Source organism: Carassius gibelio, chromosome A21 (genome assembly GCF_023724105.1).
Source record: "Carassius gibelio isolate Cgi1373 ecotype wild population from Czech Republic chromosome A21, carGib1.2-hapl.c, whole genome shotgun sequence".
NCBI lineage: Eukaryota > Metazoa > Chordata > Actinopteri > Cypriniformes > Cyprinidae > Carassius > Carassius gibelio.
In genome coordinates, this window is record NC_068391.1 from 18,584,520 (window position 1) to 18,728,698 (window position 144,179).

The 144,179-nt window shown below is 39.4% G+C and overlaps 5 protein-coding genes and 2 long non-coding RNA genes across 17 annotated transcripts; 6 read left to right on the top strand and 1 right to left on the bottom strand.

Annotated features, from left to right (window-relative positions):
* Positions 1–7,129: 7,129 nt before the first annotated feature.
* Positions 7,130–30,177, bottom strand: LOC127941927 (RNA-binding protein 27). Of its 7 annotated transcripts, none has more exons than XM_052537411.1 (21): positions 29,933–30,177; positions 28,228–28,346; positions 27,947–28,065; positions 27,435–27,514; positions 26,761–26,957; positions 24,708–25,019; positions 23,477–23,698; positions 21,636–21,803; positions 20,897–21,052; positions 20,651–20,792; positions 19,040–19,193; positions 17,102–17,305; positions 16,663–16,803; positions 15,334–15,459; positions 15,135–15,209; positions 14,369–14,536; positions 14,141–14,245; positions 9,889–10,086; positions 9,594–9,677; positions 9,365–9,505; positions 7,130–9,155 (listed from the first exon to the last, which is right to left on the bottom strand). In XM_052537411.1, exons 1-21 carry the CDS (start codon positions 29,989–29,991, stop codon positions 9,066–9,068), a joined length of 3,060 nt encoding a protein of 1,019 aa, XP_052393371.1. In that variant the 5' UTR covers positions 29,992–30,177; the 3' UTR covers positions 7,130–9,065. The 7 variants fall into 7 exon arrangements, with proteins under 7 accessions (XP_052393371.1, XP_052393370.1, XP_052393373.1 ...); XM_052537410.1 differs by having other exon boundaries at positions 24,708–25,022; positions 29,933–30,175; XM_052537413.1 differs by having other exon boundaries at positions 20,906–21,052; positions 29,933–30,174.
* A 1,257-nt stretch (positions 30,178–31,434) lies between these two features.
* LOC127941891 (leucine--tRNA ligase, cytoplasmic-like) lies at positions 31,435–60,336 on the top strand. The gene is made up of 32 exons (XM_052537341.1): positions 31,435–31,567; positions 32,774–32,895; positions 32,976–33,063; positions 33,150–33,230; positions 33,318–33,455; positions 34,996–35,157; positions 35,277–35,389; positions 36,488–36,551; positions 36,639–36,706; positions 36,791–37,016; positions 37,735–37,822; positions 38,063–38,139; positions 38,314–38,367; positions 41,844–41,984; positions 42,166–42,243; positions 45,988–46,073; positions 46,266–46,331; positions 46,428–46,510; positions 46,844–46,982; positions 48,588–48,800; positions 48,917–48,974; positions 49,235–49,298; positions 49,516–49,699; positions 50,431–50,521; positions 50,765–50,905; positions 51,381–51,521; positions 55,285–55,395; positions 56,352–56,462; positions 56,711–56,815; positions 57,177–57,272; positions 57,800–57,932; positions 59,541–60,336. The coding sequence occupies exons 1-32, from the start codon at positions 31,562–31,564 to the stop codon at positions 59,744–59,746; spliced, it is 3,534 nt and encodes a 1,177-aa protein (XP_052393301.1). The 5' UTR covers positions 31,435–31,561; the 3' UTR covers positions 59,747–60,336.
* Positions 43,549–45,392, top strand: LOC127941894 (uncharacterized). The gene is made up of 2 exons (XR_008149165.1): positions 43,549–44,035; positions 45,268–45,392. It is a non-coding gene; the product is annotated as an uncharacterized LOC127941894 (long non-coding RNA).
* A 1,054-nt stretch (positions 60,337–61,390) lies between the features above and the next one.
* On the top strand, positions 61,391–67,804 carry LOC127941345 (PLAC8-like protein 1). 5 transcript variants are annotated; one of them, XM_052536338.1, is made up of 5 exons: positions 61,391–61,663; positions 61,940–62,166; positions 62,247–62,436; positions 64,399–64,535; positions 67,256–67,804. In XM_052536338.1, exons 3-5 carry the CDS (start codon positions 62,259–62,261, stop codon positions 67,385–67,387), a joined length of 447 nt encoding a protein of 148 aa, XP_052392298.1. In that variant the 5' UTR covers positions 61,391–61,663; positions 61,940–62,166; positions 62,247–62,258; the 3' UTR covers positions 67,388–67,804. The 5 variants fall into 5 exon arrangements, with proteins under 5 accessions (XP_052392298.1, XP_052392297.1, XP_052392294.1 ...); XM_052536337.1 differs by having other exon boundaries at positions 62,047–62,166; XM_052536334.1 differs by having other exon boundaries at positions 61,392–61,663; positions 61,940–62,095.
* Positions 67,805–82,835: 15,031 nt separating this feature from the next.
* LOC127942172 (glutaredoxin domain-containing cysteine-rich protein 2-like) lies at positions 82,836–94,921 on the top strand. Its single transcript, XM_052537807.1, has 3 exons — positions 82,836–83,159; positions 92,387–92,596; positions 94,470–94,921. Exons 1-3 carry the CDS (start codon positions 82,836–82,838, stop codon positions 94,641–94,643), a joined length of 708 nt encoding a protein of 235 aa, XP_052393767.1. The 3' UTR covers positions 94,644–94,921.
* A 33,057-nt stretch (positions 94,922–127,978) lies between these two features.
* LOC127941300 (uncharacterized) lies at positions 127,979–131,190 on the top strand. Its single transcript, XR_008148980.1, has 2 exons — positions 127,979–128,126; positions 130,579–131,190. It is a non-coding gene; the product is annotated as an uncharacterized LOC127941300 (long non-coding RNA).
* On the top strand, positions 129,562–131,190 carry LOC127941299 (uncharacterized). Its single transcript, XM_052536223.1, has 2 exons — positions 129,562–130,599; positions 130,979–131,190. Exon 1 carries the CDS (start codon positions 129,562–129,564, stop codon positions 130,555–130,557), a length of 996 nt encoding a protein of 331 aa, XP_052392183.1. The 3' UTR covers positions 130,558–130,599; positions 130,979–131,190.
* Positions 131,191–144,179: the final 12,989 nt, after the last annotated feature.

Genomic DNA, 144,179 nt, shown 5'->3' on the forward strand with positions numbered 1-144,179 from the left:
CCATGTGTTCCCCAGGTAAGTCACTCACACGTACTCCGTCATCCACATAATGTAAAAGTAAACGTGATTCATCAGACCTGGCCACTTTTTCCATAGCTCCAGTCCTGTTCTGATGATCACATGCCCTCTGTTGTCACGTTCGGTGGAGGCCCGAGGTCATCATGGGCACCCTGACTGATCTGTGGCTATGCAGCCCCATACGTGACAAACTGCGATGCACTGTGTATGTATTCTGATCCTTTTCCATTAGAACCAGCATTAACTTCTTGAGCAATTTGAGCTACAGTAGCTTGCAGTTGGATCGGACCACACAGGCCTGCCTCTGAACTTTAGTTTATTCATATATAATTGTAACAATATACAAACTTCACAATCGCGGGAAGAAAGAGGTGGGAACCGGCGGACAATTAAAATGAAGCTTTAATAATAAAATAAACACAAACAGCGTGACAGCCCCTCGCGGACGACTATCGCGCACAAACTAAAGCAAAACACAACATAAAGTCCAGGCCTGGTCCTCTCTCATCCTGCACTGTCATCGCTCCTCTTTTGTATCCTTCCAATCTCCTCCGTGGGACTTGATACCGGTGAGTGGAACATTTCCCAATCACTCCACTGGCCTCGCTCTGTTCCCATGGCTCTCAGCCCTGCCCCACTCCTCACATACCCCCATCGCCCCTCACAGGCCGGGGGGTGCTCCAGAGACTGCGCTCTACTCTGCCCCCCCTCCCTCCAGGGGGGACGGCTCATGGTGATCTGCGGGAACCTGGGGGTAGGACAGACAGACGAGGCAAGAGAAAAGGAGATGGAAGGATGTGGAGTGACAGAGACGAAAGAAAAAAAAAATCAGTTTCCCAGACACACTGCCGCTCGGCCCTCCACCAGCTGGTTGAACTCCTCCGCGGTGCCTGGTGATGGCACTGGACGGCCCCTCGGGGGACGGCACTACACTCCTTCGCTGCCCGGTGGACGGCGACGGCTCCTCCGGTTTAAGGCAGGAGTCCCCCGTTCCCTGCTCCTCCCCATCATTGCGGACGGCAGGAGGCTCATATGGAAAACCGTTTAGGTGAAAACGGAAGATTTAGAGGTGATTGTAACCCTCTTGGGAAATGGCAGAAAGTCTGCCAGGGAAACACATGATTAGGGACTTCAGTTATGAGCAAATAATGAACAACCTCACGTGTGATACAAGTGTGTTATTAACTACCTAAACACTTGAACTAGTCTTACACACACACACATAGAGTGTACATAGGAAAAAGGGTTAAAGCTTAAGCAGAGAAGAGAAAATACATAAAACACATGAAGCTATCATACAATTTGATATTCAGCAGATCTTCAGCCTGATATATGACACAGTACTGCATACAGTACATGGCTATTGCTCCTATAATAGCAAATTTTAATCAGTTCTTTTGTCTTTGGGTAGTTTTATTTCTCAAAGATTTCTGCTCGTTCTAAATCAGATACAGATAAAGTAGCACAGTACAGATTAAATTTATATGAATGCATTAGTGAGTGCGATTCTGTGTGCAGAGCTTCTCAGTTTGGACCAATTTGTTCCGTTTTTCTTTACTACGTCTTCTGAGGATGTTGGACTTCGTGATCAGTTGTGCTGTTAGTGTCCTAGATTTCCCCTCTCCCTGCTCGGCTAACTTATCAGCATCTGTTTGGAGGGAGTCGCACACCTCTGTCAGAACCGTTTGTTTCCGTTTCAGGTCTTCTATCTCCTCTTGCACTGCTTTTCTTTTGAGGTCCTGTGTGGAACTCTGTTTCTTCTTCCGTTCATCTTCCAGGTAACTTCTGTACCTTGACCTTGCACAGGCTACTGAAGCCATGAGCTCTTTTGTGAGAGGTACCTTCAAAACACCCCCACAGACACTGATCTTGTCACATATCAGCCTCAAAGCTTCCATCGTTTTTCTTGACTGGTTGAGCGACTCGTCAAACATTAAAACAAACTGGCCAGCCTTGTTGATGGTGTTGATGAGCTCCTGTTTGAAGTGTGGTGCTAACCCGAATCGTATGATGTATCCAGTTTTGTCCTTGCCACAAGTGAACGATTTTTTTATATCCGAATCTGGAAACATAGCCACGTTTTTGTTTGAGTTCAGTGAATGGTGTTTCTCCGCTGTGTGGAGACACCACAACACCTCAGCACGCAGTGTTGCTGTGCCGCCCAGAGCCACTCTGATATCGGCTGCAGAAGATGAAGAAGCAGAGATACGGGTCGTAGCTGTAGCTTCAGGTGCAACTGCCGGTGGTGCAACGACGTTGGCACTAGATTGTGCCTGCTCTGGTGCTCTCAGAGGCAATTTACAAACACACTCACAATAGCCTTGTTAATGTACCTGTTGTTTTTTTTTTTTATGACTAAATTCACACACTTTTACAATGTTTTTGGGTCTCGAACTGTTGGACAGCCAATTCAGAAAAAATACTTTCAAAATGTAAGACTTTATAAAGCCGTGAGAAGACTTTTTAATACTTTTTAAAGGTCTTAATTTTCCCAAAATTGATTTATCACCTTTTAATACTTTTCAAGACCCCGCGGATACCCTGGTGTTTGAATTGTTCTACATGGCAGTGTCTCTCTAGTAGTAGTGACGCTGTGGGATTTAGTTATTAACAAATATATGCTTTAACTTTTCAGTTTCTACGCTATTTTATTGCGAAATCACAGAACAGCGTTGACAGTACATTTCTGCGCTGAATGATTCTGTGCTCAGAGATGGCATTCCCCTTCTGCTGGCCTCTGTAACAGACAAAGAGCTGATCTTAGATCCCGAAGCTTTGTGTCCAGTCTACGTACTATCTTACGGCTTGGCCAGGACAAAGTAAAGCTAGGGCTGGGTCTGCCTTCTCCAGGGAGCAGCAGTGGCATGTTCACCACCTGGGGCCAGATTCACAAAACATTCTTTTTAAAAAAAGTATTCTTACCTGCCGTTTTCTTTTTAGTTTTTCACCTCCCCTCTAGATGGAGGCCAGTGCAAGCAGGAACAGAGTCTTCTTTGGCATAAACTTCAGCTCATCTGACTGCAAAGGCTCAAATGGGCTCTGCTGTATTGCTTTGAACACTAGAGACAGGTCCCAAGAGGGTATTGAGGGGGGCAGGGAGGATTTATCTTTCTCGCCCCCTTAAGAAACCTGATGGTCAGGTCACGCTTCCCTACTGACTTCCTTTCCACGAGGTTGTGGTTAGCAGCATTTGCAGCAACATAGACTTTAACCTTCTGAGGTCTAGGGGGTTTTGGGGGCCTGGAGAAGTTTTGACATGCCCTGACTTTTGTGCTTTTTTCAGTTTCTTAGAAACATATACATGGCTAAACTCTGAAAACACTTTATACAGTACAAACTGGGCTTAAATTATATGTAAATAGCATGTATGTACATTATTGTGTTTATGAGAAAACAACATTTATGTGTAGTTAGACAAAAACTAACATTTTTAAGTCACTGAAATAAAGTCATAAAACACATACAGCACATTTGTTCACAAGACTGTCAAACCTGGAGCTTGTAGCCTAGAATTCTTGATTCAAAATGATGTGAAAATCATCTGGTTTATTCACGAAAAAACAATAGATTGTATAAAAAAAAACTTAGATTAACGCAGGGTCTGACCATGGGGTGAAGGTTTGGTGGCAGGCAGGCATCATTTGGACTTAGTAGGTACCGCATTGCCATGACACCTCAGGACTCAGCCATGGAGCCAGTATTGAAGAGGTCTCATATGAAGCAGCCCCAGCAGCGGACTACCACTGCAGCTGCTATATACCCCAGGAGCCTCTGAAACTGTTTCAGTGGACCGCCATCTTGTTCTTGAACATATTCAGGCTGTTTAACACCAACTAACACCTCATGTGTCCCTATGACATAACCCTGCAAACCAATCTCGGAGACAGATGCACCAGAAGACTTCTGCATGAGCATCCTGAACCATAGCTTGTGAAGGGCTTGGTTCAGGACATGCAGGTCCAAGATTGGTCATAACCCACTGCCTTTCTTGGGTACAATGAAGTTAGGGGCTGTTAAACCCTGTCCTCATATCGGCTGGAGGGACCAGCTCTATTGTGTCCTTTGCCAGTGGGACTGCAATTTCTGCATGCAAAAAAGGGGCATCTGCAGCCTTCACCGAAGTGAAGTGGATGTCCCTGAACTCGGGGGGATGCGGGGCGAACAGAATTGCATAGACTGAAGGAGCCAGCGAGATGGACTTGGCAGCGTAGCCAGGATCCCAGATACAGTACAAGTGGCACCAGTGGAACCACCGATGTACCCGTGGTGGGGCAGCAAAGAGGAATGTAGGGACCCAGCCTGGGTGTCTTGTGGCCAGTCCAAAGCAGGGTCTGTGTGCGTACAACACTTACCTGCCTTTAGGCAGAGGGTGCGGGAGTATTACATTTGATAGCACCCTCAAACCACCCATTGCTGCTCAGTGGCAAGAGAGGAGGGTGTGATTGTGATCCAGGCCTGGCCTGTCCACAACTCCCCGTCTCCTCTGGGGACACAGATAGAAGAAACTGCTCTTTTGTTAAGATTTTGAGTATTACTTACTGTGAAGTCAGTGGCTGGAAAAAAAATAAATAAACAAAAGATTATCCAACCGGCCCTCCTCCTGAAGAATGCCCATCTCAAGGCCTCTTGCTACTTGCAGCCAGGTTTAAAGGGGGCCTGGATGGGCGGGGCTGCCCTGTGATCGGTTCCATGGTGCGGCTTGGCTGAAGGCTGCTCCATGGGGGCAGGGTGCCAATAAGACAAACAGACAGAGCAACTGCTGCGGGTGGCTGGGTGTAGGCAGCAGCTGCACGCCAGGGCAGGACGTGCCTAAAGGCCACGTCTGCTGTGAAAAGTTGTCCACCTCGTTGCCAAACATGCTGGTCTGGAACATGGGGTCGTTCAAGAACCGGATCTTATCGGTTTCCCTCATGTCAGCCAGACAGCCAGAGGTGGCACTCCTGGACCACCGTAGTGGACATCACATGAACCAGAAACCACACAGTGACCTTCGCCAGCATGTAGTGCGAAGTCAGTAGAAGCGCAGAGTTCTTTGAGAACTTCCAGGTCTTGACCACTCTTGTGCTGGTCCTTCAGTGCCTTGGCCTGATGAACATGCAATAACGTCATGACATGTAAGGCAGAGGCAGCTTCTCCGCAGGCAGCATAAGCACTGTCGGTCAGGGATGACGAGTACCTACAGGTCCGAGAAGGGAGTGAGGGCTTGCCCCGCCAGGTGGCAGCGGTATTTGGACACAATTGCATTGCAACCGGCCACTCCACCGGAGGGATGTCCATATACAGTAGCTACATTCCGCTGCCTTACCGTCAAGGGTGTAGGAGTCACTGGAGTGGTTTCTGGCAGTGAAAGATGCCGTCCATGACCCAGTAAGCTCCTCATGCACTTCTTGAAAAGAAAGGCACCAGGGTGGGGCCCTGAGAATCATCACGAGTCACTCCAAAAACCAATCATCCAGCCTCGAAGGTTTGGGACATGGTGGAGGCTTCCTCTCACCGTTCCGGGCAAGCATAGCCATCCTAATCCGGAGCTGCTGGCCACCCATAAAAGTCTGGCTCACCCTCCAATGCATTGATCGACATCCGATCATTGGGGGGAGAGCCAAAGATACCCCAAAAAGATACGTCTTTAAAAAGATATCCACCCGTGAATGCTCTTTTAGAAATTGCTCTTTCAAATATGCTGAAGTGCACAGTTGAGATAGCTGCTTGCAACAGAAACAAGGAATAATGCAGCCTGATCTGTGCATCCCACTCGACACAGGAACCGCCACCACCAGAGCTCCAAGGGGCGTGTTGAACTCGTCTGTATTTTTCAAGCAGTAAAATCAGGAGCGGAACTGTTTGACCGCTTGGCAAAGAAGCAAAAGCTGAGAATGCATTGCAGCTGCTGCCTAATTATACTCACGCTGCGATCTGCAGCAACTGGATGCAATCATCTCATGTCAATGTGTATTGGCTCATTTGTTTTACACTCGAAGTAGATTGGTCTCTCTAAGTGAGATCATAATTCAGCATATGATAAACCTAATGTAGTATGGATATGCAGTGGGGAATGTTATGCTACCTGCAACAACAACCAGCATAACTGTTTTGGCAGTGGGTCATACCTCCAAAGCCAGCGGTACCTTTACTAACATTAGGTACCGGGATGAAATCCTCAGAGACATTGTCAGACCTTAATCTAGTGCAGTGGGCCCTGGGTTCCCTCTGGTGCATTACAATGCCCAGCCTCGTGTGGCCAGTATGAAATAGGTCCTCTCTACTTCAACTCACTACTAGAAATGTATGCTCCCTCCTGCCAGCTCAGGTCTATACAGAATAAGCAACATCTCGTTTCCGCACAATAAGGCAAAATGTCACTCTCCATAATTTCCACCCTTTCTGTTCCTCTCTGGTAGAACTCCACGTGAACTGCTGCAACCACCACATCTTTCAATAACACCATCTTTCAGCAGCTGCATGCACACCTCTTCTGCAAGCTTTTAACCACCCCAAAGCACATTTCCCAAAAGCCACTATTGTTGCAAGTCATTACTAATAATGGAAACTGCAATCAAAGTTAGCTATCTGTGCCTTTAGGAAATGCACCTCCACACTCTTAAGCCAATCCCAGACATCAATATAGTGTTGGGCCAGACCCGGCCCACATCTGGCCTGCGTGAAATCCATGCAGGCCACATGTGGGCCAGATCTGGGCCGACACTGCTTGCTGTCTGGGATGCGTGCATGGACACACACACATACACTTCTATACTACTTCTCCAGCTGGTTCCCTAATCTAATTTTCTCATTAATCTGGTATTGTGTACAACATTACTACAGCATGAATGCTTTGCTCCGCTTTTTTAAGTCCCTTTGGATAAAAGTGTCTGCTAAATGTATTCATGTGAATGTACTGAACATATGTGTGCTTCAATCTATGCATCTATGTATAAAACTGACAAGTAGCCCTAGTCTCACCTATATGCAAACTAAGTTAATCATTTAGAATTACTTTAAAAACTAATAAAATATATTATTAGAGGTCCAACATTTAGTTTAATAAAATCAATAATAATAATAAAAAAAAGTAGCATAAACGAACACGCTCACACAAAAACAGGACAACTGCTTCAGAGGGTAATAATTCTTGGAATGGATCATGGAATATTTCTCATTTTCTTCTCTTTTTCTTTTCTTGTAGGTGTATTGCAAATGGTTTTATTTTAGGCCAAATGGATCTCTTTTTTATATATATTCCTCTTGCTTACCCCCATTCCAATATCTTTATTGATTAGCAAACATGCAGCTGTTAGAAATCCATTTTACAAACAAAGAACTGAAAAAACATCCATAGATTTTTCAATTTACAAACAGTAATCAAAATCTATTTATGCTAGATGTATGACTTTATACTAATGTGTAGTAAAACTGTTGTACAAATGATCAAAGTGCACTCTCTAAATTCACACAGTCCTGAGTCCTTCTACTAGACTCATGTACAAAATCAACATCAGGACCTACCAGACCTTATATGAGTTACTGAGAAACGAAGCCATTGTGGAGGTTGAGAAAAAAAGGTTTACAATTGATCAGAAAGAATGGGGCTAACAGGTATTTCATTGAACGTTTGGATTCAAACGGCATAGTAACGTGCTATTAAATGTCACATCAACAGTATATATAATAAAGATTCAACATTTTACACTGGTCCTTCATTAAAAGGAACTATAAACTTATATCTTAATTGTTTTAGCAAAGTATGTAAATATGATTATTAAAAAAATATACATTCGTACATATATTTTCTTTTTTTCCCCCCAAATGAACACGCATACAGATGGCAGCATGCTATTGGATAATATGTAAGGTTACAGAAATTGTACTTTTTTTTTTTGACCCATTTCTGGTGGAGCAGGCTTTTGAAACGAGTGGAGCGTCAAACATGAAAAAAAAAAAAAGTATGGTGTAATTATATAAGATCACGTTTCAAAGAGGAGAAAAAAAACCCTGATGTTTAGTTTAAGTCGTACGGCCACTTAAATAAGCCTCTAAGATTCATGAATGTGATTCGTTCAGCGATTCATTCATTCTAATTGCTAAAATAATGAAGAGAACAGTCATTACTACTGCAACCATTTACAAAATATACACACACACACAAAAAATAAAAATCTCACAAAACATCAGCTGCACACTGACGGTATAAGGCGTAAATGAAGTGTAAATCAATTATGAATACATTCACAACACCTCTGCTCATATTTTACCTCAATTAACAATTATAATTTTCTATGACCCTCATCCAATGCTTTTTGTCATTTTGGAAAATCACCTACATGTAAGAAACAAATATGAACAGTCAGACACACTGACCAAAATGAGGTATGCCACATAGAGCTTCTATAGAGTCTATATTTACAGGAAGTGGCACTTTAATCTTGAGAAGGAGGAAAAATAATCCATCTGGGGATATATATATTGCCCAACTTTAGAAAGCAGATACAAAAGTGTTTTGAAAGGGTTTGACATCATTAGGACACATTGTTTCTTCACAATGGAAAGGGATGCCTTTAATGGGAATGATGCCTAATGAGTGCGTCCATTGGGAGAATGTCTACCACAGGCCAAAGTGGCACAAAGTGCAGATGAAGTTTCATGTTAAATCATACTTTGAAATGGAAAAATGAGCAAAACCATTTATGTATTAAAAACAAAAAAAAAACACAGTAGTCACAAATGTTGTGAGTTACTGATATCTACTCATGCACAGTGAATCAAAATGTTTCCAAGTTGAAACATTTTGCAATCAATCTCAGCAAAAGTGAGAATTTGATATATAATGCAGAGATTTCCGAGTGACAGAAACACTGCAAGTCCCCACAGACGTCTCATTCTCGTGTACGGAGAATGCCGTTAGACTTTTCATTTTTTCCACCTCTCAAAATACTGAAACTATCTTAAAAAAAGACTCTGTCTTATTCAATCAAATAGACTTAAATTAGAATTCACAAACAAAAACTAAAAATGAGAGTCCGTGAACAAAAAGCGGTGCCGATTGCCCTTCCTCATCGCCTCCATGAGCGGCTCTCGTATTCATCTTCTTCATCATCATCTTCTTCCTCTTCCTCTGGAAGCAGAAAAGGGCTGACTGGATCCTAGAAGTGTCAGCAAAGATTATTTTAAATATTTAACATTAAAACATCAACAAAAAACATATGAAAAAAAAAAACTGGTATAAAGTAAAAAGTAGTAACATTTTACTTACACCATAAATACATGCCCATCCATGTTTGATTTGGCAAACACTGCTAATCATACATTTAGAAATATTATATCATGATGTGTAATCTGGCTGTGTAATTACCGTCATTACATGCATTCCTGTGTCGATGACCTCTTCCTTTGACTCCTCCTCTTCTGGTTCAGTGGACATGGATGGAGTTTTAGGTTTGTACCACGAGATCTGTAGAATTCGACCTTTGAACTTCGCCCCTTGGTTTGCAGCCTGAAAAAAAATGATGATTTAGTGGTGATAAATGTAACTAATACCATACATTCTAAATTTAATTCAAAATGAAAAAAAGCCACAGTACATTTTCTGCTTCACTACGGCTTTTGAAGGTCATCACAACACTGGTAGCATCATGGTCACGAAGCTCCTCGATCTCCCCAAATTTCTATTGAAGTCATATGGGTTGATCATAAATTTGGTGATATATATATATATATATATATATATATATATATATATATATATATATATATATATATATATATATATATATATATATATATATATATAAATAGACAAATATATACAAATGAAGTATATACTGTGTGTGTGTGTGTGTGTGTGTGTGTGTGTGTGTACATAAACTCAAGTCTTACCACAAAATGAGGGATGAGCTCCTCCTTCTCTTCCTGTGTGACGCCAATAATAGTGAGGGCTCGAGGCCGGTGGTCTACTACCATGTGATTACCTCCTCCACGCCCTCGTAGGCTCCGCCCTCGGCCCCTCCCTCTGCCTCGACTTTGTGCTGCTGGTGGTTTGCCCCGCCCAGCCGGGATCAGTCCCAGCAGTGTTGCCTACGTGATTTTAATACAGAGACAGGTGGATATTTTAAACTTACAATACAAATCTAATATAATAAATAATGGTAATAAAATTAAATTAATTAAAATAAAATATAAAAATGGTAAAATATAACTATGCATAGATCTATCAGAGTTTCAACAGGTTTTATGAAGGTAAATGTAAGACTTTTTAAACACCTTTTTAAACCAAGAAAATAAAAAAAAAAGTACATTTACTGTTTCTTCTGATCACACTGTAAAGAAAAATCCTGTTCTTCAGTAGTTTTGTCTTGTTTTCCAGTGCAAATGTCAATATGCATGAAAATTAATAAAAATTACATAAATTGCTTTATGAGAAATTTATCACAATGGAGCAAGTTTACTATAGCAACTAGCACAGATATTTGCCAATGGACTTAATTCACAGAAAAAAAATAAGTTTTCGTACCACATTGATAGATTTGTTCTTGTTTTGTTCAGTTTCTCAGAAAACAAGACTTTATTTCCTAATTTTTCATCTAAGGATGCTCATATATTTGTATTGAAAAACAGATATGTTTTGCAGTGAATTAAACATTTTGTGCCTCGCTTTTATGAATTTAACTCTTTCTGCTTTGACTTAACTTTTTATGCCTTAATTTGTGGAACCATGAATTGAAACTTTTTAAGACCCACAGGAACCCTTAATCCAAGCATATTTTTTATTCTTTTTTTATATAATACCATTCAAGAAGTTTATAAACACCTACTCATTTTATTTTATTACTATTGTTTAACATTTTAAAAGCACAAGAAAGCCATCAAAACTATATGGACAATGAAAAACAATGAAAGTATGGGAATGGTGTAGTGAGAGCTTCTAAACTTTCAAAAAGTACTAGACTTTGAAACTTGCCTAACCTTCACCCTGACTGCAAATAAAAAAATGATAAGCCACAGAGTGACAAAAGCCACACCAAATGCTGGTCATTTTTCTTTCATGCCCCGACTGAACAGACTTTCAGCTAGTGGAGTTTCTTCTGTTCCCTCTCTTCCATTAATTGTCTTCCCTCGATCTTTCTCTCATTTCTTACATGGGAGGCGATCAAACTTTAATGGAACGAGAAGCATCAGCGTGTGGAGAGGGATGTGTGTTGTTTAGGGACGGTCCTTGGGGTTTGGGAAGTGCTCAGAGTTAAATGTGCAGGAGATGAAGTGTAATGACATGCATATTTCACACCAGCTAATTTAAGCCCAGAGTCAGTTCTGTTGTCACTCTTGTTTTAGGAGTGAGACTGTGTTTGGGTGTAATGGATTATGCTGGTTGTGGGTGTGTACAAGTGTCTTTTGTTTAGGGGAAAAGAAAAAACAAACAACAGTACGACATCTTAGCAACTACAGCATTCCAGACTAATATCTGAGAGCCAGGCTCCTCTGACGGTTGCACCAGAAACTGATTTGGGAGCAGCAAAATAATTATTATATAATTATTAATAACAGTAATTGTTAATATTAAATGTTTTGTCTCTTGGAATGGCGCATTTGAAAGAGGCTTGAGTTGACAGTAGCAGCAGCTTGAGCAGGGATATTGTAGCAAATGTAAATATGACTGAGTTAGGACTCTTATTAAAATAAACCACTGCTTCTATATAGTATCATACATTTGTAGATCATGAGAGCCACAGGTAAAACCATGCATGGTACATCACTACCAAGGTAAAAATATATATGGTTTCCATTGTTCTATAAATTAAATGCACAAAACCTACTATAGAACAAAAAAAAAAAAAAAACTATAAACAATCAATTCTGTTCTCCTTTTAATTTAATAATAAATTATATTAATAATATAATCAAATTTGATATGAAATACCCTGTATTTCTGTTACAATACCAGCCTTATGTTAACTGGATTGCTGTTAGGGCTGCACAATAAAATCGCATGCAATATTTAATGTGCATATTTATGCAGATTTTGTCAGTAAAGCCAGTTCTGTAATCAGCTGTAAATCTCCATCACCTGCGTGCTTTCACATGGAGCAGCATTTACTACAAAGAGTTGTTTTTTTAAACTAAATTTCAATTTCGTACATATACCATGATAAGGACGATTTTCCCAGTACCATTTAAAGGGTTGCATTCGCACCGACATTGTGTACTAGGAAGTGACATAAGCCGGTTGACAGGGATCTCATATGTGCGCGGAGTTCAACAATGTTAACAAAAAATAACAACGTTAACAACAGGAGGATGGAGGATGCTGTGATCGGAGCTGTGTTTTTGTTGTGTCAATAATGGACATGGAATGTCGACTTAATACATAAAGCGATTGAAAGAACGGAAAGACTAAGAATTTCCAATGACAACTGGCAGTGATACATTGCTACAATGCCTGCACTTCAGCGATTGTACATTTATCGCTGTTCAACATACTTGCGAAATAAATTGACAATGTTTACAGTATGTTTACACAGCATTTTAAATCATGGCTGGTGAGGGCGTTTGGACAATCAATGTCTACTTACATCACGGTTATTACAATATCAACAAATCGTTGTGCTTCTATAAAATAACAAACATGATGTGCTTTCTGCCATGTCGTCTTTAACAGGAGTACAAAAATGAACCGAAACTCAGTGATGCCTCACAGACATGATAAATATATCTATAGAAAGCTGTAAATGACTACTTCATGAAATAAAACAAATCGATTTCATAATCATAATCTTAATCATAATTCGTAAATATGCACTTCTCTCTAAAGGCGCGTCTAATGAGAAGATGGCGAGTCAGGATCGGCAACTTCATCCTTGTGACAGAGACTCAGACAACACTAGTTTATTAATAAATAATTCAAATATCTCCTTACTGTTTCCACGTCACATTTATGGTAATTATTTTACCAGTGCTTTGCAGCAAGCTTAAACCTATTGCATGTATTTTAACACAGAACTGTTCGGGGGTGCATTTCCCATACAACGACATAACTCGCTGATTAACCACATCTCTAAAATGCTGCTGTATTGAACATGGCACCTGATTACTTGATTTTTTTTTATTATTTTTTTTAACTGTCATTTTGCTTTATTGGTTTTTGATTCACTACCAGTTACCTCTTATGTCATTCTCCAGATTTCCCTTAGGTATTTATGCACATGCACACTCTTCAAAAACAGCGCTTTTAGAGGACGCGCAAACTTACACAGATTAAAATGTATTTATATTAAGATAAAAGGTAATATATAGATTGCACTACGTTAACTTGCTTACTGTGGCCAAACCATATTTATTTAGGCCCATATCCCTTGCTAAGAAACTATGCTTCTACCCATACGATGAGAGGTGTAGTTCCTACCATGTAAGTTTGCGACTCGGTTTTGCGAATGTTCGTTTGAACTATGGTTTCGGGAAACACAGAATCGTTGAACTATGTGGGTAATGACGGAACTTGCGATCATAGTTGGCTAATGATGCTCTTGGGAAATGCACCCCAAATGCGCAGATGGCACGCACCTTACTGCTGCTAGAGGGACAAAAAACATGTCAATATCAACATCAATAAACAATGTCGAGTCGCTTGACAGTCTTGTTTCCACCAGCGCAACAATTTTCATCACTAGTTGATGGATGTCTAAAGTATAAAAGTAAGGATAAGTCTAAAACAAGAGGGAGGACCAGCCTGCATCTGAACTATGACGTGAATATTGGCCCGAAGCCCAGCTCGAGGGGCGTAAAAAAGTCAGAGCCCATCGGGGGGCTGAAATGCAGGGCTCTAGTGTTGAACCACAGGGAGACTTTCAGAGTCGCAGAGACATTTTTTTCCCCTCGAAAAGTGCAACCCCTATTTTTTTTTTTTTTTGTTGCGCCATTGAGAAATAAAGTCGCACTCTAGAGCCCTGAGTATTTTGTAAGAAGAAAAAAAGGAGTGCTTATGGAAACTATGACAGGTTTAATTTTCTACGTGCAAAATATAATTTATTTATTTGAATTGAAAAACTTAATTTTAATTAACCCACTCACTAGAAATCAGCATCAGCCACTGAAAAACCCATATGTCATGTCACAGGGACAGAACGTGGCCACTTACCTCCACCTGCAACTGACCCAACCTCCTCTTCAGGTCTGTGGTGTCTTCTCCTGACGTCAGCTTCTTATGGAAGTCCAACTCCGCGTCAAGCAACTCTTTCTGTGCCTACAGATGAAATAATAGTTATACTTAAATGCAGAAAAATCTTATATATATTTAACTGACATAGACTATGATCTGTTCCAGCTCCTCTCAGCAGTAACACCTGGTATATAAGAATTGTCTTACATCTGTTTTTGACTTTGATTGAGTCGTGTTGGCAGCAGCTTTTGAGCTGGGGCTGATCTCATTCTTCAGCTGAGAGATCTTTTCTGTCAGTTCTTTGAGAGTCTTCATGATGTTAGCTCTCTCCTCTGGCTTCATCCCTCTGTTCTTTTCCAGGCGGTTTATCAGCACCTGCAGAACACATTTCAGGTTTAATGTTACATTAAACTGCATGTGATATACGAAACCTCTAGACAAGTTCTGTTATACACTTCTTGTTCATTACATTCATTCAACTAAAACTGAACCAAGACAAGTACAGAGCTGGGTGTCCAACACCTGGTATAAATCCAATATCACACTTATTCAATTAATGATATTAAATAACAAATGCTGCAATAAAAATAATATCTATTTCATATCATATTAAATAAATCTGTAAAAATAAAGAGATTTGGTTACACTTTATTTTAAGGTGTCCTTGATACACGTTAGATGTACTTACTATTATAATAACAATTAATTATGCATAACTGCATGCATGTAATTCTAAGACAAACTATAAATTACATGTAGTTAATTAACATTACTCAGTATAATTACACTGCAACAAGGACACCTTAAAATAAATTGTAACCAGAGTTATACTTAACAGATAAATTTCTTTATTCATTTTTTTTTTTTAATAAAATAAAAAAGGAAGTATCAATAAAAAGGAAGTTAAAATTGTAACCAACAGTGCACACATGAAAAAAAACCCAAAACAAATAGTTATTATTATTCTTCATACCTTCTGACATTCAATCTGTTTTTCAAGCATTTCTTGTTTCTTCTTCCTCATGTCTTGCTGCAGCTTCAATGCCTCCTAAAGGCCAGAGGTCAGAGGTCACATTAGCTCACTCATAAGCACATTCCAGACTGTGCAATCCTAGCAGGTGGAAGTGCCGCTATCGGCTTACAGAGGCGAGAAGGAGAAAGGAAATACTCACATGCTTCTTTTTCAAAACCTCCTGAGCTTCCAGTGCTTTGCCCGTTTTTCCCAATGATTTGGATGCGGTTTTCAACATTGTGCGCAAGAATGGACCATTCTGTAAACTTGAAGGTGGAGTCAAACCCTAGTTTAACAGAGAATTTAAAGCAAGTGTTGATTAATAACATATTACACATATATAAAAATACATAAATACATACACACATATACACACACACACACACACATATATATATATATATATACACACACATTATAATATGCAGATTTGCTGATCAAAAAAACATTTCTTGTTATGTTGACAAATGGTTTTGCTGCTTAATATTTTTGTGATTATATAAGATTTCAATTTCATATGTGGTTCTTTGTAACTCTTTTTGAACATAAAATAATCCTGAAAAAAAATAAATAAATAAACATGCATCAGGGTTTCCACATAGATATTTAACAGCAAACCCTCTTTAACATTGATAAGAATAGTTCCTCTGTAATAACTGAGCACCATTAATAACTGATAATACTAGAGCAGCAAATCAGCATATTAAGATGATTTCTAAATGATCATGTGACATCTGTGGTAAGGTCTGATTAAAACATTCAAATAGAAAAAAAGTTATTTTAAATTCCAATACAATTTCACAATATTAAGTTTTTTATTATCTAATAAACATGGCCTTAGCGAATATGAGAAACTAATAATATTATTAATAATAGTATTTTTCCAAACTTTCACCTGGTAGTGTATATACACATAAAACTATAAGTGGACCCTGGGGAAGAAATTAAAATGCACTTTATGATCACAACGTTTAAGACTGGATCAGTAGAGCCCCTTTCACACTTCCATTCCGGCAGATACACGGGTAAAGTGTTCCGGCAATTGTGCCCGGGTCGCTAGATTTTGCACTTCCACACTGCCAGTGATTACCCGGAATATGTGCGTGCTTTCACACACAACCCATAAAGACCCCGTAACGTACACGTGACATCAGGGCATGACGCGTTATGTACGAGTCGAAAACGCTAGGCACGTTAAACTTTCACTGAAGCAAGCAAACGATCTCGGCGTCATCGATGAAAGTGAGGAACAAACTGATCTCTGCTTCATTACAGTTTGCATATCTTTTTTCATCGCAAACGTTGACCGGAACTGAACCCGGCAATGTTACTAGGTCCCCGACCTGGGATCAATGCCGGAATCAATCCGGGACGTGTTTGCTTTCACACAGAAGGTGACTCTGCAATTTTCCGGGTCTGACGTGCAGTGTGAAAAGGGCTTAGAAGTTTTCAGTTCAGATGTGTGCAAACATTCATGTGCTGTCTTTACCACTGAAGGCTCCTGGCTTGGGCTGGTAGGTTCAGTGCCGCCCGTGGCGCCCGTTGTGCCTGCCGCTCCCGTGGCAGTCTGCTGTTTAGGGAAGGTTTTATTCAGCACATAAGATCCTGCAGCATGCTGCTTGTTAATGACCTGCAAACAAAACTACATTCAGTCAAACAATGTAGACAAACGGGAAACCAAGTCTCATGCATGGATCAACAGTAACTTTCTGAATATCAATTAATCATTTATGGGTGAACAATCTCTAAAAACTGACACAGCTGTTTCAGTGGGACCTCAGAAATTTCAAAAACAGGACTGGCCAGTAAGAGTCAGTTCCCCAAATATTAGAACGCAACCACAATGAAACCGCATAGGAATATAACTCCTATTTAATGAAAGACAGTCCATCAGTAGGTTTCAACATCATCAGACACTTCTGCCAGACCTTGTGTGTTGTGGGATGTTGGTGTCCAGGGTTCGTGCTCTGACTGGGTCCCTGTTCCTGTGTGTTCGATGTGGTCTCTCGGTGCCAGTACACTCTGATGAAGCGGTTATTCAGAACGGCTTCGGTGCTGGAGATGGCCCTCCGAGCCTCATCATTAGCTGTATACTGGATCAATGCTGCCTCAGGGTCGCCCCCAAACACCACCTGAGGAAATCACAATACAGGACGCAGTTTAACCATTACGACAACTACATTAAGTGATCTGTGCAACAAAAGTACAAAATGACCACAATGTCAAAAGCAATCTTGTTGAGAAAGTACAGTGGGGTATACTTTTTAGCCACTGACTGAACTGCCTTGATACCTAAGAGGTTAATCACCTGATATTGCTATATATAGCCTTTTATAGCAGGCTAATCGCTACTGCTTAGCATATCTCATGTAAACACCCTGTATTGTTATGAACATCACATACAAATCATATAGTGTTGTAATCGTGTGTTTATTAGCTTCATGTTTTATCTATAGAAATGTTCTTACGTACAGAACTGGCCATGGAAGTGTCATGGATGTTGGTCATCATAGACAGGGCGGGTTATGAACGTGAAATATGATTGACATATGAGCAGCGAATGAGCTTCGTCTGAGTCAGAACAGCGATCTCAGAAGAGAAAAGAAATTACGATTCTGTCTTAGCTACCATATTTTTCGGACTATAAGTCGCATCAGTCCAAAAATACGTCATGATGAAGAAAAAAAACATAAGTTACACTGGACTATAAGGGTGCTTTCACACTAGCACTTTTGGTGCGCACCCGGGTTCGATTGACGTCAGAGTTCAGTTCGTTTGGATGATGTGAACGCTGTCTTCCGGATGCGCACTCGCGAACCGTACCAGAGTCCGCTTAAAAACGGTGGTCTGGGGTACGCTTCATGTGAACTCTGGTACGGTTCGCTGCTTATGTGAACGCAATCATACCAAATCGCGGAAGTGAACTGCTTTTAATGACAAATTATTTGATGCAAACGTCTGTTTGTGTTTATGTTTCCCTCACTTTCCTGATGAGCGTGACTTATGCGCTGCAAGCAGAGAGCTGTACATCTCATTTATGTTCGCCGTCAACGTTCTTTAGAGCTTTATCAGTACATTCGTAAGACAGACGCATGTAAACAAAACGAACAGTTCAAAAATGTAATACATAAAAGTGCAGAGACTAATGTTAGGCATTTGCCGCTGTCGTTACCAAGCAACGGGGTAAACAGTTGCTGGCTTGATGACGCAAGCGATCCGCAGTTCGGACTCAAATATTATAATATGAACACTGTCCAGCGGGGGCAGGGGGAGGGGGAGCAACCGAACTCGGGTTCGGCCCAGGCAAGTGAACCAAGTGTGAAAGCACCCTAAGTCGCATTTATTTAGAACCAAGAGAAAACATTACCGTCTACAGCCGCGAGAGGGCGCTCTATGCTGCTCACTGTGCTCAGTGCACCTATATCTTACACTGAGCAGCATACAGCGCCCTCTTGTGGCTGTGGACGGTAATGTTTTCTCTTGGTTCATTTCTCTCGGTTCATGTCAAATTAATTTTGATAAATAAGTCGCACCTGACTGTAAGTCGCAGGACCAGCCAAACTATGAAAAAAAGTACGACTTATAGTCTGGAAAATACGGTATGTGTTTTACAATGACACTTTTGGAAACCTAGCATAAACGAGACTGTAAAAATGACAACAAGCTGAAAAAAAATCCAAAGTTTTTTCTTTGAGGTAATGTGAAATGTAATCTTGTCAAAACGTATTACATAAAATTGATATTGGGAAAGTCTCGTTCAGGAACCGGTATCAAAGTCAAGGTATCTGTATTGGACATTGTTAACGATCCCCAGCTCTATGAGCGCATGTGTTGAGTTGATCATCTAATCCATGTAGGATGTTTACCTGGATGTTGACTATTGTTCCAAACTTGCTGAAGTGCTCATTGAGTTTGGTGATGTTGTTGAGCTCCCGGGGGATTTTGCGCACCTCTAGTTTGGTGTTGACGTAATGGTTCTTTTTCGGGAAGGTGGGTTTATGCTGGTTATTGAAATTTTGTCTGCAAAACAGAAAATACCCCATTACAAAACAAAAACTGGATATCCTCCTCTTGTATCATTATAGTTTCCTTCACACTCCAGGATTTCATTATATATTCTATATAAATATGTGACCTGTGCTGGCAAAATCAGTTGGAGTGCGCACAAGCTAATTTTGAGATACAAGCAAAAAAAAAAAAAAAAAAAAAAAACTGCTGATTTTTGTCAATTTTGAGATTCCCAAAAAAATTAGTTATTATTCCCAATAAAAGAAAGAGGGAACCACTTGCATATTTGAATGAACACACTAAAGGGATTTTTACATTTGATTATTCGTTTTCCTACTTCTCTACTTGTTTGTATGTAAAATGAAAAAGGTAATGCATTACTTGTTTGTTTCTCATATATTTGTTCTGTATTTTTTTTGCATCTGTTCTTATTTATAATAAAGCTAAAATAAATAAAAAAAATAGCTATATTGTGATAATAAAGAAATTATTATTAAGAAAAGAAGTGGAGGAAAAGATGCAGCACTGCACTGTGATTTTGCTTTGGAACCTTCAGTAAACTTTAACTGGATCTTTCTCAAAATGGACTTTGTTGTCTCTATCGACATCAAACGGGTGTCATTTTTTTAACCAATTCCAACAAATCATACATCATTCTTTTAATGGAGAATAGAAATATAAAATTTGCTCATTGTGACTCATTTTGCCAGCACAGGTCACATACACAATACATTTAACACACACTACAGATCAAACGTTTAAAATAATACAGGATTATTATTATTATAATTTTAATGATTTTAAAAGAGGTCTCTTTTGCTCAGTGATTTAATATGATTTTAAAAAGTTAAATTATGATATTTTTACACTTTAAAGATATGTATATTTTAAAATATTTTAAAATGTAATATATTCCTGTGAAGACAAAACTGAATTTTCAGCAGTCATTACTTCAGTCTTCAGTGTAACATGATCCTCCATATATATCATAATATGATTTCAAATAAAAGCTGTTGTTTCAAACTCCCTATTCAGAGATTAGATCAAAGTTTTCACAAATATCAAATATAAAAATAAAAAATCATAAAACAATATTAATGAGAACTTAATACTTGAGCACAAAAAATAATTGGTTATATTAAACAACTGAGCACTAAACCAGTATATTAGAATTATTTCAGAAGGTTCTTGAGATACTAAAGTCTAAAATAAAGGTTGCTGAAAATGTAGCTTTGCCATCATAATTTTTTTTTTTAAATACATTAAAACAGAAAATAGTTATTTTAAGGTGTAATATCACAATATTAGTTGTTACTGATTTTTTAGTCAAATTAATGCAGCCTTGGTGAGCACAACAGATTCTTTCAAAAAATTTAAACTGTAATTATTCCAAATTTGTGAGGAATAATATACTTTTTTTTTATTACACTACAGTCTGTGTCTAAGGACACTGATCTCTCATCACTCACTTGTCCATCCAGGGTTTTTTGGCCTGTGGTCCGTCTGTAGATGGCAAACATCTCTTCCTGTTCTCCTGCTCAGAGCTGTACCTCATCTCTCCGCTCGACACACTCGTGACGGACGGCTCTGTCTGGATTACTATGTTAGCCGCTAAAAACACAGATAAACCAGAGCTCAGTTACTTGCTGTCATTGTGAAAGAGTTTAAAACATGTAATACACAAGAAAGAGAGTCATGTGTGTGGAACATCTCACATCTGATACCTCGGGAGTTTTGTCCGTCACCAGCAGTGAGGCCGATGAGATTGGGTCTCTGCGTCTGGATGCGAGGAATGAAATGGCGGTACTGAGCTCTGCCCGGCCCGGTCAGTCCTGGAGACTCTGGGTTATAGGCGTCAGGGTCATAGCTGTCTGAGACACGAGACAGACATCTTCAACCACATGCACTGCATAAAAATGAATGACAATAGACATGGCTACCAAAACATGTAGGTTATTTCCCTTTGGTAAAAAAAAAAAAAAAAAGAGACCAATTCTGAATGCAAGCACTGTCTCAGTTTTCTTTATTATTTTAAATAGTTTTTCAAATAAACTCAAAAACTGCAGGGAGTAAAATGCAGCAACAGCACATCTACTTGGTCAGAATCTGTTACTGCAGCCTTCAGGAAAAAAATATCCCTGATACAAATGCATTCAAGTACACACAAGTCCAGAAACACCACCAACAGAAACAGAAGTGGCTGATTTTTTTTTTTTTTTTTTAATCAACTTCTTTCTTACTTTCTTCCCGGAAGTCCACTTAAAATGTCAGAGACATTGATATATTAAAATGAAAAAAACTGGAAAAAAGAAAAACTGTAACTAGAGTGCATCAAAATCAGAAATGAAATGTGCCCAAAAGAGCATGTTTTCCACGACATGACCCCTTTAAAACACCGTAAGCTCTAGAAGCAGCACTGCTCGAAGTGGAGAAGAGAAAAGTGCAGAGGCTTACATTCAGAGAGAGTGTACTGAGGGTGAAGAGAGGCAGAAGAGGAGGAGGATGAGGAAGGAGGAGGAAGAGGAGGAGGAGGTCCCACTCCAGGCAGGGTCAGAGGGGAAGAGGTGCTGGTTCTGGAGTGGGGTTGAGTGTCTATCCCAGTAGCTGGGATCAGAGGAGGCCCTAAAACAAGACAAGAGCAAACTGAAGCACACTCTCTACAGCTGACTTCAGGGAAATCATTTCCACAGTTCAGTGCTGCTTATATCAAGTCCTCAAGATTAACAAATTCATTTACAGAGTACTCCAGAATATATACATTTCATTTCATTTTTGCATTTCCCACATGCAGCTTTAAATAAATTTGTTTAGGCTTGACATTTATAATAAATGTTGCTTATAATGAAAGCCATTTAGTTTGTTTATTTAATACTATATACTTATATTTTTTTCATTTCTGTTTTGTTCTGAATACTGTTAAATTCAAAGAATTTGTTGTGGAGTGAGAAAAACAAAGAAAAGCGTTTATAATGTTTTTTTTTATGTTTGTTTTTATTAACCATGGTTGTGCATTATTTTGAATGAAACAATAAAATATGACTTACACACAGAAATGACTTATCTGTGTGAACTTGTGTAAATTTGTAATACTGCGACGCATATAGTTGTAAGATTTTAATGTCAATTGATAGACGGTAAAATAATAATAATAAAAAAATATATTAAATCGGTATTCAAATTAAAACTGTAAAAAAATGATTAAGATTTTTGTTAGTTCATAAACCTTAACAAATTAAATAGAAATTATAAATCATTATTAATCAAATATGGCTAAAGCGTCATGCAGGTTCTTCCCTTGGGAAAATAAATAAATAAATAAATAAATTATAACAAAATGTGTTTGCAAGAACTTTCTCAGAATTTCCTTTCATCATTCAAATCATTCAAAACTGTTAATCACAAGAGTACAAGTGTAAGATATATCAGAATCTGTGACAAACAAAAATAGATTTAAAGTGTTTTTAATGTTTGAAAATGTCTCATTTTTATTTAATGGTATTTTAGATCATCTAGACATCTGTATCTGTCTCTCTCTCTCTCTCTCTCTCTCTCTCTCAACAATGCAGTTTTGACCTTGTGCGAGTTTTATTTCAGGTCAAATTTATATTTATTATTAAAAATATTATAATACTTTTAATAGTATACTTTTAATAAAATGTGTGTGTATGTATATATATATATATATATATATATATATATATATATATATATATATATATAAGGGATGCACGATAATATCGGCACAATATCGGTATCGGCCGATAAAAGCTTAAAATGACCATTATCGGTATCGGCCGATATGAATATTTCTGCCGATGAGCCAAACCGATATTCTCCAAGTGAAATAATTGACCTGTTTTTCAGATGTGAATGTCTGTCTACATTTGTAAAATAATAAATTTATGGTAGAATCAGTACAGAAGAGATACATGGATTTCTCTTCAGTAAAATTAAAGTTTAAATATATCAGTATATATTTGTATATATATCGATATCGGTATCGGCATCGGCCAAAATTATTTTGAAAATATCGGCATATCGAATATCGGCCAAAATCCAATATCGTGCATCCCTAATATATATATATATATATATATATATATATATATATATATATATATATATATATATATATATATATATAAAAAGATAAATTAATAGTAATATGATTAATAATCATAAATTAAAAAAGTAAGCATAAAGCATAAAAATGCTATAATTATATCCATTTTTTTTTCTTCAACTTAACTGAGTAAAAGGCAAGTGTAGCATGCTGAAATCAGAATGACCCTCACCTGGCATGGGGTAGATGCCCGGAGGCGGAGGCTGTCCGTGGGGAGGGCGCATCGGCATGGGCAGGCGAGGAGGAGGCTCTGTCATTGGCGGCATGGGCATCCGTGGCAGAGCTGGTGGGGGGGGGAACGGGATCATGGTAGGAAGCGTGACGTCATCCACGATCAGAGGGTCATTACCGTGGTCAAAAGGACAGAGATCGCCTCGTATACAAAACCCTTTCACTGCCAACAAAAAGAAACACTAAACATTAAAATCAACAATATCACAACAGTCTTTCTGGACTGTTTAAAAGCAACGCAAAGATTTGTTTTCCTTCTCCAAAGCACTTTGACATTGGCGCTGCATACAAGTCATCCTTGAGGTTAGTCTACTCGTCGAGGTGGATGAACTTCTGGTCACGGAGCTCGTTCTTCAGTGGAGTTTGCTCCATGTAAACAGTGCTGTATGGATCGTCACGTCTCTTCCCCTTCAACGTGCCGAATCACAGCTGGGACAATCGAGCTAACATCCATCCTTCAGGAATCCCTGTGGAGACTCTCCTGCTTCTCCCAGCAGTGTGAAAAATACCCTCGCTCCAGAAAGACAGGGTAGTAAATATAAACACTGCTGCTTTAACACCACTCCCATAAGGCCATGCTGCGAGTCTGCTACGCCATAGTCATTAGCGATGCTTTAGAAACAGACACCCAAAAGAGTAAAGTGTGTCCTTAGAGGACATCAAGACACATCAGTGTATCTGTTTATACATCATTGGACTTCGATTTTAAAGACATCCAGTGGATGTAAAATGCATTAAGACTTTAAGAACTAAAACAATAAAACGTCAAACTAAGCTGCATGCATTTAAGAAAGAACGATAGAATCTATAGTTTTATTTCAAACCAAGCAAACATGTTTTTGTACACTTTCTGGTTGTCACAATGTGATAATTTACAAGTGTCCAAACGTAACTTATTTATTTATTTTTTAATCTGTTAAACAACATAAAATGCATTACAAACTGTGTTTAGCATAATTTAAATATGTTATATAAAGATAAATTCTTGTGAAAAAAAGAAACCCCTATTTAGCTTTAAAAAAAAAAAAATTGTATTCTCGTTTCAATAATTTTAGTACTTAGCACATTTCTAATTTTCATGTTTCAGTTCCTTTTTAGCTCAAAAACTATCTAGAAAAGTTTGAGTTAACAATAAGAGCACCGAGTAGAGAAGTGATCCACATGGGTCTTACCGTCGTAGTCTCTGCAGCGGTGTTTGAGCGTGCTGCTCTTGTTGAAGCTCTTGCCGTCTGTGTGGTTGGTGAAGTATGTGGACCAGCTCTCTGTAGTGCTGTCGGGCAGGTGAGCCGGTGCTGCCACGGTTACAGCGTTGGGGACCACTGGGCTCCCTGAGGAGGGGAACTGGTGCTGAGGAGGGGGCAGAGGGAGCAGGGGGGGCGGATGGGGCGGATGGGTCTGCTGGTGGTGTGGGTTACCCATGTGGCCAGAGGATGGGTTGTAAGGCTCCGTGTCCTTCCGCTCCGGCTCAAACTTGGTTCTGTGCTCTGCTGAAATAAAAACACATTTAAAATGAAGACACGTTGGTTGAACACTTGTTTGCAAAGAAAGAAATCTTGACAGTGGTTTGAATAGATTTCTGCATCAACGTATCGACATTTTGGAGATGCTAGCAGCATACGCTCTTCTGAGTCAGCTGCGACAAATGATATGTTTTCCACGTGTATTTACACTTTGCTTTGGATGAAAACAGCGCATCCGTGCAGCGCGGCTGACACAGAAGAGCGTACGCTGCTTGTGTTCAGCAGATGTTTTCCAAAATGTCGATGCGTTTTGAAAGTTTTGAAACAAAATTGTTATTTTAGTTTTCTTCACGTGCAAAGCTTGTACAAAGCTGCGCCAAACCATGATCATATTTTGCACGTTTGGCTCAGCTTGTCTGTGATTACTGACAAGATGCACATTAAATATCGGGCCATATTTATCATGCATCCCTAGTCACAAGCCTCCTGATTTTCATTCAAAATATCTTAAACTGTGTTCCGAAGGTGAATGAAGCTTTTATGGGTTTGAAAGGACATGGGGTAAGAGATTAAAGACAAAACTTTCATTTTGGGGTGGAGTATCCCTTTAATACTTTGTTTCTATTTCTGTTGTTTCGATTTTTATTTGCTGCTAGAAACGAATGTTTATTTTATTATCTATTTCTATTTTTCTTCTTTTGTTAGTGCATTTATTTGTAATTAGAATAACAGCCGTCAGCTAAGCAGCTGCTTTTGATATCTGTATTGCTCCTTCACTGCATTTAAGCGATGATCTGTCCAGCAGTAGTTTCAGTTTGAGCCATCCGCCTGCTATAGACTTTTGCTGTGCTAATTGTGAAGGTGTGCACAGCGACCGGAAGGCTATTTCAACTGCTTGGTCACTCTCCAAATTTAGGAGAAGCCATTAGTCAGCAGAGAAAGCCAATTCTATTTCCAGTTCCAAGTATTTATGTTTGTTGCAAACGGTTTAGAAACACTTTTATACTATTCTGAAGAAGACATAAGTTTAATAATAAAATGTGGCATAACCATCAAATATTTGTACTTTGCTTACAAACATTTTCATATTTACCTTGCATACGTAATAGTCTTAATATACATAAGACTATTAAGTATGCCTTTTAACCTATACTGTGTATGTATTTCTACAGTAATATTTATATATATATATAGGGAGAGAGAGAGAGAGGGGTTAAAATGCATTTTCTAAAACAAATTTTATCAATTAATAGTTAATATTATAAAAGGTCTTCAAGGGTTCTCTCCCTGACAATTTCCTCCTGAAAAATCCCTCACATTTTCTTCAAATATTAATATGCAGTTTTATTTCCTAATAAATAGTAACAAAAGATTATGCCAAAAAAATACTTAATTTCTTTTAAAAAAAAATTGCATTCTTTTCATTATTTATTTAAGATAACAGGACAGGTACATCGGCCTGACATTTTTTTTATGACAAATTAAAAAAAAAAAAAATATATATATATATATATATATATATATATATATATATATATATATATATATATATATATATATATATTCATTAGAGAAGATGTATATTTAAGTCCTTCCATGTTCAAATTAATTTGATGTATTCAAGAATAAAATCATAGATCTGGTCAAAACAAAAGAGAGTCATATTAAGGAACGATTAACATTTAAATACATGTCTAGACACTCCTCTGTTGCACACAGATGAACTTAAGTGTGTGTAAAAGTGATGTTTTGGGCCGGTGCTCACCTCTCCTCTGATTGTGCTCTCGTTCTCGGCTCTTTCCACGGCTGCCGCTGCGGCTACGACTCCTGCTTGGACTGTAGCTTCTCCCTCGTGAGCTTCCTCCTCGTCGCTCATGTCGGTCTCGGTACGATTCTCCGCTCTTTCCATGACGCTCGGGTTCCCGTCGCTTACGCTCGTCTCTCCTGCGGTCATCTCTAGCCCTGAGTTGAGACGTTCAGACACTGCGTGTTACTAATGAGTGAATTTGATATAGATTGCACAGCTCTGACTGCCTCGTGTCTGCTGTGAAAGGGCTTTTACACATAATGAAAGTCTCATGGAATTATTTGAGCTATTCAGAAAGATCTCTTTCTCTCAGTAAGAAATGTATACTTTCAAGAATGTGTTACAACAGATTAAACTGAAAGGTGACAGTAAAGAGTTCTACATTGTTACAGATGATTTGAACTCCCTATCATGGTTTCTAGAACAATATTAAGAAGCACAACAGTTTTCAACACTGAAGACTGGAGTAATAATGCTGTAAATTCAGCTTTGATCACAGGAATAAATAACTATTTATAAACTACGATTCTAACTTAATAACTATTATGAAATTTTAACTTTTAGATGAACACAAGACGAGATCCAACAATGACAGCAGGAAGAAAAAAACAAAACACTTGCTGAAGACCAACCTTGGTTCGTTAAAGTCTGAGCGATTCCTTAATGGGCTTCTTCTTCTTCTGTTATCCTTATCATCTTCAACATGACTAGGCTGAAAACACATGTCACAGTGTTATTATCAATGCAATTTATTCACTTATGTATGACTAACGGGGAGTACACTGCACCACTAAACACGTCAAACCAAGTCAATTTTATTTGTATGTGTTTTTAACAATACACATTGTCTTAAAGCAAATCATGACGATGTTAATAAAGTCAGAACATCTTCATGCCTATAAGCTGCATCTAGCAGATTAGAGCGGAGCGATGACACAGTTGACATTGTTCAATGATATAAACAATCAAGCAGTTGCTACATAGCTTATATCACTTTTCACGACTATGCTGAATATACATTGGATACATTTATTATGTATCCAACTTTATATAGAGAGCTGTGTCATTATACAGTTTACATTTTGCAACATTATAAACATTAACAAATCTTTGTCGCTGTTATTTCATATGAGCGACTATTTACCTCGTCCTTCTCCTCAAGCTTCTGGACTGGGATTTTACTCTCTTCTTTAGCAGCTGGGTTTCCCAAATAATTTTTGGTGGTTAGGCATTCAAAGAGTTTATCGACGAACCCTGTAGTCTCTGTGAAACAGACAGAATAAATCAATCAATTCAGTATTAATATCATTCACACTTGACTAAAGGACACTTGAATTCACTAGTAACTGCATACTTATGTGCACGGTATCCACAACACTTTCTAAACTGAGAATAAACAGCTATGGGAGGACTTTTTACCAATACCTTTCTGAAGGAAAACATCCAGCTGATCCGCACACAACGCTCGGAGTTCTTTCTCTGGTTTTTCCTTCTTTACTAAAGCCACGACGTAGTTTGCCAGAGCAGACGGGTCAGCATCACATCTGTAATGGATCTCGGGTTAATTTCAGGTAAATCCACACATGCAAAAGACAAGAAGTTTCCTATCTAATCCAAAAGTCAAGTGTATCCATGCATGTCTTCGAGGACACCAATACAAAACATACAGTGGGGCTCAAATGTTTGTGCACCCCTTGCAGAATCTGTGAAGATGTGAATTATTTTAACAAAATAAGAGAGATAAATGCATGTTATTTTTTATTTTGTACTGTCCTGAGTAAGATATTGTATAAAAGATGCTTACATTTAGTCCACAAGACAAAAATAAATTGCTGAAATTATTAAAATAACCCCATTCAAAGCTTTGTGAACCCTTGGTTCTTAATACTGTGTGCCGTGACCTGATGATCCTCGACTGTCTTTCTGTTTTGTGATGGTTGTGCCTGAGTCTCTTGTTTGTTCTGAAAAGTTAAACTGAGAACTGTTCTTCAGAAAAATCCTTCAGGTCCTGCAGATTCTTCCGTTTTCCAGCTTCTTTGCATATTTGAACCCTTTCAAGCAGTGACTTTATGATTTTGAGATACATCTTTACACACTGAGGAAAATTGCAGCACTCAAACACAACTATTAAAAAAGATTCAAACATTCAACGATGCTCCAGAAGGAAACAAGATGCATTAAGAGGAGGGTTTCCACATTTTTCTTATTTTGTTGAAATATATATATTATTTTTTTCTTAGTTCTGCCCTTCGTAAGCAACAGAAGATACTTGTATGTTTCCCGGAAAACAAATTAAGCACAATTTACCTTGATCTTCAAATTCCAAGCTCTTAATGAATCTTGTTTCCTTCTGGAGCATCAGTGAATGTTTGAACCTTTTTAATAGTTGTGTTTGAGTGCCCCAATTGTCCTCAGTGTAAAAAAAAAAGGATCTCAAAATCATAGTCACTGCTAGAAAGGGTTCAAATATGCAAAATATGCTAACTGAAGAATCTGCAGGACCTTTAAGATTTTTCTGAAGAACGCTGCTCAGTTTAACTGTTCAGATCAAATAAGGGACTCATGCACAACCATCACAAAACAGAAAGACAGTCATGGATCATCCAGGTAACCTAAAACAGTACTAAGAACCAAGGGTTCCCAAACTTTTGCATGTCACTGTAAGTGTTGTTTGTTAGCAGCTTTTCTAGGAGGTCTGCTACTAGGATGCACTGAAATCAAACACATGACAAGTTGTCAGCTAGAGAAACAACCACCAAATACACTACTGACTTCAAAAATAAACGGTGTCTGCCTGCTGACCACATATCCCAAGGCTTTAAAACTAAAATAACTTGTGCTCTGGTCCTGTTTTGGCCCAGTATGAAAACTATCAGGCTGTTTTGATGAGCACCCTACTCTGCCAGCAGACCCTCTTAGCTTAGCATACTACTTCACAGCTTCTAAATGGGAGGTGTGTTCGTTTACTGAACAATATGACCTTATATATGAATAAAACACAATTGAAATATCATTTAAAAACAATCAAAGGAACCGATATCTGTTTGCAGAGCGACTAAGTGGTTTGAAACCCAGCTAAGCTGTTAGCATGTTAGCTTCACTCTTTCAAATGTCACTGTTCATAACTTACATGGGTTCAAGAAGTTTAGCCAGCCAGGATTTCAGAGCGTCAACATTATCAATAATCATCCTGACGCGCAAGTGATTAATACTGATGAAAGGCTGGGTGTTTATGCGCAACTCCTACTAGCATCGTCTGAAACACACTGGGCCTTCTGTAGTCACTAGCACGTCTCGAGCTGCTGGAGTTTCTCGTTCTCCGTGACGTCAAAACGCAAAGCAACGAGGGCAGCCAATCACATAGCTGCTTTAACATGCCATACTGCATAATTACCAGGCCCCCACTTTTCGCTATGGAATGGACACCCACATCAGAGATAGACTATTTCATTTGAATTGGTTTATGGCATGCTTTTGAATGTTTGGACTATTTCTGAGAGAGAGCGAGAAAACAAAAACCGCTCCAACAACAACAATTATAATAATAATTTGATAAATTATTATTATTATTATTATTATTTCCTTGCAAAGGGGTGCTTAGAGATGCTATGCATTTCTCAAATCGTGTGGCTTTTTGAGGATAGTTGTGCTGTGATTTCTGCAAGTGATCAGGGATTCACATATGTCCAGTATTGGGAAGGCTACTTTGGAAATGTATTATATTTATTTATTTATTTTAAAGCACAGCCACCCCAAAATCAGACTTTAGCCCTTATTTTCAATTTTAGATTGTTTTGAGGTTAAATACAGATCTTAAATGATAAATGATAAAAAGATATAGTTTAATATACTGTTTCTGAAATAAAATCTTTGCATAGCAAATAAGTCAGAAAACACTGGCATAACAAAGCCTTGGGAAAAAAAACAACAGGTATTGTTATAAATACTTTTTTATATTTTAAAGTTTTAATAAAGTTATTGAATAAGCATGTGTCCTATTATGTGTCCTCAAACAATAGTGTCTCATATTTTAGTCATGTGGAAAATCATGTGGAAAGAAATCAATTATCTCTTTCTCTCTCTCTCTCTCTCTCTCTCTCTCTCTCTCTCTCTCTCTCTCTCTCTCTCTCTCTCTCTCTCTCTCTCTCTCTCTGTGTGTGTGTGTGTGAATGCAAACTATGGTTTACCTATGCTGGTGAGGACCAAATGTCCTTGCTTATAGTGAAGATCATGATAACACGCTAGTGAGGACATTTCATTATAATTCTTTATAAAACAGCCCAAACATTATTTTATTTAAATATAGTCTTTTGCACATGTTTCTTGAGGGGTAGATTTTGTGGTAGCAGTTGGGTTAGCTGATAGAAGATTTCATATAAAATCAATGGAAGTCTATGCAATGTCTTCACTAAGACAGCAGAAAGATGTCTGCGTGTGATAAAAGTGAGAGAAAGACGAATATTCAGATGTAACCTCCTTTGTAATCGTTAACATTTTCATAGGTAACTGTAATTTAATGACACTTTTTTCAGTAACTGTAACAGATAACGGCTAAATTTAACTTGTTACTCCCTAACACTACATAGTCTGTACAGAAAAAGAGAACAGAGCGTTTTTTTAAACTGGGGAAGAGAGTCCCTGCGAACTGCATTACCCATAATTCAAAGCGTCTTCCGTTTCCGCTCGGTGTCATCAGCCGAGCGCAACGTGGGTTCCACTCTTCAACAAATCCTGCAGAAGTTACAGCGAAAATAGCGGAATGACGGTAAATTTATTTCATAATAAGCCGGTTTCTTGGATCACACCCTTTACTTTATGCGGTTTAGATTACTGCCTGCATCATGAGCTCAAACAACAAAAAAATAAACCGGTCCATTGAGCAGCATGGCTTATCTTTATAAGCTAGCTTCATGCAAATGTATCCCTTGATCATTTATGTGTTTTGAGCCTTTACTGTCCATGGTTGGGAGATGTTCGATCCACACAGTGAGCGATCTCAGTAACGTTGTTAACTTTATTGCAAGTTGGATTAAGTTGTTGGCCCATTTCTATGAACGGAGTTGACAGCTGTCAATCAGAACTGCTGATGCGCATCTGATCTGGATACGAGAGCCACTATATACGTTAGCTTAGGAAATGTACCATTTACAGTACAATTTTATTAATAAACATAAACCATGACACCGAACAGATCACTAGATGATTTAGCCTTTGTTCATTTATGAACTATAGTTTTTTTATGCATTTCTAACTATTTACATAAGGTAATATATTAACTGTACTCTTCTTAATAATATATATTATTATTATTTGTATTTGTGTTTTTAATTTTTATAGTCGTTCATGAGTCCGTTGTTTGTCTTGTAAAGTTAAATTGCCCGTTGTTTTCAGAAAAAATCCTTCAGGTCCCACAAATTCTGTGGTTTTCCAGCATTTTTGGCCCATTTGAACCCTTTTCAACAATCACAAATATTTTGAGGTCCATCTTTTCACACTGAGGAGAACCGAGGGACTTAAAAAACTTGCCAAAGAATTTGTGAGACTAGAATGAATTATCTGAAGAACAGTGCGAAATTTAATTGTTCAAAACTACAAAGGGACTCATGAACTACTGTCTAAAAAATAAATAAATAAATCAAAGAACACTTTGGATGATCAGTATTAATAATTGAGCATATATAAACTTTTGAAATTTTTATAAATTAAACTATTAATTTCTCTTGTGGACTCTATTTAAACATTTTAAACATCTTTGAAATTAGCACTTTTATGAGGCACTTATGAAATGACATTTTACATTTTTGAGTAACTTGCTAATAATCTTTTTATTGCCATTGAATTGCAATTGTTTAACCTAAACATAGGAGCCTGATAAAAATGCCAATTTAAAAGAAAAAAAAATCTTGAATAGATGGATTTAGAGGTTTATGCATCTGAAACTTAATTTTGATGATGTTATGTGTCCTTCCAGGAACGCAAAGGAACGGCGAAACTTGACTTCTTGCGGAAGATCGAGCAGGAGGTTCAACAGAAATGGGAGCAGGAAAAGATTTTTGAGATTGACGCTCAAACCACCTCTGAGGAAAATACAAAGTGAGCCTGTTTTGATATATTTTCTGAAGTTTTACACATTATATTCACGACTAATTATGTATTCTTGTCTGTTTACCCAGGAAGAACAAATACTTTGTTACGTTTCCTTATCCGTACATGAACGGGAGACTTCACCTTGGACACACGTTCTGCCTGTCGAAGTGTGAGGTGAGTCTGAAATCTAATTAAAGATGATTTCAAAGACAACATGCCTTAGCATTTATAATTCAATTATAATCTCCAATGCCCTTTAGTTTGCAATGGGTTACCAGCGGCTGAAAGGAAAGCATTGTCTTTTCCCATTTGGACTTCATTGCACTGGGATGCCCATCAAAGTGAGTAGATTAAAATCCTGAAGGTCTGCACCTCAGATCTATACACATTCATAATCAACATAAATGCTGTATGTCCGTGTGTAACAGGCATGTGCAGACAAGCTGAAGAGAGAAATGGAGCTGTATGGAAACCCGCCCCAGTTCCCTGAGGAAGATGAGGAGGAGGAAGAGCAGAAGAAGATCATTGATGAGGTCATCATCAAGGACAAGACAAAGGGCAAGAAGGTAAATGTGTGCTTTGAGGAAATTATAACCTAAATGTTGTAGGTTTTGAGTCCTCACAAGTATTGGTGCACAATAAATATCGGCCGATAATTAATGCGCATCTCGTAAGTAAATCCTGACAAGCTGTGCAAATCCACGTTCATTATCAGCGTTGATTTGTGCAGCTTGTCATTTAACAACGGCCCCGTGTGAAATCACACACCTGATGGAATTTACTGCTGATTAGATAACCGGCTTTACTGATGAGATGCACATTAATTATCGGCCGATATTTATCGTACACCCCTACTCACAAGAGTTGATCCGTGAGCTGTGAATAGTGTTTTTTTTTATGGAGCCCTGTTTTAATTTTAGTTTCAGTCTAGTCTTTGTGTGAAGGTGTCATTTTAGTTCACGTTCATACACTTTTTAGTCTAATAAATGATAATTGTATTTTAGTCTCTTTTTAGTAACGCAATTCTATTTAACCCTGTCAGTAAAGTATAAGTTAGGGGTGTGCCGGTTTCAGAATTGGTGATGACGGTTATGACGCGAGTCAAATGTGACGGTTCATAACATAACCGTCAGGGGGGTAGGGGTTGGAGGAGCAGATAGCGTGTTTCATTTTGTTTCATATTGTCTCGCCACCATCAATTGGTTGATCTTGGAGATAGCGGGTTAACTCCGTGAACGCGGCGCGCTGGTGCTTCCATGTCACGGTTATCATTGTCTGCTATATTTGCTTTTTATTTATTAAAATACATGCAATTGGTTGATGAAACATTTATTGAAATTAAGATAAAATTTGTTCAAAACGAAATTTGTTTTTAAGAAAGGTTTTCTACAAAGCAAAATTTAATGAAGTGGTAAATATCATGTCTGACGATTTACAAAACTTCATTAAGTGGTAAAAACCATGTCTTCCGATATATTGCGCATCTTATGATCCTATCTAAAAAATGAAAATAATTTTTGATAAAAAATGTTTGTAAAAAATATTTTAATGACACGGTTTTGGCGGTTATAGAGTTCTAATGATGTTGTTCAACTATAACAGCCGGTCTCAAGGTTATATACTAACCGTCACACCCCTAGTATAAGTACATATTAGTATAGACGAAACCAAAATTGAGGAAGTGACATCGCATGCGTCTGCGCAGTGCGACCTTATGCAGTCCCCGGAATGAGACACAGGACACACTGCAAAATAATAATAATAATAACGCGACTAAACGAGACAAAAAAATAAGTTATAACAATTTGTTTCATCTTGTCTTGGTCATCGAAAATTAAAAGACATTTTAGCATCGTCTTTATTCTTAAACCACATTTAGTCTCGTTTTTATTCGTCAACATTATTGCATTATTAAATTTAATTATAGTCATCGTCACATGACAAGCATTTACGTTGTGTCTCGTCTTGTTTTCGTCATGTGATTGTCATGTTCATTGAAGACGATATTTAGTCATAATTTTCATTGACGAAAGCAACACTAGCTGAGAACAGATAATTAATTAAAGCTGGTAAAGTGTAAGTTTATTAATATGATGTCATTGGCAGAGTAAAGCCGTAGCAAAGTCCGGAAGCGCCAAGTTCCAGTGGGACATCATGAAATCCTTGGGACTGCGGGACGATGAAATTGTGAAGTTTGCTGAAGCTGAACATTGGCTGGAGTATTTCCCTCCTCTCGCTGTAGAAGACCTGAAGAAAATGGGTTTAAAGGTAGTACAAGTTCACCTTAACATTTGTAATTCTGCCTATTGCTTTGTATTTTGCCGTTTAAAGCAACATGATTTGAGATTTGAGTCTGTAAATGAAGTTTTTCTTCATTAATGTTGTAGGCTGACTGGCGTCGTTCATTCATCACGACCGATGTGAACCCTTTCTACGACTCTTTCGTGAGATGGCAGTACATTACTCTGAAAGAGAGAAAAAAGATCAAGTTCGGGAAAAGGTATGGTAACAGACTTGAAATACATTTTGTAACTATTAATCAATAGCAGTAATTACAACACTGAAGTTGACTAATCTTTGCAGAAATGTAAAACCCCGGCAGAGAAAAGCAAAGTCTGTACTATACTGTACACATCATAATCAAAAATGACACCTAAAATAACCTTTCTATGGAAGTAATCGCAAAAGTAAAACCTTAAAGTTCTGTAAAAATAATTTTTAGGTTGTCTCAAACTAACCCTTCCTGCAACATTGTGGGATTTGATGTTGTTTTATGTTTGTAAAATAAAAAAAAGAATGTTCCTAGAATGCTATTGTTTGGTTTGTTCCCAAAAATAATAACCAATTGGGAAACAAGTGCTAATGTTAGGTGAACGTTCTCTGTTAGTTGGGCAGTATGTGTGAAGAACAGCCCCTCTTTGCCCTTAAAAAATAAAATGAATAGAGTTGAGAAACTTAATAGGAAGGTAAATGACTGTTTACAGCACTAACCTAAAATACAAGCATGTTGTACACATGTTGGACACATGAAGATATAATGCATACAGTGCCCCTTGAAAATGACTCCTTAAAAGACAGAAAGTGATATCTGTCCCTTCTTTTCTGTCTCCTTTCTTGTACATCGACATATTACATGTGACAAAAATAAAAAAAAACAAAGTGAAGTGGCATGTGGCCAAGTACGGAATTTGTGCTCTGCATTTAACCCATCAAAGTGTGCACACACACACACACACACACACTGGGAACACACAGCACTCCCCTCTGACAATTCATAGGCCAATCGTCTATGTGTGATGAAGCAAAGCTATTATTTCCTTCAAGAATTTTCTTACTTGTTTTGATTTTTTGTTACTGTTTTAAAAACCATTGGTCAATTAATGAATTGTTTATCCAGATTTGCCACCTTGGTTATGGGTAGAAAACTTACAGTCAACTTGTCATTACTGAATAAATTAGTTGTTTTGGAAATAATTTTTCTTTTTTTTTTTTACTTTTGTAACTAAAAACATTGTTTGATATTAAATTGTCTTTGATTTATTTTCTAATTCTGAAATATTTCATTTTTAAATTAAATCTTTCTTTCTTGCTCTTCCAGATATACCATTTACTCTCCCAAGGATGGGCAGCCCTGCATGGACCATGACAGACAGACAGGAGAGGTGAGCACTATTTTTAATGAAGAAACCCCTTTTTATTTTCTCTATCAAATAGGATATATTTGTATCTAGTAATGTTCTGTATCGCAGGGGGTTGGTCCTCAAGAGTATACCCTGATTAAGATGAAGATGGTGGAACCTTACCCAGCAAAATTGAGGTACAATCCATAATAATATGATACCAAAAGATTGTCATATTCATGTATCGAGGTACAAAAATGTCTTTTTAAAAATTCTTTCAGTGGACTTAAAGGCAAGAGGATTTTTCTGGTGGCTGCGACTCTGAGGCCTGAAACCATGTTTGGTCAGACGAATTGCTGGATTCGGCCAGATATGAAGTACATTATATTTGAGACTGCCAGCGGTGAGCTGTTCATCAGCACGCAGCGGTCCGCCAGGAACATGTCCTACCAGGGCTTTACCAAAGAGAACGGAGTGGTTCCTGTGATCATGAACATCATGGGCCAGGTCTGTGTCTCTAACACACAGTCTGCTTGTGTTTTGTGGTTTAAAAGAAAAAAATCTGACAGAATGAATTAACAAGGCAGTGTGGGAAAGCAGTTACTTGGGTAGTGAAGGAAATAGAGGATGAAATAACATCCACAGTCCAAGATGCAATGAAACTACTAGTGATCATTTTGTAAGAATAATGAAGTGTTATTTAAATTTAAGTATTTTTAAATCATAGTAGTATTTGTTGTACTATTATTGTTGTTGTTGTTTTTCTTCTTCTTATTTATAATAAAAGTAGAAATATTATAATTGTTTTTAATTAGTGTCATTTTGTCACAATGTGAAAACCTTAGCCCTAAAATAATTACATTTTGATTTATTTTAAAATATAACTTTCATTTATTGTATTTTTTTGTGGAGTTAAATTTGTTGGGAGGTAGCACTTATAACTTTCACTCAATGATGATGTGATTTGTTTCATACTATATCATTATATTGTATTTCTACTATTCTGATTATTTAATAAAATAACTAACAGTAAAGGGAAGGAAAAAGAAGAAACTAAATGCATTAACTACAAAAAAAAAGGTCATTACAATTATTTGAATCTATTGAAAATGCAGTGCGTTGTGTACCAAACTTATGTCAAGTAATGGTTTTCAGTTAAGTACTATGGAAGTTTATGCACACTTACTGCTCTTTTACAGACTCACTCACTCTCCCATTTTTTCAGGACATCCTCGGCTGTGCATTGAGCGCCCCCCTCACTTCATACAAGACCATTTATGCCCTGCCAATGCTCACCATTAAAGAAGACAAAGGTACCTGACACCAGCCCATAATATCGTCACATCACATGACCCCTGCATCGACAAGATGCATCTCTCAGTGGGCCCCAGGGCAATGCTGCATGTTTTAACAGCCAAAGTGAAAGTGGCGTTAGTCATTGCGGAGCACAGTGAAGTTTTCTTATACCCTGGGGCCCTGTTTACACCCCGGAAGGGCCATTCCCAAATGTTAATATTTGTTGAGGTTTGTTGAGTAGTAATGTGTCGTCATAGGAACTGGAGTCGTCACCAGTGTTCCGTCAGATGCTCCTGATGACATCGCCGCTCTCAGGGACATTAAAAAGAAACAGGTGATGTATTTGTTTTATCATTATTAGAATATTTCATTTTCTTTTCTTGATACAAATATTGTTTGTTTCCTTCACAAGAGAAATTTTCAGAGGATAACTGTGTTTCTTATAAGATTGTTATACCTGATACAAAAATGCATTATTATAATAATGTTTTTTTTATTATTTTTTTAGGCTTTGAGAGAGAAGTACGGAATTCAAGATTATATGGTTCTACCATTCGAGCCGGTAAGAAACATTTTAGTTATATGTATTTATTTAATAGTTAAATGTATAGGGCAGAGCTAATAAAAATCTGAACTTCCTTACTGTTGAATAGGGCTGCAAATGTAATTGTAATGTGGTTTTTCTGACTAATAAATAAAAACATGGTATGCTTTAACAACAGCAACATTAATATGAACACAAGGCAAAGTAAATTGCCAAAGTCTAATGTATTCAATTGTGAGAACATAAATCACAAGGGAGTAGACTTTTGTATGAGTGTAATCATAAATTTTTAACTACTTTATAAAAAAAAATTATATTTAAAAATGACTTGTTCATAAATAATAAATTGTCGGGAAAGTGCTGTGCCTGAACAATTACTTTATGGATTAAAGGGTTTCTCCACCCCAAAATGAAAATGTTGTCTCTTAAAATCTCTTACCTCCAGGTCGTTCCAAACCTGTAAAAGCTTTGTTCATCTTCAGAACACAATTTAAGATATTTTGGATGAAGACCGGGAGGGTTGTGACTAGGGATGTCAACGATTAATCGATGATCGATTAATTGTCGATAAGAGATGCAATCGATTAAGGCTATCGATGGTCGGTTAACCGATTCAATGTTGGGCTGCGTGCGGCTCATGCGCACTCAACACGTGCGAGCGGCTGTGAGTGACGGTGACGATATATAAAAGCATCATCATTCATTCACAATATACAAATTAAGCTTTTAATGTGATTTAAACTTTAAAGTACATTAAAATAGAAACAACATAAAAGTTCTTCAACATTAAATGCAATAGAAATGTAGTTACTAATCATTTCATCAGATAACTGTTTTATATCGTGCGCTTTGCAGGGCTGCGGGACACAGTGACAGGACAGGTAGTCTATTCATTCCTACAACTTGTTAATTCATTCCTACGAATTATTAATGTGGCAATTGTCCATGTTTCATTAATTTTGTTCCCTAAATAACCCATGATTTAAGTGAAATAAGGGAACAAATTAATGAATCGAACGAATTCTTAATTCATGAAATCTTTAATTTCCCTTCCCATGTTTACCACAGTAAGAGATGCGAAAACAGTTATTAAAAGCGAAAGATAATAAAATAAACCTGGGAAATTAGAAGGTTAGACTATGAAGATTTAGGAAAAGAAACGATGCCTAAATATACTGAATTTGTGGAAATTCGTGACCAACCGGCAAACCAGAACAAAGCCGCGTAAATAAAGACTATGGGGTCCAAAAGCATGGTCTCGATCTAACATTTTCCAGTTAACCTATTATTCCTCTAATAAACAAAGCTTTTATACCACACTTGTCATAATCAGATCTTATCATTTCTAAATAAATAATTGCTGGATTCAAAACAGCGATTAATAGGCGCTGTGACCGACACATTCCTGGAGCTATCACTGCTGTCACTAAACGTGACGCCGAGCATCGTTCACAAGTTTCTGCATGGACCTGACTAGGGCACAGGTTCTAAGCCCTGGGACAAAATGGGATGCTTTAAGGAAAATTTATAGCCTACTAAGTAATAGGCCCAACATAAAAATAACAATTTGTTTTCATGTTTTTTTTTGTTTTGTTTGTTTTTTAAATAGGCTATGCGAAATATATCCGACTTATATAGGCTAATTAAGATTAACGGATTTAAAACAGAAGTGTGAGCGCTCCATAAGTTCACAAAAAAAAAAAAAAAGGATGACAACGCATTCTGTTTGTTTGCTTTATTTTACAAGAGCACAAATCTTCTGTTTTTATTGTGAGTGTGCACAAATGAAAGTAAACACTTTTGCGGAAAATATATATATTTTTTTAATTTCTCAGCTGTTTCGATCGCGCTGGAGCCTGCTGCACACGTATATTCTAGCGATTCAAACTTACATCGCAGTCTGTTCATTATCAAAATAAAATGTCAACTAAACATTAAAAGGTTACACTGGTCAGTTTAAATAGACCGTAGTATACCGGTCCACTCTGCTGTTATGCCAAGGACGTTTTTGCTCATATGAAGAGGATCATCTTTTCCGTCTATATGCGAATGCGTGTTAAGTACAAGCCTAGTTTACATTATAAATAATAGTTTAACATTCAAATACATTGCGAATATGGAAACATTTCGATTTGTGCCGAATGAGACATGAGCAATAACCTCCAAATAAATCTAGCCAAAGCCGCGCTCGCTCATCCTCGTCTGCACGCATGCACTGTCACGATCTAATGCGCTGTATGCCGGATTTTTAAAAATCTGACATTTTCTAGGACAGAATCCAGCAGGATCAAATTAATGTGAGCAACTGTGTTTTGGTGCAGCAGCGCCGATGTAGTTCACTTAATGTGCAGCGCAGTCACACGCGCTCCACATTTCGGATAATTTTATACAATAATGTCAGTTGAAAACATTGCAATTGTGCTTTAAAATACATCAACGAGCACCACAAAACCATTTAAAGATGCGCGTTCAGCGTTCTCCGTGCGGGATTGGAAACTGTCAACAAAGTAAAATGACCTCAAAAGTATGGCGCGCTCTCTTCATTTTATCAAATGATCATAATCGCATCTATTCATTTTATAATCCTGCTACTAGCATTTTATTCAGACTAAAACCTCTTTAATTCAAGTGAGAAAGCGTTTTGTGTGTGTGTGTGTGTGTGTGTGGCTTTTGCACATCCTGTCATACCGCTGAGTGCGTGCCTGCAATAGACGCATTTTGCAGTATTATGGTTAACGATTAATCGATTAATTGATCGTTAATTTAAACGACGATCGATCATGGAAATAATCGAAATTTGACATCCCTAGTTGTGACTGTCCCATAGACTGCAAGTCAAATACACTGTCAAGATCAAGAAAAGTATTAAAAGAGTGATCAGAGTAGTCCATCTGCCATCAGTGGTTCAACCGTAACTTTATGAAGCGACGGGAATACTTTTTGTACACGAGGAAAACAAAAATAACGAATATGAGCTGAACGCAAGCAGCATATGCTCTTCTGTATAAGACGCCCCACAATGATATGTTTTTTATGTATATTTATGCTTTGATTTGAAAGAAAACAGCACAACCTTGTGGCGCGGCTGACACAGAAGCGTGTACGCTGGCTGCGTTCAGCTCATATTCTCCAAAACAGCGCTACGGTGAAGTGGAAAGAAACAGAGGAGAGGAATTGTTAAATAAAATCTTTTCTTCATGTACAAAAAGTATTCTCGTCTCTTTGTAACATTACAGTTGAACCACTGATGTCAGATGGACTGTTCTGTTGATGTATTTCATACTTTTCTGGACCTTGACAATGTAATTTACTTGACAGTCTATAGGACAGTCACAAGCCTCCCGGTTTTCATCCAAAATATCTTCAATCGTGTTCTGAAGATGAACACGATGAACACTTTTATGAGTTTGGAACGATATTGGGGTGGAGAAACCCTTTTCAAAACATCCTAGATTCTGTGTTTAATAGTGACCTATGGCTTCATGTTCTACCAGGTGCCCATCATTGAGATTCCAGGATATGGGAACCTGTCGGCTCCTCTGGTTTGTGATGAGCTAAAGATCCAAAGCCAGAATGACAGAGAGAAGCTGGCTGAGGCCAAAGAGAAGGTCTACCTCAAGGGCTTTTATGAGGGGGTGAGACCATCTGACTCCAACATCACTCAAATTCATCATTTTCTTCTCTGATATAATACCACAGATGAATGCACTTTCTGAAAAACACTTGTATTAGACATCGAGGTATTTGCTTTAGATATCTGCTAAATGACAACTTATTCCTACATGTGAACAACTTTACTGAACTTTGTTTTACCAGATCATGTTAGTGGAGGGATTCAAGGGACAGAAGGTCCAGGACGTTAAGAAGCCCATTCAGAAGATCATGTTGGAGAAGGTTGGTGGACAAGTTTAGACAAAGTATAAAAAATCTAAGAAAAAATATATAATAAAAAAGATATCTATGGAGAGTGAAACATCTGCTTTGAAATGAACCAATTCTAATGGAAGACAAATATTTTCAGGATATGTGATCTGTGTGAAACATGCACACAAGCGCATCACTACAGTGGAGATGACCATTAAAGGCTCATAATAATGATTTAAATGTTTTATTCCAATGAATTACTGCTAGTCGACCAGAAATTTTTTTAGTCGAGGACAGCCGCACCAAGCAGTTTTGATTTGGATAATCAAGTAAACTTAGGTTGCTTCTGTCCAAGAGTTTCTCAGTCTTACTAAAATAATAATAAAAAAAAGTTAATCTTACAGTTATTTAATAAAAAAAAAAAAAAAATCATTAAAGATTTCCTGAAGGTGGATAATAATAATAAAAAAACTAAAAGGCATTTTACTTGGTTAGAAAAAGTATAAACTAGACATAAGACATTTTAGAAGCCTTAGATGTTTGTACGTCATATAAAATACAGTAGGTAGGGCTGTGCAAAAAATCGAATGCGATTTTCATGCAAATCTCATCAGTAAAGACGCACCTGTAATTAGAAGTATATCTCAAGCACGTGCGTTCAGATCAGGGTTGCCAGGTTTTCACAAGAAATCCTGCCCAGTTGCTTCTTAAAACTAGTCCAAAACTAGCCCAATCGCGTTTCCAGGAGGTTCCCAGATAAAACATTGCTTCCCGGGGTTAAAATATACGTTTTTTTAGCAGGGTTGCCTTGGTAAAATTAGCATTTTAGGGGCTAAATATCACGTTATTTGTATTGGGGTCGCTGTGACCCGCGGACATGAAAAACAACCACAGACTTGGCAACACCGGTTGGCATTTAATACACAGAGCTGTAATTCACTGACGATCTACTCATCTGTTAAAAAATTGCATTTTTGATTTTGATTTTGTGTTAGTTGTCGGTAGACTACGGCTCTGCGTAGTAACTGCCGCTCCACCTGAACTAGTGTTGCCAAGTCTACGATTGTTTTTCATGTCCGCGGTTTGTAGCAACCGCTATACCAATAACGCGATATTTAGCTCCTAAAATGCGAATTTTACCAGGGCAACCCTTCCAAAAAATTTATATTTTAACCCCGGGAAGCAATTTTTATCGGGGAACCTCCCGGAAACGCGATTGGGCTAGTTTTGGACTAGTTTTAAGAAGCTGATCTGAACGCACGTGCTGGGGATGTACTTCTAATTACAGGAGCGTCTTTATTGATGAGATGCGCATGAAAATCGCATTCCATTTTTTGCCCAGAGTAGGGTTAATGACTAAATGATTAAATGTTGATGTTGGAAATATTTTTTTTTTTAATACAGGGTCCCCGCGGGTCCTTAAAAAGTCTTGAAATGTCTTAAATACAATTTTCGATTTTTAAGGTCTGAAAATGTCTTGAATCCTGGAATTTTCCATATGAATGTGTTAAATTTCATGTGGGATCTTAAATTTCATGTCCGACTCGTCATTTTTATTTATTTTTTCGACCGCACTTTGACCAGCGCAACATTTGGGGGCAGCACTTCGTCAGTGCAACCTGCATCATTCCATAGGTGACATACGAGTAAGTGATTAATGAACGCCTTGCGTTGATGGTTCGCCACCACGGCATTTTGCGAAATCGCAAGCATGGGCAAAGACGATAAAGCTGTGGACAAGACCACGATTGTCAGGTCTCCCTATCTTGGTTCTCAGTTTTTGAGCCCCTCAACGGCAGAAGACTTGCTGGAGCACTTTAAGGTAAGACTCTAAAAGTAACATTTAAAATTATTTGAATATGTTAAAATGCTTCATGTGTTTTTGTTATTTCCTAATGAATATTTGGGACAATATATAGATGCGTCACAATTGTTGGATTGATTTAAATTTTTTCAGAATACTTTGCGAATTGATTCTGAGCTTAGTTTTTGCAGATGGCGCTCTAGGCTAGTTTTTAACCGAACACTCAAATGCTCACGACGAAGAGCGCTCGCGCGTTCTGCAGAGTCTGAGAATGTAATTGATATATTGCTTTTATGACGCGAGATTAATGTAAACGCCCCACTACAAACACCCTTGTACTTCGCTTCAACGTTTTCAAACTTTATTAATTGTTATTTTATAGTAGGTTCAAGTGGTGTGTGTAAGGCATCTAAACGCAGTGGCATCTGTTGTTAAAAACTAAACTAAGAATCGTTTTCGAGAGAGAATCGCGATGCATTCAGAAAAATTGGAATCGATCCAGAATAATTTCTCGATTCAAAATGCATCGATATATTGTCCCAGCCAATCAGTTAAAAAAATGTTGTGGGTGGGTGACATCTAGGCATAGGACTTTTGCATTATGGACGGAAGGCAGTGCTGTACATAACTTTACTGTATAAAGCATTCAATATGCATTATGCTTCTTGCATATTTTTTATGTGAAAAGTAAAATTGAATTGAATTAAATGATGTAGCCCAGTTCATAATTAGACTCCAAATATCTGTTTTGTGCTTCTAAATTTTAGGTTAACAATGTTGACACTGAACCCTATCACATAGGCCCAATTTGTGAGCATTCACTATTATGGCTTAACTTGTTTCTCAAACATTTTTTCTTTCAAATCAAGGACCACTTAGTCAATAAAAAAAAACAAAAACAATCTTGACATATTTGGCTTAATGATCATCCCTAATGCATGTAAAAATGCAGGCCATTTTAGTCTTCTGAAACCATGGCTAACTTCTCCTGCTGATAATGTGCATGATTAGAAAACAAGTCATGAGAAGCGAATTGGAAATGTTCAACGACGTCACAGTCCATGTCAGTCATTTTTGGTGGATGACTTTTGCTCACAGACCTCTTTGGTAATCTGGCATACCTCCAGTGGTCCCCAGACCACAGTTTGAGAATCACTACTTTAGACAAACCATCTAATCTGAGTGAACATGAATGAAAATGTTATCATTCTTGAGGTGGACTTTGTTTTGATTTTTTTTTATAATTTCAGGAGGGCACCAAGGAACTTAATTTAAGGAACATGCTTTCTGTGTCAATGGATGGACCCACAGTAAATTGGAAAGTCATGGATCTCCTACAACTGGAACATGCAATAAATTTCTGATCCTGATCTTTCCTACAATTGTCTGACATTCATTAGGTCTATGCATAGATTATTGAATGTGCTTGCATTTATCTGTGTCTGAAATGACATAGAAAACACGAATCAGACCCTGAACAACATTTTCTTGGGGGAGAACCCCCAAACCCAGCTCAAGACTATTAGGCAGCAACATTTACCCATAATTTAGATCAAGTATGATGAATACGTGGGCTTTTGTAATGTCCTGGGGCTGTCTTCCATGTCTTTTTCAAACTGCTATGAGGGGCCATAATTTAGAAATTACCTGAAGTACCTTAAAGGCTGATAGTTTATACATAGTCAACCATGTCAGGGTTGTACGGTCAATCAGCACTTGGTATAAAAGTTTTCGCGCCCCTTTGACCTGTCTTGAGCGTGGCTGTGGTGAGTTGTGCCACACTAATGCTTCAACACATCAATCTGTGTTGTCGGACTGAACATTTTCCTGTTTTTTTTGTTTGTTTAGATAAAGTCTTAAATTTTCCTTTTAGAGGACTTAAAAAGGTCTTAAAAGTTATTAAATTTGCTGTTAAAAAATGTGTAGATACCCTGTAATAAAGTATTAACCCATTTTGTTCATTTTGTTAGGGAGAGGCGCTGATCTACATGGAGCCGGAGAAGCAGGTGTTATCTCGGTCTGCAGACGAGTGTGTCGTGGCACTGTGTGATCAGTGGTCAGTGCAGGAAACACTCATACATCTCCAAACACATTTTAACATCCACTATTTATTGTCTTGTAGTATATATGCTTCCTGTTCAGTCAGATTGTGCCCTGTCCTTGTGATCTTTGAGGGTTTTAGTGCTTTGTTGTTGTTGTGGGAATCACAGAGTGATCTGATTAGGGTTCTGGGGTCTTTATCCGTCAGGTATCTGGATTATGGTAACGAGGAATGGAAAAAGCAGACTACGGGCGTCCTGGAGGCTCTGGAGACGTAAATCACACACTTTGTGGCATTGGGAGATTACAGTGGAAATTGTCAAGTTGCTGACTGTTTTATTGAATATTGACTATATGCTTTGTTCTTCAGGTTCTGTGATGAAACCAGGAAGAACTTTGAAGCAACATTGGCTTGGCTTCAGGAGCACGCCTGTTCCAGAACCTATGGGTTAGGTGAGACCAGCTTATCTAGTTAACAAGCTTCATTGCAACTTTACCTGCATCCTGTTGGATTTTTATTTTGAAATAAATTGCTTGCAATAGTAAGGCGAATTGCACAAAGTTTTCTTCCTTTTGAAATCAACTCAGACGGCCGCTTTTGTTTGAAGCTTATCTTAATCAAAGTCTTTTTGTAAGGACAATGCCCTTCTGTATTTCCTGTGTAATACTCTTATTCCTCGCTCCTCCCTTGCCCCCAAACCACTCATCGATACCATCAGCAATTTTCTTTCTGTTCCTTAGAGAAAACCTTTGATTTTGGAGTTCTTATGTGTTTGGTTCCCACAGGAACCCGGTTGCCATGGGATGAACATTGGCTCATTGAGTCCCTGTCAGACTCCACCATCTATATGGCTTACTACACCGTGGCACATCTCCTCCAGGGAGGGGTCCTCAACGGACAGGGCCCCTCGCCACTGGGAATCAGGTATTTGTGCTTTTCCAGAAAAGGCTAGACAGTTAAAAAAATTCTAAATTATAGAATAAACAAGACAGTTCTATACACCAGCTCTACATAATGCAAGGTTTAATTTCAATTAATGTTAAATTTGCATGTAGCACGGCAATTGAAGATCAGATTTATATCCATTATAAACGTTGTATATATATATATATATATATATATATATATATATATATATATATATATATATATATATATATATATATATATTAGGGCCGGGACTTTAACGCGTTAATTGAGATTAATTAATTACACAAAAAATAACGCGTTAATTAATATTAATTAATTACAGAAAAAAAAAATTCCCGCATTTTTAATAACTTATTTTTGCACCGCGGAACGTTTCTCAATGAATGAGTTTCGGCGGGCCGATTATACTGGAGCACCAACTAGCGTTCGCATATCACCGCGGCACACATCGAGTCTCAAGTATCACCTCAACGCAAAACATATAGCAGCTAGCTTGGACTTTACACTTTATGTTGAACTATGTATTATTTTGTTGGTGCAACTGTTTAGAACTCTTTATTGTTTTGGCCAAGGTTGTTGAGAGTTGGACTTAGTATGTTATGGCCTCTGAAGCAACAGAGAGATGTTTTCTAATAGTCAGTTTCCAATGTTCTGAATGTAATTGACAGTATTGTGTATTACTTAAAAAACACTTTACAGAAGGTTCCAGCACCTATAAGCTTCCTGAATTTCCGAAATGTACTATTTCTAAATTGTTTCTAAATATGCTATTGCTACACTTCATGGCAAAAATTGCACTGGTCTGCTAGACTTGGTTGAACAAAAATAAACAATATTTTGTTGCTTAAGCTTATGTATTCAGTCATTATTCAATGGTATACTATAAAACCATGTGAAAAAAAATTCTTCTCACTGTTCTCAGGTCAAATATTTATATGTGATTAAAATGCGATTAATTTCGATTAATTAATTACAAAGCCTCTAATTAATTAGATTAAAAAAAAATGTATCGAGTCCCGGCCCTAATATATATATATATATATATATATTCTTATTTATTTGTAAAAAATTTTTTGAAAATAGAGCATATTTTCAGCAGTAATCCAGAAGCATTTAGAAAAATCCTGTTGGTTTTTTGTTGAGGGAACCAAGCTGATGATAACTTGTTGGCCTACAAAAATGGGACTTTATGTAGTAAAATAATAAAAAAAAAAAAATGTTTTACATAGGAACTTTATATAGCAATTTAGCTTAATTGTGAGAAAAACAGAGATAACATAAAATGCTAAAATGAATTTTGACAAGTAAAATGTACCCTAATATCTGCTCGCGTTTAACAGCCCCACAGTGTTCAGAAATGATGAGTCCAGCCAAAATAAAAAAGGACAGTATAGAGTAAAAACAGAAGTTTAGTAAAATTCACTGAATAGGTAAACGTTACATAAAATGGTCAAACTCTCTGTGAAGCAAACTGAGAGCACAAATGTTGGACATGGAAAATGTTGTTCCTGACCATCTGAGTATACTGTCACGCACATTCATTGTCACTTGAGTAAAAATAGCAAAAGTGATCCAGAAAAACACATTTCCTCCCTTTAGACCAGAGCAGATGACGAAGGAGGTGTGGGATTACGTCTTCTTCAAAACAGCACCTTTCCCAAAGACGGACATCCCCGAGGAGAAGCTGCAGAAGCTCAGGAGGGAGTTTGAGTTCTGGTACCCTGTAGACGTGAGAGTCTCAGGGAAAGACCTGGTGCCAAACCACCTCTCCTACTACCTCTACAATCATGTAGCCATGTGGCCCAATGACAGGTGCACTGCACTTTACCTGTGTAGACAGTAGTAGTAATGTAGCGGATTCATTTCAATTTGTCACCCTCATTACTACACATTTTCACACTTATCGCAAATTGTGTTTTTCATGATAGTGGCAAATGGCCAAAAGCAGTACGTGCCAACGGTCATCTTTTGCTAAACTCTGAAAAGGTGAGTTGATATTCCGCTTCTGTTTCTCTGGTCAGAAAAAAACAAACACTGAGTTTGCTACTGTAGACTAAAATGTAATTGTGAGAGCCACATTTCTGAGAATTTCTTTACAGATCTCTTAACAAAAAGACCATAAATGGGCATAAATTTGGTTATATTTCAATTAACAGAATAGTTTTAGTTTGTTTCTCTGTGTTTATGAGCACACATGTTGTGGATGCTCCTCTTCGCTCGTCTGATTCAGTGTTTCTACTCAACAGATGTCCAAATCCACTGGCAACTTCCTCACTCTGAGTCAAGCCATATCCAAGTTTTCAGCAGATGGTAAGTTCTTTCTAAGTAGCGGCTCAGTTGAAGGCCAAACACTTTACATGTGGTCAGATCGTTGCTGCAGCTAGCAGTAGTGTGTAAAGTATAACTTTCTGATCCTCTAAAAGAGGATATGTCTTTTTTATGTGACCTGTAATGGAAATGTATGAATGTGAATGCCATAAACCTTATTAAACCCATGCTAACCTGTCTCTGTCTGTCTGTGTTGTAGGGATGCGTCTGGCTCTGGCTGATGCTGGGGACACGGTGGAGGATGCTAACTTCGTGGAGGCTATGGCAGATGCAGGAATATTGCGTCTCTTTACCTGGGTGGAGTGGGTGAAAGAGATGATCGCCAATCAGAACAACCTGAGGACCGGACCAGCGGACACGTTTAATGACCGAGTGTTTATTAGGTACAGACGTAAAAATCCACTGCCTTCATGCAGTAACATAGTGAATAAATTATATTGTGCTATAATACCAATAATAGAAGTGTACTGTTAAAATAATAGATTATTAGTATTATTTTTGAAAGTAAATAATACTTTTATTCAGAGTGACAAATGAATCAAAAGTTACCATGAAGACAATTTATCATTTTACAAAAGATATCTGTTTCAAATAAATGCTGTTCTTTTGAACTTTCCATCCATCAAAAGAATCCTGGAGAAATTGTATCATGGTTTCTATAACAAATAATAAGCAGCACAATAAGCAGAATAAGTTTTCAACATTGATAATAATCAGAAATAGTTGATAATGATTGACATTGATAAGAAATAAGAAATCAGCACGTGAAAATGATTTTCAAAGGATCATGTGACACTAAATACTGGAGTAATGATGCTGAAAATACAACTCTTATTCCATCAGAGGAATAAATTACATTAAAAAAGAAAGAAAACCGCTCTTAATAATAATAATAATAATAATAATAATAATAATAATAAATACTGTTTTATTTTGAATCCGATAAATTAAGCCTTGTTGAGCTGCTTAATTTATTTTTATTTTTTTATATAATCTTATGGAACCCAAACATTTGAACTGTAGTGTGTGTAGAATAATCAATCTGTAAAAGAGTTTTTCTTTTATTGTAATTGTATTTCTTTATTTCCACCTGCTTCTCTGTGCCTGTCTGCAGTGAAATGGGTTCCAGCATCATTAAAACAGAGCAGCACTATGAGAGGATGATGTACAAGGAGGCTTTGAAGAGCGGTTTCTTTGAGTTCCAGGTAACACATACACAGTTACATCCACCATCCTTCACGTCAACATGCGTCAGCTACATAAGCATGGGGTGGAGTCATATGGAGAAATTATATCTACATTAGTCATATTAATTAATGAGAACAATAACACAGCTCACGTCACTTCAGGAGACTACATGTACTCAAGTGTAATTCCATGATATTTTCAGCAGAGTAAATTATGGCAGTGAGGTTATGTATAATAAACAAATTCTTTACTCTTTAAAGGCCGCCAAGGATAAATACAGGGAGCTGGCCATCGAGGGCATGCATAGGGATCTGGTGTTCCAGTTTATTGAGAACCAGACACTCCTGCTGGCTCCCATCTGCCCCCATCTGTGTGAACACACCTGGTCTCTGCTTGGGAAGGTGAGACCCCCTCTACACTGAAGGAAGGGATTGTCTTCTTACTCCTAAACCATAACACTTCACAGCCAATCATACTGTTGAGGAACTGTAGTAAATGGCGTTCTCCACAGTCACATACGGTACAGCTTGGTGTTCCATTCGTTTGTTTCAAAGGCACAAATCCTAAACCGAATGCAACAATGTCATACTTTTGACAACTTTGAGAATTGACATTGATCTAATTGCAATTACCTTTTTTTGTAAAGCTTTATTTAGACTATTATTGCATCCTTGGTATATCCATTCTGGGTTAGTTATTATATTTTGTCCATCTAATTTTAAAATTATAATTTTAATGCTGGAAGACTATATTGTTTTAAACAGCCGATCACAACTGGCTTTTTTTTTTTTTTTTTTTAATTTCAGTAGAAATAGCAGTTAAATGAATCTTTAACTACGCTGCGTAGTTAACACACTTTATTTTCTCTCCATACAGAGCGGTTCTATAATGAAGGCTCGCTGGCCTCCAGCCGGTCCAGTGGATGAGATCTTGATTCGCTCCTCACAGTATCTGATGGACACTGCTCATGACCTCCGCCTTCGCCTGAAAGCTTACACACAGCCAGCCAAGGGCAAGGTACGGACAAGGCTTTTTCTTTTTTTTGCTGAGCAACAATTTTCCCTATTGGGTAGATATGTTGGCCACCTGACCAAAAGTATTCTTTAGTCCTGTACAGTGCACACCAGGGATGGAAATTAACTGTTTTTGTTAGATTTTGGTAGATTTTGGATTTCAAAATCTACCAGCCACTCAATGTTTTTACCAGCCACTTTTTTGTTTTTAACTGACAATGTGGAACTGCATGTGAAAATTAATACTACAAGATCTACAATACTTAAGCAGTCTATTTAATCTCAAGTCTCAATGAAATACTGACATTTTCTCTTTCAGGGATGCTCAAAAATGCTGCCTATGTAGGCAGCTTACCAGGTTTTGAAACAGCTGACTCTTGCTGAAGTAGCTCATTCTCTCAGCTCTGAAGCACAACCGGATGATAAACTGCACTACACTTTTTTTTAATGCACAGAAATTTGTTTGCGATATTCTAAACATTTTTCGTACGCATTAATAATGTTGTATTTAATTCCAAAGGAAAGGAATCACCAGTATAAGAGTTTTTTTTTTTTTTTTTTTTTTTTTGTGGTTGAGGGAACACGTGGGGAAACGTCCCCTGTTCAACACTGTATCTGTATCATCACTGAAAGAAATCCCGGCTCGCAAACTTTTACACCATCTACAAATGAACGCAAATGAATGAAATTTGTGCACGACAACAAATTCATCTCTTCGCGCGATCTTGTATATCATGAGCGCGTGCTATAAAACTAACTGTAAATGATCAACATATATATCACTCAACCGGCGGCAATAACTTCAGCTGCAAACACTGTACTGGGAACAACGCCGCCGTTTCGAGCCCGGTTTACACTGCCTTTCTCCACGGAGCTGATCTGGATGATATTACACTTGTACACACACCAGTATGCTATTTTTATTTACCCGCCACGGCGGCCGGTAGGTGAATCGAGTTTACCCGCCACAATGCAAAATCACCCGCATTTGGCTTGTGGCGGGTGCTAATTTGAAGAAGTCAGCTCATTTCTGTTGAATCTTTTATCTTGAAATCATATTTCTGGTGACTCTTTTAATAGTGTACAAGTCACAGCATTTCTGCCCCTGCTGGGCTTGGTCCTGTAACCGCTGCTTCCAGCTATATTTATAATATTTATCATAATAATATACAATCTTAATAGTTTTCTCTCTATAGTGTAAACTCACCAAACTTTGCACTCAGGAAGGGCCAGTGGCTGTTTTCTTGGATTGGATGCCTCGTTGCATAGTAACTAGAGTTAAATGTGATGTTCAAAACTTTAACCTTGCTGCCTCAACATTAAAGTTTGATTGAAGATTTTCAGTTAGGTTACTTACGCTGAGCTTCTACTTGAAATAATAATAACACTTGTAACATTAAACCATGAGATGGAGATCTCGCACCTCCAGAACTCAGCAGTCCAGCATGCAATCTGACTCCACCCAAACATAATTGACTTTAAGAATGAATCGAGTCGACAGCAGTCATGTTGAGTGAGTTCAGGGCTGTCCCCGACCTCCCCTGACAGTCCACCGGTGCATTATGCCTCGCTTTTAACACGGGACAGTTTCCCTACAGTCTGTTTCAACAGTCGAGCCTTACGTAACCATTATGAGTCAAGACTCTGAGGAGAGAGGCTTTTCTCCGTCCTGTTATTGGGACCTTTATGGTAATGGGTGTCACTTTGGATAAGGAGTTGTTGTGCTGATGTGTTTCAGAGGGGTTTAGACTCTGAAGGAAACTACTGTGTACTGCTGGTAACTTGATATAAAAATAAGGATATCAATTTTAAATACATATATGATAATACATTCATAGATTTAAAGTCTATTTTTGGAAACTTATTTTATAAAATATATATATATATATATTTTACTGGTTTCACTGGCTTTTTTAGGCTACGTCCACACACAGCCATAGCTTTTTCTGATCCAATTTCAAGAAATATCTGCGTCCACACAAAGCGATGTAGTATACATGCCAGACCAGTATGTGGCGCTGTAACTCTGCCACAGAGATACACTTAAATGGAGAAGAAGACTTGGACTATGCGCATTAGGGCTGTCACTTTTGTGATTTTTTTTTTTTTTTTTTTTTTGATTTTTAAGAAATAGGTGTTAATTGAATCGATTGTAAAACCGATTTTCCATGTCTAAAAAAAAAAAGACGTTTCCTTTTTCAACGTCAAATAACGGACGAACGTAAAGACAGCGCTTGAAATGCACAAGTCAGCAATATTTCTTATTTATTGGCATGAAGTTTCGTGCAGAATAACAAACAGCAACAGGAGTGCAACAATCTCGAAAAAATATATATGCAGAGGGCACGGCAGCCATAACAAAAGAAAAACATCACTGCAGGCTTCAACCCGGCTGCATTTATGATTTACTTATGATCAACTGTTAAAAAAATGAAACTTTAAATGGACTTGAGAACAGGCCATGTGTGTGTTTTTTTTATTGAACGTAACCGACACTTAGGCTAGGCGGCACTACGCAGGTATAGTGACATGCGCAAAAAGGCTAGGGCCATTACAAATTTACTGGACAGGAAAACAAGTCGATCAACTTTTTCGGGGTCCAGAGCAGAGCATTTTTTATTCACTATATGTCCAGCTGTTGAGAAGACACGCTCCGATCGCACTGATGTCCCAGGGACACTCAGGTACAGCTGCACAAGGTGGGGGTATTACTGCCAATTTTCCATCACAAAAGCCGGTCGCTGTCAGCTTGCAATGGTCCTTTTCATAACTCAGAATAACCCATAACTCATAACTACATGCGCGAATGAGGTGAATTCGAGTCTACCGCTCCGCGAGACCTCCAGACGCACATAAACGTATCTTTACATTGACTTAACACTGAAATCATTCATGCCAGACGCTCTATTCGCTTACAAGACGTCGCTTTCGACATCACTGGGTCTTATAGGGGCGTAAAATTGCTGGTATTTTCTGTCTAGCTTTCGCAATGCATACTGCACTTTCGGAATTCTTTATTTTCTTTTTCTGCTTGTTTTGTTACATCTATATTTTTTAATTGTTTAATTATTTTAAAATTAATTGTGTACATATTTGGTTAAAATCGATTCCCTATTTTTATTTTCGAAACTTTTTTTGGTTGGTCCGATCAATTGTGCAAGCGATTTTCGAACTAAAAGTGACAGCCCTAATGCGCATAAACCTTGTGCACGGTATTCAAACGAACATGGAACAATACATTTATTAATATGTGTTTATGTTAGTTAATAAAAAGACAAATCTTTCAGTGTTTGTTCATGTTTTTGTTTCGGTTACGTGACGTAGCAGTTTCTGACTAGAGGCAAGACATGAGCTGATGACGTCATAGTTTCAGGAAATATACTGATTTGCTGTCCAGATGTAAATGCAAGAGTGGTGTTTTAAGATTTATCCACTCTGGGACTCGGTAAAAAAAGAAAAATTCAGTTTCACTCCCAAATCGCCAGTTTCGTGTGGACGAAACACCTGTACGATATACAGCAAAACATGTCTTCGTGTATACGGTGCCTTAGTCTATTCAAGATTTTTATTATTTGTATTATTATTATTATTAATAATAATAATTATACGAATGCAATAATAAATCACAACCCATTTAGGTTAACATGTTTGTAGAGCATCAGCTTAGTGTTTAAAATTCTTGAAATTCGAAATGATACTCAATAATGCTACTGTACTACTTTGTGACTACTTTTGACTTTAAGTTTTGGTTTTCTTTTCTATCCCAGAAGGGAGACAACAAACCTCCAGCTAAGCCCACACACTGCACCATCTACGTAGCAAAGACCTACCCGCCCTGGCAGCACAGCGCCCTCTCTCTTCTGGGCAAACATTACAAGGTAGAAACACCCTGATCACAACTTACATATCAAAGTGTGCAAATTGAGAGAATCTTCACATATTTAATACGTCTCGACACAGATTTCAAGAATTGATTTGTTGATTTACAAGTTTCAATGTTAAATTTTTTGTGCAAAAATCTATTAACTAATACTGTGAAATACACCTGTCAGTTGATACAATACTGTGATTTTAAAGGTTAAAATTAACCAGTCCAAATTCAATTGCTATTCATTTTTAGACAGAAAATCAACGCACACACACACACACACACATAAACATTTAAATACAAACATTTACATAACCCATAAATAGTTTTAATAACATTATTGGGTTTCTACTCCAGTTCATTTTTAAAATATAAACATTTAAATGGTTATTGTACTACTTTGTTTTCATGACAGATTTTATTAAAACGTACAACAGATGAGAAATGACTAATGGCTGTATAAGAATGTAATGAATATGTAATACAGTGAGTATATTTAGCAAAATGCTCCTTTTTCATGTTTTTTTTTCTCTTGACTAATGTGTTTATGAAAATTTAATGTCTTTTTAGAGCTAAATGTAATTTATACGACATTATATACAATATATCACATCTTTTTAATGATTGACATGATACATTTCAGAAGGTTGTAATGTTTATTTCATGGAGTAACTGATGAGTGCTGTCATGATGGATTCTAATTTCTAAACATAAATTCAAAAGTAACAAAAAAACACAAAGTGATTATTGGATTAGAGGCCACAATACATAATGTTGAGAGATGTTTTGCTCACACAAACAATTAAAGGTGAAAATTAGGTGTTGCGTATATAATTATGCTGCTGCACAGGGATAAGCAGCGATTGATACAGTTCTCTGACACTCTGAATGCCATTGTTGAATTTGGAGAGTTAAGTTTTGTTGGGCTGTCAATCAGAAACTATTCTTCCCCCTTGTCATTTCCAGAGCAACAATGGAGCTCTACCTGACAATAAGGTCATTGCCATGGAGCTGGGTGCCATGCCAGAGCTGAAGAAATACATGAAGAGAGTGATGCCCTTTGTAGCCATGATAAAGGTAGAAGAGATCGGTCCTTGAAAATGATCTTGAAAAAAATATGATGAAGAGTTCAGATGCAAAAGCCTCTAAGTGCCATCTGAAATTTTCATCTAAAATTAGGATTTTTATCAAGCTCCTATATTTAGGCTCCTATGCTTAAAGTGCACTTGAATTGCTTTGCAATATCATAAAATAAAATATGTTATTAGTGTGTCATTAGTATGCATTAACATTGGTCTTGTTTTTGTCTTACTGTGTGTTTCCAGGACAATCTAGAGAAAAAGGGGCCCCGGGTTCTTGATCTAGAGCTGGAGTTTGATGAGCGTGCTGTCCTGCTGGAAAACATAGTTTATTTGACTAATTCACTTGAGGTAATAGCACCTAACTCCTTGAAAAGCAAACTAAATGTACTGTTCTACAAAACCAAAGGACAGAAAACAAGAAGGACCCTCACTTTCGTAACACAGCATGCAAACTAAATTACTTTATGTATGACTTAATTGATGTCTCTGGTCCTTTCATTCTTTCCATTTGAATATAGTGTTTTGCACTAAAATGCATTGCAAAGTTGTTGTGTTTTTTCTTTTGTAATAACCAAGCTGCAGTGCTGAAAGCACTATTATTAGATGACTTTCAGCCTGATCTCATTGTTAGTTGTTTCCGTCAATAGCTAAATGATAACCGGTGTCATTCTTTCTCTGACCCTCCTTCCCTCGCCGTCTCCTCCATCAGCTGGATCAGATAGATGTTGTTTTTGCCTCCGAAGCGGATGAAAAAATAAAGGAGGAGTGTTGCCCTGGGAAACCGCTCTGTGTCTTCAGATCTGAGGTGATTATGAGGGTCCACTGAGGCCCTGTCATTGCCTCCGTCTACTGTTTCTGTTTGTTAATGGTTGTTCTGGCTTGTGCTGCATGCAGCTAGAGACAGCCTAATTTTAGAAGCATGCCGTGCATTTCTAATGCGTCTTCGATGCATCTTACTATGATGTAGTGTACAGCGTTCATTCAGACATAAAAAATGTTTTCTGAATTATTTCCAGGCATTTGCAAACATTTGTATTTGTATTTTTTATATTTGACAATATAATACATATTTTATACAGGATTTGACCTGCGTATGTATGTATGTATGTATGTATGTATGTATGTATGTTATATCACGCACCCATAAAGTTAAATTATATCACACACCCACACACATATATAATATCTAATAATTGAACCCTGAAAATATATTGGTCAAATGGTTGGGGGAATAAAAATAATAGTAATTCATTTAAACCTTGTCACATGATCTGTATGATGTAGCATCCATAAATGTGTCATCTCCAGCTGTGACTTCTGTTTCTGCTGTAGCCTGGCGTGTTAGTCTCACTGGTGAACCCTCAGCCAGCCAACGGTCTGTTCTCCACCAAGATTGACATCCGACAGGGAGACCGCAAAGACACCATCATCCGCAGACTATCCCGAGTCAACAGAGGCCTCAAGGGTAAAGCTTATTTCAATTTTTTTTTTTTTATTAAAGTTGAAATTGTTAGAAGGTTTTCACTAAACTAGATATTCATAAAGAGATTTAATTTTAGGGACTAAGCTACAAAAATAATTTTTAAGTGTAACCTTGGTATCCAAATACAGGTGCTGGTAATATAATTAGAATATCATCAAAAAGTTGATTTATTTCACTAATTCCATTCAAAAAGTGAAACTTGTATATAATATTCATTCATTACACAGAGACTGATATATTTCAAATGTTTATTTCTTTTAATTTTGATGATTATAACTGACAACTCAGGAAAATCCCAAATTCAGTATCTCAGAGAATTAGAATATTGTGAAAAGGTTCAATATTGACGACACCTGGTGCCACACTCTAATCGGCTAATTATCTCAAAACACCTGCAAAGCCTTTAAATGGTCTCTCAGTCTAGTTCTGTAGGCTACACAATCATGGGGAAGACTGCTGACTTGACAGTTATCCAAAAGATGACCATTGACACCTTGCACAAGGAGGGCAAGACACAAAAGGTCACTGCAAAAGAGGCTGGCTGTTCTCAGAGCTCTGTGTCCGAGCACATTAATAGAGAGGCGAAGGGAAGGAAAAGATGTGGTAGAAAAAAAGTGTACAAGCAATAGGGATTACCGCACCCTGGAGAGGATTGTGAAACAAAACCCATTCAAAAATGTGGGGGAGATTCACAAAGAGGGGACTGCAGCTGGAGCAAGAGCTTCAAGAACCACTACACACAGACGTATGCAAGACATGGGTTTCAGCTGTCGCATTCCTTGTGTCAAGGAACAGAGGAGAGGCACACAATCCACGTTGCTGGTCCAATGTGAAGTTTCCACAGCCAAGTGATGGTTTGTGGTACCATGTTATCTGCTGGTGTTGGTCCACTGCGTTTTCTGAGGTTAAAGGTCAAATGCTTCCTGCTGCTGACCAACTTTATGGAGATGCAGATTTCATTTTCCAACAGGACTTGGCACCTGCACATGGTATCCCTGTACTTAATAGACCAGCAAACTTGCCTGACCATAACCCCGTAGAAAATCTATGGGGTACTGTGAAGAGGAAGATGTGATATGACAGACCCAAGAATGCAGAAGAGTTGAAGGCCACTATCAGAGCAGCCTGGGCTCTCATAACACCTGAGCAGTGCAAAAGTCTGATCGACTCCATGCCACGCTGCATTGCTGCAGTAATTCAGACAAAAGGAGCCTAAGTACTAAGTATTAAGTGCTGTTCATGCTCATACTTTTCATGTTCATACTTTTCAGTTGGCCAAGATTTCAAAAACCTTTTTTTTGTATTGGTCTTAAGTAATAATCAAATTTTCTGAGATACTGAATTTGAGATTTTCCCTAGTTGACCGTTATAATCATCAAAATTAAAAGAAATAAACATTTGAAATATATCAGTCTGTGTGTAATGAATGAATATAATATACAAGTTTCACTTTTTGAATGGAATTAGTAAAATCAACTTTTTGATGATATTTTAATTACATGACCAACACCTGTACTTTTGATGCCACAGCATGCTAGATTACTGTTAGTGTTGCCATCTTTCTAAATAACGATGTTGTGAAATTTGTAGATGTATCTAAAGTGAAGCTGATGCGTTTTGAAGACCCACTGCTCGGACCTCGGAGAATCCCAGTTTTGGGGAAAGAAGAGGAGGGTAAGCTCCCCATCTCAAACAGTTCAGTTTTCCACATCAACCTGCAAGAAAACAAAGTTCATATGAGTGATAACGGCCTGAAAATAGACATCGGGGACACTTTAATCTACCTGGTCCAGTGATTTCAGAGACTGTTGTCACAAGAGTGTTGTCTTTTGTTTTCTCATTTAAGTATCATCTTGACATAATCAGAAAAACAGTATTGTTTGTATTGACTGCTGAGGCGCTAGTTAATTTCGCATTAGCTGGCATTCAGTCTAAGTGCATCTAGTGAACTCTTGCACTCTTGAAGGGCCTGGAGTGTCTCTATAACATCAATAATGTATTTATATCCATTTTCTAGCTTTTTAAGTAATAAAAGACCAAGAGAACTGTACACTCAATTTAGACACATTCAGGCTAATGGCATTGGAAATATTCATGCCATACTTTGTGGACTCTACATATGACATAGTGTACTTTCATAATGTTTTATACCTGTCTATTGGTTTTCATTTGAAATGTTTTCAATCCGTCCTCTGGTTTAAATCGTTTGCATATGTCAGCTGCAGTAGTCCAGTTGAGGACGTCAGGCCAACAGATTGTGAATTCACTGCCTTTATATCCTTTCACTTTAAAACCTTAAAAGGAAGCTTTGTTTTCTTCCTTATTTCCCCCTTTAAAATTATATGTATTCAGTGAACAATTAATAAATTGATTCAAGTAAAATGTACATTTGGTTTCTCTGTATTCTTTTTATTTTATTTATTTATTTATTTTTATACAAATGCCACTTAATGTCTGGATCATTCATGAGAATTGGTGGAATTTTCATCCTCATGACTTACTACAGATATGATTAATACGAAAAATGCCACATACTGAAATTAGTCAGTGTATTTTATATTTAATAAACTAAATAAATAGTGTCTGGTTTTTTTTATATTCAAGAACACAAATAAAGAAATCCAAAATAGGCATTTTTTTTTCCTATTTTCTTCACTTTCAGATCAAATATCGAATGTTTGATTGTCCCTGCACTTTCTATTTAATGCTGCTTTGCTCTGACGTTTCAAAAATATATATATTTTTTTGTTTTTTTATTCATTAATTTTTTTGTGGAAGCGACATCATCAAATACTTTTTGAGGACATTTACAGTTCTGTTGGCCCCGTCAAGCTCAAAATACACAAATCATTACTTTCTGGGCGTCATTACAACAAAAATATCCCTTCAGATTTCATCAAAAGTAACAGTAAAGCAGAGAAGCACAAATGTTTTCAGCATTAACAAAATAAGAAGCAATGTTGGGCACAAAATCAGAATATTAGAATAATTTCTGTGACAATGATGCTGAAAATTCAGCTTTGCATCAGGAAAAAAATACATCTTAAAATCTACTGAAATAGAAAAGAGTAATTTTAAATTGGAATAATATTTCACAATAATACCGTTTTGTTTTACTGTATTTGATTAAAAAAGAATGCAGCCTTTTGTTGAAAACCTATCGTTATCTTTAGGGTTAGTAATGATAACTATTGTTTACTTTGATAGAAACCATACTGGATAATCACTAATCTGATATTCGCTTAATATCTTACTGCCTATGATATTTGAGACCGGGGTGAGAGAATATACTGTACATTTTCTTTAAAGGTCATATGTTAAAACATGGTAAAAATAAGAAAAAAGTTAATACAGAAATAGCACTGAAAATGGGCCAACTAGGAAGTGCTATGAGGGATATAACTCTATTTTCCGGCCAAGCAGGCCATAGCAGATACCAAGACGGACTATTTTTACAGTCGGATGCAAGGGAAGACGAGATCAGCCACAAAGAAACATTTTCAGATGGACGCTTGCATGCACTTGAACAGCTTTGGGTGGCAAACACAAAAGTGAGCCATTCTACATGTGACAGCTACATGCAGTGTTTCATTAGTGGATGTGACCCAGTTTGATGTGCGTTAGCTTCAGTGCAGAAGGAAGTGATGCGAGACATTAACCTCAAGAGAACGTGCAATTCTGCACTGTAACATCACACAAAGCCTGGATCGCTGGTAAGCTCTTGTTGCATATGTGAGATGTCATTTGCGAGCTTTTGTTTAATATTTTTGTGAGTGTGTGAATTGTATGAACCAGTGGGATACATGTAAGTAGGCCTGCAGTCCCAAAAATGCATGATGGAATTTGAGAGGAATTTTGAATTGTATCTGCTTTTGCGTGTGAAACATTTCTGTTTGCGTCTCGGGAGAGATGGTATTTAAATGCACTTGAGAGGTGTTTTCATTTGTGTGGGGCTCTCCTGTGTGTCGTGTGTGTGTGTGAGTATGAAGGCTTATCAGCTCACAGCAGCTTTCTGTCAGGGCTTCTTGGCCAAGCGGCTATCAGAAAGAACACACCACTGTCACCACAGGAAACTCACCCCTGTCTTTTCCCTTAGTCCGTTGTCATCGTGAGAGATTGTTCCGAGCCACTTTGACATTCACCATGTAAGTGTTCACCTCATTAGTATGCATTTCATTTGTGTAATGTCACATGACTGTCAAAACCTTCGGGTCAGGTAAGGACTTCCTTTTCACGTACATTTTTATAGGATTGTGCACCTGTGATTTTGTTGTGAACCTGCTTTTTTTGCATCAGCGTCTGAACCAAATGGACCCTCTAGAAGGAACCGATATTGAAGCAAACCCAACAGGTAGTGAGATGATGGAACTTCCTGTTCTGACCCAACCTGGCCTCGGAGTGACCACGACAACAGTGACCACTATCTCTCAAACGGGAGGAGACTGGAGCACAGGACTGTTCGCAGTGTGCCGTGACACCAGCACATGTAAGAGGAAGTGCTTGAGAGAAGATTGATATTGATTGGCATTATGAGATCTAAAGTCACATTCTGGGTTACAAGTTGCTACTACAAAAAAAAAAAAAAAAACTAGTTAGAACTACAAAATAATAGTCTCAATGTGATGTAAAAAGCAACGTTTTGGGAGAAATACATGTTTGCATTTGCTAGAAATGGTCACATTTGGAGATTCAAAGCCATACCTATGAGTAACAAAGCATTAACTGCAACTCACTTTAAAGATATAAAGTCACATTGTGACATGAAGTAGCAGTCAAAATTGGGAAAGACGTTTACAATTGCGAGAACTAGTAACATTGCAAGTTGGAAAGTCACAGCTATGAGAAATAAAGCCTCAACTGCAAGACGTATGCTCCCAGTGACGTCGCATTATGATGCATACTAACATTTTGAGATGCAAAGTCAAAACTCAAAAAAGTCACAGTTTTTGCGGTTAAGAAAACCATTCATATTGTGAGATAGACTCAAATCAGGTGCTTTTAGACATGCATTAAATAATGGTGCAAAATAGCAGTAAATTGGCTTTGCATGATTCATTGTAAAAACCTTGCATGATTCATTTAAATACCTTTCTGCCATAAATTCCCTACAAATGCATGTGCAATAAGGTCAGCCGGAAAAATAACAGTCCACGCCTTTTCATTGCTAATTTTTCACTGCCTGTCTTTAGAAAATCCTGACAGTAGTTTTTGAAAAGACGGGTTTTTGTAAGCTGCTGGTTTATGCTTTTATTAAATTACAAGAGGTAAGCTGGCAATTGCAAAAAAAAAAAAAAAAAAAAAAAAAAAAATGTGAGACATAAAGTCGCAATTATGAAAAACAGTCACAGTGGGAAATACAAAGTTTTTTTTGTCCGTCTTGTATTTAGACAAAAAAAAATAAAAAATACTTTTCAGATTTTCTTGTTTCCACATTGTGTCACATGGATTTTAATTGTTTTAAGTAATTTGACCTATAATAAAACTGGCCTGGAGCTCTGGTGGGACACTGTTTGGTCTAATATATTAAAAGCCTCAGAAAATCGAACACAGCAGCTTATTTATTGTAAGTCTGTCCATGAAGCCTCTGTTTCTCTATGCAAGTAATTGAGATGAATCTTTATTGATAGCGCACAGAATTCCATAGCTGCATATCTTGTGTAAAATTGTAGAAAACAAATCCCTAACTCTAGAACCTATTATGCTCACACTTTAGTTTGAGAGCCAATCCTCACTATGAACTTTTTTTTTTTTTGTAAATAGTAACGTAGTAGTTAAGTTTAGGTACGGGGTAAGATTTAGGGATCTAAAATATTGTTATGCTGAATAATGCATTAATATGCGCTTTAGAAGTACTGATGAAAAGCCAAAATGCTAGTATTATGCATGCTCATAAGTAACTAGATCATAATGAGAATTGGTCCTAAGCTAAATTCTTACCCTTACTATTTCATTAGATTTCATGATGAGTACATTGTTAATTATAAATAGTTTTTGTATTTTATTACTCTAGTAAACTGTAGATTGTCAAAGTTAAACATGACTAAATTTGTACAAAAGATATATGCTATCCTGCTCCATTAGATTATTTACTTTACAAATCACATAAAGTACTTGATCTATTGAGTACAACTTTTGAATTACAGCTATACAGTGTCTTAGGACTCCACTATTTATTACTATGCATTCATTATAAGCACAATTACTGTTGTTTTCCTAATCCAATGGCTTGTGTACCGTTTCACGATCATTAGAAGTTAATGACAGTCCTTAATGATTATAACTTGTTAATGATTTTCCATTAATTTAAAGTTAACCTGGGCATAAAACAAGGACATTGGTTTATCTTTCAAAGTGATATTTCTCAGGATTGAAACCTCTTCTGTAGTCAACTGATGTAAGCAGTGTTAAGGTAATTGCATATAAGCTCATCTCTCCCTCTTCTGTGCAGGTCTGATGGGTGCGTTTGTGCCCTGCTGCTTGGACCTGAGTCTGGCTCATCAGTATGGAGAGTGCATGTGTCTTCCTCTGCTGCCTGGCTCCACTTTCGCCATGAGGGTGGGCATTCGAGAGCGCTATAAAATCAGGGTAAGGATTCAGCAGTTATGTAAAAAATCAATCAATCAATCAAAATATGCTGAAAATATGCTTTCATGCTGAAAACTTACAAGAGGCTTTTGGAAGTTTCGGTTCAACTGAAAATGTTACAAAAATCTGGAAACGGAACTACCGCCAAAATAAACAGGAATTAAAAATGTATCTGATCTGTTTAGTGTGCACTTTTTTATGAAACATTATGTAAGAAATGTTATGCAAGAAATGTATGTCTGCATTCATCATCATTTTACTTGTCTTAAAATGAATATAGTATGCATCCACTGCTATTCATACACTGTGTGTGTGTGTGTGTGTGTGTGTGTGTGTGTGTTTGTATGTATATATATATGTACATGTATGTATATGTGTTTATACGTATATGTATACACACACACAGTGTATGAATAGCAGTGGATGCATACTATATTCATTTTAAGAAAAGTAAAATGATGATGAATAAAGACATATATATATATGTACAGTATTGTTCAAAATAATAGCAGTACAATGTGACTAACCAGAATAATCAAGGTTTTTCGTATATTTTTTTATTGCTACGTGGCAAACAAGTTACCAGTAGGTTCAGTAGATTCTCAGAAAACAAATGAGACCCAGCATTCATGATATGCACGCTCTTAAGGCTGTGCAATTGGGCAATTAGTTGAATTAGTTGAAAGGGGTGTGTTCAAAAAAATAGCAGTGTGGCATTCAATCACTGAGGTCATCAATTTTGTGAAGAAACAGGTGTGAATCAGGTGGCCCCTATTTAAGGATGAAGCCAACACTTGTTGAACATGCATTTGAAAGCTGAGGAAAATGGGTCGTTCAAGACATTGTTCAGAAGAACAGCGTACTTTGATTAAAAAGTTGATTAGAGAGGGGAAAACCTATAAAGAGGTGCAAAAAATGATAGGCTGTTCAGCTAAAATGATCTCCAATGCCTTAAAATGGAGAGCAAAACCAGAGAGACGTGGAAGAAAACGGAAGACAACCATCAAAATGGATAGAAGAATAACCAGAATGGCAAAGGCTCAGCCAATGATCACCTCCAGGATGATCAAAGACAGTCTGGAGTTACCTGTAAGTACTGTGACAGTTAGAAGACGTCTGTGTGAAGCTAATCTATTTTCAAGAATCCCCCGCAAAGTCCCTCTGTTAAAAAAAAGGCATGTGCAGAAGAGGTTACAATTTGCCAAAGAACACATCAACTGGCCTAAAGAGAAATGGAGGAACATTTTGTGGACTGATGAGAGTAAAATTGTTCTTTTTGGGTCCAAGGGCCACAGGCAGTTTGTGAGACGACCCCCAAACTCTGAATTCAAGCCACAGTACACAGTGAAGACAGTGAAGCATGGAGGTACAAGCATCATGATATGGGCATGTTTCTCCTACTATGGTGTTGGGCCTATTTATCGCATACCAGGGATCATGGATCAGTTTGCATATGTTAAAATACTTGAAGAGGTCATGTTGCCCTATGCTGAAGAGGACATGCCCTTGAAATGGTTGTTTCAACAAGACAATGACCCAAAACACACTAGTAAACGGGCAAAGTCTTGGTTCCAAACCAACAAAATTAATGTTATGGAGTGGCCAGCCCAATCTCCAGACCTTAATCCAATTGAGAACTTGTGGGGTGATATCAAAAATGCTGTTTCTGAAGCAAAACCAAGAAATGTGAATGAATTGTGGAATGTTGTTAAAGAATCATGGAGTGGAATAACAGCTGAGAGGTGCCACAAGTTGGTTGACTCCATGCCACACAGATGTCAAGCAGTTTTAAAAAACTGTGGTCATACAACTAAATATTAGTTTAGTGATTCACAGGATTGCTAAATCCCAGAAAAAAAAATGTTTGTACAAAATAGTTTTGAGTTTGTACAGTCAAAGGTAGACACTGCTATTTTTTTGAACACACCCCTTTCAACTGATTGCCCAATTGCACAGCCTTAAGAGCGTGCATATCATGAATGCTGGGTCTCGTTTGTTTTCTGAGAATCTACTGAACCTACTGGTAACTTGTTTGCCACGTAGCAATAAAAAATATACTAAAAACCTTGATTATTCTGGTTAGTCACATTGTACTGCTATTATTTTGAACAAAACTGTATGTGTGTGTTTTTAGTTTTATTGCAGTTTAAAGTAAAGTAACCATGTGTGGTGTCAGGTTACATTTAATAGTTATATTAAAGGGTTAAATTAATAATATTTAATAATAAAGACAATTATTCAGCATTTTTGCATTACAATAACAAGTTTTGCAATTTTTTATTTTTACTGAATGATACTAATAAAAATGACTTTATCTTTCAGTTTTTATACTCAGCAACTCATTATATATTCAGTTAATGTATTCCAAATTTGTAACCCTTTCAAACGGATTGATTAAAAATTAAAAAATAGACTAGCATTAACATAAATGGCAGTTTCCACGAAACTATATTTTCCTATATTTTTACAATATTCCCTCTAGGTGTAGACTAGGTGTAGATAGATTTTTTTATTTTATTTATCGTGTCATAACCTTCATGTGCTAAGAAGTGAAACACAGTATTTGACCATTAGATATGAGTCTATAAGTAGATTTCTTGACTTGGGTGGGGGTGTAAATCAATATCAGGGAAACATATCCTTACTTAGAAATCTACAAACTCTTTTGACTAGCTACATTAGATGAAGAATCCATGAGCGTGTCCTGTGTGTGTCTCTAGGGCAGTGTGTGTGAGGACTGGACTACAGTATACTGCTGCTACCCTCTGGCCCTCTGTCAGATGATCAGAGAGATGAAGAAGAGGCTGAAGACACAGACCTACACCGTTTCTACCACGCTGGAGAGCTCCTGAGAAACTGTGTGTGTGTGTGTGTGTGTGTGTGTGTGTGTGTACTCTGCTCAGATTTTCTTTTCTTATCTGTGTTTTTGCCGATGCTAAAAGTCTCAGCTGTCAGGATGTTTATTACCCGGGGTCCTGAACTTCATGCAGGGTTAGACACATCCGTACTCTCTGCTTGAAGATTGATGCCGCTGACATCTCAAACTGACGGAGAGTAGGGGAGGAAAAGAGCTTTCTGATGGCTTCTGGGACTGTGTACTGTATGCTTTGATTTCAGATTGCACTCTCATGGTCGTTATACATATGCAGGCTTCGCTACATGGATTCAGTCTGGATCGGGTCACTAGTTTTAATCGGATTTCAAAGTCCGAGTCAAAACTGATATGACCTCATCTCTCATTTGATCCAAAATAAAATGTTATAAAAATATATAGTGTGTTTTATGTAATACATTAAACCTTCAAATAATTGAAATATGATAAACCTGTGATAAACAAACAATCAAGCAATATATAAATTGATTAGTGACTCATGCATGTTGCCATTAAATTTTACATTTACCATTATATTAAAGATTGGGATTTTTTATTTAGAGGGGGGGTGAAATGCTCGTTTTCACTCAATCTCCTGTTAATCTTGAGTACCTATAGAGTAGTACTGCATCCTTCATAACTACAAAAAGTCTTTAGTTTTATTATATTCATAAGAGAAAGATAGTCTGTACCGATTTTTCTCGGAAAAACACGACTGGCTGGAGGCGTGACGTGTGGGCGGAGCTAAAGAATCACGAGCGCGAGTAAGCTTTTGCGTTGAGAGCGTTTGGAAGCTGTGACATTACCGTGAGGAAAAAAACATCCAAAACAAACCATGGCTAACAGTCAGATTCAGCCGTTTATTTATGATTCAGAATCAGATCCAGAGGCTGAAATTTAACAAGAGCAGCATCAGCAACAATCGGAACAAACAAAAACACTTGCACAACTCCGTTGATGCTCTGTAAAAATAAACTCCATCCACTGGTCCCTTAATGCTGTTTTTTTTTTTTTTTTTTTTGGTAATCTGTGCAGGGTTGTCTTGCCCTGGCAACCAAAAATACACTTCTTTTGTGACATTTCGCGACGCTCTCGCTCTGATCCGGCAGACGTGCCCTTAGGACCCACATAAGGAAATTCTGCTCCATCTAACGTCACACAGAGCCATACTCGAAAAAACTTTCCGAAACTGGTGACAAACCGGAAGGAGTATTTTTAGAACAGAAATACTCCTTCAAACGTACAACTTAATTTTTGAAACGCTGTCCATGTTTAGCATGGGAATCCAACTCTTTAACAGTGTAAAAAACTCAGTATGCATGAAATAGCATTTCACCCCCCCCCCTTTAATTAACTTCTTTTTTTTTTTTTTACATATATTAACATTTATATTACATTACATAACATTATATGTGTATGATATACGAATGAAGTATTGTTCCTGTAGCTCAATTGGTAGAGCATTGCAATATCAAGCGAAAGATTGTGGGTTCAATTCCCCGGCAACACATGATATGTAAAAATTGATAGCCTGAATGCACTGGAAATAAGCATCTGCTAAATGCATAACATTTAATTTATAAATATTTATTATTATGAATATATAATAGTCCTATACAAAAAAGTACAAATAATTATAATAATAATAATGATGATACTTGATTTCCAAAATTATTATTATTATTTTATGTATTGTAGAATAGCTGTGGCTATTCAGTAACTAACTTTTCACCATCCATCCATCCCCACTAAGACTATAAGGTATGTGTCTACTTTGAGAAATATTCAATGCAGTAAAAAAATCTAGCAACCTCTGGTATAAATAACTTAAATCATCCATCATGGTTTTCAAGGATTGTATGTCATAAAAGCGCTGGATTCTCTCTGCTCTCTTGGTGCAAAAAGTGTGTGTGCATTTCTGTAGAGGGCACTGTTGTCACACACACACACACACACACACACACATTCTGTCGAGACTGTGTGTGTGTGTGTACAAGAGACCGGTGCATGGTTGCGACAAGGGTTTTCTGTGGAGCACTGGTGGGACATGAGGCCGCTGGAGCCTTAAGCACTGCAGATACAAAACCAGAAAAGTGAAAAAAAGAGGACAGGAGTGACTGAGCATGAAATATTTCTCAAAAATCACTGAGATCCAATAAAGTTTAATCATGTATTATTTCTTTTAAATTGTGTCAAGATCACAGTTGATCATCAAATCTGAAATGTGATGCTACCTTGACGTCAGAATGATCACGATGCATGAATTTTATGTTAATAAGTGGAAACTGGGTTAAATAAATCTATTCATTTATTTGAAAATACATAAAAATGCAATGTATTAATAATTTTTTTTATAATAAAAAATGCACTCAGATGGGTCATTAAATGAATACAGAGATCACATTATTAAGAACTTTTTTCTTTACCATAGACACTTGTATGTAACAAATTATGAGTAATGCATTATTTACACAACTAATGTGCTCTTCATTTTATTGTCTAGCAGTTAAAATCTCATTTGAAATATGAAAGTGGCAAACAAGGCCGTTTTATTCTGACTGGAAACACTCGAACACAAATAATGAGTTCCCAGCTCGCAACTGCTCGGGAGGATCTAAGAGCATCCGTGGCACTTTTTAGAGCATATGTACCCTAGAGAGATGTTGTCTTGCTGTGACATCTCTGTGTTTGTGTGTGTGTATCTCCTTAGCAGCCACATGTCCCTGTGGTAACAGCCCAGTCCACAGAAACAGCTGAGGCACCTGGGGCAGAAACCATCCCATCCAGTCCAGCATGCCTGAAGCTTGGATCTTTTCAGCAAAAAAAAAAAAAAAAAATCTTGCTCAGCATAGATATGTAGTCTCATTGCAGAATGAGGTGTTGAAGGATCAGTCAACCGCTCCTTTAAAACGGGCTTTGGAGCAGAGCTATATTCTGCATGGTGGTGTATTGTGGGTTTTATCTCTTGCTCCTCCGGGGTCTCGTCCTAACTCATGTCTTTGATCTTTGAGTGATGTGTTTGGGTGTGAGCTCTTATCTAAGTGGAGTGTGGTGACATGCAGATCACGTGGAGAATGTTATCTCCTCATAATGCTTTAGTTTTGGTGCCTACTGTATCAACCTACTCCGTATTCACTAATGGTTTGTCACCCTAAGGTTTGTACAGTTATAGAATTGGACAAGTTTGTGATCGAATAGCCTGTTAAACATAGAAACACATGCACTGGCCTACATTTTGGCAAAACTCTAAAACCGTACCTATTCAATTCATCACAGTTTTCTGCTGAAATGAACACTGATGTCTGTAAAACAACAACTTTTATATCATTGATTAATAAAGACTTACACACTACTGTATGCTATGACCCCGAGACACTTTTACTATAGTGCATGATTTGGAAACTAGGTCACACTATATTTTAAGGTTCAGTTCTCGTTATTAAAGACTTTTGCCTCAGTAAACCAATTATTTGCTGCGTATTAATAATTATTAAATAAGTTGTTAAGTTTAGGTATGGGGTTGGTTTAAGGGAGCTAAAATGTGGTCATGCAGAATAAGGTAATAATATGTACTAATAAACAGCCAACATGCTTGTAATATGCATGCTAGTTAATAATGAGAATAGGTCCTTAAAATAAAGTTTAACTGTAACTAATACATGACTAATTCTTTCTGGCAGTAAACTTGCTCAGTAGCTCACCTGGTACATCATTGTTACTGAGATACAGAGTGCTCGGGTACAAGTCCCGTAAATCACAAGCTGTTATAAAGTAAAGACTTGTTGGGCTGCTTTTTTTATATCTCATGTTTGCTTTTTTACAAATTTTTAACTATCAGTTATGTTCCGGCTAGGCAACAAACAACACAATAAAACACATGTTCATCTGAAAAATGAACATGCTTTAAATTTAATGCTACTCACTGAACATGTTGCTTTGAAAATGTGATGTAATATAATTGAAGTGATTTTGTGGTGGAACTAGTTGTGTGTTCAACTAATGGAAAATATAGAAAATCAAGTCATTAACAAAATCATGTTCCAAAATAACTTTGGACCCTGTTGACTTCCATTGCATGGACTAATAAAATAGTTACTTTTTTTTAGCTTGTGTTCAGTCAAGGTCATCATCAGCGATAAGGATGTTGTCTCTGTGAACGGTCTCCCAGTGCTGCTCCATGTCTCTTCACTTCTCTGCTCATCTTGATAAGAATGACTTCTGATAAAACCTGGCGAAGCTGCCTTGAAACATTCTCATATCTTAAACACTGTACAATAATAACTGTTGATATTTACATTTTTGTACATGATCATTTTGTATCAGCTCTAGTATTCTAGGGAAAATGATTTCAAATGCAGCTGATGTACCTGTGGGGTGAATTATGGGTAATGCAGTGCCCTAGTGACCTTCCTTTGGACGTTATGCATCAAGCTCACTGAAAATACAGCACTGAAAGAAAATCCCCAGTGGTTAGTGATGGAACAAGACAAACAATGATGGCATATAGATCATGAGGAAACACACACACACACACACACACACACACACACACACAAGTGGGGAAACAGAAGACAGCAAATATTTTTCAGCCAATTACTGTGATGTGCTCATAATATCTACAGTTTATGATTTTATCATACACACACACATATATTTAGTGTTCAAACACACAACTCATAACTAAATAATCACACATTTTTTTCTGTAATTAACTGGTTAATTGCATATTAATATATTTATATTGTCATACTTTTAAAAATAAATATCCACTATCTTTGATACCAATACTCAATTTTAGTCATTAATTAATTAAAGCTAATCAATATGAATCTACTAGAGGTTACCAAAGGATGCCAGGGGAACAATGATGCTGTGGTAATTGAATCCAATTATTTTAATTTGTTAGACTGAAATAAATAACATACAAACACACACACACACACACACACACACACACACATACATACTACACCCGTTGCGTGACTAATTCTGGAGCAGCAGGACATGACAGCATTGACAGAACTACAGGAATGTGCACAGATTCTATTCTGAGCTGTGGTGTGAAAAGGAGAGGAAAAATATCCAAAAATATCTATTGTAATATGATGAAATACTTGCATTATTTCGAAACTAAAGGCACAGATGCTAAATAAATAGTCTAGAAAACAGTCATGAAAAACCTTGGTATGACATACAGTAAGCCCTTTAAAATACAGCACGTCAATGTTATTTAAGGGTTCACAGAGTATGAAAAGCTGAGCTTATCTTCTCATTTTAGGACTGGCTGACTGGAGGAATCTCCTACAGGTCGGTGGTCCTTTTGAAGCGCTCCTCTCCTGTGAAAGCAGGTTTAGCTTTGAACGTGAAATCAACCTAGTATCTCAATCCACGCGCTGTGGGTGGTCCAGTGAATATTTGAGCGGATATCGGTTGTTTCTCTTCACGATATGATCCTAACATCAAGGTGGAACATCCCTTTGAAGGGGAATTTTCAAGTCCTTATGGAAAGAGGTTGAAGTTAACTCTAAAGGTCAAGGAACATTCATTCATATCACCCTGGTAGGTTTTCAAGGCTTGAGTTACTTTCCGTGAAAATTACTTTTAAATATGCTACGATAAGCACAGCATATTAAATCCCATGGCCACAGCACATAACACGCATTAAAAAGAGAGACAGTAATGAAACGAAGTGTGACATTATTAATTCTTTCCTGGAAGTGGTCATCTGAAATGCATATGTACTGAGCCTGATAAAAAAAAAAGTGCATGTCAAAAAAGTTGCAAGGCATAAACCTTAAAGAGCATTGCTCTTAAAATAGGGTGATGCTTTAGGGGTGCATACGAGAAAAATACAAATATTTTATAGATGACATGCGAGTCAGGGTACAATAGAAAGTCCTGAGACATGAACGAGTGGCCATCAGTCAGCTCTCCAGCACTGATGTGAGAACATAAACAGGTTAGCAGAGAAGACAGACAGTGAAAGAGGATGCGGTGAAAACTGACAGCGAAGCGAATGAAAAGGAGTGCGGTTGGAATAATAAAGTGAAAAAAGAACAATGACAGTCAGCAAGAAATGGAGAAACATGGTTTGTATTAGAACCTCTTGCGGGAAAGAGTAAGGTTTAGTGCAAATGAAAATATGAGTAAGCAAAATAATGCTTGCTCAATGTAGCCAATTAGCTCAAACACTATTTGCTCTTTAAAGAGAGAAATTCTCATGTGACCTGTGTACACTTATGTAATAGCCTATCCAGGCACAGACAAAGATGAACCTTGTCCTAAATGGCACCTTCAGCCCTTTGTAGTCCACACTTAAGAGTGTATGGACTTTTTTAAAAAGTGCATTAGTCACCGAAGACCACTGTTGCTGCTGTAGAGGTAAACTAGTCTATTTAAGCACTGTGTACAGTATTTTCAAGCATTACAGAGCTGTTACGTGACGTAGGTAGCGGTGTCTGACTAGGGGCGAGACGTGAGCTGATGACGTCATTGTTTTAAAAAAATATACGGATTCGCTGTCCACACGCAAACGCAAGGGCAGCATATTCAGATTTATCCACTCTGGGACCCAGTTTAAAAAATAATAATATATGATACAATATGTATGCGTACACAGCTAAACTCGTCTCTGTGTGAACGGGGCTCAGGCAGGATCTTTTTTTTACATGTGTGATGTATCTAAAGCTTGTTCTTTTGCCACTCTGCTTGCTTCCTTTCAAACAAAACAAGCAATTTATTGACAAAAATAGGTTTATTTCAGCAATTACAGCAGAATGGATGTTTCACTGTTTAGGATCATTCTTCTCTCACATATAATTATTATAACACACCCCAAGCACTATGGTGATATATTAGTTCAAAAGGAAGGCACTCTCCAACAACAGCCAAAATAAATACATGTCTTATATTTGTAGCTGGCAGATGAGCAGGTCAGACCTTTCTAAGAGCGTTGGATCCAGGTTTCAAGAGCACATGGAAATCGGGTTGACAGCCATTTGTTATTGAAGCTGCTTGTGAGAGGAGTGAACAGCCAACTACTTGCTCGCATGAAATTAGCTTCAGTGCTGCAGTTACACAACCACACGATATGGTCACTTGCAGACAGTTTTTTTGCATAATGATTTATGACTGAAATTCTCATTAGCTACGGACACCAATGAGGTGGAAAATTGCTGTGCCAAGTATTGATTTATTTAGTATTTTTTAGATTGATGCATTCTTACAATGGGATATTGAAGTAATATGCCCATGCTAAGTTGACAAAGTTTACTTAAAAAAAAAAAAGATTTCAAAGAAAACTTTAACATCTGCCAATACGCCTCTCAGCTTTATGTACATAATGGGTATTTAACATTTAAAGGGAATGCTATTTTGTGTGTATGTGTGTCTGTGCCGGTTGTGGGTGAGTGTTTATGTGGTAAGATGGTTCTGTGTTGTTTTTAGCATTTTATTAGGTGGTTGGTCTGAGTTTAATTATTTTTATAAAGACATTTGACCAGTATACACACTAAATAACGTATATAAAATGAAGCATCAACTGTAGCAGGTGTATAAAATCAAGCCCCCGGTCATGAGGTCTGCATTTACAAACATGCCATCTTTGCCATTAGTCAGTTTGTGAAATTGGTATTATTGCAAGTGGAAGTGTTTAGGAACAGCAGCAACTCACAAAGTGGAATATATATATTGTACACTCAAGTGTCCAAATACTTTTTTTTTTACATTGTTTATAATTTAATGAAAACAAACAAACAAGTAAACGTATGCATTCTCAGTCACTCTTTTAGTGTCCATTTAAATATACTCATTATTTCATTTGTATTTTTTATTGAATTTAGATCTCCACCAGGCAAAAATTCTAAATGTTTTTAAGTAAGCACTGTAGTATTCAAGACTACAGTTTGAGTAATAGTAGGCTTTAGTGATACTTGCTTTAGATACTTTGCATTTTTGTTCCCAAGTTCAGATTCTCAATAATTCAGAGGGACAATAGAGCTCTATTTTCTACTTGTTTTTCTTACTAGGCCTAAATATTCAAACATCAAAAATATCATATAAAAACTACTCACTGATAACATGTAATGCAGTTTCCCTGACCTGCTAAACTTACTCCCCATACAGAACTTTTTGTAATTTTTTTAAAAAAATTATTATTTATTAGCTGTTTTCCTCATGGGGACCAAATTGTCCCCACAACATAAAAAAATTACACGTAATTATGGGAATGTTAGGTCCCTATAATGTAGGGAATACCAGGTACACACACACATGCAAAAAAATAAATGCTGTATATTCCAAAATAATAGGCTTTTTTTTGACCACTTTCTGCGATCTACCTCAAACATAATTCAGCATGAAACCACAGTGCCCCACATAAGCACTAAACTTAACAATCAGCATCTCTGCCAGTCACTTTCGTCCAGAGCACTTTTCTACAAACCCCTCTCCATCTGTGTTAGCCAGCCGCTTGTGAATAATTCAGCGTGATGCACGAGTCCTTGCCAGTGTGTAAATGTGCTTTTCTCCCCATCACAGTCTACATCTTTTGCCTTTCCAGGCCTGGCACTGCAGGATGTCTCTACAACACGGAGAGCAACCAATGAGCTCGCAGTGTGTAGGCGACACCCGTGCTTTTAATAAGCATAGCCGTCTGAACCAATTACCAGAGATGTTGGCTATAGCTAAGTTCATAAGGTGTAAAAGATGTTAAAATTTCAGTCCAAGGATAGACCTTTTTTAGCATAAATGCAAAAAAAATTAGGCTAGCGATGCCCTGCTACAAAACAAGGTTTTTCTACAAAGCCCTACTGCAAATCAAATATTCTTTTTGACTTTTGGTCAGATAATATTAATGAGTAACTCAGAGAGCATGTTCATTTCTGTGTTAAATCTTTTAGGTGCTGCCACAATCAATGAGTAACGTAGAAAGAACATGTAGGGGGCTGAGAGAAAGGCCATGACAAAGCAGAACTCAGTTTCTGGGCCTGTCCCAATACCTACACTCGAGGTCTTTGCATCTTTCTACTTGTCATAAGGCATTTGGCCCAAGAGTTCAAGTGTGTGTGTTCAACTTTTGATTCCATTTGTTTACAACTTTGAACTTGAACTGCTTACACTTCACATAATAGGCCTGTTGGTGGCACTTTATCTTCATGATTGTTTCATCTAAAGGTAAATGGTATGTCAATAAGCAGTGTGTAAATAGGAGTAAATTAAACACTACTAGTACTTACAATTAATGTGACTGCTACTTGAGCAGTTTCAGGTTTGTAAAAAAAACAAAAACAGTTTAGAACCATTTGTTACTGTCTTTTCTATTCTATTCTATTCTATTCTTTTCTTTCTAACCTTTGTCATATTGGCTCTCCTTTCACATTGAGGCAGTCTTAGAAAAAAAAAATGGCACCACTTTCTCTACCACTCTTAGCTGAGAGCTCCAGCAACAACCATTTGCATCAGTTGTAATTGCCTAACCTGGCACACTGTACTAATCTGAATGTCATTAAGCAGTTTCCCAGTGTCTTTATTCTTATCTCTTGAAACACGAGGCAGAGAAGTAAATCTGCTTGATTAGGGGAAGAATGACCTGACGGGCAGCCAAATGGAAGGGCCGATGGGCCACATTCCCATAATGGACTAGCAAGGTATTGAGGGAAGTTACCAAACTGCTATGTATCAATGCTTGGTTGCCTATGAGCAGCCAAGCATTGTGATTTCACCGGGATTCATTCTGACGAATCTAATGTTGGCTGCTGACCTACAGGACCATTATCCATTAAGTCACAGCAAGCTCCTTGCAGGTGCAGTGATGCCATGAGGCAGGAACATTAAGGTGTTGTGAATGTTACAGAAAAAAAAAAAAAAGGGCAAAGGAAGACAGTTCAGATGTTGAGGACCATTGTGAAAAGTCAAGGTGTTTTTTTGCTTGTTTTTTTTTAGCTGGTGGACTGCTCAGCTTACACAAAAGATTCATGTTTCATCCTGAGCAGGGGTGCACATTATATAATAATAATAATAATAATAATAATAATGATGATGATGATGATAAGAATAAGAATAAAAATAAGCATAAAAATAAGAATAAGAATAAGAATGAGAATAAGAATAATATACCTCCATAACTTTTATTAACAGGTCATTAACAAACAACAGATTTTTAGAAACGTTACGATACTTGTATCACTCAAATGTAAATATACAGTGAAACTTTAAATTTTATATTTTTTTTACATCCCACCCCCTGTGCTTACCAGAGCAAAATCATAGTGTACAATATCAGTTTACTGTAACACAGTCATGAATAGTTTGTATCTCTTGCATGCAGGGGGGTGGGTTGCGAGTCGCCTCTGGTTTGTTGGATGGTGCGAGCGCTCTAATGTCAGGTTCAAACAAATCACCTGTAATGTGCAATCCATCATCCTGTAGAACAGAACAATACTGTCATTCAGGTTTCTGGCAGAATCCCCAGAGTTTGGGCCAAACATGAATTACTGAATTAGGAGAAAACACACTTTGTATATTATCAAATCATTAATTCTGTAATAATAATAATTTTGTAACACAAGAAAACATCTCGGTTACGTATGATAACCCTCCTTTCCTGAAGGGGGGAATGGAGACGTTACGTCAGTGGCCGACTAATTGGGATATCGCTTTGATAGACCAATCTACTTCAGTTGTAAACTAAATGAGCCAATGCACATTGTCATGCAATTTTGGATCCAGCTGCTGCTGATCACAGTGTGAATATAATAAGGCAGCAGGTGCATTGCATATCAGGTTTTTGCTGAGGAGCCGAGCCGGTGACCCAGCGGCTCAGCGGTGGTACAGCAACAGTGGCGACAAGACGTGATGTCTCCATTATTATATCACTGGGTGAGACTGTATAATACTGGGAAAACGTTCCCGTTCCACTTGCAACAGGGACGCTGCGGAAGCCTTATCCTTCCCGAAGGAGTTTTTGGAGCACTACACATTTAGCATCCATTTAGGTGTATATGGAGAAATTTGAGGTGATTAAAACCTTCTTGGGAAGGCAGAAGTCTGCCGGGGAAACAGGCTCTTAGGCTATACAGTGGACTATAAACATACGAGTACCACTTAGGTCTCAATATGGAACCCAGCCTTCCGCGGTTCTCACAGATTCATCTTGAAGGCCAGGAGGATGCAACACTTCTAGTTGAGTGAGCTCGCAACCTGAACAGGCAGGGCACACCCTGTGCCTCATAAGCCAGGGTTATGGCATTCACAAACCGGAGGGCCATCTTCCAAACCCCTGAGACCGCATGCCCGTTGTACGTGGCCCCCTAGCTGGTGGTGGAGGCATCGGTGTAAACCACAGCATGCCTGGAGATCTGTTCTTGGGGCACCCATGCTCGGAGGAATGTAAGATCTGACCACGGGGTGAGGGTTTGGCGACAGGCCAGTGTCACTTGGACCCAGTGAGTGCCGCGCTTCCACGCCCACCTCCGGTCTCATATGTAATAGGCCGAGCGTGGTAAAGGGCCACTGCAGCCACCATTTGCCCCAGGAGCCTTTGAAAAAGTTTCAGTGGGACCGCTGTCCTGCCCTTGAACATATTCAAGCAGGCTAGCACCGACCGCGCACGTTCCTAATGTGAGGCGCCCTGTCTGTTTGACCGAATCCAAATCAACTTCAACATAATGAGAAAAGAGATCCTCTGTGTGGGCAAGTGTTTGCTCTTTTCCCATTTGACCCAAAGGCCCAACAGGCAGAGATGCCGGAGCACCAGGTCCCTGTGCTCGCACAACTGATACTAAGATTGTGCTAGAATCATCCAATCATCTAGATAGTTGAAAATGCAAACACCCTGCTCTCTGAGGGTAACAAGAGCCACCTCTGTGACTTTCTTGGAGACACGTGGAGACAGGGACAGCCAGAAGGGCAGGACCTTGTACTGATATGCCCAGCCTAGGGCTTTCATTGACACTCTCGAACCGCCCGCTGCTGCCGTTTGGCATTCCTCACGGGGAGGGAGAGGTGCCTGCACCATCCCCCAGAAAACAACTACCTCTCTCTGGGTCACCCATCTCGGGGCCTCTTGCTCTTCCACTAAACGCCAGGTTTGACAGGGGCAAGGATGGGTGGGGTGGCCTGCCTACTGCCCCAGATTTACGGTAATGGGGGCTGCTATGGATGCAGCGCGGGGTTGGATGCAGGGGGCCGCCCTTGGCGAAAAGCAGGCTGGGGTGCTACGGCTGGTGGATGGGTAGAGGCAGCAGCTCCACTGGGGGAATCACCGAATACCCCTTCACTGCACCACTGTCAAGAGGTGGTGAGGGAGGAGGAGCCCACCGGATGGATTTTTACAGTGAAAGGTGCCGTCCATGGTGAGCTTGTCATGCACTTCCGGGAAGAAAGGCACCATGGTGGGGCGCTGAGAACCAGCACGAGCCACCTCGAGACCAATCATCCAGCCTTTTCATAGTGCCAGAACTAATTGTGGAACTACCCACTTTTTGTCTAACCAGCACAACTGGTACTACCCATGATGTAAGTAGACACTGATTGGGCAGACGCATTTGAAAATGCCCTCACCAGCTATAATTTAAGATACCTTGTAAACATTCTGTGATCATTGTGTCAACTTATTTCACAAAAATGGAGAACAGCGTTAGATGGACGGATAGGGGCACTTGTAGCAATGCAGCACTGCCAGTTGTCGTTGGACATTCTTAATTCTCCTTTCCGTTTTTCAGTCGCTTTATGTATACATCGTCATTCCATGTCCATTATTGTGAAACCCGCGAGACACAATAAAACATTGCTCCGATCACAGTGTCCTCCATCCTCCTGTTGTTAACGTTGTTCTTCTTCGTTTTCGTTGTTGAACGCCATGCACTAATGACATCGCTGTCCACTGGCTTACATCACGTCCTAATACAAACTGTTAGTGCAAATGCAACCCTTTAAATGGTACTGGAAAATAGTTATTAGTGATAATCTGAAGTGTCTAAATATTTTACAAAATAAGATTAAGCCATAAATGATAAATCAATTGATATAATGTTCACAATAAGGTCAAAATATATGGTTTGGCAAACAGTAGAGGCCCATGTTCATAATTAAAGTGATGACCTAATCCTGTGCATGGTTACTTTTTCTAGTTACTACTCATACCAGTTGCTTAAAGGTCATTATAAAATGGTTTAGAAAAGTAGTTCTGAGAAAAGCTCTAGTGGCATTTGTTTTGCAGAAATCACTTGGTTTGCTACTGTGTATCTAAGTGTAATGACATTCAGATTTAAATGTTCAAACAATCAGAGCCACTGTAGTTTTCATTAACCAATTCCAGATAAATAGATAATTTAGAGCTCACACACACTTTAAATTAATAAAGTCCATTATAAACAAACACTGCATGACACTCCATCAATACCAGATACTCTGGCTTGTATAGAAAATAATTAACTCTTTTCCTGAGATGAAAGGTTATGCCATCACATATTTTTTGCCCAGCGGCATGCGCTTTTATGACAATCTGGAAAATAAGGAACTGATAACATATCATCAGAGGCATCAAGACAACATCAAAAACATTCAGAAAAATTGTGTCCGAATGGAGGTACCCTGCAGAAAAATACAGTCTCAAATGACAGCTGAAAATAAGCATGCACGCAGATTAATAATCATTTAGTACAGCCTAGTTGGAGACTTGACACCTTCAATGAGTCTTTTACTGAGAGGCACACAAAACAATTTCTCACATGAATGATTTCATAGTAATAGCAGATAAGAATATATGGAGGAAAAAGAGGCAAACCATCTCAGCAGCTGGTTAGAATGCAATAACAGTCAACAAGGGGGATAATTGCAAGATGGATGTTAGAATGCACAAGGGTTAATGTCAGCCATTTGTTAGATGCTGTCTCAGGAAAATGTCTCTCTACTAGCTGATCTAAGGGATTTCTGCAAGCTGGCCAGAAAGACATATAAAAGATGCTAATAGCATTTAACTATTAAGAGCAATACCATCTAAATGTGTGTATAATGTGACTAATCTGTTGAGATGTTGTAAACAAATTTAAATTCCAAGATAGTCATTGTTGTATAATCATAACTTTGTTGATTTGCTTGTGATTTTAGTGTGTACTGCTCTTTTATTCTACTGTTATCATATTAAATGTTAAGAGATATCTGTACTAAAAACTAAATAAGAATAAAACAATAATACATAAATAAATATTATAATAAATATAACTTCATTATAAAATAATACAATTAAAATAATTGTCGATTTTTTTGTTAATACTTTTACCTACTTCTTAATTATTTTACATTTATTTTTGTCTTAATTTAAATTATTTGCATCATATAATACATCATATATGCAGTCAGTAATTTTAACTGTATATTATATAAATAAATACATATAAATAAAATAAATAAATAAATCTGTTAGCATTTGTTTTCAGTTAATTTCTATTTTCAGTGCCATTGTAGAATTTAAAATATAGTCAAGCTTTTTTTCCAAGTAGTTAGCTACATCTTAACTAGGGTAACCGTGTCAACAATGAACAAGTACATTGATTTTAAATACAGCAAAAAAATAAATAAAATAAATAAATAAATAAATTCCAATATACATAACAAAAGTTACAAATTTAATACATAGTACTAGGAATCGAATCATTGAATCTTTTTTTTGTGATTTCTGAATAAACAAATTCAGTATAATGTATCAGACTCACATAAGGTACGTCCCAATTTGCGAACTGAAGCACTATCCTATGACGTTTTGTAGTGTAAATAGTGCGAGTACTGTGTTCACACTGAAAAGTCCACAAAAGTGCACTTTACTTAAATAACTGAAAAACAAAGTGCGAAATGTTGAATACTTCATGCACTCAGCTGTCAAAACTTTAATTAGCAGAGGGGAGGGGCTTGCAGACTCCGATTATGAATGACAAAATAATCTTATATAATCCATACACTACATGGTCAAGTAGATTAAGTACAGTATGGGAGTTATGAGCATTTAAGATGACCAATTCACTAGAATGAATCAGACTTTTAAAACCTGACGTAGCATGAGTAACATTCATCTGTGATCTCCACATATCTGTGCCCACATATAAGTGTATCCACTTTTTTTTAGAGCATTTAATTTCAGTCTTTATAGTGAGGGGAAAAAAAATATTCATGACATTCATTACAGGAATTGCATAAGCAATGTAGACACACCTGCTTCTCTCCTTCAACCATCATTATTTGATGAAATGGTGAGGTCTCAATTTCCAACTCTCCTGTTGTGCACAAGATCCCCAGCTCAATAATTCATCAGGGCCATGGAAAGCAGCTGGGCTGTCCGAGTCTCTCCTCAATACATATCGAACACAGTTCTTCCTCCTGTTCTTGTTCTTTCTCCTGTTCAAGACCATAGTGTATTTTAGCTGTAACGGACCATGGAGGAACTTCAGAGGCAAGCAGGCAACTTGATTGAGGGCAAGCCCAGAAAGGTGAGGTTCAGGCTGGCCTCGTCGTACAGCGGCCGGGTGCTGAAGCACGTGTATGAAGATGGACAGGAACTGGATAGTCCAGAGGAGCAGTACCCACACAGCTTCATGCACACCAAGATGGAGATGGGACATCTGTGTGGCTTAGAAGACATGCAGGAGCAGAGTTTGTACCCTCCGACAGGCCTGATCGCCCAGAGGATAAACGTCTATCGAGGAGTGACAGGATGCAACTCCCTGGTGTGTGGAGATCTTCCAGAAGGGGATCATAAAGTAAGAATGCACTGCACTGAAAACTAGATTGCTCTCTGTGGACAGAACATTGAAACTTATTTTAAAAAATGCTTTTAAAAGATTAATACGGGTCATACATTCGTACGCTAACTAAAGTAAACCTCCTCTGTGATATATATTTTTAATTCCATTATTAAAACTTCCCTTATTTAATGAAAAATAAATAAATAAATAACATTCTTGAAAATAGAACTTCAGTAGGTAGTTTGGCATAATCTTGCATTATAATAATATTAATTAAAATAATAAAAACTACATACTGCTTATTAAAAAAAAAAAGTGTGGCAAATACAATGCCACTTTATGATCAAAAAGTACTGCGGTGCAACCACAAAAAAAAAAAAAAAAAAAAAAAAAATCCTATCATAGAGTTTATGATATAAGAGGGCTGTCAAGGTCAGAAAATATAATATTATATCAGATAATTTTAATAACAAGGAAAGGTTATTTAAGATTGCATAATGCCCACTCAAAGTGCAATGGTATTTATGAATAAACCATTTTAATAATATTTTACTTAGCAAAATATGTTCTAAAACATAGGTACCCTCACATGAATGGAAAATGTAAGGAAATATGTTATTACTGTATAGTTATACATCTTTACTTACACCACATTACATTTTTAGAGTCGTTGAATGCTTCTTAAAAATAGTTCTAAAAAATCATATCCAGCCAACGTGAATTTAAACAGTAAGATATTTGTCTTATTCTTTGTCATTAACCATCTGATTTGTCATTGACCCTTTCACTATTGTTCATAATTAGGATTATGATCCACCTCTGTTCCCACTTCGATTATGAACAAATCCTCAGATCACTTTTATTGAGAAAGCTGGAATTGCTACTTCTCTAAATCTTGCCTTGGAGACATATTAGATGATAATTCCATGAACTTATTCTGAAGGTGCGATGTGAGCCATATCTAGAGATCTGAATATCACAAGGGTTGGGGCTCTTTTGACCATGTAGCAACTACCAAGAACATTCTAGCAACCATCGACATTATCTTAAAGCCCTATCAAAGACTTTAGATCTACCAAGACGGTGCACTCCTATTACTTATTAGAAGCCATGGCCTTATGGTTAGAGAGTTTGACTCCTAACCTTAAGGTTGTGGGTGTGAGTCTCGGACTGGAAATTCCACGACTGAGGTGCCCTTGATGTGTGTGTGTGTGTTCACTGCTGTTTGTGTGTTTGTGTGTGCACTTTGGATGGGTTAAATGCAGAGCATGAATTCTGAGTATGGGTCACCATACTTGTATGCCACTTCATTCACTCACTCACTTATAAATGGGAGAAAGCATAACATACAATATGGCGGAATAGTCCTGCCTTCTCAGTAAAAGAGCCAATCACTAAATGGTAATGTCATCGCATCACTGCAGCTGCCATTGGAAGTTCCGGTTGCTATAGAAACAGTCAGCATTCTGGGATGCACGCCTACTGCACTTGCACTTTAGCTGCTCTAGCCTGAAAAATAAGCTATTTTTTAATCTTATTTGTGCAAATCAAACTAAATGTATGAGGCAGTTTTTATCAGATTTTATAGGTGATTTTAAACATGAAATTGTACCTTTGGAGAATTTGATGTTTCCCCATTCAAAGAGATAGGAGCCGTACTTACATGACTGAAATGTTTTAAAGATGCCCGCCAGGTGAAATGACTTGCCTTAAAGGGACTTTGGCCTTATAAACCAAACAAAATATTATAAATCTCACTGTACTATCAGTTGTTACTGATGTTCTCTTCACTATGTTATCATCGCTTTCAAAAGACGCTTCTGTGTTTCCGATTAGCCTACTGAGAAGTGTTTGCCTTGATTCTGATTCACTGTCTGCTGCTTTTATTTTGGTACTGCATAAATGTTTCATCAAATTTGATAATGCTTTGCAGAGTCAAACTTCATTCCAGCCCACATAAGAATAATATCTATTATTTTTTTCCCAATGTTATGAACACACTGAAATGTAAATTGCCTTTTTCACAGTAATCATGATTTTATTCTTTTGGGACATTTTGTAGATATTGCAATAGCATCTAAGGTGGGTAAGTTTAGAAAATAATGTGTGTTTTGTAAGGATTCCTAATTGTATGTAAAACATTGCTTACAAGATTTTTCTCTTGTTTTGTCTTGCTCCACGGTCGCAGTGCTGTTTTTGAATTCTCTGTTTTTATGCCACACCGTTACTAATTCATAGTTCCCAGATCTAATAATAGACCCAAACTCCAACACAGCTTCTAAACATAGGGATGCAATTACATCTCATCCGCATGGATATTCTTTTCCTTTCCAGTGTGAACTATGTTGTGTTTCTCTGCCTCAAATCTTCAAATACATAGACTGAATAAACATCAAACAATGTGGATACTTAAATAAGATTGAAAATTGCTTCTTTGTGTTGTATTAAACTTATATTGTCATTAAAATGTCACCTGTGACATGCTGCTGAAAGACTAAACTGGCAGCATATTTATCACATTTCTCATCATCTGATCCCCGACATTTAATCTAATCAAATCTATCAGTGTGTCAGAATTTTAAAAGCCAGCCATGCTACAGTCAGTAATGAACAGGCTCATGATGGGTAAAGGGCATTTGCCTCATGGGGATGTAAGTTTCAGTCTGGCCTGCGTCATGTCCTAATCCTATTTCCCAACTCTCACCTCAGTGGTGTCCTTTTTCTCTTGACTTGTCCTGTCCTTAAAAGACACTTATATACAACTTATCACATCCAAGTGAAAGATATAACACCAACATGTCACTATATGAATAAATAAACAACCAAACAAACATAATCACTGAGTTGTAAAAAGGATCACCCCTCCTAAAAAGACTTGTTAACCCAATCAGGTGTAGTTCTTGGTAGTGCAACTGAAGCAAACAATCAACTATGGGTGGCAAGTCACTGTCAAAATATCTCCAGGATAAAGTTGTGGACAGGCACAAGTCAGAAGATGGATAATAATATAAAATAATAAAATAAAATAAAATGCTTTATCAATGCCTAGAAGCACAGTGAAGTCTATTATCAATAAGTGAAAGGTACAACACAGACCCTCCCTGGATCAGGACGTCGCTCCAAACTGGATGAAAGAGCCAAGAGGAAACTGGTCAGAGAGGCGACCAAGAGGCCAACATCAACTCTGAAGCAGTTACAGGAGTTTATAACTAACCATGAGTGTGGTAATTGTGTGCATGTGAAAACAATATCACAAAGTTTCCACAAATGTGGCTTGTAGGGGAGGGTTGCAAGAAAAAAGCTACTCCTCAAGAAAGGCCACATACAACCATGACCGAGCTTTGCCAAAACGCACCTTAAAGATTCTTAGGCAGATGAGAGTAAAACTGAATTATTTGGCCTCAACACCAAACAATATGTCTGTTGGAAAACCAATACAGCTCAGCATAAAAAAACAGCATTCCTCCAGTAAAGCACGGAGTAAAGCATTGTTAATATCGTGTTTCTCTGCAGCAGGGACTGGAGCACTTGTCAGGATAGAAGAAAAATGGATTGCGCAAAAACTTGCTGTCCTCTGCCAGAAAGTTTTCAATAGGAAGAAGGTTTACCTTCCAAAGCACACAACAAAACTGATCACACAGTGTTTGAAGGAAAAAAAGGTGAACATCCTTGCATAGCCTATAGTCAGAGCCTAGACTTCTAAAATCTGTGGAATGACTTGAAGACTGCTGTCCACAAACACTCAACATCAATATTAACTGAACGAGCGGTTCTGCAAAGAAGAGTGGGCAAATATTGTCTAGATGTGCAAAGTAAGTACAGATATATCCCAACAGAATAAAGGCTATTATTAAAGCAAAAGGTGGTTCAACTAAATCTGTTTTTTTTTTTTTTGTCACAGTGGTACTACACTTGAATGTTATAAGTGACTGGATAAAACAAAAACTGTGTCTGTCTTTATTTCAACAAAATGTGATTGGAGGGGTGATTCTGTTCTATACCCACTATATATATATGTATTAGGGGTGTAACGGTACGTGTATACGTACCGGACCGTTTCGGTACAGGGCTTTCGGTACGGTGCACGTGTGTGCCTAATGACCAAATGTATTATTTTGTGTGCGGAACATAGGTACATTTTCGTGTTTTCAAACGAACATATTAAGTGGCAGAGGTCTCGGCGTTCAGCGGAAATCCCGCCCTGCAGCTGATTCTAAGCCCGGTGACACACTGGCTGCATGGCGTGTGTCATGATTCTGCCCTCGTGTCCTTGATTTTTCCTAGTCTTGAGGCAGGATCATGACAGACCCGTGTTTGTGTACAAGCACATGGCCTTGCCTTTGGGCCATGTGCTTGTGTTGTCTCGTTCCCTTGCCCCGCCCCCCTTGTTAACCTAGTCGTGTCTTGATTGTCCCATCTGTGCCACCTGTCGTGTCTTGATTGTTCCCCCTATTTAGATCTCCAAGTGTGCTCTGTCTTGCGTCGGTTCATTGTGATTTGTGTACCTCATATGTGTTCATCATTCGTGATTGTACCTTGTCCTTGAAACTCCTCGAAGTCTTTTGTCCTGCAGTGAGTGTTTGTTAGTAGTTAGTGTTCAGTCTTTGTTTACCTTGTTTTTTGTGTTTTGGAGAATTATTTAGTGTTTACCCTAGCCCTTGTTTTCCCCCTCGTGGGTTTTTGTTTTCCCTTCTGTATAATAAATCCTGTGTTGAGTTACTTCCTGTCTGCACCAGAGTTCCTACCTACCAAAACCGTGACAGAATGAACCGACCACGAAGGAACTCAGCAGACAGGAGGCAATGCTGGATGGCATCAGCCAGCCAGCGAGATTGTTTTGAGGGCTCTCGCCTTGTGGTGTTCCGGGGGACCAGGGGAGGTCGTTCCGGAGCGAGCGGGCGAGAGGAGGAGCCCCAGAGGTCCCCTCCACCTACCCAGCTGCCAACGATCCCTGAGGGTCGTGTCCTGGCCGTGGCAACCCTGGGGGATCAGGCAAGCCCCTCCCAGAGTCCTGTGGTGCCCTCCACAGCCAGCAGTCTCCCCATGAAACGAGCGAGACGGTTTTCATGGGAGTCAACTTCTGAGTCTTCGGCGTCCGAGACTGCCCTGCCCGAGACCAAACTCCCCCAACCCGCCTCTGACCCAGCTGTGGCCTCTGCACCGCGCCCAAGGAGGAAGAGGAGGAAGAGGGGGCCTGCCGGTCCTGTGACCCTGTCTCCTCCCGTGCCAGCAGCGGAGAGCGCTGGCGTGCCCGTGCCAGCAGCGGAGAGCGTGCCCGTGCCAGCAGCGGTGAGAGCTGGCGTGCCCGTGCCAGCAGCGGTGAGAGCTGGCGTGCCCGTGCCAGCAGCGGAGAGCGCTGGCGTGCCCGAGCCAGCAGCGGTGAGCGTGTCCGAGCCAGCAGCGGAGAGCGCTGGCGTGCCCGAGCCAGCAGCGGTGAGCGCTGGCGTGCCCGAGCCGGCAAAGAAGAGGGCAGTATGCAAGTCGGCAGTCGTGAGAGCGCAGGAGAGTGCCGCGGCCGACTCTGCAGCAAGGACTTTAGTACAGTGTGTCTCATCTCGTAAGGAGATGCCAATTGTCGTAGCGGCTAAAGCCTTTTCAGATTATTTGTCTAGTCTTGTCCGTATCCTAGAAGTCCCCGTCAGTCCTGTCTTGTCCTCAGACCCTGTCCCCAGAAATCCTGAGTGTCCTGATGTCGTCTCCCCGTGTCCCGTAGATGTCGTCTCCCCGTGTCCCGTGAGTGTTGCCCCGTGTCCTGCTGATGTAGTCATGTATCCTGTTGATGTGGCCCCGTGTCCCGTAGATGTCCCGTGTCCTGTTGTCCCCCCGTGTCCAGTAGATGTTGCCCCATGTCCCGTAGATGTCCCGTGTCCAGTAGATGTTGCCCCGTGTCCCGTAGATGTCCCGTGTCCAGTAGATGTTGTCGTCCCGTGTCCAGTAGATGTTGTCCCCCCGTGTCCAGCTGTCGTCTCCCCGCGTCCCGTAAGTCTTGCCCCGCGTCCCTTGTCTGCTCCTATCATGTCCCCTGTCAGTTGTCCCGAGACCCCTCCCCGCCCCTCACCACCCAGACCTGCCCGTACCCCCCGTCGTCAGCCTTCGTCCTGTCCTCCTAAAACTCCTGCCCCACCCACTCACCCTGTTCTGTCCCCCATGAACTTTGTGGTCCCTCCTCCTCCCCCTTCCCTGTTTGTTTTTTTTTATTTGTCACCCTAACCCTGCCGTCGTGTATTCATGTCTGCCTTTGTTATTATTTGTCATGTCTTGTTGGTTTGTGTCGGTGTCCCAGTCCGTCATGTCAGTCATGTCTCGTGTTTGATGTTCCCTTGAGGAGCGTCTGGAAGCCGCTCCTTAAGGGAGGGGTTCTGTCATGATTCTGCCCTCGTGTCCTTGATTTTTCCTAGTCTTGAGTGTGAGACTGTGTTGAGTTACTTCCTGTCTGCACCTGAGTTCCTCCCTACCAAAACCGTGACAGCGTGAGCGTGGCGTTTCTGCTGCGTGTCAGTTGCATGATGGCTGCTTGTGTTTTCTGTGTCTTTACACACCAGAATCGTGCCTGACACGGCGCTGTGTTTGACAGGTGCAATATGCCAGTGTGTCACCGGCCTAAGGTTTTCAAAAGGCATCACGCGAGTGTGAACATCACTACAACTAAGGAACAAAAATTATTGTAATTCAAACGCAGCTCCCGTCGGCATTTAAACAGACCTTTGCTCTTAATTCCGATCGGTCCAACACAATAACGAAATATGAGCAGGTCTAATAACTGAAACTGTTGATGCTGCACTTTACACTTTGGAAAAGTTATATATATATATATATATATATATATATATATATATATATATATATATTAAATATGAGCAGGCCCACAAGCTGGGATTGGTAATGCTGCACTGTAATCATAGTTATTTATTTATATATTTCATTATATTTTATTATATGATATTGGTTTGAGAACTTTGCAGCAGTATTTTATTTCTTATTTTTCCCTATGCTGCAGAAGGAAAAACAAACAATTTATGAAAATAACAACATATTTTACTGTTGAGTTGCTTGATTGTTTGAATTACTTCTTTCTATGAACTGATGTTTTTTCTTATCACAGAAAGGGGGAAATTATCAATAAATCATTATTTTATAGCATGTTTATAAGCATTGCAATTATAAATTAGGGATGGGCGTTTTCAGCAAATATCACATTCGAATACTCAAATATTCAAATATTCATTTATTTAAATTAAGTTTAATGAGACAGATGTTATTTTTCAGCAAAATGTATTGTTTCCGTCATTTTTGAACAAGCTTACACACAATAAGCTTGAACATTACACGTCATGTTTTGTAGCTGAAAACCTTTAACAATGCGTGCAAAGAAAAAAGTACAGATTACAAAAAAAATTTAACAAAGAAAAAACGTAAAGCAGCCTGCAGCAATTAGCCTATTGTAGAACGTAGCCTACACTTAACTTTGAAACTTTTAAACTGTCAGCAAATCTTTTTTATGCTTTTTTTTTTATATTGTTTTACATGTTCTTGTTAAGAAATACAGGCATGTAAACATGATAGGGGGAAAGTCGGCTCCTTAGTCTGTTAACAATAATGCCGGACACGGAAAAAACACGCTCTGACGGCACAGACGTTGGCGGGACTCAGAAATAACGGTGTGCTAAGCGAATAAGTTTTGTGAAGCACTTCGTGTTTTCGTTTCACCACTGAATGGGATCCTCATTTGGTGGAATACATGGCTCCAGCAAGAGCTGTTCCCACTCTCTGAAATCATCGCTGAAGAACTGGCTCAGCCTTTTCCGATGAGTGGGCATTGCATCCTCTTCATCGTTGGTGATGGCAGCTGCATCCGCACCACTCGCATCAAGGAAAATGTTCTGATAATGTTCAAAAAAGTTTTTTTTCTTCTTACTTCTCTCATGTTTTCATCGAGAAACCTGAGATGTTTGTGCTGAGGGTCTAAGGCAGACGGGAGAAGAGGAGTTTTCACTGAATTCTCCAAGTTAGCGGTGTTTATTCGTTGGTTGAGAGATGCCGCAACAATGTTCTTGAATTCGGTCACTTTCTGTGATTCTCCACGGCATATTTGAAGTACTGTAGAAGATTGCAGTTCTTAGGGGCCATTCACATATCGCGTCTATTGCCATCTCAAGTTCGTTTTTCCAGTGTAGGCGTGTGTTATGCGTGATCATAATGGAAGTGACGCGGTCGCGATGCGCACGTGTGCAACACGCCCATTTTTTCCAGGTGCGTCCGCACCGCATCGAGTTAAAAACATCTCAACTTTTCAGAATGCCGCAAGCGCACCGCAGGTCATGTGACAAGAACTAAACATTCAGCTTCATCCTTTCCCGTAACAACGTTGAACACTCAGCCAAGATGAAGGAACAGCTGATCATAGCTGTATATGGATTGCCATTTTGAAATAAATTTAGTAGCAGAGCCACTGAAAGCGTTTTTTCTTTGTGCTTCAAATCCATTTATCCTTTTCTGAAATTTCTGCGTCTTCATGGAGAGAGTGGTCATTGGTGCTTCGCAACGGCAGACGCCTCAGGAGCTTCTGCCCGAGTGCTTTGGAGAAGGAGAAAGCGGCGCGCCTAGCGTTTTCCACGCGTTTTAGGCGCGATATGTGAACTGCCCCTTATTCATTCATTAATTATTTTTTGCTTGCATACATCTTCAGATATGCCGTGGAGAATCACAGAAAGTGACCAAAATAGGTTTTATTGTGAACTTTTTTTTTTTTGCTAAATTCGAATATCATTTTTATTTATCTAATAATTAGAGCAGAACGAATATTCGAATGTTCGACTGCATTTGTGTGCATTTCAAACTGTATTTGTGTGTTGATTCTCCTCACATTTCATCAGTCAACCATTTAGAGTATGAATAAAAAATTAAGTATATGTAAGAGTTTAGCACTGTGTACTTTTCATGTCATTGTTATGAGCAATACCACAACACTCCTAATTAACACAATAACAATATGCCATTTTTTTATATCACAATTATTGTAAATACCAGTATATCACAACACCCCTAAATTGTAGTCACAAAAGCATTGTTTATTAAAAACAGCTACACAAAATAATCACAAAATAGTAAGTTCATAACTACAATACATTACTTACTGTGTAATTACATAGTAATAAACACCATGTGACTCTATGAACCATATGAAACTGCATGAACTAAGATTTGAATCTTTTTCTTAGTGATTCTGTGCTTATTTTTTATAGGCACCAGTACTCGATTTTGGAAAGATTATTATCTACACCAGCAACCTGAAGATTATTCGAGCTCCTCAGAGAAGGGGAGAATCTGAAAGAAGTCCTCACCGCAGCCGGGACAGGAAAGAAAGTTCCCCAGGACGGGAGTCCCGGAGCAAAGGGAGACATAGAACAGCAGGTTATCATGCAGAGGAACCAGATGCAATGACTGAACAAAAGGTATATACAGTCTGCAGTACAGTAGCCTATGTATACTTGCGTCTCCTGGCTTCTTCTGCACTACTAGACAGACTTTAATTTATCTGCTCATATCATAGTTGCTTGAACTAACAGTCAGGAATCTGAACAAACCTTGAACTAACCTTGACATGTAACTTGTACTGCTAAGGACATTAATTATATCTCAAATTTTTGACTTGTTGAGAAGTTGTATGTTATTACTGTTCCAAATGATAAGACAACAAAACAGACTAATACAATAAAGTCTTGGTGACATGGTTTTTTGATTTGGTACCAAATCACAGACAGAAAACATCTTTCATGGTGGCAACATATAATGATAGCCTGGAGTAGCTATTTTGACTGTTCCATAAACCATTGTTTCAAAAAATATAACATTGGTTTTATTACTATTGTTCATTTTTTATCTGTATTGTTTAACAAAGGCTGTGGTTTCTCAGAGCTGCATTCTACTTTTTTAACTTGTAACATTCTCAAAGCAATGATTAAGACATTTGCAGAATGTTATCCACTGCTGAAACACAATTTGTCATGAATAATGACTCTTTCTGAAACACCACTGAAAATAATGAACCATGACATGAGTCCCTGTACTGTACATTTCCATAAATCTTTTACTCTAATCAATCGGTCTGTTCTGTCTTTTACAAAAAAATACACCCATTGCAACATTATCTAAAATATGTACTTTAAGACCAGAAACAAGTGGTAATAAACCTCAGTACTCAATGGAGCAACACAGTTCTCTCCAAACATATCTGTTATTCAGCTACAATCAGATCAATTTAACCAACTTGCAAAAAGCATTCTCTTCAAACTGTCACTGAACATACTTGATAGTTTATGATAATGACACTATAGCCTCTTTTGTTGAAACAGTGAGAATGCAACTTGTACTTAAGTTAAGTTACAATGTACCTATTGTGTTCATGATGTAGGGGTAGAGTCAACAGTGTAATGACAGATGCATTTACAGAAATGTATTACACATGTAAATACAGGAAGGTATTTGTAAATATAACAAATATGTACAGTACACAATAAGAACATTGCACAAATGAGTACCTGAAATGGAAATACATAATAGTTAAAGACACTTAATATAAATCAGGTCTAAACATTTGTATTCAGTTCAATTAACTTAAGATTGCTTTTTTTGACACACTTTAGTAAGACTTAAGTACATCTTTATATGTTATACTCCTACTGTCTCTGACATATGGTTAAAGTGTACTGTTGAATGTACAGTACTGACAAGCATTAATGGTAAGCTAAAGTATGTTTTAAAGTCATTTTTAATGATACTTGTAAGTGTATTAATGTAGTATTAATTTAACATTTTTAAAGATGAAAATAAATGAACTTTATTTTAATTAATAAAATAAAATAAAATAAAATATGAGTTTAATTTTAATTAATTTAGCAGATGCTTTTATCCAAAGCGACTTACAGTGCATTCAGGCTATCAATTTTTATCTATCATGTTTTCCAGGGGAATCGAACCCACAACCTTGTGCTTGATAACGCAGTGCTCTACCAATTGAGCTACAGGAACACAATTTTTTTTTTTTTTTTTTTTTTTTTTACCATACAATGACAGTCAACTGGGTCCAATACTATTTGAGCTGCGTGTTTTTCAAAATGTTGTGTTCTGCAGTAGAAGGAAATACAAACAGGTTTGGAACATAAGGGTGAATAAATGATGTGAGAATTTTCATATTTTTGTGACTATACCTTTAAAATATGAAGGGGCAACAAGCTGCTTGCTTTTATTGGGCTCTTGGCTTCATCATCTTGCTTGCTTGTGCACCACGCATGTTTGCTGGTTTGTTTACTTGTTTTGTTTGTGCAGCAGGAAGCAGGCTCCTGTGAACAGTGTGGAGGTTCGGGCTGTGCGCCGTGCTCTCTCTGTCACGGCAGCAAATTGTCCATGCTGGCCAATCGCTTCAACGAGTCAATCAGAGAGCTGCGCTGCCCAGCATGCAACCCCCATGGCCAAGAGCGCTGCCAGTCCTGCACACACTAACACATCTACTGCTGCCAAGCTCTGTCGGATGGAGATCAGACCCTCTGATGTGTGAACGAAAGTGCATTTTGGATTAGTTCTTAAATATAACAGCTTGAGGGCGGAATGTGAACTGCTGGAAAGTACTGCGATGAAAGTTAATACAGATTCACTAGACAACGGTTAACAGTTGATATGAAATCAGAAAGGAACTGGAAACTCAAAGAGAGGAAAGGAACAACAGAGGAATGGAGAGAAAGTTTATATGTCACTGTTTTCTGATATTGGGTTATGGTCACATGACATTTAGGTTAACAAAAATATTTTTCTTCCTTTTTAAGTGTTAATTGTTGTTATTTTAAAATAAATTTATTCATTTAGCAGACACTTTTATCCAAAGTGATTTACAGTACATTCAGGCTATCAATTTTTACCTATCATGTGTTCCCAGGGATTCAAACCCCCAACCTTGCGCTTGATAGCACAGTGCTCTACCAATTGAGCTACAGGAACACATGATAAAATAAAATTAATTAAAATTTTATTAGTTAATGTTCTTCATTAAACTCATGAACCCTGTGTAAGTTGTTCACAACACTAGTTTGAGAAACCTAGATGTAATGAAATGTTTAATGCACTTTATGCTGTTATTAACAATGAACAGATTACAGTATATATCCTCTCTGTTTGCATTCCTATTTAAATCAGTGTGATCAATAAGTTAGGTCAAATGTAATCAAAGTAATCAAAAAGTAGGCTGATTATAAAACCTAAAATTTGAAATGCAATGGATAACTAAATGCATTTTTTTTGTCTAATTTAGAATCAGTACTTTGCTGTAAATCTGATTATGAACACATCTTGTTCATAATGTAGTCATTATTACTGTCTTCGAAAGCCCTGTTGTTTTATTAAGGTAAATACTACAAAAGGTTACACTATATTGATAACAAAGGTTTATAGTGCATTTCATATGCCAAACTGCATATCTCTGTCATTTGTCATGTGTTATTAAACTCAATTTCAGTAACTCCCAGAGACTACTGTAGATTTACTGCTGTTTTGTCATATTCCTTGGTGTACACTTTAAAATTAACTGAACACATAAGATAAGAATAAGAATATACAGTATATATGCATATGTATACAATGCATGACTTGAGGGTCATTCATATTTCTTATTGCTATTAAGAAAATCTGAAATGCTCTGAAAAAATCTTTCACTTTTGTTTTTGAGAGAGATTTCATGCTGCACAGCACAGAACCCGAATCAATAAAGGTTCTGGCCTTCAATTCTAATAACAACACAGATATTGGCAGATTTCACATCAATGCATGAAAGTGCACAGGAGCTTGCAGGACGAGCTTTTTAAATCTGCTCAGATTACAAGAATGTTACTTCTGTCATTTCAATTTGGGCGACATGCCATTTGCTTGTAAATTTTGAGTCCATGCAAAAATTATTTTTTCATAATTTTCAGTAAATATACAACTCTCTTTTGCCAGTCAATCAGAGATTCATGACAAAATTATGTTCTTTTCCCAGTCTTAGATTGTCCTTTCATACTCTATCATTATATATGCAACATTAACAAAGCCCATATGAGCATATTATCTATGGGGGGACAGCCAGGGGTCCCACTAATGTTCTCTATGTTATAATCTATTCATTAGTCCTATCCATAAAAATATTTTCCTGTGTCCATTGAATTTAAATGACAGCACTGGTAATAATGGGGACTGCATTTCAGATTGTCCAGCAACTAATACTATTTGCCAAAAACTGGTACAACCACATGAAATGACCAGACGAGTAATTGTAATATTTTGGCTTGAATAAGATCCTAGATGATTTGGCTACTGTACAGGGCAGTGTAGAGGCATAGTTATTCTTCCATTCTTTCTGTAAAAGATTTTTTTTTCTAACATGATGGATGTAAGAGCTTCCAGCGCAAGCTTCCAGAATGAGAAATCAATGTCATCAAGTTTCAGAGCCTGACTCAGTTTCATAGTGGTTATTTATTATTTTATTTTTATTAAGTAACATTATATTTCTAAAAGCAACTATCATTAAAAACTTCAAGGGCCCTATCTTGCACCCAGCGCAATTGACTTTGTACACAGACGCATGTGTCATTCCTATTTTGCACCTGCGCAAAGCGCGCTTTTCCCTCCACAGAAGCACGTCGCTAAACTAGTGAATGAACTTGCGCTCCCTGGGCGGTTCAGCGCAAAAAAGGAGGCGTGTTCCGGCGCAAACAATCCCTGGTGCTATTTTGCTGTTCCATTAAACAATTGCGCCACTGACCAGAAAAAACCTAGTCTAAAGTCAGTGGCGCGTTGCGCGTTGTTCATTATGCTATTTTAAGGGCGCATTCTTGACCATAATGTATAGCGTGCACAACGCGCATACACTTTGCTCATGTAATCTACACAGATGCAACAGTTATTTTTGCAAATCATAAACTGTTACACTAAAAAATATTAACACATGAGATGACGGAAATCATTGTGGTGTGCCACGAAGATGTGAAAAAATAGGCATAAATCTAGCTTACAAATTATTCAGGCTAATTGTAGTAATTAAGGATCAGACATGTTTGAGGTCATATATGTATATAAGGACATCTGACAAATTGGTTTGTCCGTCAGGAACCAGGAAAAAAAAATCGATGAAACAATTGTGGCTATTTCCTCCCACGCCTGTTTAACCGACACTATTTTGGGTGGGTTTCTCCCATCCCCATACAACACAACTTCTCTGTCTTTCACTGCTCTTACAAGAACATCAGTCTCCTCGGCTGTGAACCGCTCCTGGCGTGCGCCTGGTAAATACGCCATAATAATAGCAATCCATAATGGAACTTGCGCACCTGCTTTTAAAGGGAATGTTGGATGACGCTCTGATTGGTTTATTTCACGTTACGCCCAAACCACACCTATGAATAATGAAGCTACTTCAGACCAACCCATTTTAGATTTGCGCCGGGCGCAAGAGCCATTTATCCCGCCGGGAAAATAGCAACAGTGCCGAGACCCGCCCACAAACTTACTTGCGCTTCGCGCTTTGACAATTGCGTTTCAGATCGTTAAAATAGGGCCCCAAGTCAAAAGGCTGTAAAACATATTTGTTGCCAGTGTTATGTTACCAATGCATCTTATAAGCTTATATGCATCTTATATGCATCTTATAAACATATATGCATCTTATAAACATACAGTAACACTAACTGGTTATAAACGCTCTTATGATTAGCTAGATCAAGATGTCACAATTCCGTGCAACATTTTGAAAAGTGCCATTGTGAAAAAGAAGAATCTGAATGTTCGCTCCATTTCATCTAAAGCCAGATTTGAGCTTCCTATATCAGTCTGATCTGGCCTCTTCAAATAAACAAAACTCTTTGAATCCCACCTTTCATCTCAAAAGCAGCCAACGTGTCAATGAAACGCTAGGTTTGTTCAAAATCATCCCTCCCTAACACACAAAAACAAGAGAGAAGAGAGCGAGAGCGAAAGAGAGAGATGAATGTAAGCCTGTCAGGTTGCTCTTTGCTTTGAAGAAGTGGATTTTCTCAAACCAACCAAGCCAAACTTTGTCTAGTTAGGCAGCAACAGAGTGTATAAAATGTCAACAATCTGAAGCGGGGGTTGCATGAGTCGGCCGCTAATGTCTTGACAGGTCTCTGTGATGTCAGAAAGTCGTGCTCTGTCAAGGATCAGAGATGCTTCTCCACTTTCTGCTTAATTGTTTGTACAGTACTTGGCAGTGTGGAGGTGGTCAGATGTGTGCTGGTTAACGCCTCCGGTCTAGTACTCCCTAGATGAGACATCATGTTGTTTATTACAGAAAAGCATTTCAAAGGAAATACTGGAGGTGACTTGGTGAGAGAACTGCATAGTTGAACAGCAGCTTTCTGTTAAATGTGTAGGTCATGAAATTTGACTATTACAGAGAAGCAATAATAACTGTTCATTTAACTGACATCAAGTGAAATGGTCCATATCACACTTTTGCATTATTGTAAATAGTCAAACAACTAAATGGAACAGCAACAGATGTCTTCAATGTGTTATTTTAGTGTTTCATCTTGGTCTGTATGGAGCTAGAAAAATATTGATTTTATTGACAGAAAGATCTTTGGCTAAACAGCAAACAAACTCAAAAGGAGGTTAAGTGACTGCCATTTAAAACAACAAATCACAGTTTCATTTATTTGTATGCACTGTTGAAGAACAGGTTGATCTGACATTTCCCCCAAAATCCACTTTTGTTAGATCTCATTAATGAATATCACATTTCTGAAAACTTTTAAGATTTTTTATCTGCATTTTGTCCACATTTAAATGGCATTTTCAGTCACCAAGTAACTAACTAAATAATTATTTATATTTGAATAATCAATAAATTATTTAACGGATATTGAAAATATACAGAACAATATTTTGTGTTAATATATTATAATATTGAATAATAAGCAATCACTCCTTTTTCATATTAAAATGTAACAATATAAAATACTTATATTTGGAAATGTTTATTTTATATTCAATAATGCAGTATATTGACATATATGCGATAAAATATGGTATCATGTATAAATATAAACAGTAAATATACAGTATTTTGAACATGTATTACCTATATATGTCACAACTATGAGGAAAATATATCTTGTGACATACAGTAGAGACCAAAAGTTTGGACACACCTTCTCATTCAAAGAGTTTTCTTTATTCTCATGACTATGAAAATTGTAGAGTCACACTGAAGGCATCAAGGGCTATTTGAGCAAGAAGGAGAGTGATGGGGTGCTGCGCCAGATGACCTGGCCTCCACAGTCACTGGACCTGAACCCAATCCAGATGGTTTAGGGGTGAGCTGGACCGCAGACAGAAGGCAAAAGGGCCAACAAGTGCTAAGCATCTCTCGGGGAACTCCTTCAAGACTGTTGGAAGACAATTTCAGGTGACTACCTCTTGAAGCTCATCAAGAGAATGCCAAGAGTGTGCAAAGCAGTAATCAAAGCAAAAGGTGACTACTTTGAAGAACCTAGAAGATGACATATTTTCAGTTGTTTCACAATTTTTTGTTACGTATATAATTCCATATAAAATTCCACATGTGTTAAAGCTGCGGTAGGGAACTTTTGACGCTCTAGCGGTTAATAAACAGAACTGCTTGCGTCTTGCGGAAGAACATCGTAGCCGGAACTACTTCTCTATGTTTATGTCTATGAAGAATCACAAAGGTACTGGGTTACTATATATATATTATATAAAATATATATATATATATATATATATATGGGTCATTATACGAAAAGTGCCATTTCCCACTTTTAATGTTTGATTTTCAAATTTCTGTTTTGAAAATCTTTAAGCCCCTTTTTGGATTAAGTAGATCCTTACCTCTCAGGAAAATGTGCCGTGCCATCTCAGGCTATCTTATTTTTTTCATTTTTTTCATTTAACTAATTTAAATGTGTGTTTTTGGTCAACCCTGTTACCAACATATTAATTACTTTTTGAAAAGGTTTTAAATACATGTATAGAACAAATCTGATATACTGTGGAAGATATACTCCCCCTTGTTACATTAAGAGTGTTTGTGAATTGAGAATATTGAAAGTTTTATTTTTTTAAGGGGATGAATACGTTCATTTCCAAATTACACTCTCCCAGCATCTTCTGTTTTAAGAAAAATGTATGGAAACAAAAATTAAACACCTCAATTCAATTTTGAGTGGATTATTAGCCTCTCTTACTAAACATTTACAATTAATTGATTACATTTTTATTTACATTTTTTAAGTTATATTAGAATATTATACAAGTAACAGGGTTGACACATCAGTTACAGGGTTGACAACAGCTACCGTATTGATTATACTGCTTGTTTGAGTTACAATTATGGTTGTAATGGAGTCTTAACTGGACATTCATAAACCTTTAATTCAACATGACTAATCAGCATATTATGTAGACGGCTCTATTGAGATATTTTAGCATAAAAATGATGAAAAACCGAAACTTATCTGTTTGCATGAACTTTAACTTTAAAATGTTTTAACTGTTGCCCCGCCTTCTACTTCTCAAACCTCATACTTTGTATGATATTGTGCTGAGAAAACACAGATTTACCCATTCTGTGTTGGTAGTGGCGTGTACCACAGTTTGCTTTGCCAATTGAGAAACTTGATTGGTAAACGGTTTGCCAGAATATACCCTGACCCAGATCTATCCCGTTAGTGAAGCATTGGTTTCCACACTGGTTTCATTAAATAAATAAATAAAGGAAATTATTATTTTAAAAGATTCACGAATAAGAATCATCTGTTCACGAATTGGATCGTGAACTTGCATTACCGAGCCAAAGATGATACTGAACATTTCGAATGAATAAAGAAGTTCATCTGTAAACCACATAAAGCTATTGTTTGACTTCATAAACCTTTAGTTTATGCATGCTTCGTATGGATCTGTTGACTGAATGCATAGTGTGATTTCTAGGAGAATGTTTGTGTCGTTATGTGCTTGTAACGGGAAAAAATCAGTCGCGGTATTGTTTGAAATCCCCAAACTTAAATATTAAATTAATAAATTACATCAAAATAAAAGTAATCACTGGTAATCTAAAATAGTTTTCAGATGTTACTGTAATCTGATTACCCCTTATTTAAAATGTAATTTTAACGAAATACAGTTACTCATATTTTGTATTTTACATACGTAACGCTGTTACATGTATTTCGTTACACCCCAGCCCTGATTATTTATGATTGTGTAGCATACTGTAAATGTAAGTAGTTCACATGCCATCAAATAATCATACAAGTCACACAAGCTTGATTTATTTTTTGACAAGAAAACTTTTTCAAACTATTTGGATGGAGTGCATGTATGGAGAGTATCCCAAATGCAAACTGAAAAGCTTGTTAATTTATTGACTTTTCATAATAAAAAAAATAATGACTTTTGATTTATAAAGCACATTTATAAAACCCAATGCACTTGTGTGTATCAGTATAGATCAGTAACCTCAACATATTTTAGCCTATCTATCAGTAGAATAAATAAAAAAACATGATTTTTAGGGATAAAAACTGTAAAAACATGTATATTATGTATACTATTTGTAAGAAAAGTATGTCTGTTAAAATTCTCAGTCATCCAGGTCATAGTTATCCAAGAAGGGTTGGCTCAGGGGTGACAACCCCACAGAGGTTAAATGCCTGGCACTCCCCATCAGTCATTTAGAAATGAAGAAACCCCTTGGATGAGAGGCAATAGCTTCAAATATGGACGTACCTAGTCCAGTTGCCCTTTGTGGCGGAGGCGTGGTTTAGCGAAGTCTGCAACGGGAGAGCGAGTGAAGAGACGAGCGGCGATAAGTGGTTCAGGTGAGAAACAAGTAACACCTGGATCTCGTTTCAGTGATTGGCGTGGGGAACTCGCATTTAAGGAGCGCGACAGCCGGCGGAAGGAGAGAGAGACGGGGACTCGTGAGCGCAGGAAGCTGGAGAGCGATCGAGCAAACCAGACGCAGTATCCGTGGCCGAAGTGCTGTTAGAAAGTGCGCGCACCTGCCGCGCTTGTTTGTTTGTTTATTTGTTTTGTTTTGGTTTTGGAATAAAGCCTCTCACGAGCCCCGTACGCCGACTCTGGTCTCCTTCCTCTACTCTGATTGAACCTTCATTACACTGGTGCCGAAACCCGGGAGGAAGGAGAGCGTTCGCCATGCAGACTCCGTCAGCTACATCAGCCTCGCCATTTGCGGACATCATATCATCGCTCGCGGGCCTGCACCAAGAACACCACCAGGCCCTGCTGGACCTGCGGGCCGACCAAGACCACCGGTTCCAGGCGATGATGCGGGCCCAGCAGGAGGACCGCGAGCTGGTCCGGAGCTTGCTGGACCGGGAGGCTCGGACGGGGACGGCCTCCCCCAGCGCCCCGCCCCCTCACATGCCACTCCCCAAGATGGGACCCACTGACGACCCGGAGGCTTTCCTTGACTTGTTCGAGCGGACTGCGGAGGCGTGTGGGTGGCCGGTGGACAGCTGGCCCGTACGGGTGATCCCTCTGCTGTCGGGGGAGGCCCAGAAGGCGGCCCAACAACTACCCGTCCCGAACCTCCTGGTCTACGCCGACCTCAGACGAGCCATCCTCCAGAGGGTGGGCCTCAGCCCAGAACAACATCGCCAGCGCTTCCGGTCACTGGAGCTGGCCGAGGCGGGCCGACCCTTTGTGTTGGCGCAGCAGCTCCGGGACTCGTGCCGCAAATGGCTGTTGGCCGGGGACGGCGATGCCGAATCCATCATCAACGCGGTGGTACTGGAGCAGTTCATCTCCCGCCTTCCAAAGAAGTCCGCCCAGTGGGTCCAGTGCCACCGCCCGGCGTCGCTGGATCTGGCCATCCAACTGGCGGAGGATCAGCTGGCGGCGTGCTCCGGGGTCGGCGAGCCCCTCCCTGCTGTCTCTCTCTCTCTCTCTGTTTCCCCCTCCCCCCCCACTCCGAAATCTCTCCCTCTCCCTAGGTCCCGTTGGGTGGGGCCAGCGAGGGCTGCGCCCCGCTGGAGGGTGGCGATGGAGCCTGCGGCCGGGGCCCGAGGTCCCACACGAGGGATGGCCGCTCCCCAGCGACGGGGGAGTGAAGACACTCCGGCTGCTTCCCCACGTCAATCCCCTGAGCCACTTCCCGCCACTAGGGCAGCGGGGAGACCCGGGCCAGCCTGCTGGCGTTGCGGGGATCCGGGCCACTTTGTGGACAGGTGCCCGATGATGGAGGTGGGGACACTGGTCCGGATCCCGGACGACCCGCAGGCTGCCCCCGATCAAGCCGGGCTGTACCAAATACCCGTGAGTATTAAGGGGGGTACCTATCAGGCTCTGGTGGATTCAGGTTGTAACCAGACCTCCATCCATCAAAGCCTGATACAATCCGGGGCATTGGATACGGGCCGCATGGTTAAGGTGAGGTGTGTGCACGGGGATATAAGGGAATATCCATTAAAAGCCATAGGTATTAAATTTCGGGGCCATAAGCATAGTGTGGAGGTGGCCGTTAGTCCGCGCCTCCGGCATCCGCTAATTTTGGGGACGAATTGGCCAGCATTTCAGCATTTACTAGGGTGTTTGACAGCGGGTGCCGTCGGGGGAAAGAACCAGCCGGGGGGCGGGGCGAGCGCTCAGGTGGGAGAATCTGTCCCGGGGCCTAGCGGGGCGGTCTCAGGGGAACCGAGCGGCATGGCGAGGCTAAACCTTGCCGGCCGCGATGACTTTCCCCTGGAACAATCCCAGGACGAGACGCTGAAGCATGCCTTCGAGCAGGTCCGCTCGATCGATGGGCGGGTCCTCCACCCTGAGCGTCCGCTATCCCACCCGTATTTTGCCGTTATTAAAGACAGGTTGTATCGAGTGACCCACGACGCTCAGACAAATGAAGATACAACCCAGCTGTTAGTACCGCGGAGCCGTCGGGAAATGCTTTTCCGGACGGCGCATTGTAATCCTATGGCAGGGCACTTAGGAGTAGCAGCAACACTAAATCGTCTAACGACCCGATTCTTTTGGCCGGGCATTCACGAGAACGTGCGCAGGTGGTGCGCGTCTTGTCGGGAATGTCAGCTGGTAAACCCACCGGCCGTTCCAAAAGCGCCTTTGCGCCCTATTCCTCTAGTGCAGGTCCCCTTCGAGCGAATTGGTATGGACCTGATCGGGCCGTTAGAGCGATCCGCACGGGGACACCGTTTCGCGTTAGTCTTAGTGGATTACGCGACACGGTATCCAGAAGCAGTGGCGCTCCGCAACATCTCAGCCAAAAGTGTGGCGGATGCCTTGTTTCGTTTAATCTCCCGCGTGGGAATCCCAAAAGAGATTCTCACGGACCAGGGCACCGCGTTTATGTCGCGCACGTTAAACGAATTGTACGGATTATTGGGCATTAAAGCGGTGCGTACCAGCGTCTATCACCCACAAACGGACGGTCTGGTCGAACGGTTTAATCGCACATTAAAAACCATGATCCGGAAATTCGTACATGAAGACGCGAAAAATTGGGACCGTTGGCTAGAACCCCTCTTATTTGCTGTGCGCGAAGTCCCCCAAGCCTCCACGGGGTTTTCCCCCTTCGAGCTTCTCTATGGACGTCAGCCCAGGGGGGTGCTAGACGTCCTGAGAGAAACTTGGGAGGACGGACACTCGGATAGCAAAAATGAAATTCAATATGTCCTGGACCTGCGCGCAAAACTCCATACACTGGGGCGGCTCTCTATGGAGAATTTGCTTCAGGCCCAGGGCAGACAAAGCCAGCTATATAACCGGGGAACTAAGCTACGAGAATTTGCACCGGGAGATAAAGTGCTCGTTTTACTGCCAACCTCTAGCTCCAAATTGTTAGCCAAGTGGCAAGGACCATTTGAGGTCACACGGCGGATAGGAGATCTCAATTATGAGGTAATACGGACAGATAGAGGCGACTCACGGCAAATCTACCACCTCAACCTCCTTAAAAAATGGAGCGGGGAGGAGTCAGTGTTGCTAGCGACGGTAGTGAGTGGGGAGGATGATCTCGGGCCAGAGGCGATTATTAAAGGAAAACCCCTCGCACTGGCTCTAGGAGGGGACCACCTCTCGCCCTCGCAGCTCACTGACATCGCGCAGTTGCAGGTAGAATTTGCAGACGTGTTTTCGCCCCTACCCGGCCGTACGGACCTGATTCAGCACCACATTGAGACAGAGCCGGGAGTCGTAATTCGCAGCCGGCCATATAGATTGCCTGAACACAAAAAAAAGGTAGTTCAGACCGAATTAGAGGCTATGCTGGGGATGGGAGTAATCGAGGAGTCACACAGCGATTGGGCGAGCCCGATAGTTTTGGTGCCCAAAACGGACGGCTCGGTACGGTTCTGTGTAGACTATCGCAGGGTGAATGCAATTTCCAAATTTGATGCTTATCCAATGCCGCGGATTGACGAGTTGCTCGATCGGTTAGGCACGGCTCGTTTTTATTCGACATTGGACTTAACCAAAGGTTATTGGCAGATCCCCTTATCTCCCATTTCCAAAGAAAAGACCGCCTTCACCACGCCGTTTGGATTACACCAATTTGTTACGCTTCCGTTCGGCTTGTTCGGGGCCCCGGCTACGTTTCAGCGCCTCATGGATCGAGTGCTGCGGCCCCATGCTGCATATGCCGCCGCCTACCTGGATGATATTATCATCTATAGTGGGGACTGGCGGCGGCATATGGAGCATGTGAGGGCGGTCCTCAGGGCGCTGAGACGGGCGGGGCTAACGGCCAACCCGAAGAAGTGCGCAGTTGGGCGGGTGGAGGTAAAGTATCTGGGCTTCCACTTGGGCCACGGGCAGGTGCGTCCCCAAATTGATAAGACGGCAGCAATTGCAACCTGTCCCAGGCCCAAGACCAAAAAGGAGGTGAGGCAGTTCTTGGGGCTGGCGGGATATTACAGGAGGTTTATTCCTCATTATTCGGACCTCACCAGCCCGTTGACTGACCTCACTAAAAAGGAGGTACCAGATACGGTCCAGTGGACGGAGCCGTGCCAACGGGCCTTTACCCGAGTTAAAGCGGCCCTGTGTGGCGGGCCGCTCCTGCACTCTCCTAACTTTGCTCTCCCCTTTTTTTTGCAGACCGACGCATCGGACAGGGGGCTGGGCGCGGTCCTGTCCCAGGAGGTGGGGGGGGAAGACCGCCCGGTGCTGTACATTAGTCGGAAGCTCTCCAAGAGAGAGACTAAGTACAGCACCATAGAGAAGGAGTGTTTGGCCATCAGGTGGGCAGTTCTCACCCTTCGTTACTACCTCCTGGGACGGGAGTTCACCCTCTGCTCGGACCACGCGCCCCTCCAGTGGCTCCACCGCATGAAGGATACCAACGCGCGAATCACCCGTTGGTATCTAGCTTTACAGCCATTTAAGTTCAAGGTGATTCACAGGCCGGGGGCGCAGATGGCTGTGGCCGATTTCCTCTCCAGGAATGGGGGGGGGGGGGCTGCAGGCCGGATGGCTCCCCGGCCTGAGTCGGGCGGTGGGGGTATGTGGCGGAGGCGTGGTTTAGCGAAGTCTGCAACGGGAGAGCGAGTGAAGAGACGAGCGGCGATAAGTGGTTCAGGTGAGAAACAAGTAACACCTGGATCTCGTTTCAGTGATTGGCGTGGGGAACTCGCATTTAAGGAGCGCGACAGCCGGCGGAAGGAGAGAGAGACGGGGACTCGTGAGCGCAGGAAGCTGGAGAGCGATCGAGCAAACCAGACGCAGTATCCGTGGCCGAAGTGCTGTTAGAAAGTGCGCGCACCTGCCGCGCTTGTTTGTTTGTTTATTTGTTTTGTTTTGGTTTTGGAATAAAGCCTCTCACGAGCCCCGTACGCCGACTCTGGTCTCCTTCCTCTACTCTGATTGAACCTTCATTACACCCTTGATTTAACCCTTCTTGTGTATACAACATGGGTAAGACACACAAAAACGTACTTGGGTCAACCCTCTTACCCTGGAATGGTTACAGGGTTGACGATAACAGGGTTGACGAAAAAGGTTATTGCCGGCCATTACTAGCCATGAGGTATAGGTAATGACACTACATTACGTGCCTTAATGAGAGGCTTAAATATTATTATATATGTACATTTTTAAATATGTACAAAAAACTTTTTAACATATGCTTTTCTGGTAACAGGGCTGACACAATGAGCGTGTCCCTGTCTTTCAGACATTACATAACCTCAAAGAAAATTCATTAAAAAGAAGAGAACACTTACTTGTCCTCTACCATCAGCTTCATGAAAGTCAGATAATGTCACTTCCTGGAACTGATGCAACTTTTGGAACAGTCCATTATCTTTAAAGAGGTGTTTTTATAAAAAGTAACAGGGTTGACGAGAACCTAGGGACCCGACTAAATTGTGTGTTTTTTTATTTTATTTGACACGTTAAGAATAAAATCCATTTATGACTAATGAACTGACACTTAAGGCTTTATACAAGTATATGTTTTTTTATGATAGTTTGACTTTTTTGGCCTCGATAGCAAGTAGAAGTAGAAAAATCTTACTGAGGGACAGGCCATTTTCAACATTTCTTCAAGATGCTTTGCCAGGAAATTAAGTTAACTGGCTTAAAATTTGTATATGGAAATTCATGCTGGTCTGAGCTGGTGTGTTCCTGAATTCATTTTACCGATCATTTAAATGTTATGTATAAAGAAAAGCATAAAGCAAAATAGCATAATATTATATATTGTAGGTTAAGTACCAGTACAACTTTATTATTCATCAGAAAATGATGCATAAAGCTGAATAAATAGTTAAGATTTTCAAGAAAACCTTTTAAAAAGCATTTTACAAGTTTTTGTAGTTTAAATCAAGAACCATTGGTTTATTTATTTATTTATTTATTTTTCATGGCAGTCAAAACATCAATGTAACTAATATAAATATTATAAATTACTTTTTGGCAGCAAATCGTATTCCACAGCCCAGTCAAGTAAAAAGTAGAAATATGTTTTCGCTCGACCTCAAATTCTCCAGGACTGATAACTCACTGGTGTACACTAACCATTTAAAAAGACCAAGTGGCTTTAAGAAAATATTTGCAATGTTGCTGTGTGATACATGGGAGTTACTGTAATAAAATAAACTTAGAATGAATGCAGTAATCTTAAACATCAAAATTAATAGTTTGACCTGCTGAGCTTGACAATTAACCACACACACAAAACAATACAAATGCTGAAAATGAAATCAACACTATTCTCTTTTCTTTTTGAAGCATTGGAACTCTTCTCCGTGTGCATTTGACACATCCATATCAACGTGTCACTCTTTAAGATAAATGAATACTACAATCTAGACCCTGTTCACCCATGCATGGGAACAGAATGAAAAAGCAGGCACATTTTCTATTTCTATCCAAGCAGGCACAGCATCTATTGTTTATGTGTGCGGTAGTGCTTTGTGCTGGAGATGATGACAGCATGGTTTCCGTGAATCTAATTATATGATCTATTATTGAACTCAAACGAGTATGGCTTATGACAATGGCATTTATGACAGCTCCACTCATTTATGTATCACAGTTCCACAGACATATTGTCTGATCCAAAAGAGTTTCTTCATTGCCACGTGTCACAAAATCAGTAATAGAGGCGTCCAAAATGATTGATTAATGAAGTGATTAAATGTGCACTTCTGCAATGCATTAACGCTCGAACAGGAAGTGAGTGTTGTCATTCAGTTTGCTGAAATAACGGGATGTTAATTAAAGTAAAGTCTCTAGTATACATGAATCTGAAGAATATGTGAAATACTGACTACATTTACACAGCAAAAGCATATGGCTGGTTCAATATATCTATAACTGCACACAGTCCGGTGTAAATGAGACTAAGATGTCCTCCTTAAGAACTATGTACCTTTACTGCTAAACTGTAACTGTGGATAATTTTATCTTTACATTTTGAATGGTCTTAGTTTAGTAAAGTCTTACCTACATGAAGTATTTAAATAAAGCTTATCATTATTTAAAATGAATCCCATGTAGGCCTCTAATTTATCAACATCATAAAAAAATTGCTAAAAAACCTTATATATGCTGTATATGCTGTCTGTCTAATTGATAGTTTATACCTTTTTAGGGGACAATAACAGGATCAATGAAATATTTTCTGAGTTTTGTAAAGAAGACATAAAAGTTACTTTTATATTATTAGTAATATTTAAATACAAACATTTTACTGGACTGAAGCAAATTAGCTGTACTTTTAATCCATATATATATATATATATATATATATATATATATATATATATATATATATATATATATATTAAATCATGTCAAAATAAGTCACAGGTGTCAGGGATCGGGCAGACCCGGTCCCAGCCAATCATCAGCACTCACACTCCCCTGAATACTAATCACCAGCACCTGATCTCCATTACCCCGGCACTATAAGACACCCTCTGAAACAACAGTTCACCGTCAAGCCTCCAACAGAAATCGACCTCAGGATCTTGTCTCTAACTCACCGCATCTTCTCGACGAAGCACCAGGCATAACGTATACTCACATTTGGCAGTTAACCTGTGTGTCTTTGTTCTCTTGTCTCCAGAACTCTCTTGGCACTTCCAATGATCTGAATGCTCCTACGTACCTCGTTACGTCATGAGTGCTCACGTGATTCTCAGACATTGTTCTCCCACTGCAAATGGAAAAGAACAAGTGTTGATATTCACGTATTGTGTGGCTTTGACGTTCCGACACAAACAAACTTCCACAGAAGCCAAATTAACCGGGTTTCCACGAACACGAACTCCACTGCACCAAGATTTCCCTTGCTCACCTCTCACAAACTTTGCAAAATAAATACTGTTGAATTCATTAAACCTCAGCCTCCATGTGATACCCTGACAGAAGGCTTGACCAACACCGATGGATTCAACACAACCCGAGGACGGCACTTCCGTAAATCCCGCTCCCACACTGGTGTATATCGTGAACATGATCACTCGACCAGTGCCCTTCTCAGTCAGGGAGGAGGACTGCAATGGATTTCTGTTACAATGCTCTCCCGCACTGGAACAACATGCACATCAGTATCCCATGGATCGTTCGAAAATATCCTTTATAATCCAGCAGTTATCCGGGGCTGCATTGAGGTGGGCAGAAGAACTCTGGTTCCAAGAAACAGCAGTCACTTCATCATTCCAGAGTTGTATTAATCATTTTAAGGAGGTGTTCGGCCATCCAGTGGGTGGTTCCTCCATCAGTAAACGATTACTACATTTACCTCAAGGAAAGAAATCTGTGTCGGAATACTCTCTTGAATTTAGAATCCTGGCCGCAGCGAGTGGATGGACTGAGAAAGCCTTACTGATGATTTACCGGGAAGGGCTAAATCCTGCGCTACGGTTGCAGCTTGCCATATATGATGATAATATGGGGTTAGAAAAATGTATGCAACAAGCCCAGCGAGTGCACCTTAAATCCAAGTCCTGCTATCAAGACACAACTGCCCCAGCTCCTGTTAATCATCAGCCCACATCTGAGAAACTCCCTGAATCACATCCAGAACGAATGCAAGTGGAAACCAAAAGACTGCCACCTACTGAACGAATTCGCAGACGAGAAAACAGGCTCTGTCTTTATTGTGGGAATGAAAATCATTTCATACGCAATTGCCCATCTCGTCCCCCAAGTTTAATGCTGAGTTCAGTCCTTCCTAAACCCTTTGTGTCCTCCCCATTAACCATCAGTGTGACTTTGAAAATTAGAGATGTCATCATTTCAGCCATGGCCATTGTGGACTACGGATCAGCAGGCAACTTCATCTCGGGAAAACGTAGCTTTGCTACCTAGCTTTAGCTTTTAGTCTCTAGCTATGCTTCTGCTAGCTTTTAGCTTCTAGCCATGCTGTTTAGTCATCACTGTTCTTTGAGCGCGGTTCCAGCGTGCTTCGGCCTGTAAGCCTGCTGCTACTTAGCCACGATGAGAAGCAACACAACCTTGTCTCGTCAAACTTTATTTCTTTTCTTTTCCGTTTGAGAGTTTCGTGTTCTGAGTTAAGTTTTGTAACGTCGACCTCGTCTGCGCGTTTCAACTCCAACCAGCCACACAACTCCAGCTTCAGCTAACTGCCCCTCCACGGGCTTCCCAAGACGTCACTTCAGCGACTGAACTTCCAGCCAATCAACGACCTCGGGATAGCCCTTTCACCGGGACTCTTTCACAGGAGACGCAAGTAACTTTACCTCCAGACTGTGACCTTTACTGGTGTATCTAATATAATTTTAACCTCACTGAGGAACTCAATGCGAGGGCTAATTACGTGATTGATGGTTGTGTCATGTCATGTCTATGCAATTTAACGTATTGCTGTAAACTTGGGATTCCATATTTCCATTCTCTTAAACTCATCTTTCCCCAACTTTCGATCTTCCTGCAACTTGTATGAATGTGTGAGTGCATGCGTTTATGTGTTAGATTAGTTTATATGTCTTAGATTTATCTAATAAAGCCTTATTCATATTGAAAAGAGAAGTATCTTGTGTTTTGTGCTTACAAGTTAATGTCTTAATCTGCCGATCTTGTTACTGTGCTAATTGATAGTGTTTCACTATAGTTTGGATATTAGTATCCAGCGCAGATTTGATGTTAAACGGCTCGTTCACTGAATCGCAGGGCGTCTCAGTGACAAGCCATGAAAAAGTGATTTTGTTCAAATTCCCTTTAAAATCTTAAATGATTCCCTTTGAGCTAAATTGACCTGTTTCCGTTACACATGTATCTCATCCCAGTGATAAACCAGATTCCATTATCATTAATTCTACGTCTATTGAAAGTCCAAGGGAAAATTTGTCCATTAGTGTTCCTTTATGCTATGCTTCCTTTTCCAATGTGTTTAACCCAGTCGCGGCAGCCAGCTTCTTCTTTGTCCCCAAGAAGGATGGTGGATTGCGACCTTGCATTGACTACAGGGCATTAAATAAAGTTACTGTGAAATTCAGTTATCCACTACCCTTAATTCCATCCTCCCTAGAACAACTCAGTGACACTCACATCTTCACTAAATTAGATATCAGAAGTGCATACAATCTGATCAGAATCCGAGAGAGAGATGAATGGAAAACAGCTTTCATCACACCAGCCGGGCACTACGAATACATAGTGATACCATATGGTCTTGTAAACGCCCCATCTCTATTCCAGAGCTTTATGGATGAGGTCCTTCGAGATTTCCTGAACCGATTTGCCCTCGTTTACATAGACGACATACTCATCTACTCCCGCAATGAAGAGGAACATCAGCAGCACATAACCCAGGTACTCCAAGAACTCTGAAAATATTCCCTGTTTGTAAAGGCAGAAAAATTTATCTTTCACCAGTCCTCTGTAGAATTTCTCTGGAATTTATTCAAGGGTGCGCACTATGTGCGACGACTAAGGTACCTCGACAACTACCTACTTGAAAGCTCCTTTCCTTACCGATTCCTCAGCTCCCCTGGTCCTGTATTGGTGTGGACTTCATTACTGACCTCCCAGCATCTGACGGTAACAGAGGGTCTGGAGGTCCTTCCTTGCCATGTTCAATGTCACCGTCAGCCTAATGTCCGGTTACCTTCCTCAAGCCAACGGACAAGCAGAACGGAAGATCCAGGATATCAGCCATTTCCTTAGGACCTTCTGCCACAGGAACCAGAACTTGTGGAGCAGGTATTTACATTGGGCCGAATATGCCTAAAATTCCCTCAACATCAACAAACATCAACCAATCTCACCCTATTTCAATGCATTCTTGGTTACCAACCTCCTCTGTTGCCCTGGTCGGGAGAACCTTCAAACGTTCTGGCTGTCAATGACTGGTTCCACGACAGCGAGCTGGTGTGGAACCAAGCCCACAATCACCTTCAGAAAGCGGTCAAGAGGTGGAGGGGGGGTAGTGTCAGGGATCGGGCAGACCCGGTCCCAGCCAATCATCAGCGCTCACACTCCTCTGAATACTAATCATCAGCACCTGATCTCCATTACCCCGGCACTATAAGACACCCTCTGAAACCTCAGTTCACCGTCAAGCCTCCAACAGGAATCGACCTCACGATCTTGTCTCTAACTCACCGCATCTTCTCGACGAAGCACCAGCCATAACGTATACTCACATTTGGCAGTTAACCTATGTGTCTTTGTTCTCTTGTCTCCAGAACTCTCTTGGCACTTCCCAATGATCTGAATGCTCCTAAGTACCTCATTACCTCCTGAGTGCTCACGTGATTCTCAGACATTGTTCTCCCACTGCAAAGGGAAAGAGACAAGTGTTGATATTCACGTATTGAGTTGCTGTGACATTCTGACACAGAATGAACTCACCTGGCTTCCACAGAAGCCGAATTCACTGGGCTTCCACGAACTCCAAAGCCTCCGCACCAAGATTTCCCTTGCTCACCTCTCACGAACTTTGCAAAATAAACACTGTGTTGAATTCACTAAACCTCAGCCTCCGTGTGATACCCTGACAACAGGAACATCTGAGAACTATTTATTTGTTCTTAAAGGGGGGGTGAAATGCTCGTTTTCACTCAATATCCTGTTAATCTTGAGTACCTATAGAGTAGTACTGAATCCTTCATAACTCCAAAAAGTCTTTAGTTTTATTATATTCATAAGAGAAAGATAGTCTGTACCGATTTTTCCCGGAAAAACACGAGCGCCTAGAGGTGTGACATGTGGGCGGAGCTAAAGAATCACGAGTGCCAGTAGGCTTTAGCGTTGAGCGTGTCTGGAAGCTGTGACACAGATCCAGAGGCTGAAATTTAACAAGAGCAGCATCAACAAAGGCTTCTCTATGTGGTATGTACTGAAACTGTATATATTTGCTTAGCGGTTTTGGAAAATGACTAAGTTCCACTTTGTCGTCTTTTTTTTTTTTAAGCTGTACATGTGGAAAGTGCAGTTTGATAACAACATTGCATGTTGTTTACTTGATGTGCTTACGCGCTGATAGCTAAGTTAACAACACAGAGATATTTGAAGCAGTTTTACTCTTGCAGTTTGATAACAACATCGCATGTTGTTTACTTGATGTGCTTACGCGCCGATAGCTAAGTTAACAACACAGAGATATTTGAAGCAGTTTTACTCACTGCCTGCGGTTCCAACACACGATCGTGACCCTTTTTCGTTGGGATTGCATTATCCTTAAGAAATAAACGATGTGCAAATCCAGCGTCAAACTGGGTCTTGTTTGTAAAACAAGCATCTTCGAAATGCAGGGGAACAAACACAAACACTTGCACAACTCCGTTGATGCTCTGTAAAAATAAACTTGTGAGTGCCCTGGCAACCAAAAACACACTCCTTTTGTGACATTTCGCGACGCTCTCGCTGTGATGAGTGATTGTCTGTGCACAGCCTCTCTCTGCTCTGCTATACGGGAGCGCGCGCTCTTCCGGCAGATGCGCCCTCAGCACCCATATAAGGAAATTCCGCTCCATCTAACGTCACACAGAGCCTTACTCGAAAAAAACTTTCCGAAACTTGTGACAAACCGGAAGGAGTATTTTTGGAACAGAAATACTCCTTCAAACGTACAACTTAATTTTTGAAACTTTGTCCATGTTTAGCATGGGAATCCAACTCTTTAACAGTGTAAAAAACTCAGTATGCATGAAATAGCATTTCACCCCCCCCCCCCCCTTTAATAATGTGTTAATTGTTCATCTCTTAAAACGAATGAGTGTATGATTGCATGAATGAATGAATAAACAAATATTACAGAGCTTTGATCATAAAACTGTATTGAAATAGCATCTTAGCAATACATTATAGGAAGATATAGAGTGGCAATTAATGGTTATATTAGTTCTACATAAGTAGTTTGATATACAAATCTTATTGATTTACATTATAAGATATCAGAATTTAGGTATATAAATATTGGCAACTGCAACAAATTTAACATTTTTGGCCTCTGAATAAAACTAATTGCCATTCAAGTGAAATATATATAGTGGGTATCCTCCTCTTTTGCAGAGCTTGTGTGTGTGTGTTTGGTCAAGCGTTCTGGTTTTAGATTTGTGAAGCCAGGCCTTATTAATGCTGTCCTGAGTTACTCCACTGCCTCCAGTACAACATTTTAAAATACTCACATTCATCATGCCATAATCTCTTATATCAATCAATCAATCAATCACCTTTATTTATATAGTGCTTTAAACAAAATACATTGCGTCAAAGCACTGAACAACATTCATTTGGAAAACAGTGTGTCAATAATGCAAAATGATAGTTAAAGGCAGTTCATCATTGAATTCAGTTATGTAATCTCTGTTCAGTTTAAGTAGTGTCTGTGCATTTATTTGCAATCAAGTCAATGATATAGCTGTAGATGAAGTGACCCCAACTAAGCAAGCCAGAGGCGACAGCGGCAAGGAACCAAAACTCCATCGGTGAAAGAATGGAGAAAAATACCTTGGGAGAAACCAGGCTCAGTTGGGGGGCCAGTTCTCCTCTGACCAGACGAAACCAGTAGTTCAATTCCAGGCTGCAGCAAAGTCAGATTGTGCAGAAGAATCATCTGTTTCCTGTGGTCTTGTCCTGGTGGTCCTCTGAGACAAGGTATTTACAGGGGATCTGTATCTGGGGCTCTAGTTGTCCTGGTCTCCGCTGTCTTTCAGGGCAGTAGAGGTCCTTTCTAGGTGCTGATCCACCATCATGTCTGGATACGTACTGGATCCGGGTGACTGCAGTGACCCTCTGGTCTGGATACAGACTGGATCTGGTGGCCACGGTGACCTCGGAACAAGAGAGAAACAGACAAATATTAGCGTAGATGCCATTCTTCTAATGATGTAGAAGGTACATGTTATGTGAAGTGTTTCCGGTTTACCTTATTAATGCAGCCTAAAAATCCTTTAACGGATTTGGATATCAAAAGCATATTAGTATGTTATGTGTATGCCAGGTTAAAGAGATGGACCTTTAATCTAGATTTAAACTGCAAGAGTGTGTCTGCCTCCCGAACAATGTTAGGTAGGTTATTCCAGAGTTTAGGCGCCAAATAGGAAAAGGACCTGCCGCCCGCAGTTGATTTTGATATTGTAGGTATTATCAAATTGTTTTGGGAACGTAGCAGACGTAGAGGTGTATAATGTAAAAGGAGCTCATTCAAATACTGAGGTGCTAAACCATTCGAGGCTTTATAAGTAATAAGCAATATTTTAAAATGTATACAATGTTTGATAGGGAGCCAGTGCAGCGATAACAGGACCGGGCTAATATGGTCATACTTCCTGGTTCTAGTAAGAAGTAAGTGGACTAGCTGTAGTTTGTTTACAAAGCGTGCAGAACAACCACCCAATAAAGCATTACAATAATCTAACCTTGAGGAAAGATTGCGATCAAATAGCACACACAGGTTCCTAACTGATGACGAAGAATTGACAGAGCAACCATCAAGTCTTAGACAGTGTTCTAGGTTATTGCAAGCAGAGTTTTTAGGTCCTATAGTTAACACCTCTGTTTTTTTTTTTTATTTAGCAGTAAGAAATTACTCGTCATACAATTTTTTATATCGACTAAGCATTCCATTAGTTTTTCAAATTGGTGTGTTTCACCGGGCCGCGAAGAAATATAGAGCTGAGTATCATCAGCATAACAGTGAAAGCTAACACCATGTTTCCTGATGATATCTCCCAAGGGTAACATATAAAGCGTGAAGAGTAGTGGCCCTAGTACTGACCCTTGAGGTACTTCATACTGCACATGTGATCGATATGATCCATCTTCATTCACTGCTACGAACTGATGGCGGTCATATAAGTACGATTTAAACCATGCTAATGCACTTCCACTGATGCCAACGAAGTGTTCAAGTATATGCAAAAGAATGCTGTGGTCAATTGTGTCAAACGCAGCACTAAGATCCATCCATCCATCATCTTCCGCTTATCCGGGGCCGGGTCGCGGGGGCAACAGTCTAAGCAGAGACGCCCAGACTTCCCTCTCCCTAGCCACTTCTTCCAGCTCTTCCGGGGGGACCCCGAGGCGTTCCCAGGACAGCCGGGAGACATAGTCCCTCCAGCGTGTCCTAGGTCTTCCCCGGGGCCGCCTCCCGGTGAGACGTGCCTGGAACACCTCCCTGGGAAGGCGTCCAGGAGGCATCCGAAATAGATGCCCGAGCCACCTCAGCTGGCTCCTCTCGATGTGGAGGAGCAACGGCTCTACTCTGAGCTCCTCCCGAGTGACTGAGCTTCTCACCCTATCTCTAAGGGAGCGCCCAGCCACCCGACGGAGAAAGCTCATTTCGGCCGCCTGTATCCGGGATCTTGTCCTTTCGGTCATGACCCACAGCTCATGACCATAGGTGAGAGTAGGAACGTAGATTGACCGGTAAATCGAGAGCTTTGCCTTACAGCTCAGCTCCTTCTTCACCACGACAGACCGGTACAGCGACCGCATTACTGCAGAAGCTGCACCGATCCGTCTGTCAATCTCACGTTCCATCCTTCCCTCACTCGTGAACAAGACTCCAAGATACCTGAACTCCTCCACTTGAGGCAGGAACTCTCCACCAACCTGAAGTGGGCAATCCACCCTTTTCCGACTGAGAACCATGGCCTCGGACTTGGAGGTGCTGATTCTCATCCCAGCCGATTCACACTCGGCTGCAAACCATCCCAATGCACACTGAAGGTCCTGGTCTGAGGATGCCAACATGACAACATCATCCGCAAAAAGCAGCGACGAAATCGTATGGTCCCCAAACCGGACACTCTCCGGCCCTTGGCTGCGCCTAGAAATTCTGTCCATAAAAATTATGAACAGAACCGGTGACAAAGGGCAGCCCTGCCGGAGTCCAACATGCACCGGGAACAGGTCTGACTTACTGCCGGCAATGCGAACCAAGCTCTTGCTCCGGTCGTACAGGGACCGAACAGCCCTAAGTAGGGAGCCGCCGACCCCATACTCCCGGAGCACCCTCCACAGGATGTCGCGAGGAACACGGTCGAATGCCTTCTCCAAGTCCACAAAACACATGTGGACTGGTTGGGCAAACTCCCATGAACCCTCCAGCACCCTGGAAAGGGTATAGAGCTGGTCCAGTGTTCCACGACCGGGACGAAAACCACACTGTTCCTCCTGAATCCGAGGTTCCACTATCGGCCGAATTCTCCTCTCCAGTACCCTGGCATAGACTTTCCCAGGGAGGCTGAGATCCAATAAAATTAATAGAGAGATACACCCACGATCAGATGATAAGAGCAGATAATTTGTAACTCTAAGGAGAGCAGTCTCAGTACTATGATACGGTCTAAATACTGACTGAAAATCCTCACATATACCATTTTTCTCTAAGGAGGAATATAATTGTGAGGATACCACCTTTTCTAGTATCTTGGACAGAAAAGGGAGATTCGAGATTGGTCTATAATTAACTAGTTCTTTGGGGTCAAGTTGTGTTTTTTTTATGAGAGGCTTAATAACAGCCAGTTTGAAAGTTTTGGGGACATGTCCTAATGACAATGAGGAATTAATAATCGTCAAAAGAGGACCTATGACTTCTGGAAGCACCTCTTTTAGGAGCTTAGATGGTATAGGGTCTAACATACATGTTGTTGGTTTAGATGATTTAACAAGTTTATACAATTCTTCCTCTCCTATAGTAGAGAATGAGTGGAACTGTTCCTCAGGGGGTCTATAGTGCACTGTCTGATGTGATACTGTAGCTGACGGCTGAATGGTTGCAATTTTATCTCTAATAGTATCGATTTTAGAAGTAAAGTAGTTCATAAAGTCATTACTGCTGTGGTGTTGGGAAATGTCAACACTTGTTGAGGCTTTATTTTTCGTTAATTTAGCCACTGTATTGAATAAATACCTGGGGTTATGTTTATTTTCTTCTAAAAGAGAAGAAAAGTAATCAGATCTAGCAGTTTTTAATGCTTTTCTGTAGGATAGGTTACTTTCCCGCCAAGCAATATGAAATACCTCTAGTTTTGTTTTCCTCCAGCTGCGCTCCATTTTTCGGGCTGCTCTCTTTAGGGTGCGAGTATGCTCATTATACCATGGTGTCAAACTGTTTTCCTTAACCTTCCTTAAGCGTAAAGGAGCAACTGTATTTAAAGTGCTAGAAAAGAGAGAGTCCATAGTTTCTGTTACATCATCAAGTTGTTCTGAGGTTTTGGATGTGCTAAGGAATTTGGATACATCAGGAAGATAACTTAAAAAGATAAAAAGCAGTCTTTTGTGGTAGAAGTGATGGTTCTTCGATACTTGTAACAAGAAGTAGAATTTACAATTTTGGCTATATGAAGTTTGCTCATAACTAAATAATGATCTGAGATATCATCACTTGGCTGAATAATTTCAACACTATCAACATCAATTCCATTTGACAGTATTAAATCTAGAGTATGATTTCGACAATGAGTAGGTCCTGAAACATGTTGTCTAACACCAATAGAGTATAATGTTATATGTAGCACCAGTACTTCAAACGAGTTATACTTGAAGCCTGCATCTGAGAAATCCTGAAAACGTTGTTATAAACCATTCATTGGTCTCTTGATGTTTTATATGACTACAACATATACATTTTTTTCGCAGTCTTTAAAACGTGACATTTTTATAGAAATTCCAGAGGTCAGCGTATGCTAATTGTGGCACAGGTGGTCATGATATAGTTTGAGCCTGTCAAGCAGCAGGGTTTCTTTGCAGAAGTTACACCTGAACTAGACTGTTCTATCCACTCTGTAATCCTAATCATTGAGGTCCTCACAGATTTATGGAGGGTGATATCAGTATAGACAGCGTGTTTGAGATAGAGTGGATCTTTTCCTCAATTTGGTCGAAAGGAAAGCGGTGTGTAACAAACTGTTTCATCATCTATAAACTGCCCTGTTGCTCACACACACTTTTACCCAGACTAATCCAATTTTCCATTTCCTCGTTGCTCATATATTCCACTTAGTGGAGTTTGAAATCCAAAGGAATGCTCAAAAAAAAAATTTCAGCCATACATATTTCATAATCACAACAAATATTTTTATTAAAAGGCAAAGATAGTTAATGTCCAATGGAGTAACCCAAGAAATAATGATATTTGAATGTTTATAACATGACTAATTTTTCTTTGGTGGTTTCACCACTTGACATTTTGAAAGCCAATCGATCAATATATTTGATGGTACACTCTCATAAATAATAATACATAATAATAATTATTATAATAATAAACATCCTTATTTGTAATTTCCCATTTATCAACTGGCAATTTTTCCCCCTTATTGTAATACATTTTGTGATGAGCTGCAAACATTTAGTATGCTGATATAGGAAATGTGTCTCTGATCTTCAGTTATCTTCAGCAAGATCCCAGCTCCTGATAGATTTGCTGTCAACTTCCTGTTTGAGGAGATAGCATGTTTTAATTAAGTTTGATGAGTGATAGTGAAATAAACTGCACCCTCAGGCCAAACATCAATTGCACAAGCAGTGGTAGTCTAATTTAGGAAGTGCTGTCCTCGAGAATAACCTTTTAGCAATACCATCAACATACAATATTGTGTTATCCCGACTTTAATCACCAATGGGCCAATTATCCATGACTCCATTTAAACACTGCCACAGTTTATCAAAGGTTATTTGTTTTTGCTCAGAAACAGTCTGTCAGATAGTTGAATATTGAGCCAGGTGTTCATGTATTTTCTTAACACACCTACAGTGATGCTTAAATTAACACTATTCAACACTGGCGTGGGATTCAAAATCACCCTGAAACTGTAGAACAGGATCAGCCACAATAAAACAAATCATAGCAAATCAAGTATTATATCTAATGCATAAAAAATATTTATTCAGCATACAAATGTTCTTCTAAAGAAACTGAAAAGCCTGCTACATCACAGAACCATACAGAAACTACTAACCCACTGAATTGATGTTGAAGTGAGACTTTCGGTAACACTTTCTTTTAAGGTTTCCTTGTTACATGTACTTTTTTTAATTACTATTATAATAACAATTATTTATGCATAATTACATGCAGGTTACCCTTAACCAAACCCTAATCCTAACCCTAACCATGTAGTAAGTACAGTACATGTAGTTAATTAATATCACTCCGTATACTTTTATGTATAATTACACCGGAACAAGGTCCAGGACACTTTAAAATAAAGCAACATTTCCTCCAACCAATACGCCTGCACCGGTCGTTCGTCAAAATCCCTGAAATATGACCCATCAGAGTGTCTGCGACAGGACACTTTCATATTAATGCTTTGCACTCTTTTACCTGCAGCACAATTTGGGTTTCGTATAACTCAGTTGGTGGATAATATCATTATACGACAATATGCAGTCATGTGATCATGTGATCACAGACCAATTATTTAACTTCATAAGATCTCATAAGTCAGGAGCCATGGATATTGATTTTGTGTTTCTTGAAATTTTTTTTTTTTTTTTTTTTTTTTGAAAAGGGGACCTGCTCACGGTTTCAAATAAAAATCTTCTTTACTTTTCTAATGAAGAAAAAAAAGTCCACTTACATTTTGGATGGCCAGAACAATCCCTTTAAACTAACAACAGACAAACAGTAGTAGTTGACAAAAAAAAAAAAAAAAAAAAAGAAAAGGTAAATTCATTTACTCAGAGTCATTCCAAAGCTGTGTGACTTACTTTTTTCTGAAGACTGTTTCAACTGTTTGTCCATACAATGACAGTTGTAATCTGCAATAACAACTGGCTGGATGTACATTATTCCTTACTTATTGCACTGCTACAAGTGTGATATTGCTTGTGTGTGTGTGTTTGTGTGTTTAATCCTGCTAAGATAACCAATGTGAAGTCTTGATTTTCTAATGCATAAAACAGTAATAAACTAAATCATAAATGGATCTAAGCTTTTTTGACTGTGTAGCCTACAACATTAATCATCATTATTACAGCATCAAGGTCAATAATTAACAGCTACTTTTTCAAAAAATTGTAGCTCCCTACCAATTAATGAGTTCCTGATTTATTTATTTTTTCATAGTTTATATAATTTATGTATGCTATTTAAAATTACATTATTCCATTTTAAACATCTGATATAAAACACAACACAAATAGGTTTCATAAGGTAATTATAAAAATTGCCCATACAAAGGTAAAAAAAAAAGAGAAAGAAATGCCCCTTGAAATCAGTTCAAAAGGGCAAATATTGACCCTTAACCCTTTAACTCTCACCCCTTCCTGTATACGGAACTCCTACATTTACTTCACTATATTACAATTAAATCTAATCTTGACAAACTATATATCGTTGGAAAGATCTAAGACTCCCAAATATATATTTTACCAATGTTTTTTGTTAAAAATTATGTAGGAAAAGTAATAGATTAATTTATGACATGAGTGCATCCTCAAAAATCTACATTATAACAGTTCTGACCTTTGTTAAAAAAAAGAGTTCTTCATTGCCTTTTTCTCTATCACATTTTAGAAATTATCAGAAATTATATTTCAACTGAAAACTTAAAATCTCAAAATTCATCCTCTAAAACCCATTTTGAAATCAGACATTGCATTACCATGTAAATGGTGCATCAATATCATGTTACAAAATGTTTTCATTCATGAATTATACAAATTTAGGTTTGGATCGTGCACTATAAAGTCTGTTCATTAATTTGTTAATCTGTACTGAAGAAAAGACAAAGAAAGCCAGTGATTTGATTTTTTTTTTTTTAAACAATCACCTTGAATATTTCATGCTTGATATTTTTTGTCAATTTTTTCAGTACTCTGTATAAATGAGATATATTCACAGAAGCCATTATATTGAAAAAATCCTGACCAATATTATTGTTTATTCTGCCACAAAATGGAAACTAATTTGAAATAAAGCATAGTTTTCCACTTCTCTCAACACAAAGCAGAATATACACATGGGTTTGAGACATTTGCCATTTTTAAAATATTGAAACAAAGACACAATGCAATGAGCCTCACAAACTTTGTGAGCACCAGAGAGACACTAGATCTAAGAACCAAACTCAGTCTGCACGTTGCCAGAACAGAGCTACAAACAATAGGTGTACTCGGCCCTGATAAACCCTTGCTAGAACTCTCAGGAGGAGAGCCCATGGTTGCCCTCAGCTGTGGGAGGAAGCATTTCAGTGCTACTGTAGTAATAATGCCCTAATTTCCAGACAGTTTATGTGCCATGAGAGATGATGGCCTTCCAAAGGTTCATGGGCTGGCTGGTCATCAAGAACTGCACCCAAGCCTGTGAGAGGGGTCCGTTACGAGTTTTGCTACTTCCAAGAATGGGACTCTGGGTCAGAAAATGGTGTCTTTTGCACAGATTAATGGTATGAAGCCCTCAGTGCATGACACTTATGATCTTTGACAGGTTGCTCAGTGGGAGAAATTCCATACACTTTTCTCCGAACTGAAATGGTTTTTATGTGTAGTAGACCCAATAGAATCACATTTGCTGCTGCTGTCATAAGACCTAACCGTCTCTGATTTTCATTAACTGCTATATCTTGGCCTAGCCTGCCACTGCCCACAGCTGCAAGGACCAAATCTACATGTGAACGTGCCTTGTCTGCATCCTGATGAAATCCCATATTACAGCTGTAAAAGAGGATCTTGGCCAACTAACCAATCAGAGCACTTTTTATTTAATTTTTTTTTTTTTTTTTTTAATGGGGGTTTCTTCAAAAAAAGGAACTAATCAGGGCATGAGGCAGACTGAGAAGAGAGGTGCCGCAATAATCTAAAATGTGAAAAATAATGCGTATTTGGAACATTCTAGCATGAAAACCAATTTCAGTACACCAGAAAAAACAAATCAAGAATTCATAAAAGGGCATAATAGGATCCCTTTAATAATAATTAAACAGACACACTGTAAAAAAAAAAAAAAAAAAAAAAAAAAAACTATTTAAACGAATCTGTATAGACAAATTTGACCGTTAACGGCAGTTATAAAAAAAATAAAAAAAATAAATAAATATATATATATATATATATATATATATATATATATATATATATATATATATATATATATATATTATTTCAGTTTTTAATTTATCATGTAAGTGAACAAACATTATGGTGTATTATGGTGAAGTATTTGCTCTGAGGAAGGCTTATGGAAATGTATATTTCAGAGAGATGTTACAGTGCACAGCTCTTGAGGAAATTCTGCTTGCACAGTGCAATAATAATAGTAACATTTGGGTTTAGGGTCTAATTATATTCCAGGTTATAAATTTAAAAAGCTCCTAGCTGCAGTTTTTTCTTAACTTCTACCATAATTAAACCACCAAGTAGTTGATTGGACAAGTATTTTCCCAGGAATCCTCACTCCCAGTGGAAAACATCTCCCCCTCATCCTGCTAGGGTAATGCTTTACCTCCTCCTTATAGTGTAATTAGTGTCATCCTAGTTACTTTGAGCACGTCATGCTTCATTCACACTGACAGTGACTTACAGAGGCAAAGCAACTGGATGTCATTCATTTTCTTTTAGAACTGCCAAAAAGAAAAGAAATGGAAGCTTTAGCCTAAGTTCTGCCAGGAAGACTCAATCACTTCGTCACTAATTACCTTCATCATTATCCAATCACGTCTTTATACTCCTGTATAAAAGATCGTACTTACACATGTTTGAGTTCGCAGATGCCAACGCGACAACAACCGCAGATTCCGACGCGATTGTACTTGCTCAAGCTGTTGTGTTTATTCATCTACTTGCTGTAATTAAGTTCGTGCCCCGCAAACTATCTAGAGTTCGACGTTCCTCTAAGATGCACACGGGATCGTTGGCTTAGCTCTGTGTCGCGGTGATTATCTGCAGTCGTTTGTGTTGGATGATTTACAAGCTTTTCTCGGCAGAGGATGTGAACATTGGCGGAGTTCCGTGTGCTTCCAGGCCAGGGTTGCCAGGTTCTCAAAACCACCAGTTACTATTAAAAAAAAAAAAAAAAGAAAGAAAAAGCCCAATCGCGTTCAAAAGGGATTTATCGGTAGAATTCACATTCTAGGGGCTATATATAACACTATTGGGATCACCTCAAACCCAGGACAGAAAAGACAGCCCACAAAAAAAAAAAAAAAAAAAAAAATACGGTCTTGGCAACGCTGGTGCTTTCCGAGATGTCGCGTCAGTGCTGCTTGGGTCTCAACACCTGAAAAGACTTTGGTCTCAATCAACAAATATTCATCTGTACGCTCACGTGAACCTGCAGCAATGAAGTTTCTCCGGACCAGCAGACAGAATTAAGGCTGCCAGTCTCTTCGGCATCTCGCCTCCATCACTTCACAAGTCTACAGCATTATAAGTATCATTTTGTTCTATGCACTTGCGGCGCCTGGGCATTAATTTATTCTCTGCAAGGATTACTTGCACGTTCAAATAAAACACTGGGCGTTTCGTGCTTGTTTATTGACTTGCACAGCATAATTAAGATGTTGATCATAGTGCATGCAATTTTCTGAATAACTTCTTCGTAATGAGGCACTTTAAGACTCATCATAAACGCTACAATCTTTATTTCTGATAAAGATTTTTCGCATTTCTTAAAAAAAAAAAAAGCTCTGTCTAGCACACTTGAGATTCGCTGTTTTAATCCTATGCTTTAATATTTGTTTATTCAGTCTTTCATTTGCGTTATTCCTGAAAGTTCATACTCTAATGGGATTCTATGGTTGCAGATGCAGGGAACCGCTGCTCCCACCTCATCTTTACATGGCTTACTCTTGGGCTAGTGAATTACGAACACCGGATCTACCAAGCTGATGCGTATATGGACCCTTCTTTTGAGTCGTAGGTAAGATTCGGCTCAATGCTCCGTCAGCAGGCATATATTACTCCACGTGACACGAGTTGCTGCTGACCTTATTTCAGAGTAGTGACATATCTCCAGTTTAAACTGAATATTAATTAGCAGGCATGGTTTGTTTGCACTCCTGGTCTCCGTCTCAAGGTGCGGTCACACTAGACTTTAAACATGCAAAATTATTTCGAACGCCACTGCGAATATGGGCGGGAACAAGATAAAACAGTCTCCCCTCAATTATCACAAGATGGATTATTATGTGCGCTAGCACTGTGTCTTTTGCAACGGCGTCAAAAGCGTTTTATTATATTGTAACGTTACTCTGTATCTCTCTATAAATATATACACCCTAAGGGGAGGAGGGGGAGAAGAAAGAGAGAGAGAGAAGAAAAAAAAAAAAAAAAAAAAAAAAATATATATAAAACGTTGTCATTTCAATGTATCACCTGTTCCCGTCGACACTACAAACCATGCAGCTTTTCTTTTATAAATCTTTTAATGTATTATAAACTAGGACCCTGTGCAACAGCTAAAGTATATAGCGCTTCCTTTTGAAATTTTGTACAGAGGCCATGCAGCAATGTATCGCTCTTCTACTGGTCCACATCCTCACGTTATGCAAATTCCCTGCTCCGAGTTCACCAAACTTGAACTTTGGAACGCAGCGAAATGCAAAATTTTTCGCATAAGCTTGCGTTTCCGGTCCGACGCATTCGCATGCGTATGAATGGAAGTCAATGGAGAGAAAAGTGCAGTGTGACCGCCCATCACTCATAACTAACTAACGTCTGGAGGGGCGCGTTAAGTAGGTTCTGCTCATGCTGTCAAACTGACCTCATCAGAAAAATTATTCGTTACAGGGTGGAAATATTCAGAATTTGATAAGATTAAGACAAACAACGTTTAATTGTTTACATCAAGATTAGCAATGTGTGCTAGTAAGTCAATTCGACTTATGCGTATTTTAAACTTAACCTCTGATACCTCAACTTAATATTATAAAAAATATAATAAAAAAAAAAAAAAAAAAAAAAAAAAAAAAAATTGGGGAGTGACAGTTAAGGGGTTAAGCTACAATCAAGGCTTGTTTATATTCGCGCATCTACTGGTGTTGGTTCATCACTCTTACTCGGCTGTTGCGCCTTTCACCTTACACTTTTAAACTTTCAGACAGCTGTGCCCTCAGCCAACCCGGATTCTTCAGTCTGCCCTCCGTTAGCAGACATAATACTAAACGAAGTGCTACGTCAGCTGGAAATCACATTTCTAAGGCGTCGCTCCCTCTACAATCAAGCCTACACGTTTGCATGGTCCGCTTCTAATGTTTTTCCTTCCAATTTTTGCGTTCCTATTCTAATTTCGACCGTTGCTCCTTTCTTGTCAAAAAAAAAAAAAAAAAAAAAAATCGCAATCTTAATTTCTCTATTCGCAGACTCCTTACCAGCATCTAATCCACGCTAAATTTTATAATCAAATTTTCAAGCTTTTGGTTATTCAGTTCTATTACTACTTGAGGGGTTAGCTAAATCTTCCAACAAATTAAAGACAAATGTCTGCCTATTACCCTGCCCATATTGCAAATGAATTACTTCCATCTGCTACGGCCTTCCTTCAAAGTACCTCAATATTCTTCTGGAGACAGTGTTTATCTGCTTTCTACAGGTTATGCTTCCAGGGGAATTCACTTCAAACCAATCAATTTGATCCTGCTCGCGGCATTTCCTTCAGATCTATGATTCGGACCAAAAATTCTTCACACTCTCCCCAAGCACTCAAAAAAAAAAACCGATGTGCAAGGTTCTGGAGTCACCTTAACAATTCTAAAATCAATAATCCTGTCCCTTCTCTGCATGGTGAAATTTCTTTAAAAATCCGACCTAGAATTTCTAAAACGCACCAGCGCTCTTTTTCCTAACGGAGCCCCCTTTCCAAGGCTGTTTAGAACTCACTTAACCACTGTTCTCAAAGCTGCAGTCTATCTACTGGCCATTCATTCAGAATTGGGGCAGCTACTTCAGCAGCTGAATGAGGGATCTCTACATCAGCTGTTAAGATCATGGGCAGATGGTCTTCCTAAGCATTTGAATCATACATCAGACCTGATTCAAAACCATTATTGAAGCTCAGCAAGCTCTCCTGTAACTAATCAGGTAAATTCATGCAATTACTGGTGGTGGTGTTACTATATCCGTATGGTCTTTCAAGGCCTGTCTGTGTCTGCCTATCGTGACTATTTCTGTACGGTCTATCGAGACCTGTCTGTGTCCGGCTATCATGGCTATTTTTCTGTATGGTCTATCAAGGCCTGTCCCATGTCTGCCTATTGTGGCTATCAGTGTCTGGCCTATCGTGGCTATTTCTGTACGGTCTATCGAGACCTGTCCGTGTCCGGCTATCATGGCTATTTTTCTGTACGGTCTATCAAGGCCTGTCCCATGTCTGCATATTGTGGCTATCTGTGTCTGGCCTATTGTGGCTATTTCTGTACGGTCTATCGAGACCTGTCCGTGTCCGGCTATCATGGCTATTTTTCTGTATGGTCTATCAAGGCCTGCCCCATGTCTGCATATTGTGGCTATCTGTGTCTGGCCTATCGTGGCTATTTCTGTACGGTCTATCGAGACCTGTCCGCGTCCGGCTATCATGGCTATTTTTCTGTACGGTCTATCAAGGCCTGTCCCATGTCTGCATATTGTGGCTATCTGTGTCTGGCCTATCGTGGCTATTTCTGTACGGTCTATCGAGACCTGTCCGTGTCCGGCTATCATGGCTATTTTTCTGTATGGTCTATCAAGGCCTGTCCCATGTCTGCCTATTGTGGCTGTCTGTGTCTGCCTATCGTGGCTATTTCTGTACGGTCTATCGAGACCTGTCCGTGTCCGGCTATCATGGCTATTTTCTGTATGGTCTATCAAGGCCTGTCCCATGTCTGCCTATTGTGGCTATCTGTGTCTGGCCTATCCTGGCTATTTCTGTACGGTCTATCGAGGCCTATCTGTGTCTGGCTATAATGGCTATTTCTGTACGGCCTATCGAGGCCTGTCTGTGTCTGCCTATCGTGGCTGTCTGTGTCTGGCCTATCGTGGCTATTTCTGTACGGCCTATCAAGGCCTGTCCGTGTCCGGCCATCATGGCTATTTTTCTGTATGGTCTATTGAGGCCTGTCCTGTGTCTGCCTATTGTGGCGATTTCTGTACGGCCTATTGAGGCCTGTCTGCGTCTGCCATTGTGGCTGTCTGCGTCTGGCCTATCGTGGCTATTTATGTACGGCCTATCGAGGTCTGTCTGCGTCTGCCTATCGTGGCTAATCATGGTCTATCGAGGCCTGTCTTGCGTCTGCCTATCGTGGCTGTCTGCGTCTGGCCTATTGTGGCTATTTATGTACGGTCTATCGAGGCCTGTCTGTGTTGGCTATCATGGCTATTTCTGTAAGGTCCATCGAGGCCTGTCCGTGTCCGCCTATCGTGGCTGTCTGCGTCTGGCCTATTGTGGCTATTTCCGTTGGTCTATCGAGGCCTGTCCGTGTCTGGCTATCATGGCTATTTTTCTGTATGGTCTATCAAGGCCTATCTGTGTCTGGCCATCATGGCTATTTCTGTACGGTCTATCAAGGCCTGTCTGCGTCTGCCTACTGTGGCTGTCTGTGTCTGGCCTATCGTGGCTATTTATGTATGGTCTATCGAGGCCTGTCTTTGTCTGGCTATCATGGCTATTTTTCTGTACGGTCTATCGAGGCTGTCTGTGTTCTGCCTATCATGGCTATTCTGTATGGTCTATCGAGGCCTGTCTGCGTCTGCCTATCGTGGCTGTCTGCGTCTGGCCTATCGTGGCTATTTCTGTTGGTCTATTGAGGCCTGTCTGTGTCTGCCTATCGTGGCTGTCTGCGTGAGGCCTATCGTGGCTATTTATGTTGGTCTATCGGGGCCTGTCTGTGTCTGCCTATCGTGGCTGTCTGCGTCTGGCCTATCGTGGCTATTTATGTACGGTCTATTGGGGCCTGTCTGTGTCTGCCTATTGTGGCTGTCTGCGTCTGGCCTATCGGGCTATTTATGTTCGGCCAATTGGGGCCTGTCCGCGTTTGCCTATCGTGGCTGTCTGCGTCTGGCCTATCGTGGCTATTTATGTTCGGCCTATCGAGGCCTGTCTGTGTCTGCCTATCGTGGCATTTCTGTTGGTCTATCGAGGCCTGTCTGTGTCTGCCTATCGTGGCATTTCTGTTGGTCTATCGAGGCCTGTCTGTGTCTGCCTATCGTGGCATTTCTGTTGGTCTATCGAGGCCTGTCTGTGTCTGCCTATCGTGGCATTTCTGTTGGTCTATCGAGGCCTGTCTGTGTCTGCCTATCGTGGCATTTCTGTTGGTCTATCGAGGCCTGTCTGTGTCTGCCTATCGTGGCATTTCTGTTGGTCTATCGAGGCCTGTCTTTGTCTGCCTATCGTGGCTATTTCTGTTGGTCTAACGAGGCCTGTCCGTGCCTGCCTATCGTGGCTGTCTGTGTCCTGCCTATCGTTGCTGTCTGTGTCTGGCCTATTTCTGTAAAACTTAAGAAGTTTAATCTAACGTCATTATACTGGTCATGCTAACTCTCTTTCTATTTCTTCCAGGAACCTTAGGATTCACAACTGGTGGGTATACTTCATCTACTTTATTTTGGGGGGAAGGCTGGCCCCGTCTGGAGGTCTCATAATCCACCTAATTTTGGGGGTCTGCTGCGCCCCTGCCTTCGTCTTCAGGCAGGAAATGCAGATTCGCTACCCTCGGATTACGAACCATGGACGGGGCCTTCCGCCAAAGAAATTTATAATTGTGCTCGCTGAGCTGTCAATAAATGTATGCTTCGTACATTCCTCTATCTCCCGAGTCTTTCTGGTAGAAATGGAAGCTTTAGCCTAAGTTCTGCCAGGAAGACTCAATCACTTCGTCACTAATTACCTTCATCATTATCCAATCATGTCTTTATACTCCTGTATAAAAGATCGTACTTACACATGTTTGAGTTCGCAGATGCCAACGCGACAACAACCTCCACCCTCCCCACCACCACCAGGATGGTCCTGTCCTTACCTTCCAGGGGGGGTCTGCTGCGCCCCTGCCTTCGTCTTCAGGCAGGAAATGCAGATTCGCTACCCTCGGATTACGAACCATGGACGGGGCCTTCCGCCAAAGAAATTTATAATTGTGCTCGCTGAGCTGTCAATAAATGTATGCTTCGTACATTCCTCTATCTCCCGAGTCTTTCTGGTAGAACTGGCAAAAAGACTGCATTAGTGACTGTAGAAATGCAATGCAGGCGTGCCGCACTGACTTGCCTCTGAAAGTCGAGCAAAGTTTAACTTTATGCAAACCTGCAGCAAATCAAAACAGTGTCTGCGAATGTGAGTGACGTCAGTGGAGATACCGTAGTCGAGTATGATGATAATTATTTTTTTTTTCTCTGTGTGATTTTTTTCTTGGGCCAAATACAGGTAGAAATTATGTGTTTGTGTATGTGTGCGTGTGTTGAAAAATGTCAGAAATTAAATTTTGTTCATGATATGACATTATAAAGTGTTGCGACTTATATATAAATTTGTATAATTTGTATACAAACCTGCATTCTTTTGTTTTTAGCAACAGTAACTACAAAAATAAGATCTAATTGTCAAAACAGATATAGAAAAAAACACCTATTATTATATTGTCAATTCCACTGTCAATCTAATTTATGATCAGTTTTTGAGAGAACAAGCACAATGAACAATGACTTACATTATAATAATTGTACAAGAGGAAATAAAATTGCTGTATGGAAATGATAAATAATTTATATCTTATAATATCTTATATTCAGATTATAGTCTTAGGTCAGACATTTTCTTTATTCATTCTGTGTATCTCTTGTTCTGGGAAATTTTAAATAGACACACTTTTTCCATTTAAATTTTGGTCTCTTTGACACGTTCATGAGATAGGTATAGATGTCTGATTCATGAAACTGTTCTTCTAAATCTTTTGAATGAACTGGAAGATCCAGTAATAAACAGGTATTAATGCTGGGAGAAATGCACAGTCCAAGATGGTGGTGATGAATGACGAATCTGGAAGGCGGAGGTGAGTTGGCAGCAGGAGAGGGTGACACAGGAACTGCGGGGAAGCGAGCCGAAGGTAAGTGTTGTTGCTTGGTGGTGGGTTGCGTAGAGTGGACGGGGTTCCGGGGAGACAAGGACATCCAACGCAGAAACACAAAAAAAAGCAAAACAGATCATGAATATGAAACAACGCTCACACTAACACAAGACGCTAGACAAGCCAATATTTATGGATGAGTAATGAGTGACAGCTGTTGCTGATGACAATTAACGGAGACGGCCACAACCTAATCAGTGCTGACGTGTAACACACAGGCTTCACCCACAATGTGCAAAACCTAGAGATCACGAGATTACCAACCGTGACAGTACCCCCCCCCCCCCCCCCCCCCCCTCTAAGAACGCCTCCTGGAGTACCCAGAAGGGTCTACCTGCTGATTGTAATCATCAATAAGGGAGTGATCCAGTATATCCCTAGCAGGTAGCCAACTCCTCTCCTGCGGACCGTAACCTTCCCAGTCCACCAAGTACTGGAATCCTCGTCCCCTCCATCTCGAGTCCAGAATACAATTAACTGAATAAGTCGATTCCCCATCTACAAGACGCGGCGGCGGGGGTTTGTGGATTAATACCTGAATAAAACACGGATTAAATTTTTGACACATGGAAGGCGGGATGTATTCTCCTCTACGCTGGAGGTAGTTTGAGGCGGACTGTCACCGGACTAATGATCTTGGTGACAGTAAATGGGCCATTGAATTTGGGAGCTAATTTGTTAGAAATGGAACGAAGAGGAATATTGTTAGTAGAAAGCCACACTTTTTGACCTACGACGTAAACGGGAGGCTTTGACCGGTGGCGATCGGCCTTGGCCTTAGTGCGCTCCCGCATCCGGAGCAGAGTCTCGCAGGCTCTGGTCCTGGTGCGGTGGCACCTCTGGACAAAGGCGTGAGCGGAGGGGACTGTGACTTCAGATTCCAGGCTAGGAAAAGCTGGTGGCTGGTAACCTAAGCTGCACTGAAATGGAGAGAGGCCCGTGGCTGACACTGGTAACGAATTGTGAGCGTACTCCACCATAGAGAGTTGTCGGCTCCAGGAAGAAGGATTTTTGGAGTCCAAACATTGCAACGTCCTCTCTAAATCCTGGTTGGCTCGCTCAGACTGCCTGTTACTCTGGGGATGATAACCCTAAGACAGACTAACCGTCGCACCTAGCAATTTACAAAATTCCTTTCAAAATTTGGATATGAATTGGTTGAGGACTTCCTGGCAGAGATCCCACCCGATAGTACCCTCAAACTTACTACCGGCTGGCTCTTTTTACCAGGCAGGAATGGATGGAATGCTCAGAGCCACCGCAATATAAGCATAGTCCTTGGGACCTCCGCTGACCTCTGCCACTACTCATTTGAGGTGAGGAGGATACCGTCTCTACACGAAGGCTATAGAATCTAGCGAACATGTTGGGGGTCACCCATCCCACAGCTCTACAAATATCTGTCAGTGAGGTGCCATGAGCCAACACTCAGGAAGATGCAACACTGCTAGCTGAGTGAGCGGGCAGCCAGGGTGAGGGCATCCTCTGCTTAGAGACGGCATTCCCCTTCTGCCAGCCTCTGTAACAGACAAAGAGCTGGTCTGAGGTCCAGAAGCTTTGTGTCCAGTCTATGTAGCATCTTAATGCTCGGACAGGACAGAGCAAAGCCAGGACAGGGTCTGCCTCCTCCAGGGGCAGAGCTTCCAGGTTCACCACTTGGTCTTTGAAGGGTGTGGTGGGAACCTTAGGCACATAGCCAAGCCAGAGCCTCAGGATTACCTGGGAGTCAGCCGGCCCAAACTCTAGGCACAAATCGTCGACCAAAAATGCATGCAGGTCCCCTAAATTCTTGATGGAGGCCAATGCAAGCAGGAGCAGGGTTTTTAATGAAATAAACTTTAGCTCAACTGAATGCAAAGTCTCGAATGGGCCCTGCTGTAGTGATTTTAACACTAGAATCATATCCCAAAAGGGTATAGAGGGGGGCCGGGAAGGATTTAACCTCCTGGCCTCTCTAAGGAACCTGATGATGAGGTCATGCTTACCTAAAGCAACCTGGACTTTGAGGGTGGAGGGAGACAGCTTTCGCTCCAGCCCTTGCTGCAGAAAAGAAAGCACAACCACAATCAGGCATCTCCAGGGGTCTTCATGGCAAGAAGAACACCACTCTACGAACAGGTTCCACTTTAAGGCGTAATCGTGTCTCATAGACGGTGCACTCGCCAAAGTGATGGTGTTCGCTACCTCCTGGGATAGGTCACTTACATGTAGATCCTCTGTGTCCCATCAAGGGACCAAACATAGAGTTTGCACAGGTCTGGACATGGGTGCCAAATGATGTCTCATCTCTGAGTCAGTAGATCCTTCCACAGAGGAATCAGCTAAGGAGGGGCTGTCGCAAGGAGCAGTAGTTCGGGGAGCAAGGTCTGAGTGGACTAATATGGCGCCACTAGCAAGACTTGCTCCTCATTCTTCCGGTGTCTGTGTGAGAAGGCTCACTGGTGGAAACACATATTTGCCTAGGCCCTGTGGCCAGCTATGTACCAGTGCATCTGTGCCGAGAACAACTGGTAGTGAGAGGTCTCTGGAGAAGCAAACCGTTCTACCTGAGCAGCTCCGAAAGGTCTCCAAATCAGCTGGACCATCTGGGGCTGGAGTCGCCATTATCCTGGGAGCATTGCTTGAAACAGCTCGTCAGCTGTATGCTTGAGCAGGCCCGGATTGTGAACAGCATGAAGTGACCTCAGAACCTTACTACAAAGGAGGAGGTGGTGGGTGAGCACAGTCCACCATGTTGGTTGATGTACGCAACGGTCGCTAGGTTGCCTCGTAAGCGCCTTTTGAGATGGTTCAAGGCAAGGCGTACTGTTAACAACTCTAGGCAATTGAAGTGCCAATGCAGCTGCATGCCCTTCCAAACCCCTGAAACTGCATGCCCGTTGTACGGGGCCCCTCCTTCTGGGGGTGAAGGCATCCATGTAATCCACATCATGCCTGGAGATCTGTTCTAGGGGCACCCCTGCCCGGAGGAATGTAGATCTGACCATGGGATGAGGGTCTGGTGACAGGCCAGTGTAGAATAAGCCAACCGTCAAGATAGTTGAGTATGCAAACACCTTACTCTCTGAGGGGAGCCAGAGCCCCCTCTGACCTTTGTTTAGACATGGGAAGACAGGAACAGCCCGAAGGGCAGGACTGTGAACAGAACTGTTCTGTTCTGTTCTGTTCTGTTCTGATATGCACTACCCCCGAACGCGAACCACAGAAATGGTCCGTGGGGCACGGTTCGCCCTGCCGAGTGGAGGTGGTATTAGGATACAACCGCATTGCAACTGAACGCTCCACTGGGGGGACCCCTGTATACCCCCTCACTGCACGACCGTAGAGGGTGGTGAGGGAGGAGGAACCACCAGGCTGGTTTCTGGCAGTAAAAGGTGCCATCCAGATCCTGGTGAGCTCCTCATGTACTTCTGGGAAGAAAGGCACCGAGGCGCAGTGCTAAGATCCAGCGAGAGTCACCCCTAATGAAAAGTTTAAAATGAAAAGTTGATTAGATTTATGCCACTGGCCTGAGTGGTAAACTGGCAGCTGTGGCCTAATGGTTAGAGTATTAGACTTGTAATCTGAAGGTCGCAGGTTTGAGTCTTGGTGCTGACAGGAGTTGTAGGTGGGTAAGGGAGCAAATGAACAGTGCTCTCTTTCACCCTCAATATCCATGGCTGAAGTGCCCTTGATCAAGGCAATGAACCCCCAGTTGCTTGCCGGATGCTGGATATAGCTGCCCACTTCTCTGGGTGCGTGTTCACGGTGTGTTCACTACTCACTGCTCACTGCTGTGTGTGCACTTGGATGGGTTAAATGCTGAGCAACAATTCTGGGCATGGGTTAACATCCTTGGCAAATGTCACAACTTTTTTCACTAAATGTAAATTCTAAGGGCCCTGACTGTACATAAATTGTGCAGTTTCTCCTGCTCTGGAAAGTCAAATAACACAGAGGAAAAAGCCTGAAGAGTGATAGGTTGACTTTTTCAGTGTCCCAACACCCTCCAAGAAGTTTTGAGTAGGCCCCACACTCCAGCGGATTTAACAAAACAGCCCTTTTTTTATATTTCCTTTGTTCACTTTCCTGTAAAATTTTAACTACAGATGCCTTTACAGTATGTGGTGATCATACAGGCTTATCTGATGACCGACAGTTGCAAGTCATCCGTTTGGTGGCACGTGTTTCTTATGACTATACATAAACATCTCGCAATCCGTATGCACACAGCTGGAGATAGAGAGAGAGAGAGAGAAAAATAAATGGGAATGCCCATCTGGTCTCATCTCAATCTGCGAGTATAATCCATGTGTCACCTTGGCAAATGCAGGACCCGAACTGAGAGAAGGCAACCTGACTCCCATCCCTTAAGAAGAAAGCCAGGCAGGAACAAAGACATAAAACCTTTTTTAAAGAGCTAAAATAGTCCTTTTCAAGGCCTGACTGAGCATGGTCCACTCCTAAAAACATAACATGCACATCATGAGTGTCATCTTCAATAATAATGCAGGAACACAGCAATGCACACCTCCTAACTTAGCATTTCTGCTGGCCATATAACAAGACAAATAATATGACAAACAATATCATAAATAATTCACACAAATACAAACAGAAAAACAGGTATCCTGAAGACAAATAATCCTAATATATACCTAAGTTTCTGGTAACACTTTATTTTAAGGTGTCCTTGTTACACGTGTTACATTTATTATAATAACAATTAATTATGCATAATTCCATTCACATAACCCTATCGTAAGTACATGTATTTAATATTATTCAGTACTTAAATGTATCATTACACTGGAACAAGGACTTTAAATAAAGTAATCGAGTTTCTTTATTCAAAATGGATTTAAGACATCTTTCTTACATTCTTAATTTAAGGAGTGCATCAGAATTAAATTCAAGGTGTTCAGTTGTGCTCTTTTTTTTTTTTTTTAACCTGCTCAGCCTTTTATTGTTATCCTTCACCACAGTGTCACAGATGTAGCCTACTGTACAAATTGGCTCTTGATGGAACCAATGAAATTACTTGATGATTTATTAAGAACTCCTTTGTGAGATCCTAATTTGAGCACTGAGCCATTTGTGTGATGGCTCATTTGACAGATTTCCAATATATTTAACTTTCAACTACAAAAGAGTGCAGCAGTAGGGGACCAGAAGGTAAAATCCCTTAGTAGAGAAACAGATTTTTAGTGCTAATGCACATAACCTTCAAAACCTAACATGAGCACAGAATAGAATAGTTCACCCAGAAATGAAAATTATTTTCTTATCTTTCGATTGTTCCTCAATTCATATGATTTCTTCAGCAACAGAAGATATTTGAACCATGTCTATTTTTGTTTATACAGTCATCGTGAATGGGATTCAAATATGTTCTTTTGTGTTTGATTGAAGAAAGAAAATCATATAGGCTCGTAATGACATGAAGGTCAGTAAATTTTGGGCAAAACCAAAAAAAAAAAAAAAAAAAAAAAAAAAATTGGCACACTGGGTATGCTTCTTTAAAATTCAAAAGCCAAAATGTACTGGTCAAAATCTACACTAAAGAGAGATCCACCAGTCTGCAAACCCATGAAGCCAAGAAATTGCCTTTATTTTTCCAGTCAGGTTTTCATCGCTCATCTCTGATCTTTGTAACCACATAAGCCAACACATTAACAACATGCCAGCAATGAAGTGCTACTGGTAAGCTTCCATCCCTTTCTAATCTGGAGCTCTCACTAGTGCAATAATCATAAGCCACACCGGCTTCTAACGCTCCAAATCCACTCACCTAGCTGGCATGAACTGAAGTGCTGCTTGGTGGGATGCTAATTGCTATTTCCTCATCTCAAGTTTATTGATTGCACCCTGGCTGTTGTGGATGATGACCTCCTGTACAGGAATGGCATTGACACAACCAGCTGGAGCGTAGAGCTCTCCACCCCGCACAAATACTGCTGATGTGAAAATCAAGTTCTGTCAGTGCTGTGCTGAGTGCTGTGCCACATATGTTTTTAATAATTTGACATAAGGCAATTCTCAGATAAAACCATGCAAAAACAGTGCATATTAATGAACAAATCAATTTTTTTTTTTTTTTTTTTTTTTATGGTATGACATCGTTGACACAAACTCTGGTAAGTCTGTGATATCTGAAAGCTTATACAAGCAAATCTGTTTTTACCCATGTATACAAATGCCATGCACATGCTTAATTCTGAGCTAACAACAGTTTAACAACCAAAAGTGAGTCGTCCAACCCTTCAGAAGTGTATTATGGAGGATTGAAAATATTGATGCTATCTGAAAATAAATAGTATAATAATAATTAGCACCACAGAATTACAGAACCATAAAAAACTGATTATTATTATTATTATTATTTTTAATGATTAGTCAGCATAATTATTGTTGTAAAACGTCTTTGTTTAAAGTCCTGTGACAGAGATCACATCACCTACAGATCAATTGAATTGATAACAGGCAAATTAATACACCTGGATAAAAAGTGGATTATTTTTTCTGTGAAAATCAGTGAATAAAACGTCTTAAATTCGTGGATAAAATTAGACTCTGTAGCACAGATTATGGTACTGAAATATTAAAATGAAGCTCTGACAGGTTATTCAGCAATTGAATGAAAGTTAAGAGTCCTTTCAGCAACAACCCAGCTTTAATCCAACAGACATGCAAAGCTCTTGTGAAACGTCAACTTTGTTAGCGGGAGCTCTGGGCTGTCAAAATATACAAGGTTTCATGCACACAAAATTCACTTTTGCAAAACATGCAAAACTATATCTGTTTTTGTATTAAAATGTGATGTTTATCAATTCGACATGCAATCAAATTTGATACTTTACCATTTTAAGCAGAATACTTGGTTACACTTTATTTCAAGGTTCCCTGTTACTATGTAACTATGCATTTAAATACTGAGTAATATTAATAAACTACATATACTTATTATAAGGTTAGGCTTAGGATTAGGGTTTGGTTTAGAGTTACTTGCATGTAATTATGCATAATATAATTTAAGTAAGTACATGTAACATGTAACAAGGATACCTTAAAATAAAGTGTTACAGAATATTAACTTCGAAAAACAGCCCTATTTTGGCCATGGAGCTACAGTTCTTTATCTGGTGTTTACAGCTCCCCTGTAAAGACCTTGTCTCAGAAGACCACCGGGACAAGACCACAGGAAACAGATGATTCTTCTGCACAATCTGAATTTGCTGCAGCCTGAAACTGAACCGCTGGTTTCGTCTGGTCAGAGGAGAACTGGCCCCCCTGAGCCTGGTTTCTCCCAAGGTTTTTTCTCCATTCTGTCACCGATGGAGTTTTGTTTCATTGCCGCTGTCGCCTCTGGCTTACTTAGTTGGGGATGCTTAACTTACAGTGATATTTTTGACTATTGTTGTGCTGTTTAAACTGAACTGAGTAGAATGATGACATCACTGAATTCGATGATGAACTGCCTTTAACTGTCATTTTCCATTACTGATGTGGCGAGTGGAGCGGGGCCGAGAGGCGTGGGAACGAGGAGTGAGGCCAGGTGTAGTGACTGAAGATGAGCTACACCTGCGCCCCACCGCTAGTATCGAGTCCCACGTAGGAGATGGAAGGATATAAAACTGGAGCGACTATAATGAAGGACGAGAGAGGACCAGGCCTGGGACATTATTTTATGTGTTTGCTTTTTATTTATGCGCACCAGTCGTCCGTGAGGGGCTGGTCCGCCGTTTTGTATTTATTTTTGAATTATTAAAGTGTTATTGATTGTGCGCCGGTTCCCGCCTCCTTCTTCCCGATGATTAGGAAGTTTTAATATCGTTACAACTGACACACTGTTTTCCTAATTAATGTTGTTCAGTTGCTTTGACACAATCTGTTTTGTTTAAAGCGCTATATAAATGAAGGTGACTTGACATGGTGATTTTCAAGATGAAGGTAATGTCATCCGTACTGACACCCACCCACAAGACAATATACTTGAAGTGTCAAATTTACGTGGAATAAAGGTACTGCCACAGCAATTTTAGGCCCTCAAATTCAAAGGGGTGTGCTCCTCTTTTGCTTTTTTGTCAATTTTTCACAGCCTCCACTTGGCAGAAGTAGGTCAGCTGCACCTCAACCCAACTCAGCCTGCACAGAAAGCTCTCGAATGAACTGTAACTATCACATAACTATAGCTTGCCCTCAAATGCAGTCTTAGTAATTATAATATAAATGACTGAACATTAGTCAATGGACTCTAAGTACTATGCTAGAATCATTTCTCTAGATCTATATCTGAATTATTTCATATTTAACAAGTCTGTAAAGTTTTATATCATTTTTAGGAATCTTGCCCTGTAGACACCGATCAAATCTGTCTGTTAATGGGTCCACTACAAAAATATAAATAACTCCAGAATCATAACTTCAATACATTTTGGATCAATCTTAATCTGTCTGAGAGGCAGCCCTGCTGAGTTATCCAATATCACAATCTGTAGCCACTTGGAATTGAAACTGAGATTCTATTCCTGGTGGAGAGTGTCTTTTCTGCACAAGGATCATAAGATGGAATTGCATAATAATAATAATTGTTTTGTGTCAGGCTGGATGGGATGCTTAAACAAATAGTGCAATATTTTCTGTAGCACCACAGAGAAGAACTCAAAAAAAAAAAAAAAAAAATACACAAACAAACAAGCAAACAAACAAAACAACTATGTTTTAAACAGGAATTATTTTAAAAACCACAAAATCACATACCTTTTAATAAATATTTAGCTAAATTTTTTGAGTAGTTTGCTGAGAGCAACAATTACGGCTAAATTTAAGAGGAAGCATGTAATAATGAAGAATTTAATTGCAACTCTTTGTAGGAAATTCTGGTTCCATTTACAAAAAAAAAAAAAAAAAAAAAAAAAAATGAGGCCAGGGACCCCCTCATATGCTAACACTGATTAAGCATTTGCTCACTATAATTTGCACTCTTAGATGCCATTGTAACTTTTTTGGATTACATTAAATTTTTCACTTTTTAGGACTTGTGAGGCAAACTTGATTGATCTTCCATCTTGTAAAAACACTGTCACTGTTTACTCTTCTGTAACCATGTTTTCGCAAGTCTTCAAATTTGGTCTTGCACTTCTGTAATGGAATCTAAATGTCTTTTTCCACACTGACTAGACACCCTCTAGCTCAGCCTACAGTAGCCACGCCCCAAACATTCACCATTGGACGTGTGGAAATATGCAAATACATAAAGTAGGTTGGCAGGCAAGTAGTTTTTTTTATTTGTTTTATTTTTCTTGAAAGATAAGGTGAAGGTTAGAGAAAGACTAGCAAAACTTTTGTCCTTCCTTTGAGTATCATGAAGTCCCTTGATCCAACTACTAAGATCAGACATCAGGGTCAACTGTCAGGTCAAGAAGCAAGCTATAATTCTGAAAAAGATCTGTCCAGAGAGCTGGGGGTGAACTGCTCAGACATCAATCATTTCTTCAACACTTTGAGAGAGAGCTACTGAGAATTTCAAAGCATACTAAGGGGTGAATTGTTGTTAAAGGGATGATTATCCCAAAAAATGTAAAAAAGTGTGGACAGGGAATTCTAATATATATATATATATATATATATATAGAGAGAGAGAGAGAGAGAGAGAGAGAGAGAGAGAGAGAGAAGAGAGAGAGAGAGAGAGAGAGAGTATATATATACAGTACAGACCAAAAGTTTGGACACACCTTCTCATTAAAAGAGTTTTCTTTATTTTCATGACTATGAAAATTGTAGAGTCACACTGAAGGCATCAAGGGCTATTTGACCAAGGAGAGTGATGGGGTGCTGCACCAGATGACCTGTCCTCCACAGTCACCGGACCTGAACCCAGTCGAGATGGTTTAGGGGTGAGCTGGACCGCAGACAGAACGCAAAAGGGCCAACAAGTGCTAAGCATCTCTCGGGGAACTCCTTCAAGACTGTTGGAAGACCATTTCAGGTGACTACCTCTTGAATCTCATCAAGAGAATGCCAAGAGTGTGCAAAGCAGTAATCAAAGTAAAAGGTGGCTACTTTGAAGAACCTAGAATATGACATATTTTCAGTTATTTCACATTTTTTTGTTATGTATATAATTCCACATGTGTTAGTTCATAGTTTTGATGCCTTCAGTGTGACTCTACAATTTTCATAGTCATGAAAATAAAGAAAACTCTTTGAATGAGAAGGTGTGTCCAAACTTTTGGTCTGTAATGTATATATATATTATTATTGCCTGCTGTATAGAAACAGGAATTACAATCCACTGAAGTTTTATTTTCATTCACAACAAGAAGACTATAGGAAAACGCAGGAGAAAACAACAGATCTAAACAGCTTATACATGACTATACAGCTTAACTCAAGACTAATACCATTCAAGGAGCAAACTGAAACTGAGGGCTTATATACACAGAAGACAAGGAAGCTAAACTACAAAACACACCTGAAGAGAATACTTAAATCAATCTGAAACCTAGGAAGCAAACAGGCAGGGAACGAGGATGACTGAGCTAAACAAATTAGAAAAGCTAATCTGAAACACAGACACGACCAGAATGGGAAAACAGATCAAGAAAAAAACTGAAAATGTGACAGGTATATGCAATGGAGCAATTTTTTTATTTTTTTGATACACTGTCTCTTTAAGGTTAAAAGTGTAATTTGATAATTTAAAGGTTTGGCAGTTTGCGGGGAAACAGTCAAAACTCCAAAAGCTCAAGCTGAAACTCTTTTTCTGAGCTGTTTTAAAATCACTTGCAATGAAAATGAAAGACTGTCATAAATGCATAAATATGCACAAGACTTCATCTCTGCCTCTAAACCCTATAAACGTATTAGAAATTTTGGGCCATAAAAGCTCATAACAGGGCAGAATGCTTTGTAATGTCTTTGCGTTTTCCTGCCTCCCCCTCACAGTGCTGACTTGACAAACTTGCTTCTCAGACGTGGTTCAATCTGTTGTCAAATTCAATAGCATATTAAAAGGTGGTTCTCTTCTCTTTTCATCCTGTGTTAGTCAAACCACAAGGTCTAATCTTAAATTCCCATGAATATTTATGAACCTTGTCATAAGGCACCGATGGAGAGGATACATTTCCATAGTGTGTAGGACACTCATAATGAATTAAATATAATCACTGAAATTACTGCGTCCCATCATTTTACCAAGGATGTTTTTTTTATTATTATCTTGTGTGTGTGTGTGTGTTGAGGGTGGGGGGTATTCAGGGCCGTCGCTAGTGGGGTGAAAGGCAGTGACGATTATAGGGGCCCACGGCTGAGGGGGGGCCCCGGCGATCTCAACCGACTGGCTGAGGCCAGCCTAAAATTCGCTCAAGACAATTGAATCCGCCACTACTGCACACCGTCACGAAAGATTATCCTTTTCACTTGCTTTTAAACCTTGCCAATTTAAACATTTAAAAGAGTTTAAAGCATTCAAACACAAGACACGGGAAACCTCATCTGATTATGCTACAAGCGTGCACACAGAGAGTCGTGTCTCACTGACAGCAACACCGCACTGAGATCTCCTTCAGGAAGTTTGCGTCCTTCTGCAACTGAACAAACTAATACAAATCGCAGTTTAAACAAATGTAAAAATATGTGAAAGAGCCCAAATCAGCACCCGTGGTGCTCTGGTGTTCAGGTCGTGTCTCAAAGTGCTTAAACACCTAATCTGCCTCTTCTTGCTTTTGTACAGACAAATACATACAAAATGTCAAAATACTCTTCTTGGAAAGTATGTTCACTGTTGGTTATGTCTTAAGTGAAAGTAAACAAAGTGACCGCGTTTCATTTACTAGCTCTGCTGTTGGTGTCTTGGTGTTGATCCAAGAAAATGAAAGAAAAAAAATCACTTACCGCTCTTGATTGAATTACTTTGTAGTTTAAACAAGAATTTATCCACAGTCGAACCAAAAATTATGCAGACACCATATATAATTGTTCATATTGTTTTACTAGTGGATGCAAGACACTATAGTTCATTTATGTAAGTGATTGTAGCTAAATAAAGTGAACTGTGACA

Excerpts from the sequence above, each read along its gene's own strand:
- LOC127941927 (XM_052537410.1), bottom strand. The coding sequence starts at position 29,991 with ATGATTATTGATAATGTTGACGCTCTGAAATCCTGGCTGGCTAAACTT. Across the intron at positions 28,347-29,932 it reads GCTAAACTTCTTGAACCCAT|ATGTGATGCTGACCCGTCTG; the intron begins GTAAGTTATGAA and ends GATCCATTACAG. Across the intron at positions 21,804-23,476 it reads GGGCATCTACCCCATGCCAG|GGCCTCCTCTGATCCCAGCT; the intron begins GTGAGGGTCATT and ends GTCTTGTTTTAG.
- LOC127941891 (XM_052537341.1), top strand. Across the intron at positions 46,074-46,265 it reads GTGGCACTGTGTGATCAGTG|GTATCTGGATTATGGTAACG; the intron begins GTCAGTGCAGGA and ends TTTATCCGTCAG. Across the intron at positions 46,983-48,587 it reads CCCTCGCCACTGGGAATCAG|ACCAGAGCAGATGACGAAGG; the intron begins GTATTTGTGCTT and ends TCCTCCCTTTAG.
- LOC127941345 (XM_052536338.1), top strand. The coding sequence starts at position 62,259 with ATGGACCCTCTAGAAGGAACCGATATTGAAGCAAACCCAACAGGTAGT. Across the intron at positions 62,437-64,398 it reads GTGCCGTGACACCAGCACAT|GTCTGATGGGTGCGTTTGTG; the intron begins GTAAGAGGAAGT and ends TCTTCTGTGCAG. Across the intron at positions 64,536-67,255 it reads GAGAGCGCTATAAAATCAGG|GGCAGTGTGTGTGAGGACTG; the intron begins GTAAGGATTCAG and ends GTGTGTCTCTAG.
- LOC127942172 (XM_052537807.1), top strand. The coding sequence starts at position 82,836 with ATGGAGGAACTTCAGAGGCAAGCAGGCAACTTGATTGAGGGCAAGCCC. Across the intron at positions 83,160-92,386 it reads TTCCAGAAGGGGATCATAAA|GCACCAGTACTCGATTTTGG; the intron begins GTAAGAATGCAC and ends TATTTTTTATAG. Across the intron at positions 92,597-94,469 it reads ATGCAATGACTGAACAAAAG|CAGGAAGCAGGCTCCTGTGA; the intron begins GTATATACAGTC and ends TTGTTTGTGCAG.
- LOC127941299 (XM_052536223.1), top strand. The coding sequence starts at position 129,562 with ATGGCTATTTCTGTACGGTCTATCAAGGCCTGTCTGCGTCTGCCTACT.